The 109,316-nt window shown below is 50.0% G+C and overlaps 1 protein-coding gene across 3 annotated transcripts; it reads left to right on the forward strand.

Annotated features, from left to right (window-relative positions):
• Positions 1–1,526: 1,526 nt before the first annotated feature.
• MAP3K9 (mitogen-activated protein kinase kinase kinase 9) lies at positions 1,527–75,377 on the forward strand. 3 transcript variants are annotated; one of them, XM_059373842.1, is made up of 12 exons: positions 1,527–2,248; positions 9,278–9,691; positions 43,669–43,849; positions 53,835–53,983; positions 55,102–55,277; positions 58,403–58,643; positions 60,050–60,172; positions 61,707–61,860; positions 64,399–64,467; positions 65,883–65,995; positions 66,926–67,729; positions 69,036–75,377. In XM_059373842.1, the coding sequence occupies exons 1-12, from the start codon at positions 1,843–1,845 to the stop codon at positions 69,518–69,520; spliced, it is 3,315 nt and encodes a 1,104-aa protein (XP_059229825.1). In that variant the 5' UTR covers positions 1,527–1,842; the 3' UTR covers positions 69,521–75,377. The 3 variants fall into 3 exon arrangements, with proteins under 3 accessions (XP_059229825.1, XP_059229826.1, XP_059229827.1); XM_059373843.1 differs by lacking the exon at positions 64,399–64,467; XM_059373844.1 differs by lacking the exon at positions 9,278–9,691.
• Positions 75,378–109,316: the final 33,939 nt, after the last annotated feature.

Below are 109,316 nucleotides of genomic sequence, written 5' to 3' on the forward strand. Positions count from 1 at the left end.
AAGCCCTAACTCTTGCTAACCAAATCGTGTTTGTTCCTACCACTGAAGGGGAAAAGGCAACACAGTTTGGTAGAGACTGGGTTAGATCCCCCAGCCCTGACCTGTTGTGAATAGGTCAGAAAACTTTCTCCTTGGAAATTTACATTACTGCGATAGGATTAAAACAAAGAAGAAATATTAGGGCCCACTTATCTCATTCTTTTTGAAAAATTTTTCATTTATACTTGAGAGAGAGAGAGAGCAGAGAGGGAGCAGCAGACCGCCGCGGAGCAGGGAGCCCAAAGTGAGGCTCCATTCCAGGACCGGGGGATCAGGACCTGAGTCTGAGGCAGACACTTGTCCGACTGAGCCACCCAGGCGCCCTGTCATTCGTTCTTAATGTTTGAGAAACGAGGATAACAAAAGGATGTAGAAAAGATTGGCCCTTCATCATGAACTGTAGCATTGGCTTGTAAGCATATGGCATCTTGGTTCTTATCTGATTTCTGGAGGTCACCACGGTCCGAGCAGCAATTCACTCAAGCAAAAGAAACTCACAATTGTAGGAAAACTGGGTCTGTTCTAGGAGACCAAGCCCTCTTCACGGACAGCTTTTAAGCTGAGCTTTCCGGCCTCCGTTTGAAGCCCCAGCAACGCGGTCTCTGGTTCTCTCCGAGTTCTGGAAAGGGACGGTATGGGATCTCCTTTCACAGGAAGCCAGCAACGAGGGAGCTGCGTGAAAGGGCGAGTGCTTCTGAAGAACATTCCCATGGGCCCAAGGAGGGCCTTACGGAGATGAAGTTTCCTGGGTGGGAGTGGGGCCGGAGTGGAAGCGGATCCACCTGGTTGTACGGGGGCAGAGGGCCACCCAAGAGCGGGGAGAAGCCAACTGTAAGAGGGAGCCGCAGAAGAGAGGGCGCTGGCGGGGGAGGTACGAGCTCCCTTCTCCTCGGCTCACTCTCAAAGGCTCACCTCGGGATCAAGAGCACAGGTGCTGCCCAACGGGCCCCCGCGCTACCAGAGCAAACAAAGGGCGCGGCCTCCTCCAGCCTTTTCCGTCCGAAAGGAGGCTCGGCCTTACCTTCGAGGACCCACCCATCCCTTCTCGGGCGCCCATCCAATGGGGCCGCAGCCTCCTCCTGCCAGGAGGTGCTGAACTCTCGCAGGAAATGGACAGGTACCACCGACCAATGGTTGGAGCTGCCGCGGGCCAATGGGAGAGGGAAATGGGTCGACCTGGGGTTGAGATGGGGAGCCCGCAAGAGGGGGCGGGGCCCGGGGGCAGGACACGTAGGCGCAGGGGGTGGAGAGGGGCGGGTCGGTGGCTGGCGGGGCAGCCCCAGCCGCGGAGATAGGAACCTGCGGACGGCCGGCAGCGGCCAATGGGAGGGCGGGTTGGCGTGGGGGAGGGGGGGTGGGCCCGGCGCCGGGCGGCTCCGCCCCTTCGGGTCCGCAGGGCTGGGGCGGAGCCAGGCCCGCGTCAGGTGGTCCCGGGCGTGCGGGCGGTGCTGGGGGCGGGGCGCGGCGCGGAGAGGGGAGCGGCGGCCGGCGGGCGGCGGCGGGCTCGGGCTGCGCGAGCAGGTACCCGCGGCGGAGGTGGCCAGGCCGTCCCCGGGGGGCGAGCACGAAGGCGGGGGCTCCGGCCCGCCGCGCCCCCATGCCGCGGTGAGCGCTCCAGCTCGGCGCACTTGTCGCCGCGCCAGCCCCAGCGAGCCGGCTCTCCACGCCCCGCCAGCCCGGGCCCTACCTGCGGCCGCCGTCGGGGGAGGGGGGTCCCCCCAGCTCTGCGGAGCCGCATGAACAATAGGCGGCGGCGGCTCCTGCGGGCGGCGGCAGCCCCGCACCCTATGGATCGGCCGCTCCATGGAGCCCTCCAGAGCGCTTCTCGGCTGCCTGGCGAGCGCCGCCGCTGCCGCCCCGCCGGGGGAGGATGGAGCGGGGGCCGGGGCCGAGGAGGAGGAGGAAGAGGAGGAGGAGGCGGCGGCGGCGGCGGCCCCGGGGGAGCTGGGTTCCGATGCACCGCTGCCCTACTGGACGGCGGTGTTCGAGTACGAGGCGGCCGGCGAGGACGAGCTGACCCTGCGGCTGGGCGACGTGGTGGAGGTGCTGTCCAAGGACTCGCAGGTGTCCGGCGACGAGGGCTGGTGGACCGGGCAGCTGAACCAGCGGGTGGGCATCTTCCCCAGCAACTACGTGACCCCGCGCAGCGCCTTCTCCAGTCGTTGCCAGCACGGCGGCGAGGACCCCAGTTGCTACCCGCCCATTCAGTGTAAGGCGAAGGCGGGGCCGCGGAGCCGGGCGGGGAAGGGGGGAGTTGGAGGACTGGGGGGGGGGGGGGTGGCGGGGGGGGGGGGGAACGATGGCCGGGGGGGGGGGTGTGTGCGCGCGCGCTCGGGCTGCAGGGGCTGCTTTGGTGGGTGCGCTGGGTGAGATAGAGACGCCGCAGGCCTTGCCAGGAACCTCAGGCGCTTGGGCTTCTTAACCTTCATCTGACCACCTCAGCTGCTCTCCACATCCTGGAGCCCCAGCATGAGAATCTCCCCATGTCGCACTCCCGGCTTCCCCAAATCTGGAAGGGTTTCAGGCCAGCTGGTAGTTTCTGTCATAACCTTAGTCCCCAAATCAGGGACCTTCCCGACCTCTTCTACAGCCTGTCCCCGCCCCTTCAAGGCATTTGCTTTGAAGCGGATAGGGGTGTCTCCCGCAGGGCTGGCTGGGCTGGCTCTCAGAGAAGTCCCGGAAGCCCGTGCGAACTCAAGGCTGAAGTGTCTTTGAAATGTCGTGTTGATTTCTCGGATCGCAGTCTTGTATCTCAGAAGTTGTACCTTTAGGAGTCTCAGTGAGTGATGTGCTGAGCAGGGTGCGAGTGTGTGAAGAAGCCGGTGGTGATGGGTGCAGAAATGATTGGAGAGGGAAAAGTATGTCCTTCCCCCGTGAGAGATCAGGAGCACAAGGTACAGTGGCTAAATCCCAGTCCCTTGACACCCAAGCTGTTCAGATACAACGTTTTCTCCTTTCTTCTCACCCTAGATCCTTGCCTATATTTGGTATTTGCCAAATCTCAAGGGGATCATGCCCACGGGTCCCTCCCAGGGCCTTTCTTCCAGTGTCCTGGTTTTCACCAATTTCCCAGGAGCCCCCTGTTCCACACCCTGCAATGATATTTCCTTTGTTTTTTTTTTTCCAAAGCAGTCAAATTGCCATTGGAATCCCTGAATCAGTTCTGCTAGGTGGCTTTAGGAGATGTAAATATCTACTCGTGCAGTTGACACTTATATTTGATTATTCCCACAATTTCTTCCCTGCTAAAAAGTATTGTTAATACGTATTTATTATTGTTTACTCAATATTTTGTCTACTTTGCATTTTAGTTAATTAAAGAAAATCGTTCCCGAGCACCAACTTTTAGGCATTTAGTTTTTAAATTTCATTTGTAACATTTATCTTTCGGTCCTGTAACTTACTTTCACCTGGACAGTTGTGTTACTTTCTTTAAGATGTTTTCTTTAAATACCATCACTTAATAAGAAAAGCATAACCTCTTTCCTTATATTTCTATTCACCTTCTTTATGGGTGTTTTGACCATCAAATTGGTGTTCAAATTCTTAGTTCCCTTTGTTTCTGTCTCCCTCAATTCAGTGTAAAACTTCCTGTTTCTACATCCTGACCTTTATAATGCCTGGAGGGAACAAATGATTTTAAATGGTTTCTGGGTGTTAATTCTTTTTGGTTTAGTACTGGGAAGGTGAAGACTAAGGGTCCTAGTGTATGATGTGGTGCTGAACTTGGTCACATACTGAAAGAAATACTGGAAGAATGGTCTGGCATATTAGACACAGTGCAATTTTTTTATGCATAAGTCAAAGGTTTGAGGTTCTTTATGGGTTACATTTTGTGATTTTTTTTTTTTTTTTCTGTGCAGCTAATGTCAGAGTGGGAGAGGTGTGTGAGGCTTATGAGCAGGAACTCTGTTTCTTCCATCTCTGTGCCCCCAGCTATCAGAGCAGTCGGTGTGAATATGACTTGGGCTGGAAAAACTCACCTGCAGAATACCAGCCGTGGCCAGGGTGTGCTACGTTAGGAACTCCTTCTCCCTTAGGTACCCAGGACTTAATCTTTATTGTCACAAAAGTTACCTTCCATAGGCCAGATTCCTGATTCTAGAACTCAGATAAGAAAGTAGGAAGTACTTTGTGCTTGTGAAAAGAATTGACTTGCACATGACAGGCGAAGGCCCTGGTAAGTTATTTTATGTAGTCTCATCAGAAGTTCGGAACTTGACTGGAATTAATTCTTGATAATTCAGAAAATTTAATTCCATTCAAAAATCAATTCGAGTGCCTAGCAAAAGATAGATACTGGATTAAATTCCAGGAGATAGGGGAGCCTAGGTGGTTGAGTTGATGGAACATGCAACTCTTGAGCTCAGGATCGTGAGTTTGAGCCCTGCCATGGGGTACAGAGATTATTTAAATAAATAAAACTTAAAAAAAAAAAAAACCCAGGAGATAAAGGAATGATAAGATAAGGGGGTGCTTATAAGTCACACCTGAGGGGGATTGGTGATATAAATACACCATGTTGGCACAATGCTTTGATAAAGATGAACTCGGGAAATTGCTAACAGGTACTCTGATGGGTGTCCTATGTCCACCATTTCAGTTAGTGTCACTTGGAAAATAAAGTGATTGAAAACCTTGTCTCCAGAGACTTGGAATGAAATTGAGCCACTGACAGCTTTTCCCCAGTTACCCTTTTGAACTTCTCTTCTGGGGCATGAATTGTGACATTAGATTATGAATAGCAGACTGTCAGTTAAGTAAGAATGTTTTAGTTTTAAATAATGCTTTTCAGATAGAAAATTTTGTTTCAAACTTTACTCAAAATAGAAGAGGGGGATATTACCAAATTTTGTGACAAACAGGAAATATAATAGATATTCAGAAATCATCTGATATTTATATAGTGTCTTTATGCCCTCCCGTGTGGATAATGAAAGCTTAGCTCTCCGTGGGGCTGACAAATATAAATAACATAGGAGCTCACTCATCTTTTTTTTTTTTAGTGAAAGAGGGAAAATGTACAGTTCCAAATTTATCATCTTGGGACATATACAGTCCTGGGTATTAAAAAAAAAAGTTTCTGTTACAGGAGAATTGTGTCTGTTTTCAAGCAGGGCATAAATTAAGATTATTACTAATTAACATTTTTTTTCTTGCATCCACTGCAAATCTAAGGATATATTTTCAGGTGTACTTGGGATTTTTAAAAAATTTATTTATTTGACAGAGGTCATAAGACAGAAAGGCAGGCAGAGAGAGAGAGTGGAGGAAGCAGGCTCCTGCTGAGCAGAGAGCCCAATGTGGGGCTCGATCCCAGGACCCCGGGATCATGACCTGAGCAGAAGGCAGAGGCTTTAACCCACTGAGCCACCCAAGCGCCCCTGTACTTGGGATTTTTAAATGAGTGAAGTACGTGCCATTCACTTACCCAAAACCTACCGGAATGTGCCCATGTGTCTAGTTTTCAAGAATACAGCTGAGAGAGAATAACATCTTGACTGCCAAAATGAAAGAAGTAAGGTTTCATTCCTGATATTCCTGGAAATATCCATCCACAGAAACTGAAACCTGTGCTGAATGTGGCTTGACCTGATTCTTACTTAAAACCAGGTCTTGACTGCAGTGGGAAAGGAGAGTCCCACATTCTCTTAGCTGCAGCTGAAGGTCTAGTTCCTACCCAAAGGGACTTCTTCACAGGGAAGGGAAAATAAAGTACCTTCCCCCAGGCCCTGCTCATCTGTCTTCTCTCCACTTGCAAGCTGTGTTCTATGCCTTTCTTGAAGGCTGGTCATAATATTTCCTTAACTAGTTAGCAAGAACCTGAGAGGTTCATTTCTACCTCGAGAGGGTTTATTGCTGTCCCTTCCCGGCAGAGGTTTTCGGTCTTCTCTGAAATGCCATCAAAGGAGCTGTCCCTTCAGCACCCAAGTTCGGAATCACTTCTTTTAAATCCTTATACATTTAAAAATTTTCGCACGTCTTGTGTGTTCACAACTATGCTTCAGACCAGAGGAAAAGGTAGAAGAGAAAATACAACAGTTAATTCCATTAAGGAAAAATCGGATATTCAGTTGAGGAAATGAGATGTGTGAATGGAAACTTGTTAAAGAGACAGATATCTTTTCATCAGTGTAAAAGCTGTTAGAAAAAGTGAATGTTCCTTCCCTCCATGACCAAGGAGATGCCTAACACAGTTTACATATTTCTCCAAGAGGGTTTCTTAACACTCCTTAGTATACACATTGTCTTTTAAATTCATATAGACAAGATAAGAATTAGTAATCAGGATTCATTTTAGAACCCAGATGCACTGAAGCTATTTTAAGCAGAGGAAATTTTAGGCACAGGAAACTGGGTGCTTACAGAATTGTTGGAAGGGCAGGGAGAAGGGGCTTTTAGTTGGACCTGTGAGAACGACTCCCAGAACACTGCAGACCTGGCCCACCCAGGAAGCTACTCCTTCTCTAATTGGAAACATACAGAATCAGGAGTTGGTGTTGAAGCTGTCGATTTGGAGAACACCCTGTTGTCATTGCTGTCCAGCTTAGGCAACCACTTGGCCTTGCAGGTTTCCTTTCTACATCTGCCCAGAGCTAGTGATTGGACACTGACATGCAGGAAAACCCCACTTGTCCAAAGTCATGCTTGGCTGGAGAAGCGGCGATAAGATGGTGTCCATCCCACTTCTGCCTTCTCTCTCTTGTGCATCTAATTGGCAGAAGCAGACCTGTAGCAGTCAGAGAGTCTGGGAAATGTAGTTCTTAGCTTTCTGGCCTTTGTACTGCACGATATACTAGAGGATTTTAGAGTGGGTTTGATGGTGAGTCTGCAGGACCAGCCGAAACATTTATTTTTTAAGAGGAGTGGCAGATGAGGTAAAAGCTTGAACAGTTGGAACTTTGGGGGTCAAGATGGGCTAGACTTTTCGTATTCTTTTGTGCATACTGCCACTTGCATTGTAAAAGACTAATGAATATTAGTCCTAGACAGGACGGACATACTCTAATTAAGAAAGAATAGAGTTTTGAGCACCGCCAGCATGTGAATGGTGGTTGGAGATATCCTGGAGCTGGCTGCAGAAGGAAGAGAACAGCCAGCAGTGGGCACTTCCTCTTTTGGTTTTGCCAAAAGTTCAGAAATATATCTTTGTTTTCTTAGTTTTTTTTTTTTTTTTTTTTTTTCAACGTTTTTTTTTTTTTTTTTTTTTCGGGGGTTCCAGTGCATAAAAAAAAAAAAAAATTTAAGATTTGGTTTTGGTTTTTTTCCTACTGAGATAGCCCCCCCCCCCTTTTACTTGACTGCCGCTTACCTGCTGAATGTTCAGCAGGGTGAGTACAGTGACGAGTAAAGCAGGCAGAGTCTACCCTTGTGGATCGCTCAATCTCGCAGGACTTCAGGCACTGAACAGGTTATTAAACCTTGTTGGGTCTTGCCAAACAGACTGTTATGGACGTGTTTGATGGGGGCCTGACCTCATTTAGGCGGGGGTTAGGAAAAGTTCCTCTAGAAGATTTTGTTTCAGCTGAGACCTGAGGGTTGGGTATGAGTCAGCCAGGTAAAGACAAAGAGACTGAGAAGACGGAGCACAGGGTTTTCACGAGAGAAACCTAACATAGCACTTTACTCCTATAGCAACGCCTTATCTAGCCTGAGTTTTCTAATCACTGGTGGCCATTGTGATCTGGCCATGGATCCCTTTCCAAATGGTGCTGAAGATGTAATCAGGTTCGTCCTCTTAGGTTCATCCTCTACATTGGAAAGGAGATGAGTGGTTGGGTGTGGTACTCGGGGACATCAGGGATGGAGCTATGACGCAGGTGACTTCTGCAGTGAGATGTCCCCTGGGAGGCTCCTCTCTGCACGAATTAGTCACCAGCTCCTGGTAGAACCATGTTTGGAAAATATCCTCCCAATTTATTTCCCACCCTCCGTCTTTCCTGCTGCTCGTGTTTGCACCCTGTGCCTGCATGCCTGCCTTATTTCAGTGGCTCCTTAGTGGTTCCTCTTGCAGAAGGCTCCCTGGCCTCCAGGTTAGATGCCCCATGGCTGCCACAATTAATGTCCTCTCTAAGTCACAGTCTACTAGCACTCCCCTACTTAAAAATGCATGAGTTCTGGGGAGCCTGGGTGGCTCATTGGGTTAAGCCTCTGCCTTCGGCTCAGGTCATGGTCTCAGGGTCCTGGGATCGAGACCCACATTGGGCTCCCTGCTCAGCAGGGAGCATGCTTCCTTCCCCCTCTCTCTCCCTGCTTGCTGCTCTGCCTGCTTGTGATCTCTCTCTCTCTCTGTCAAATAAATAAATAAAATCTTAAAAAAAACAAACAAACACATGAGTCCTGTCATTCACAGTGTGAAATTTAAGCCACTCAGCATGACTCTAAACCATTTCACAACCGAGCTGACCCCAACAAGACCTTGAGCCTCATCTCCTATCCCTGTACATATAATCCAGCCACACTGTGCTCCTTGAACTTCTTAATATGTGATATAGTCTCATACCTCTTGTTCTTGCTCATGACCTTCCCTTTGCCTGGATTGTCTTTCTCCGTCCTGATCTTTGCTGCCTGATGAGAACCCTCCCACTCATTTTTCTTTTTTTTAAGATTTTATTTTTAAGTAATCTCTACACCCAACATGGAGCTGAAACTCACAACCCCGAAATCCGAAGTTGCACGCTCTCCCAACGAGCCAGCCAGGCACCCTCCCTCCCACTCATTCTTTAGGACACATTCCCTGAGTTCACTTCCCTGAGAAGCCCTTCCCACTCACCCTCTCAATCCTGTCCTGCAGTGGGAGTTGGTGGTTTCCTAATCTGGTCATATGGCTCTGAAGGCTCTTTTCACACTGTGGTTTTGTTGTTGTGTGTCTGGCTTGTCACTGGACTGTGTGCTTCTCGCCATCGAGTACACAGAAAAACGAAGAAGTCTCCCAAAAATGATCTCCCTCTATGTTACCTTGTATTAAAATGGTGTGTCATGGTATGACATTCTGCGTGATGTTCCAAGTAGAAATTATCACATGAATAGTTATTGAATGCCCACTATGTGCTAGTCGTTAAGATTAATGTAACAGAAAGTAGGTTAGCCACATTTCTTGCCTTGATGGAGCTTACCTTATAGAGGGGAGACAAAAAAGCCAAGGGAGTATAACTTCCTATGTTTACCTGTAGGTAAATGGGTGATTCCGTGGTGTTTTCAGAATGTTTTTGACTTCTTTTTTTCTTCTCTTTCTCAGTGTTAGAGATTGATTTTGCGGAGCTAACCCTGGAAGAGATTATTGGCATCGGGGGCTTTGGGAAGGTCTATCGTGCTTTCTGGATAGGGGATGAGGTTGCCGTGAAAGCAGCTCGCCATGACCCCGATGAGGACATCAGCCAGACTATAGAGAATGTTCGCCAAGAGGCCAAGCTCTTCGCCATGCTGAAGCATCCCAACATCATTGCCCTTAGGGGGGTGTGTCTGAAGGAACCCAACCTCTGCTTGGTCATGGAGTTTGCACGTGGAGGGCCTTTGAATAGAGTGTTATCTGGGAAAAGGATTCCCCCAGACATCCTGGTGAACTGGGCTGTGCAGATTGCCAGAGGGATGAACTACTTACATGATGAGGCAATTGTCCCCATCATCCACCGCGACCTTAAGTCCAGTAACAGTGAGTATGAAGTGATGGGACTGGAGGGCTCACGAGTAATTCTCTACTCAGTCAGTGGCTTCGGTGGGAGTGGATTCCGAAGGAATCTCAGTGGGCAGTGAAACAGGGCAACTCCTTATATAAAACCATTCCATCCTTGAGTTGAGATGTAAGGATGAAATGAGTGCCAAGGAAAATTGGTTTAGAAAGAGAAGAATGAGGCAGCCGAGGGGTTTGGAATAATCCGAAACTCATATTAGCAGGCAGGGGTGGCAGTGTGTAATTCTGATGCGCTGTGCAGTGTATATCCACACATGTAGATAGATAGATGCATAGATTTTTCCACTTTAGGGAAGCAAGCCTGTCATTACAGAAGGGCTTTCCGTCTTTGGTGGAACACCAGGTAACTACAACGCCTCTTTGCATTCTGCCTGACCACCCCAGCTTGAGGTACCCCCAGAGAAGGGTCTATAAGGAAGAAAGGGGCAGGTCATCTAAGCTGTGGGGCCGATTCGGGTGACAAAGTGCCCTGGGAGAGTATGACCTGGCTGGTAGTATTGTGGACTCCTGATAGCCTACGGGTCTTATTAATTAATTGTTGTAACTACTTAGTTTTTAATAGCAGGGAACTGAGAAGTAACTGTTTATTAAACATCCAAGATCCATAAACTGGATTGTAAAGCAGGTGTTAGACATAATTACATGGTGAGTTGGTGGAAACCAGTCTCTTTCCTTGGAGGAAACTGCAGGCGCTGGGACTCTGCTGCTTTTGTGTCGTAATTTGTGCCTCTGTTGCCTGAACTGTGTGATCGAAAGGATGACATTTGTTTAATTGGAAATGCTTAAAATCGTTTCAAGCACCCTTTCTGGAGAGGAGGGCGTTCAGGTTTGGGGGAGGTGGTGTGGGTCGCGGAACTTCACTGTCTGTCTCCTTCTGCATTGAGCCCAGAATTCCTTCAGATTTTATTTTGTTCTGAGAGGTTCCAGATGTGGTTTATTTTCTGTTGACACTACTATGAACATTTACTTTTAAAAATACATTGTTGTTGTTGTTTTGCTGTTGGTTTTTTCTTGGACAGTTGTAATTATTTTTATTTTATTATTCCTTAAAATTTAATTTTTTTATTATTAACATATAATGTAGTGTTTGTTTCAGGGGAAAAATAGATTTTAAAATTATTTAAGTAGATGTTTGTACAAAAATTGGGCATTGTAGATAAAGAGAAGGTAACCAGTAATGTTTTCCTTCAGGGCGTCTAACTATTACATTCCGCATATCCGCTCATGTGTTCTGTGTGCGTGACTTAAAAAATCGTTTTGGAAATCTTATGCTCGTTTTTACCCACCCGTTGGAGAGTCACAACTTCACTGTGTTTCGCAGACCAGGGGATGCTGGCCTGTTTCCCTTGGGTTTTCTTGTTTGTTCAAGATTTTATTTATTTGAGAGAGAGAGAGAGAGAGAGAGAGCAGGTGGGCACGTGTGGGGAGGGGAGGAAGCAGGCTCCCCAACGAGCAGAGAGCGCGATGGGAGGCTCGATCCAGGATCCTGGGATCACGACCTGAGCCCAAGGCAGATGCCCAACTGACTGAGCCACCCAGGTGCTCAGGGTTTTTATTAGGGTTCTGGCGAGTTGGATTTGGTCGCTATCATGTGAGGACAGAATTCTAGGAATCATATGTGTTCATTGATCCACCAGCGAAAAGAGTACGTATACAGGCGGTTGTCTTTGTGGAAAAAAGAAAGTAGTTGGTGATAAACATCTAACTGTTACAAAAGGCTCCGTGGAAAGGTGACTAAAGTGCTCTACTATCCTGCTTTAAAAAGTCACGTGCTGTCACCGGCAGTGGAACACATACAGCATCCTGTGTTGACATACAATCCTCAGTAAGGTCAGATTTGACTGCACATAACCTAAAGACCAAAATAATAGTGGCTAAAACAAGGTGTATGTTCAGTTGTCTTTGACAAGTAGTCTGCAGGGCTTCGGGCATCCCAGTGTCATCAGTCCCGTCCCAGTGCATGGCTCGTGCCCTCAGGCTTGCCTTGTGGTCTTCGATGGCAGCGGAAATGCCAGTTATTTGGTCCAAGTAACAGGCCTGAAGGAGGAGGAAAAGCAAAAGCACAGAAAAAGGTGTTCCTGGAGCCGAGTTGGCTCCTGTCGTCCTCCCAAAAGTCCACCAAAGTGCATCTGCTTGCAGTCATTGGCCAGAACGTAATCAGAGTCGCGGCTGGCGCAGGGGAGGCTGGGAGGTGCAGGACTCTAATCTGGGTGGCCGTGAGCCCAGCTGATCATCAGGGGCTATTACCGAGGAAGAGGAAGAGCAGGGCTGGTGGGGGCAGCAGCTGGCAATCTTCCCATGGGATCTTCATGTGGGACATGCATTGGGAAGAACTGTTTATTTCAGATGTTTAGCATCATTTGGCCAAGCAAGGTTAGCCAGGCCTTGGGGCATGTGGCTCTGACCCCTGATTTAACTAATGGCTTCTACTCCTTTTGCCACATTGCATCATTAGCCCAAACATCACTTCTTAAAACTACTTGCAGAAAGCCCTGGCTTGAATAATGGATTAGTGTCTCTGCTCTGTTAACTGGGAAAAGCCAGCTACTTGATATTGTTAGCAAAGGTGTCCACAAAAGATGGTCTTAGTGGAAACATTGTCCTTTTGGGGCTTAGCTAGATGATTTCAGGATTTGGGCTTGAAGGCATTTGGCAGAATAACAGTTCAATCGCCGTCATTAGAAGTTAAATTAGTGTAAAAACAAGATCGTATGAAAAAGCTTTGGAAAAGGAAAAGCCTTGCCCAAAGTGGAGGTTGTGTTATTACTTTTATTTTATTATTAAATAACTTCTTTCCTCCTCTTAGAGAACATAGAAAAACAGAGAGGTAAAAGCAGTGTGTTTCTGCAGTTTTTGTGTTTATGGATACTTCTTTTTACCCAGAATATTGCACGGGAAGTCCTAGTAACTGTGCTGCTTGTAGTGTGCCTCCATGCCCCCAGACCCGTCCACATATTGTGACTTGTTATGTAAATAAATAGTCTTTGACCGCAAGATATTTAAAGGTCGCACAGATCCCACTGCTTAGATATACTCTGTTAACGAAACCAAACTCGTATATGACAATAATAATAATAATAATAGTAATAATAATAATACAACTGATTCTAATGAAGTGCTCTCTTTATGTTAGGCACGAAGCATTTCACGGCCCTTCCCTTTCATTCCCGTAGCAGCCCTGCTGAGTAAAGACTATGAGTGTGTTTATTTTACAAAGGAGGAAACTGAGGCTCAGAAGGGGTTAGCCATTTCTCCAACGTCTCCCCGCCAGTCCTGAGGGCGGACTTCGCGGCCCGGTCTGACCCCTCGGCCTGTGCTCCCAGTCACCAGGCTGTTGGCGGCACCCAGCTGCTGGGCAGCCGGGGCATTCACAGCATTATTTCCCATGGCCCGTAGCACTTTGGTTTTATAGGATTGGGAGTAGCATTATCCCGCTCACAGAGCCCCAGAATCTACATTTCCTTAAGGTCTGATCGACTCACTCTTGTTTCATAGCTGCAGCGCAGAGGTGAGTGGGGAACTCCCCGTGGTTGGGACTGGTGGCACCTGCCTTCTTTGGTGTGGGCGTCAGTTGAAACTGACATGAGGTCTTTGCTGCCTTGATTCCCTCTTCCTCTACAGGCACTGCCCCGCATGCCGGGCTGCTTTCCTCTTTCCTCTGGAATACCCTCTTTGCCTCCCAGCCACGAGGCCCTCAGCACCGTCCCCCTCGCAGCAGGAATAATCTGGCTTTCAGGGGTGCTCTTGCCTCGGCCCCTGTCTGTCCAAACCCTACCCACGTTCCTGTGCTCGGCGTGAACCCGGCGGTTCCCTCCCGACAGCCTGGCACCGTGGTCAGTGCTGAGCGGTCATCTCAGGCTGGGCACACGCTGCCTGAGAGCACGTGGGAGAACAGTCGGGTGACAAGGGACTGGAGCCGCTCGGCCAGGGGTCGACCCCAGGTGTCTTCTGGGGTCGGGGTTGGTGTGTTTGCGAAGCCGCTGGGGGGAAGCTGTAGGGCTCGGGAGGAAGGATGGGGAAGCGAGTGCGCGCTCCCTCGGGCGCGGGCCGTGGGTAGATGGGACAAAGCACGCCGGCCTGCCGCAGCCTGCCCGCCGCATCCCCCTGGCCGCCTCCCGTGGGCCGGGATTTCAGGAGCATCCCTGAGGCCTCCAAATAGGTTCTGTGTCGTTAACGTCCAGGGGCACGAGTGAATGGGCAAATGAGCCAACACAGGATCCCTTGAACTGGTCTGCTCATGGGGTCGCCAAGTGTGCAGCCCCCCCCCTTCTCTCATCAGAGGATGTCCTGTGTCCTCCGGGACTTTGGAGCCTGTGCCTTTTCATCCTCTATAACCTCCAGACCCTTGTCCCAGTCCTAATGTCCGAGTTCGCCAACGTTTCGGGTGCCGAGGCTGGTATTGTCCCAGTGTGTTTGTTACCAACCTCCAAGGCCTCTGCCCTCTTTTTTCTCTGCACCCTTCCTGGATGCCGGCCCCAAATACCTCCCTGGCAGCGTGTCCCCTGCAGCCAGCCAGAGGGCTGCGAGGTGCTGCGGGAGCAGGCCAACCCCCAGCCTCGGCCGCGTGTTCCCTCCCTGTGAGTTCCCTGCTGCGGCCCTCGGCCCTCGGTCTCCCTTCGTGGGCTTGTTTGATTGGTGGCTCCTCTTGGCAGCTAGGGGCTGAGTAGTGCCCTGCCTCCCGTTTCTGCGCTCACTTGTGCTTTGTGCCCTTTTCACAAGATAAAGAAGCAGAAGCCTCGCTTTCTTGGAAGTGGAAGGAGGACCCAGCTTCCATCGTGCCCTTGACCTCAGGCGGGCTGTAACATTCTAAGCCCTGGAGTATACCTGGACTGGACACTGGCCACAGACCCTGACTGTGTTTTCTGGGGAGGGTTTCTCCGGGCTGAGAGTGTGCTGTGGACCCCACTGGGTCCCACTTGCTGGTGTCCTTCTTCCGGGACCCTGAGGTCAAGCAGATTTCCTACGTGCAGGAGTGAATGAATGCAGGAAGCACCTAGAGCTCGGGGATCCTGGCCGAGAGCAATGCGGCAGGAAGGACTTGCCTAGAAAAGCTTGAGGAGTAGCCATCACAGCAGCTTTTCCTATAGGAGAACTAAAGACACTGTAAAACATTCCCAGGATGGAACTGGGAGGGAGCAAAGTATTGGCCAGAGAACCCAATTCCTAGTCCTTTGTAAGAGTTACTTAAGTGACTTTTTATGTCCCATGAAGCCATCCCCAAATGAGACACTTCTAACAGTACCTGGCTTAGGTACTGCCAGATCTCTCTGCCCATTTTCTGTCCTACTTCTGGGCTTTGTGGTTCTTTGTTTGCTACAGGTTCCTTCCTTCAGAGTTGGAGAGTGATGGACATGTCTTAAGGATTTTTCCTGGCAGAAGCATACAAGTGCTCAACAAATTGGATCATTTTGGTTGTAGGAGGCAATACCTAAGGTTAGCCAGCAGCCACTGGGCATATACCAGACGATTCTGTTCAGTTGATGGGTAGCATTCTGCATGAACACAGACGCATGTTCTGCAAGTCAAATAAAGACATAAGTAAATAAAGCTGAAATGAAGCAAACCATCGAACCTGGTGAGGCCTGGCGGTCTGACCTGGAGGTCCGGTTGCAGCTCCCAGTTCATTCATGTTGCCGGTGCTTTTCCCTTTTCCCTTGGGCGTGGCCATCTCCCGCACAAAGATGGTTCTCCTTTGTGTGTTAGTTTGACTGCTTGGTGTTGAGGATCTGACAGTAAGCGATACCAGACACCTGCAGTGCCCTTAACGAGCTCCCTGTGGGGTCGCAGGCAACGACCTAAGTCAGGACTATGGTGCACGCTGTGGAGGGAAGATGTTGGTACCACAAGAGAATGACAATAAAGGGACCTGCCTGAGAATTTCCTGAGGGAGCAAAGGAGTTCATGCGAAGCCATGAGGGTAGGTGGGGCCTTGGACGCTCCAGGCAGGGAGACCAGCAGACTCAAATAGGAGTCTCAGACTCAAATGCCCAGTGGGAGCATGGCCCCCCAGGAGGCAGGTGATGCCCTTGATGGGGTCCTTTCCTGTGCTTGCCGGGGCTCAGGGGCCACCGAGAAGGATCAGGAAGGACATTGGTCTCTTTGTGGCAGATGTGCCATGCTTTCCTCAAGCTTGCTCGGGAGTGCCTTCCTGCATCTCTGGGAGCTCGGGGCTGGGCGTGGGGGTGGAGGGGCTTCCCTGCGGCTTACCAGGTGTGTAGGAGGTGGCTTGGGGCCCTGGGCAACAGTCCGGCACCTGTAAAGTCCATGTTCCAGTTGTAGCAGGAGATGAAGGATCTTGGGAAATATTCTGGACCCTGAGCCGTTATCTTGGGGAAAACAGCCTCAGTGCGGGGGCAGGTTCAGGGCCAGGAGGACATTTAAGGTGTGTGGGCTCTGACTCCAGATGATGCCTTAGTGTCTTCCCCTTTGTTTGTTTTCTCCGATTTGAGCCGCTTTTGCCGTGAAGGTTGGATCGCGATGTCTTCTCTCCTCCGCGTGTCTCCCCGGGCACACTTGGTAACAACTAAGTAGTGACATCCTCCTCCTTTTGCAGCCGGTCTGTGGCTCCGTCATTGCTCAGGGTCGCGGTCTGTGCTTCAGGATCTCTAGGGAGACAAGAGCCCGCCCGTCTCTCCTTTCCTCCTTATCTCTTGGAAGCATTTCAGTTCCTAACTTGGTATTCTACTTCATTCCCACGAGCTAGCTCAGGGCTGCTTGTGGGGAGAGAAAGTGAGACCCAAGGTGATGGTGTGGGTGGTCTTGTTAATCCAGAAAAAATGTGGCTTCGTCTCCAGGTCCCTCATCTCCTCACCTCGGAATCCCCTTCCCTGTAGAGCCAGCAGCTCCCTGTAGAGCCATACTTGTCCCTCTTATTAGGAAAGGCTGCTAACGTGGCACCATTGAACCCCTTGGCATCTGTGCAGAATGTGTGCATGTTCGTTTTGGGGACAGGGTTGTTACTCTGACTAATCGAAGACTCGGAGAAGGTTGTGCATCAACACTGTTATAGAGAACTTCTAAAACCGGTCATCTGGGTGACAGGAGACTTGGTGGCATAGAAGAACACCGGCCCACCTGCCACCCGTGGCTTTGCCGGGCCGGGTTGCCTTGGGCACATCTTGTGCTTGCTGATACGCGGACCCCTCGCATGTGACCTGAAAGGTTTGGATGAGGGGGTCCCTTCCAGGGGCGCTTCCAGGACTGACATTATGCACATGCGTGTGTTTGGGAGAAGGTGGTGACTACGTGGTCTGTATGTGCATCAGGCCATCACGTGCCCAGGTTCCCCGCTTTCCGGCTTCTGGTTGCAGGGGCTGAAGCTCCCAGTGAGGGAGCATTCTCTGAGAGGTGTAGGGAGAAGACAGTTGACAGGAGCTCCCGGGTGCACCCCTTCCCCTTGGCTGCCCAGGGCACGACAGATGGCTTCGCAGAGAGAAGATGAATCAGGAGGGAGAGTCACAGTAAACCAAGGGCAGCGTTCATCCTGGAGACGGGACATAGTCAAACGCCACCTCTGCCCTTGGGGCTGAACGCGGGGCATTCCAAGGCCTCAGAGCTTTGCTCTAGCCGCCCCCCCCCCCCCACTTAGGGCTTTTTCAGGTGGGATGGGGACCACTTAGGTGTTTGTGTGCCCTAGTCCCCCTGCCCAGCAGAGCCGCAGGAAGACCGTGCTTGTGCGGGCACCGGAGTGTGACAGCAAGGTCTAGAATGAGACACATTAAAGCCGAGGCTTGCTCATCCCTGGGATTTGTGCTGTCTGCAGGATACATGGAGGTTCTGATCTGAGAAGAAAGCATTTCCCCTGAAGCTTGGCTTTGGGAATCCTGAGCCCTGACATTGAGCGTGTGGCTAGCCTCTGGGGGTTCCAGAATCCTTGTCTGTAAAACGTGGACAATACAGGAGTGTTGTCTGAAGATGGTATGAAACTGTGTGTGCCACATGTCCCACGGGGACCACATTCACGACTGACGCTGCACTTCTTTCCTCTTCCCAAGGAGTAGGAGAAACTTCTCGCTATTCCTTGGTATTTTAGGTGTATACAGGATATAGTTGGGTTTCCCTTTTTAAAGTAGCATGAGAGGGACGCCTGGGTGGCTAACTGGGTTAAAGCCTCTACCTTCAGCTCGGGTCATGATCTCCGGGTTCTCAGGGCTCTCTGCTCGCCGGGGAGCCTGCTTCCCCCTCTCTCTCTGCTTGCTGCTCTGCCTACTTGTGCTCTCTCTCTCTCTGTGTCAAATAAATAAATAAAATCTTTAAAAAAAAAAAAAAAGGTAATATGAGGATTTTAGGCGGCCCTGAGCTGCCCTTTGCCCAGTTGGCCGGAGGTAGCTTTACCTCTACTACCGAACCCGGGCAGATTTATGTCAGCCAAAGCCACAGAGGGGGGTTGATAGCCCTCAGCCCCTTCCAACTGTATCTGGGTTTCTTGGGGGTCTATAGCTCCCAACCCCTTCCAACTGTGTCTGGGCTTCTTATGGAAAAGGCCGGTGTTTCTCGCTCCTGCTGGACCTGTGTTAACTCACAGTGCTCGGCCCCCTGAGAAATGCTGCCTTGTTTGTTACGGCCTTTGGCCTGATTGAATGGGACAGCTGGCCAGTTTTATGGCTCTGCTGGCCTCTCAGCTGACAATTAAAATGCTTTTGCCCCAGGAGGAAGGCAATGTATTTCTCCTTTCTCTGCTGCACCGGTCTACGGCCAAGGTCAAAGGGAATGCCTTTTCCACCCCCGCTCCTGGCTTCCCCAAACCCACTTAGCATTCTTGTTGCACAATCTTTTCTACGACTTCTCAGGGTGAGCCCAAGAGATTCTATGTCGAGTTTTGTGGTCCTCCTTTGGCAGGATGGGGGAGCTTGGCTGCCCCTTTTCCATCTCCACGCAGAGCTTTATTGCTGTCGCTGTTCAGATCTGGCTGGGCACAGCACCGCGTAGGTACTCAGGAAGTGCTGGTGGGTTTGGTCATCATGAGTTCCAGCACCGTCCGTCTTCCCATGCATTAACCTCTCCCCCCAATCCAAGGCAATATGTAAACAGTGCCCAAACTCTCCTTTAGAGCCCACATTTAGGATGTGAACCCTCTCTCTCATTGGAGATGAGCCCATGTGAGCTCTGGGTGAGATGTGCCTGTGTCTTGGCTCTATTACTTGCTAGCTGGGACCTTGCGCAAACGACAGACTCCTTGTGCTTTCGTTTTTGTTAATGTTAAATGGGAACAATTATAATTCCACCCGCCTCATTTTATAGGGTAGAGGGGAGGATTCAGTGAAATAATCTAGATGACGCTCTCCGCCCTGCCTGGCACATGCTAAGTGCTTGGTATGTTGATCATAATTCCAGAGGCTGCATTTTCCCCTCAGCCTTTAGAGCCACAATTTGTGATCTTGTACTTTTGAGTATAAATCATCTTGTGCTTGCATTCTCAGCGTCTTAGTCCTGTTCTCTCCGATTGTGCTGTAGGTACTTAAAATTCAAAGTGCGGATGTATACATAACGTGAGAAGAGTTCGACGTTGAACTACAAAGGAAAGTTGCTCTTCTTTACCCTAAACCCTGAGTTGACGTCTTAGAAGCAAGTGAAATTAAGATATGGGGTTCTGTTTTGGTTTTTTTTTTTTTTTTTTGTCTCCTTAGATAATTTTTATTCTGTAAAAACACAGAAATCCCAGTAGAATTCTGGACAACAGAATTTGTTGTCTTCCCACTTCTGCTCCCTGCCACGCTCTTCCACATATCACGGGCAGTATAGGACTTTGCATGTAGCATTCCCAATGTTTGGCAGCAATTGTCTGTTTCTATGAAATCTTGCCTTTTCTTCTTTTTCTTCTTCTTTTTTTTTTTTTTTTTTTCCTTTATAGAGAGAGCAGGAGGAGGGACAGAGGGAGAGGGAAAGTGAGAATCTTAAGCAGGCTCCACACTCTGGGCAGAGCCTGACATGGGGCTTGATCTCACAACGCTGAGATCATGACCTGAGCTGAAATCAAGAGTCAGATGCGTAACCCACCGAACCACCCAGGCACCCTGAAATCTTGCATTTTCTATCCCTAGTCCCTTTCTGGATGGACTCAAACTCCTCTACCGAACAAACCGGAAGGTGTTCCTTGGACCTCAGATAGTCAGAAGCCTAATATCTGCCTCTGGCATTTTGCCAGCCGGGGAGGCTCTGACTCTGTAGCGGGGACCCCAAGCATACCCATGGGGCCGTGGGACCCTGGAACTGGCTGCTCTTGTAATCCAGACCTGTTTCTGCAGATCCCCGTGACTGCTTGCTGCCTGATGTGCCCGATAAGGCAACGTAACAGGAAAAAGTATCAGTGAAAAAAGAAGAAGTTATCCCAGATTGCATAGCGCAGATGCGACTGCTTTTTCCGTCTACGCGATTTGCCTATTCCTGTCTGCGTACCTCGTCTTCTCCTGCCATTTCAGTCCATCTGGATACATTTTATTTTTGTTTGTTTCTGCATTCTGGTAACCTTCAGAATCCAAGAAGGAGGAGAAAAAGATTGTAGTTGGGGGAAACAACAATAATCTTCAGTTTCCAGTTCCATAACTCCCTTTTGTGTTTGTGGGTAAGGTTGGAGCTTAAAGGAACCTTAGAGCCGTGACCACGAGACGTTGAGTGAGTTGCCAGAAGTCGGGCTGTTGGGATGCCTGGTTTCGTGACAGCGTCCTGCCTTTCAGGCGCCCCCAGCCCCTGACAGTGGGGACCTGTTAACTCTGTCACGTTTCCCAGCTGGGTCCCCAGGACTGTGGACGACAGTGGAGTGAGGATCTCCACATCCCCCCGAGGAGTCAGGGATGCCTGGCTCATGGCCCCCGAGGTCACGGCTGAGCTGCCAAGGCTGTGTCTTGAAGTTTCTTCCCTGGGGTGTCTAGAAGAATCCGAGAGTTCAGGCTCTGCGTCTAGTTCCCAGGAAGAAGAAACCGTAGAGACGCCCCACCCCTCCCCCCAGCTGTACTGAGAGTTAATTGACACGTACACTCTGAGTTTAAGGTATGTGATTTGATTCATGTATATGTTACAAGATGGTTACCACAGCAGGCTTAGTCAACATCTGTCACCTCACATAGTTACCACTTTTTGGTGCTAGGAGAAGATTTAAGATTTATTCTTATTGGCAGTTTTAAAGTCTATAATACAGGATAGGGATTTCCTAATGATTTTATTTTATTTATTTTTTAAAAAATTATATTTATTTATGTGAGAGAGATAGAAAGTGGGGGTAGGGGGTGAGGGACAGAGGGAGAAGAAGGTAGGGCTCGATCCCAGGATTCTGGGATCATGACGTGAGCCAAAGGCCAATGCTTAATGACTGAGCCACCCCGGAACCCTTAACATTTTATTTTTAGGTAATCTCTGCAGCCAACACGGGGCTTGAACTCATACCCCCAAGATCAAGAGTCGCAGCCAGCCAGGCACCCAGTACAGTGTTGTTCACTATGGTTAGTCACCGTATTGTATGTTAGGCCCCCCAGAACTCACTCGTCTTTTAATGGGAAGTTTGTTACTCTTTGGCCAGCATCTCTCCATTTCCCCTACCCTTCAACCCCTAGCAACACCATTCTGCTCTGTTTCTGTGTTTGCCTTTTTTGGCTTCCCCATGTAAGTGAAATCACACTGTATGTGTCTTTCTGAGTCTGACTTATTCTACTTGGCATAATGTCCTCAAGGTCCATCCATTTGTCATAAATGGCAGGATTTCCTTCTTTTTTAGGACTCATACTTCATTATATGTGTATATACAACACGACTTTATCTATTCCTCCATAGATGGACGCTTGGATTGTTACTGTATCTTGGTTATTGTGAACAAGGCTGCGTTGAACTTGGGGATGCAGATATGTCTTGGAGATAGGATTTCATTTCATTTGCATATATACCTAGAAGTGGGATTGCTGAATCATATGGTAATTCTACTTTAAATTTTTCTTTTAAAAGATTTTATTTATTTATTTGACAGAGACACAGCGAGAGAGGGAACACAGGCAGGGGGAGAGGGAGAGGGAGAAGCAGGCTCTCTGGTGAGGAGGGAGCCTGAAGCAGAGCTTGATCCCATGAGCCGGGGATCATGACCTGAGCTGAAGGCAGATGCTTAATGACTGAGCCACCCAGGCGCCCCTCTACTTTTAATTTTTTGAGGCACCTCCATACTGTTCTCCATAGTGGCCACAGTAGTTTACATTTGTACCAACGGTGCACAAAGATTCCCTTTTCTTTACATCCTCACTAACACATTATCTCCTACTTTTTGGTAATCACTCTCCTAGCAGATGGGAGGTGATAGCTCATTGTGCTTTTGATTTGCATCTCCCTGATGATTAGTGATATTGAGTAGTTAGCGCCTTGCTCTCTGTGCTTAGGAATCCCGTGGTGTATCAGGAACCATCTCTCTGTCATTGTCAGTTCTCCTCTCTCCCTCAAACTCATAAAATTAATCATAAATTATTGTCTTTCCCAAGTGCATGGCAGTTGGTGACAAAGAAGGGTGACCCATCCAGTCCCATGGATGGTAATGAAAAATCAACTTAAATGTTTCCAAAAGACGACGACTTAAGATTATTAGTGACATTATCTGATTTTTCTTCTTAGCTTATTACTCATGGTGACAGCAATATATGGCCTTCCCTTTTCTCTCCCCCAGGATTCCTAGAGATAGGATGAGGAATAATCTTACTTTGTGCTTGGTGCTATGGAATTGTATTTGGAGCAGTATTTATCCAAGCCGTTGCAGGCAGAGGTGGCGGGAGCCCCACTAGACAGGAGAGGAAGCTGAGTCTCAGAGAGGTTTAATGCGTTGCCTGAGAAAACACAGCTTTAGAAATTAGTGGGTCCTAAAGTCAAGTCCATGTTCTCCGACACTCGTTACTGGTCTTCTCTGTTTTTTAGGAACAGATTGTAGTAGGAGACTCTATTCTAGCACCTTGTTCTGTAGGATGACCCTGTGACTAACAGAGACAACCCTGGCTTTTGAAACCTGGTCTCGAGGCCTTTGTGGGCCGGATCATCCCCAAATCTGGAATCAAAGGGAGGGTATCCTTCACTCTTCCAACCCAGGGGCCTGGCTGTTCTCAGATGCACAGGAGCTGAAGGCTACTGTCTCGTTTCCTCTCGCCCCAGGGCCCCTCCAAAAGCACAATGTGAATCTTAGCCATCATTCTGTAGCCTCAGCCTTGCCTCTTGTTAGTGTTCCTTGGGAACCTAAACCATGCTTGTATACAGCTGTCCAAAAGTTGGCCTGTGACAGAAGTTTCCACATTATTTGACTCTTATTTTTGCTTATGTTGATATTGTGGTTTTGCTTTTGTTTAAACAAGGGAACTATGAATAGATTTCAGGTAAATTCGCAGATGCTTATTTATAGAATTAAAGTTTTTTAAGTTTTAGTTTAGAGAGAGAGAGAGTGCGTGAGTAGGGAGAGGGGCAGAGGGAGAGGAGAGAGAATCTCAGGCAGACTCTGCACCTTGTGTGCAGCCCGACGCAGGGCTCAATCCCATGACCCCGAGATCATGACCTGAGCAGAAACCGAGAGTCAGATGTCCAACAGATGGAGCCGTCCAGGCACCCCCATGGAATTTTAAAATTCTTAACCAGGAAAGTAATGTAAACATTCAGAAAGGGTTTGCACAGACTTGTTAATATCCAAGCCCCTTGTGGTTTATTCGGATGTTATGACTCTCAGCTGCCTGTCCTCTTGGGGGTGAGCAGGCCCTCCAGGGGTGTTGCCTCTGCAGCCTTGTTTGCAACCAGATGGACTAGGTCGGACCAGCGTGGTAATCGCACTGCGCCCCCCCCCCCCCCAATGGAAAACGGCTAGGCACGCTAGGAGTGCCCACTTCTATTTTTAGATTAATGTCACGACGGAGAAATTTGACTTTCCATCCTTCATCCCTTAGTGCTCCGAGTCGAATCGATGGCTTATAGAACAGCCCCCAGACCGTTATGAGTGAAGCTTCCCAGCTGTTCCCTTGTCCCGCCTTTCGAAGAGAATTTTGACTTTGCTGCCACCAGGATTTTTGAGGTGTGGTGACAGGAGGAAAGCAGAGGGGACAGGAGAGGAATCGTGCAAATTCATGCTGACAGAAATGTTTTTCGGAAAGGCATTTTCAGCAGGAAATTCACGAGTTTCTTTACGTGAGATCAACAAACAAGAGAAATGGGGCATTTGCAGAAGTTTCTGTGGAGCATATGAGCCCTCTGGTGTCTAGCAAAATAAGTAGAAAGTCCAACTAATTTGACTTACTTTCAGAGGCTGCCAGTACCACCCCCCCATTGGATACATTTCTACCCTGTGATCTTTACATGTAAGGCTGGCTTTGTGTGCAAGGTTCTAGGTCATACAATGAATCTGGCCAATTTTGGGCTCCTCATAAGCTTTTTTGGTGCTTGATTTGATATGTAGTATATTGGAGGAGGGTCTGGGAATGGGAAGGCCACTGATAGTAACCTTGTAGGAAGAGTATGAATGTCCCTCCTCAGGAAGAGGGACATATTCTAAGACCTTGCCCCACTGGGAGGTTTCCTGAGGGCAGGAAAGAAGGCATTCCAGCAGTTTCTGGGTGTGCCCATTATGCCTGCCTGTTGTAGTTTTGAAATGTTGGTGAGGTCTGGTGCCAAGAAAGAATTCTTGAGACTTCTTTGGTGCGAAAGGGGTGGTTTTATTAAAGCACGGGATAGGACCCAGGGGCAGAAAGAGCCGCTGCACTGGGGTTGTGAGGAGTGGCGGATTGTGTACTTGGGAGTTGGGGAGGTAAGGAAAAAGGGAGGTGTCCAAAAGGACTTTCATGTGTCCAGGAAGATTTATGGGATACCGGAGGGCTGACTGTTGCCGAATTAAAGTGTTTTTCCTTCTAGTAAGGCACTAGCATTAAGACAGTTGGGAGCTTTCTGGAGGAGTGTTATACTGCCTGTCTTAGGTCCTTGTCGATGGGCTGCAGGTCATTAAGAAATTTAATCTTGTTTACTCTCCCTTCTGCTTCTGGTTCCCGCATCACTCATGGACGGGAGAGTGATGTGAGGGCTCCAGGAAATCGAGTTATGGCTCTCTGAAAGCCAGGCTATTGGTAAGAACGCTTTTCCCCTGTCAGTCACTCAGACATGGGTACCCCGGATGGACACTCATGTCGTGCAGGACTGTGACCTGTATCAGTTAACCGTTGGTTTTTCCCTTTGTTTTAGGGTGGTCATGGGTGCCTGAGGAATGTCACTCAGATCCCGCGGCCAGGGCGGGGATGGTTGTGGGGGGTCCCCTGGTGCTTTGTCCTCACTTTGCCTTGTGCTCCCTCATCATAACTTTCTGGGGACTGGCTGCCCTCTGGAAACGGAGGTGGACGGCCTTGAGAATCTCTGTGGTTCTGAATCTGCCTGACCACGGGAAGATCCTCGGCTCCATGGCAGGGGGTAGGATCTGTAGGGTCATCTTTGGAGGTAGGCCAGGAAGGTACAGGCACAAACCTCGTCTCGCCCATCCCAGTGGGCATGGAGGTGGAAGGAAGGGAGTCAGAAAGGCAGCCATAGCATAGACAGGAAGCCCGTGAGTCAGAGCAAAGCTAGTCCTAGCCTGAGGCTTCCTTGAGATTGGCCTCTCCCGACTCTTAGATGGGAGGTTAGAGAGTGACTCATAGGAAACTTTAATGTGTGTTTCTAAGCTTTCCAGGACTATTAAGGACCTGTGGCTCAACATGGCAACTCCCATGGTTTTGAGCCTTTGTGGTGGGGCTTCCTTGCCTGCAAGGTGATGGCGATGATTTTCTGTGGTGGGTCGTGCTGCTTCTTCCTCACCCTAAAATCTTTCCTCCTCTGCGATGCCTGGGGTGAAGCGCGGGCTGTAGAGCTGGGGGTGTTTGCGTTGTGTGTTGGTTAGGACTCTCAACCAGCAGGTCCTCGTGAGACAGTGACGTGCCCATGATTACGCAGACGCTGTAGGAAATGCAACACATCACTTCAGTGTATACGTAAGGTAGACATCACTTCCAGCACATTCTTTCCATCCTCCAGAGCCGTACTACGGAAACATGCCCAAACAGCCAGAACAGGGTGATGCCATCTGGAATCACGTGCCAAGCGTGCATGAGATGATGTCCAAAGAGGGCAGATTTTCTGCCAGGCATTGATGGAGGAGTTTGGTCTTAAAGAGGGAGTGAGTAGCAGGTTGGTGGGCCACGGGAGGGCGGTGCCCATGTTCAGCCATGGCTAAGTGTTTATCCATGCTTGCCTCTGTTGATGCTGTGCCTCTGTTGCTTGGGTTTTGTTTTGTTTTGTTTTGTTTTTTAGAGTTTATTTATTTGAGAGAGAGAAAGAGAGAGAGTGCGTGCCCAAGCAGGGGGAGGGGCAGAGGGTGAGGGAGAAGCAGGCTCCCCGCTGAGCTGAGCCAGCAGCCTGATGCGGAGCTCCATCCTAGGACCCTGGGATCAGGGCCAGAGCTGAAGGCAGACTCTTAGCCGACCGAGCCACCTGCATGCCCCTGTCACTTGGGTTCTCTAGGAATTTCCCACATGGGACTATTGAACAAGAAAGCCTTGCCCCCAACTATTTGAGTCTTCCATATAGAAACAACTCTCATCTCCAGTTGGCTGGGGAGCAGAGTGGGGTGGAGTGTTACAGGCTCTGAGTCAGGCAGATCTGGCTTTGGGCAAAGTCCTCAACCTCTGAGCCCATTTCCTCTTCCGTAAAATGAGGATAATCCTAGTATTTACTCATAACATCGTCACGGGCATGAAATGAAATTATGCACGTAAGCCCTTCGCAAAATGCCTGGTACAAAGTAAATGCCCAGTAAAAGGGAGCGTTTCTTTTTTTAAGAATACCATTTCCGAGAGCAGCTGCTTCCCTGCTAGCAGCAGATGTAAGTAGACTCACAAGTAGACTCACAAGTGCGCTACCAATGGTTCCCATTACTGGTGCTTCAGAACAAACCATTCCACACGAGAACCGTTTCATTATGCTCACGGAGACCAGGCTGGGAATTGGGAAAGGGCTCGGCAGGAGTGGCTTAGTTCCTGCTTCTCAGCTGGGACAACTTGGAGGCTCTGGGTGAGGCTGCAGATGGATGCAGGAAGTATCAGAAAGGCTCATCACGCCTATGTCTGGTGCCTGGGCTCGGGGGACAGGAAGGCTAGGGCTGCTGGCGGTGGTGTCCACATGTAACCCCTCCAAGTGTGGCTGGCTCGGGGCTCGTGGTCTTCTTATATGGTGGCTCAAGGCTTCAGGCACGAATGTTGCCACGAATGCGGCAGAAGCTGCACCATCTTTCCTGATCTGGCTTGGGAGTCGTGCCATGTCATTCACACGGCGTTCCAGCCCTTACTGTGAGTCTCAGGCCTGCTGAGGTACAGAGGGACAGAGACCCGCCTCTCAGTGGAAGGGGAGTCCAGATCACGTCAGAGATGGTGTGCTGTTTTGATAATGCAACCTTTCCTGCCTGCCAAGGGAACTCTGGTGGCAGAGCGTGGAGACGCGGGGTCATGGAGGGCCCGGGCAATAGTAGCACCCCAAGCTCGCGTAAGAAGGAAGAATGACTGTTGGTTGACACAGCCGTCAGAGGTGTGATGTGCTGCCTGTCTGTGGATGCTTTGGGTTCGGTTGGTAGCCGGGTGTTTCTGAGGCATGACAGATACCTGGTAGCCCTTCTCAGGGACGTGAGGCCCTGCTGTGGGACTGGGCAGGGCAGGCCGGCCTTTGTGGAGACGTTCTTCAGTGAGGAAAGTGGGGATCCAGACGGTCTGCCTCCACCTTCTGGTTTCCTGGTGGTGACATCTGTGTGTGGACCAGCTCGGGGCGAGAGCCCCAGCCGTGCTGTCTGAGCCTCCTCTGCCCAAGATGACAGTTGCCGTAGGTGCCCACGTTGAAACAGTCCTATTTTAGGATGTTGGAGAGAGCAAGGTGTCCTGCAAACACACGCTGGGAAGTCTGGCCGGAAAGAAGGCACCGATCTGTCTGTTTTAATCACAAGAAGCTTGGCTCTAGGAGAAGCTTTCCTCAGCAGCAGGAGAGAGGTGGGAAGGGGGTCCGGCATCCAAGGAAAAGATGAAAATGCGGTTGCCGTGGGAAGCCAGGGCGGGTTGAAAGGGTCGTTGAAAAATAGCTTGAAGCAGGCTGAGAATTGTGCTGTGTCTCTTGAGACCAGCCGCTGTCAGTCTATAAATACGAGTTTGCTGTCCCGTCCCCCTATCCTCCAGTGCAACAGAGCAGCAGAAATCCAACCGTCATGCTGTAGAATCGTGTCGCAGGCACAGAGGTGGGCCCAGCACGGAGAAGCCTGGTGCTTTGAGTTTTTTCCTGAGTACCGGTGTACGCATATACATCTTTTCCCTCATTCCCTGTGACACATATTCACGGAAAGCCAACCAGAGTTGGGAGTAGCCTGGGACCCTGGACACTGTTCAGGCTTGAACAGAGGCCCCAGGACCACAGTGCTGTTAACTAGCCCGTCTGAACACCGTGCTTACAGCCCAGCGGCCTGAGGACTGGCTCTCAGAGCAACGCACTAGCCAGCCCGGGGGAGCTCCTCTAGCTGGGCTGTCCTCTCTGACCTCATGCTTAGCCTGAATCATTCCTGGAGCTCTCTGCTGCATCCCTTGGTGGACGCGGTGCAGCGCTGTGCCCCGGGGTCTGGGGCTTGCCTGCTGTCCCATATGAATGCAAGACGGAGCTGCTTTGGCACCCAGTGTCTGGCCTCAGCATGTCGGGACTGTGGAACCACATGTGGTCCAGACAGTGGCGGCTGGTGATGTGTGTTGGTGGCTCTACCAGGAAATGAAGCAACCGTGTTCCCAGGTGGTTAGGGAGAGCTGGAAGGGGGTGGGAAGCCTTGGCTCCGGCTGGAAGCCAAGAGTTGGTGGGTGTATGTTGTCACAGAGGTAGGGGGGACAGAATATTTAAGGCCCCTCTACTCCCTGAATGCTCATATCTACCCAAAAGGTTGATGACACACAGGTCCCCAGCTGGGAGCGGCTGGGTGATGTGAAGTCAGAGAGAGTTCCTAGGACCCCTGTCTGCCCCTTCTCCATGTTCATGTGATCAATCGCTCCTTCTCCCTGCCCCCATCACCCCCAGCCCAATACCGTGGTTCATTCTTCACCACCTCCCCTGGGCCCCTGATCGTAGAGGTTACTGCTGGGTTCTTGCATGTCTGACTGCAGCCACACCACGTCCCTGCTTCGAAACTGCTGGTCACTCCCAGGTAGGTTCCAAGCGTCTCCGCATGGCCTGCAGCCCTGCGGTCCGGCCCTGACCCTTCAGGGCTGCTCCGTCATCTCCCTTTTCCTTTTGTGAAGGTTCCGCTACAAGGGACTATTTTCTCTTGCCTCTGGCGTGTCAGGGATTTTTTCCCCCCTTTGGCCTGAAACCACGTTATTCCCTCCTGCTGAGAATGGCCTTCTGATTCTTCCCTGTGTGTTCTCTGACCCCCCTCTTCTAATTTTTTTTCCTCTCTACAGCTCCTGTTTCCATAATTCTCCATAGTAGGTGGTTAAACAGGATGGGTGGGTGGAGTAGAATAAGGTCGTCATTGAGAGCATGGGAGTAAGGGGCGCCGGGTGGCTCCGCCGGTTCGGCGTCCGGTTCTTGATTTCATCTCCAGTCATGATCTCAGGGTCCTGGGATCAGGCTCCTCATCAGGCTCCGCATGCAGCTCAGAGTCTGCTTGAGGATTTCCCTCCCTCTCCCTCTGCCCCTCCCCGTGCTTGTGCGCTCTCCCTCCCTCCCTGTCTCTCAAATAAATCAATAGCTTAAAAAAAATCAAAATCTTAAAAAAAAAAATAAAAGAGCATGGGAGCAGAAGCTCATCATCCCAGCTCGGCCACTTACTGGCTGCGTAACTCAGAGGAATATCCTCACTTCAGTTGGCTACCGTGTCTTCATCTGTAGGTAGTGATGAAACAGTGCCCATTGCTTGAGGTTTTTGATGGGCTTGGCGCATGCCGAATGCTTAGCACAGAGCCTGGCGTGTCGTTAGTGCCCCATACGTACGAGCAGTGGCTACAAGGGTGGACTTACGACCAGAGCGGGGATGTGAGAATGAGGGGCGCTCCGTCCTGTTTCCCCTGTGGGAGCATCTCTTCATCCCTCCCTCCCCCTCCCCCTTTTGCCCGTGTGGGGACCTGTTGGCCTTTTCCAGTAACCAAAGCAGTTGTGTCCTTAAGTGGGCAAAGTCAGTAGATTCCCAGGCAGGAATGTTAACAGGGAGGAGTCTTGCTTTCTTGGGTAACAGCCTGGATTCTCTCCTGGTGACTCTTCTGATCCTGGATGTTAGCTGTGTTTTAGAGGCTTTGGATCACCCCTTTCCACCCATGGTGTGATGCGACAGTCAGGGTGGGACGTCATGGTCTGTGGGCCGAGCCCAGCATCATAAGTAAGAGTTGACCTGCTGGGACCCTCCCGTGAAGGGCTGACCCTTGTTCCTCAGAACTCCACCCGGGGTCCTGACCACGTTGAAGAGCATCAGGCTAGTCTCCCAGGGCTGACTTTCTGGCCCCTGGGCTGTGATGCAGCAAAGAGAATCTTCTCTAAACTAACCCTTCCCTCCACCTAGGGATGGAGAGAATGGTCCCTCCTGGGGCGCACGAGCAGTGAGCGATGTCTCTCCCATGGTTGACTGTGGCTCCCGGTGAACCGGGCAGCTGAGGTACGGAGCTTTTGGAGTTGACCTTGTTCTTTGCATGTCCGATTTGTGAACCTCAACCTTTCTCTCCCCCCTCTCTGGAGGCCCTTCGTACTAGCCTGGTAGACACACATTTTAGAACAGGAAAAAGAGGTGTGGATGTGGTGTGGGTGCAGACAGGGAGGGAAGATTCTGCAGCGAAAGGGATAGGACTGAAGCATTGGACCAAGTGATGGGGCCCTGATGACGGATGGGAAGTTGGAGACGGTCAGTCCAGGGTTTTCCATGAAGGGCCGATAGGAAAGGATTCCGTGAGTCCAAGCAGATCTCGGATTAAGATCATCCTGTGTTGGGCTCCACAGAACAGCTGGATTGGACCTTCCTGCTACTGCCCAGCACCGAATACACACCTGTTTTGAAGGTGAAGGTCCAATGGAGAGAGCGGGACTTAAGGTCCTGGGATTCCTCCGTTTTCCTAGTGCTTATCCTCATATGTTTGACCACTGAACATGAAGTCCGCTCTCCCCATGACTTCACTGCTGTTCCTTCTGGGGGGTGTGACTCGAAGGTGACCAGTGCTATCCTGGGTTTGCAGAGTCCAGCCTACCAACTCTAAGCAAAACTCCCCACTAATTCTTTTTTTTTTTTTTTTGAAGATTTCATTTATTTATTTGACACAGAGAGAGAGACAGCAAGAGAGGGAACACAAGCTGGGAGAGTGGGAGAGGGAGAAGCAGGTTCCCGCCGAGCAGGGAGACCGATGTGGGCCTCAATCCCAGGATCCTGGGATCATGACCTGAGCTGAAGGCAGAGGCTTTAGCCCACTGAGCCACCCAGGCGCCCCTAGACAGCATATTCTTAAGGAAAAAAAAAAAAAAAATCTGAAAAAAAAAAAAAAAAAAAGAAATCTGATCAAACTATGTGTTTTTACATACTAATGTTTTACTAAAATATATTCACATATATTAAATTTTGCCTGCTACATCTTTTTTATATATGTATTTTAAAGTGCATGTATAATATCTATTAACAAGCCAAATCATATCACAAGGTTTAGAATATAAAACAAAAGTTTCCTGCTCTATCCTGTGTTACTCCCTGAGTCTTCCTCCTGGCCAGTGATCTTCTTGAGGGGAGGTGCTAGTTTAATTTATATTTGAACACCCTGTACTTAGCACTGTGCATATGGGCTCTCTTAACAGGGGCCTCTTTAAAGAAAAGGAAAAACAGATTTAAGTCAACACTTATTATAGAACATGACATACTCCTTAAAAAACATGCAGCTGAAACTTGTCAAGTTGATTCATTTTATAGACGCTTGGAGAGGCTGTCCAAATCCTTGGCCGCATCGTATGGAGATTTTATTGACTGGGATGTTGCTTTTGGTTTAGATTTTCAATTTTAATATGTCTTTTTGCTCCAAGAAATGTTGTAGGAGTGGAATTGAGCTTTGTATCTGTTAGATTAGGTTAGCTAATGAGAAAAAAGATCCCCAAAATAACAATGGCTGAAAGAAGTCTTTTTTTTTTTTTTTTTTCCTTTTGTATGTCAAAGTCTGGCGGGAGACAGCCCATGATTAGCAGGGTAGCTCCCTTCCACAAGCCGTAGACCCTTTCCCATTCACAGCTCTGCCTACGTTGGGGCAGGATCTTACCCTCAAGGCCCAAGGTGGCGGCTAGATCTGCAGCCCTCACATCTGTGTTCCAGGTAGCACAGTGGAGGGAGGGGTGCAGAAGGTCTAAAGGCCGGGAACTGAGAACTCTTGATACTTGTAAGCTGCCGGGTTGTGCTTTGGAACAGGAAGGACGGGAAACATAGTTAACGTGACATGTGGCCAGGCGCCCCTCCTGCACATGAGGGTTCTGTCACTATGGGATGAGGGGCAGATAACCACGGAAGGGCGACTCTCCGTCTGGGTCACAGCTTTCAGGCCCTTTTCCTATCATTAATCCCTTGTTAGTGCTTCCATGATATGCTGCCAGGATTGCTAACGTAGCAATTCTTTTCTGCTGTGTTTTCAATTTGTTTTCTCTTCCTCGTGGAACGCTGCTGACTCTGTCCTTCTGTTTTAACCCTTCCTTGGAGATTTCTCTCCCATCCACTCCTCTGGAGCTGGAGGATTTGAGACGCCGGCCTGGATGTGAGCTGATGGCCGACAGGTAGACTTTTTCATCAAGGGCAGTAGCCTTCTGCTTTGTGCCTGTCCAGCTTCCGGTTGTATCATCGGCATCACCGGCTCCCAGGGGTGGCTGCAGACCTCGAGGGGTGGGGCTGCTGCAAGGTCTTTCTGAATCTAAGTGTTGGCAGAGAGTGTAAGTATTCCAATGTCTGTTTTTCTTTTTTCTTTTTTTTTTTTTTTTAAGATTTTATTTATTTATTTGACAGAGAGAAATCACAAGCAGGCAGAGAGGCCGGCAGAGAGAGAGGAAGGGAAGCAGGCCCCCTGCTGAGCAGAGAGCCCGATGCGGGACTCGATCCCAGGACCCTGGAATCATGACCTGAGCCGAAGGCAGCGGCTTAACCCACTGAGCCACCCAGGCGTCCCGAATGTCTGTTTTTCAAATGTAGATGCTGTCGTGTTGATCAATACAAATTGGATTGAAAGTGGGTCTTTCTCCGTGGGTATTTTAATACGGTGGGGTGGTCGGGCACTGACTGGGATTTCATTCAACCCTGGGCTATGTCCTGGCTCTGCCTCTTAGCACCTGTGGACCAGCCTCTGAACTGTGGTTCCACATCTGATAGTGCCTCCCTGGCTTACTGAGAGCGTTCCAATTACGGAAATCACTTAGCAAATCACTTAGCCTGGTGCACAGCAAGCCCTGAAACTCCCAGAAACATTAGCTCTGGTGACGGTTTCCTTCTTAACCCTGAAAGTACATTGACCGCCAGAGTAGCATTTGCTTGAAAGCTGGAAGAACCTATTTCAAGAGGTCGGGAATCACTGCTGTAGCTCCTTTGGTGATTCTGATGTCGCCAGCCCTCTGACAGGTTTGGGGAGCACTGTCTAAACAGATTCGATCAGAGACCTTTGTCGCCAGCCTCCTCGGGTGAGCGGCGTGGAAAGGGAGGCCATCGCGGTTCGGTTGTGCTCCAGCTCTGGGTCACCAGAGGTGGGTCACACAAGGTCACTGTGCTGAGTGCTCTTCGGCTGCGCCCGGAGCGCTTTCACACACCCAGTGGTTTCCTCTTCCACACCCAGAGAGAGTGATCCCAAGCCCACCCCGTTCTCTCACCCTTACATGGCTCTTCCGACGGGGCCTTCTGGCTGCCCATGCCGAGTGTCGCCAGGAAGCTCGGCGTGGCTGGCTGTGCCCATGGAACCCAGTGGAACTCTGCTGACCTTGCCGGGCCGGCTGGAGCCTTGCCGGCTGCGTCTCCGGGCCGTCTCCCGCCTGCACCGCACCTGCTGAGGCGGGGAGTCAGGGAGTCTAGGTGGGGGATCATTTGCCTTCGTAAGCAAGTCTGATCTCTCCTGTTCCTGCCTGGAGGGCCGGAGTGGCAGAGGACCAGGGGCCAGGAGAGGCCAGGAGACGCTGGCTGGCCACGCTCCCACTGCACGCTAGTGGTCTGTGAGGCAGGCCCTTCCAGGGGGCTCTGCTTTCAGGGAGTTACAGATTCCCAGAAGGTCAGAAGTGGGGAGCAGGGGCCCAGTGCAGGTTGCCCAGTGGTCGAGCTGGAACGAAACATTCTAGGCTTTCGGCTCCTGCTCTTCTCTTTCTGCCTCGTTGCAGCTCAGACATTGCTCCTGCGCAGCGGGAGGGAGGGGACGCCGTGGCGGGGAGCTGGTGGCTGGACTGCGCTGTGGCAGGAACGAGCAGGAGCCCCGGTTTTGTGTCACTGGAGAGGTGGAAGAACTAAGCCAAGGAAAGGTCCCTTGCAGGGAGCCCTTGGGTACAGACCATACCAGTTGGCTTCTCCCTATACCGAGAAAACAACCAAAACCGAGGCAGGACCCTGGGCCAGGCTGGCAGATTGGACACGGGCACGGACTGCGTCTGTTGGCGCTCGGTTCTCAGAATCCCGGGAAACCGCAGGAACTCCCGAGGCGGCAGGAGAGGAGGCCACGGCAGCCTAGTTTGGGAAGGTGGGAAACAGGTAACTAGCCGACCTAGGAAATTGAGGAAGTCTTCGGAAATTGAGAAAGATCATTTCAAGCTGACTGTGAGGAAAGCAAAGAACCCGTCAGTTTGTAATCACAGATGCCTGAAAAGCCCAGCACACGGCAGCAGGAGGCAGCCGGGGCGAAGCAGGGTCCCCGAGTAACCAAGACTGGGCAGCAGTGGTTCGGCACGCCCTGCAGTTCTGTGGGCCTGTCTTCTCCAGTCCGTGCCGCCTGACCGCTTCTCCTTTTGGGGTTGGGGGGGTAAACCGTTTCTGGGTGGGGTCTGGGCACAGTGGAAGGTATAGGTGCTTTATAGGAAAAGGAGGGATGAAGTGAGTGTCTCGGGGCTGATGCCTGCATTCCGAGATCGCCTCGGCCCTCCTTGTGGTGGGCTTCCCGGCACCCTGGTGGCCAGGACTTGCTTTCCTGAGCTGTTTGGAGATATTCTGACCTAGGTTGGACCGGATCTCCCCACCGTCAAGCTCAAGGTTGACAGACTCCTCCCGTGCGCTGGGAGGTTTTAGTCCGCTTTGGGTCCCTCAGACCTCACCCTGTGTACTTACCATGGAAGGGTCACAAGGAAGGAGAATCCACACGCGTGCCCGTGTACTCACCAATGTCGACACTGGCCAACTCGTGGGAGATCGTCTTTCTTCTGTCATTTCACTCACCCCCCCAGCCTTGATTATTTTGAAGGGAATGTGTGAAGGGAAATTCCGATGAAATATGAATCATTTCATATTATTGGTAAATATTGCAGTAGGTACTTTAAACTACAAGGACTCCTTTTTAAAACCAAAGCACAATTTGGCTCTCAGTCGTGAGCAGACAACCAAGGATTGCTGGGACCCTGAGCAAAATCGCCTTAGAGGCCAAAGCACAAACAGGAAAAGCAGCTCAAGCAAACTGCGCTGGGAGACAACAAAGTAAAAAAGAACCATCAGTGATACCCTCAGAAGAAAAGACTGTGCCCATGTTACAAAAACAGCTGTTACACAAATACATCAGGGTCAGTCCCCCCAAAAAGAAAAAATTCGGAGAAGGAAAAAGAGTAATTAAAACCGTGATAGGAAAATGAAAAACCCAATAGAAGTGTTCGAAGGTAAAGTGATGATACTTCCGAAAGAAGAGGAAAAAAGATAAAAAGATGGGAAAAATAGAGGAGACAAGATCAGGAAATTGAAGGACCAGTCTAGAAAGCCCAGTATCTGAATAATGGATTCTATTCTATAGAGAGAGAAAACAGAAATATAGGCGAGGAAATTAACAGGAAAATACTTCAAGAAAATTCTCTGTAACTGAAAGACATGATTGTGTAGATTTCAAAGTACTCACTAAGTTCTCACCTCAAGCCACATCCCTCTAAGATTTCAGACCACAGGGGACCAAGAAGAGAGTAGAAATTTCCCAAAGGAAAAAGACGCATCACTTACAGAGTATCAGGAAACAAAATGGCTTGAGACTTTTTAACAGCAGTGTCGAAAGCGAGAAAATGATGCACAATGTCTTCAGAATTATGAAGGTAAATCTCTCATCATTTTTGTACCAAGTATAGGGATGGAAAAGAGACATTTTCCAACAACAACAAAAAAGAACCTTCCATGCATTCTTTTCTAAGGAGCTACTGGAGAAGGCACACCACCAAAGCAAGAGAAGAAGCCAGCAAAGAGAAAAAGTGGGGTGCGGGACACAGGGACAAGAGAGGAATGAGGGGAAAAGCCCCACAAATTGGGAAGGGGGGTCTCCGGGAGCATGGCTGAGACCTGGAGATTGGACAGTTGACATCTGGCATTGTGACTCAGGGCTGTCATGGCCAACTCAGCTGCTGGTGGTGTTCCATTGATTTAACCTGAGGACTCACTGCCTGGGGGAGCCTGGTGCAGATTCTTATCTGCACTTGGCTGTCTTGCTCATGTGCTGATGAAGCTCCTTGCCCCGCTTACTGGATAGATGAGTGTTTGCTTTGCCCAACCCAGGAACCGGAGGTAGGCCAAGGTGAATTCAGAGCAAGGAAATACGGAGGTGCTCACGCCTGTGTATGTGACCTTATTTGGAAACTGAGTCTTTGTAGATATCAAGTCAGGACGAGGCTGTGTTAGATGAAGACTGGCTCCAATCCAGAGACTGGTTTCTGGATAAGAAGAGGGAAATTTGGATACGAACACACAGAGATGAGAAGGCCATGCGAAGACACAAAGACAGACATACACAGGGCACACAGCCAGATGAAGACGCTGGAGTTAACGCTGCCTTGAGCCAAGGAGTGCCAAGAATTGCTGGAAGCCACTAGCAGCTAGAGGAGGAAGGGAAGGATTCTTCCTTCCCAAGAGCCTTTGAAGGGAGCAGAGTCCTGGCCACACCTTGACTTTGGACTAGAAGTCTAGTCTCTAGAACAGAGAGAGAATAAGTTTCTGTTGTAAGCCACCACGTTTGTGGTAGTCATGTTGTGGCAGCCCCAGAAAACTAGTATGCCTAGCTCCATACATACCTGCCCCTCGCTCTTTCCGAACTAAACAGTAACTTATTTAAGAATAGGTGGTAAAATATAAAAAGAAGGAAAGGAATGAATGGCAGAAGTCGGGAAAGGGATGTGATGAGGGAGAGACACAGGGAGCTTCTAAGGGACTGGGTAGGGTACAGGAGTTTTCATCTCCTTTTCTTTAAACCATACACACACTCTTCTGTTTGTATATACATTGGACAATAAATTGGGGGAGGGGAAGAGACTCAACCAAGCAGAGCCCAACCCTCAAGAGGTAGACCAGTTGCCCATTCAGGGAGAGATGGTGCTGATTCATTCAAACTAAATGAAGGTCTGGGGGACGGGAGTCCTGGCGCCAAGGTGAGCGTTTAGCAGATCAGAGCCCCTCGTGCTAATGGAGATGAATAATAAATAAGAAATCTCAAAATGATAAATCATCAACCAAAGCTAAATTTACCATTATGACATATGGGAGTGTCTCCTCAGTTATGCCAAGTTTTGAGTGCCTGGCCTCCAGCTAAATGGTATTAGGTCAGACACCGAGCCCTCTGTGGCCATCCCCATCTGAATTATTTCTGCCTCTAATAACCTAACAGGATATGGCCTTTCAGAGGGTGTGTATGAAATGCCACTGAACCCCGTAGAAAAGTCACTCCTCCCTCTGTATTCATGCAGGTTTGACATTCATTTTGTCCCAGTTTTCCTATATTCCTTTCAACATTTCTAAATGTTTCTTTCTAACAGACTGAAGGCCCTAGGCTCAGGGTTTGACCCGTGACAGGATCTACGGTTATTTTTGTTTTCATTTTATTTGTACAGGTTAACTGATATTAGAATATTTGTGTTTTTCATTTATAATAATACAAAATTTCTTTTAATAATTTTTAAAAAGTCAGTGTAAAGAAAAATGCTAAGTAAGTGGTGTATAGTTGGTTCCTGATCTGGAAATAATCGTGAATTCTGTCCGTGGGTTCCGGAGGTTTGGAAAACTGCCTATCTTCCTGATTGTAGCAAAACGTTGGCCCCTGTTGATGTACACTTTGTCTTCACCTAATATTCAATTTTGTCTTGTATCTTTCCGTGTAGTATGTATGGAAGGCCCTTAAGGGCAGAATCAGTCGTTTCTCTTTCCTGCGTCCCCCGACCCGACCTGGTGGCCGCTAGATGTTGTAGTCACCAGTGAACTGTGGCTGTGGTGTTCCTCTCTCAGTCTCATTTTCTTGCCTCGTACACGCTGGCTCCCCTTCATGCCTCAGGGATGGATGGCACCGGGGGGGGGGGGGGAGAGATGTCCACTTCCCCCCTGTTCCGGGCATCCACAGGGTGGTAGTCTGAGAAATGCACAAGCTACTTATTTACTGAAATAAATGACCAGCAAGGGGTCACTTCTTTCATAGAGTCTGGTTCTGTGCTGGTACCTGGAGGGAGAATAGTATGGATTCCGGAAGACAGAGAATGGGGTTTTTGCCCACGAGGAGTCCTGCCCATCACCTTCTGGAGGAGATGGTGGGACACACCTGCCTGCAGTACTGGGGAATGATTTAAAAGAAGCGCATGTGTGAAATTGTATGATAGTGGTTTTGGGTGCTGAAGGAATAATTCAGAAAAAGGCTGGTAAAGACCGGTCTAGGCATCTGGCAGGAATTGAAATAAGCCTGAAAGGATTCCTTTCTATCCTCTGGGTGGCACAGCACATGAAGAGAGGTCTGGCTTTGGAGCCCATCTCCGTTCTTCTCTACCGTGGGCAACTGACTTAACCATTCTGTGTCTGTTTCAGCATGGGTAAAATTGGGAAAATATTGGTACCTACTTCATAGAGTTGGTTTAAGGATTAACTAAGGCATTGTATGCAAAGAGCATTGTGCCACTACATAGCAAGGGATCAATAATGGATAGCTAGTGTTATTAATTTATCAACCGTTCCATTTATTTCTACAGCAAAACATTATTGTTGAGTTACCATTTGTCAGCAACTCCCAGGTTTCCTACCAGTGTCTTCAGTACGTTGGCTGCTGAGTCCCCTGGCTTGCACTTACGCACGAGACACTGAATCATCAGAGTAACCCTAATAGCTGTGGTGTCCCGAGTCCCTGTTTGGGTGTCAGGCCCTCTGCTAGGTGCTTCGTTACTACGTTGCCTTTAATCTTTATCCCCGTTTTATAGAAGTGAGAGTAGAAGCGCAGAGTTTATGAAACTTGTCCAGGGTCACATGTAGAGTGTCAAGGCTGGGATTTAAATGATCTGCTTTTTGGGCTTTTTCTGATCCATACTGACTCTTGTTACCGTTGCCCTATACCCATTTCGTCATCCCAAATTGAACTTGGCTTCCTCAAAGGGCTTTGCCTTTCAACTTCAATCAAGGATGCCACCATTCTACTTGTCACCCACATCTGAAGGGCTGGGACCCTCCCCTTTCTCCATCCAACCTCTCTGTCAGGTTAATCAGTAAGACTTTTCGTTCAGATGGACCTTTTCCTCTCTGAGCCCTCCTACCCGGCCAGCCCCCCGACCCCCACGTTGACTTAGGCTGGACTTGTTTTCAGCATTTGTTCCGCTGCCCTACCTGTGAGAGGTGAGCTTTACACAATACTTGGACGGACGTTGTTAGATTTTGATAAAGCATTCTTAAATTTTCTAAGTAAAGCACCATAATTTGTTCTTGCTGTAGCTGTTTGTTGGTGGTAGAAGTTCAGAAGGGTCTAACTTCAAGGGTATGGGAGATAAGCTGCTGTGATTCTAACTTCCCTTTCCCCAGGGAAAGTGCACTGGGAGGGAACTGCTCCATTCTGTTTTTAAAAGTAAAGTCTTTTTCTTTAACAAACGGGACAATTGGATAGTCATATGCCAACCAGTGAGGTTGAAGGCCCTCTTGTGATACACAAAAATGAACTAAGATTGGATCAGTGACCTCGTTATAAGAGCTGAACCCGTTAAACTAGTAAAAGAAAACATAGAGGCAGATCTTCATGAACTTGGTTTTGGCAATGGAATCCTTGATATTTCATCAAAAGCATGACCAACAAAATAAAAAACAGGTAAAGTGGACTTCATCTAAGTTAAAAGCTTTTGTGCATCCAAGGACATTGTCACGTACGTGAAAAGACAGCCTACAGAAGGGGAAAATATCTGCAAGTCATCTATTTGGTAAGGGTTTAGTGCATGGAATCTATAGAACGAAGTCTTTTTAAAAAAATTTTATTTATTTATTTGACACAGAGAGAGATCACAAGTAGGCAGAGAGGCAGGTAGAGAGAGAGGAGGAAGCAGGCTCCCCGCTGAGCAGAGAGCCCGATGCGGGACTCAATCCCAGGACCCTGAGATCATGACCTGAGCCGAAGGCAGAGGCTTAACCCACTGAGCTACCCAGGTGCCCCATAGAAAGAAGACTTATAACTCAAAACAAAAAGACGTTTCTCTTTTTTTCCTGCATTTTTAAGATAACATATAATGTATTATTTGTTTCAGGGGTACAGGTGTGTGATTCATCAGTCTTACACAATTCACAGTGACCACCATAGCACATACCCTCCCCAATGTCCATAATCGAGCCATTCCATCCCACCCACCCACCCCCAGCAACCCTCAGTTTGTCTCCTGAGATTAAGAGCAAAGAGACATTTCTTAAAAAGAGATACACAAATGGCAAACAAGCACATGGCTATATGCCCAGCATCACTGGTCAGTAGGGAAATGCAAGTCAAAAAATCCCAATGAGATACCACTCCGCATCCTCTAGGATGGCTGTAATTTTTCTTTTTTTAAAAGTAAATAAAAGGGAAAATGGTGCGTTGAGGATGTGGAGAAATTGGAACCCTCTCCCACTGCTGGTGGGGATGTAAAATGGGGCGCCTGCCGAGGGAAGCAGCAAACATGGAGCTACCATCACAACGTAGTGATTCCGCTCCTCGGTGCATATCCCCAAGGATGGAGAACAGGTCCGAAACAAATAGACGGACCTATGTGTGCATAGCGGCGCTTCCTCACAGTAACTAAAAAGTGGAAACAGCTCAAATGTCTATCGTGGATAGATGGATAAACAAATTGTGGTCTATGCGTACGAAGGAATATTACTCAACCATAGGAAGGCGTGCCGTGTGGCTACAAGCTATAATACAGAGGAGCCTGGAGAACATTATGCTACGTGAAATTACCAGATGTGTCACCTGTCACCTGTCCATTTGTATAAAATAGCCACAATAGGTAAATCCGTAGAGATAGAGAACACATTGGCGGCTGCGAGGGGCTGGGGAGAGGAGAGGATGGGGAATGGTGGCTGCCAGGATGGATTTCCTTCGGTGGGACTAGACAGAAATCTAGAGACAGCCAGAATTACTAGCTGGCTTCTAACTACAGCCGCTCCCCTTTGTTGAGGTCAGAGCCCGAAGACCAGGGATTTCTAACTCCGATGCTGTCAGGGGTCCAGCCTGTGGGGACACTTGTTTGAAGTCGCTGGATTTAAGGCAGCAGAGAGCAGTGGGGACTCGGTGGAACTGGGCGGGACCTACACTACCTAAAGGCATTCGTATTCCGGCAGATCTTTCCTGGGCTGATTCTTGCCGCATCTCCAACCTGCCGTCCGTCTTAAGCCATCCGGCATCCTCTTCATCACGCCATTCATCGCCTAAAAATCCACTTCCTGTCACAAAACCTAGATGTCTTTGCTCCCCAGTCTGGAATCTGTGACGCTTAGCAGGTTCCATATGTGCCAGGGAACTGTTACCCCCTCCCACTCACCCCGTCCCAGCACCTGGCGTTGGGGGTGGGGGGGGGCGGCTGTTACAGGACCAGACACCACTGGCTGGGTGAGCGGATGGTCTCACTCTGAATCTTTGGTTTCAGGGCGGCTTAGAAATGGTCCGTGGCTGGGGGCTGCCTCATACAGGGAACGGTGAGTTTCTTTAGTACCACTGGCCCAGGAGTTTGAGTGCATATTTGTCTGTTATCTCTGCCGGCAGAGATGGGGAGAGGGGCACAGAAGAATCTGGAAAGAGTTTTGTTATTTGATGAGATGGAGAACGTATTTTTTTAAAAAAATTTGTCCAAGCCTTTAGAGGTGTGGATCCGTTCAGCTCAGAGTGGGGAGGAGTGTGTCCGGGGGCTCAGAGAGGGTGTGGAGGAAGGACACCAAGCCCATTAGGTCAGGGAGGGGCTGGCACGGTTTTCTCTGTGTTTCCAGCGCTGCAGCTCCTCGTCATCCCTCTCCACGGCTGGTTTTTTGAGAAGCACATAAGACACAGACCTGTGGCCCACGTCCTTCCAATACGTAACGGTTCAGTGGACAGGCTGGGGGCAGGAAGAGAAAATTACAGCGTGTGGCTGACGGGAGGGACTGCCTGAGGTCCTTGCCCTCAGAGTCTCCTCTGATCCCCTCCTTGGTACCCAGAGTACCACCACCACGGACCCTTTCTTTAGATAGTGAAAGAGTTTGAGCTGTCAGAGAATCTTAAATTGCAAAGACCTCTCAGAGAGGTAGAGTTAGAGCCTTCTTAAGAGCCCCTCAGTGGGAGTCTGAGGAGAACCAACCCAGGAAGGGTAACCCCGCCCGAGTAGGGCTCAGAACTCATGTTTTCAGTGTTTACCTAGACAGAGTGGCTGGAGGAATGGAGTCAACCTTTTTTTAGTTGTTATTCTCTCTTCGATGGATTCCTTTCCCCACTCTCTCCACTTGGACTTGAACAGCAGGGCTGGGGAGAGGCTCCTTCCTTCTCTGAAATCCTGCGTAGAGAGCTCTCAATTCTGGGCCGTTCAGCGTCCGGCCCACAGGAGGCTGTGCTCACATGGCGCCTTCAGAGCCATCCTGCTTGTGGACATGGAGTTCTGGCTTCTACGCGGCCACTGCCCTCTCAGAGTTCCTTGGCTTAGCTTCTAGGACATTAGTCAATTAGCGCTTTTGCTCTTTTTAGGAAGATTGGCCCCTGCAAGGGGACACATATCCCTGGAACCCCCTGGAGGTGGCTACCTCAGCTACCATCCTAGGAGAACTAAGATGGCTCCGCACAGGGGTGCTTTGGTGTTAGAAGCCGGGGGACAGGCCCAGAGTGTAACTGGTTGGGCGCATTAGTTCTTTCTTCCTGGGTCATATCCACAGAAAGCTTTGTGGGTGTAAACCTGTGTGTGCCCTTTGACTTCTGTAACTTGTCAGCCAGTTCTCAGTGCCTGGGGGTGAGTTCCCAGGTCAAAGGGAAGCCTCTGTGCCCCAAGACATGTTTTCTTACAGGCTTAAGTAACTTGTAGAGGTTCATGGAAACTGCTCAGACACAGTCTGAAACCTTGGAAATCCACCATGCACCGCCATTCCTTGTAGTCTGAGAGTGGTTATGGCCCGGGGTGCCCGGGCAGACGGGAAGCCCAAGTAGGCTGTCCTCAGAAGGGTCGGCTGTGACCTCGTGGCTCCTTTCATAGGGTGTGAAAGGGCCGTACGCCATGAGGGTAAAAAAGGGCCTTTGTGTCCGACTGCCTGCCTTTCAGTCCTGGCTTATTGGTATCTCAGTTTCCTCATCTTGTGGAAAGGATACAGCAGTGGTACCTACCTTGTAAGGTTGTTGTGAGTTAAAGGTAATGCCTAGAAAAGACTTGGCACAACAATGGATGCATTGTAGAGATGTCTTACCAAAAACAGTGGTTCATACCATCAGGCTAGGGTAGCTGCCCAGGGAGCCTGGCGGGGAGGACAAGAGTCTGGCAGGAGGGCTCTGTATTCGCTGGTTTTCCTGTGATTGATGCAGACTTTCTGGTTTCTTCCATGTCTTTTTCTTGCTCAGTATTGATCCTTCAGAAGGTGGAGAATGGAGACCTGAGCAACAAGATTCTGAAGATCACTGACTTCGGCCTGGCTCGAGAGTGGCACCGAACCACAAAGATGAGCGCAGCGGGGACGTATGCTTGGATGGCACCTGAGGTCATTCGTGCCTCCATGTTTTCCAAAGGCAGTGACGTGTGGAGGTAAGATCCAGAGGCTCAGGGTCCATGCTCCCCAGGTTTATTTTGGGTGCACACACGTTTTAGGACTTGGAGAACTAAGGATGCGTAGAATCCCAGGCACCCCAAATAGGTCTAAGAGACCCCTTCAGAGCAATCTCCAGGAATTCACAGGTTGCCATAGGACCATTTCTAATGCCTTCACCTACCCAGAGTCCCTTTAGTGCTTTGGCAGGTACCACCTCTTGGTGATTGCTCTGTAGGAAAGACCAGTAGATCCAGGGTCAGTGTGCACGTGCATCTCTGATGGTAGGGTGGTGAGTGCACCCGCTCATTCCTGGGAACCTTCCCCAGGGTCATCCTGGCTGCCTTAGCCCCGTGGCTGTGTACTGCTGGACCTGTCCCCACTGCAGGCTCTTCCGCTAATGAGTATTCTTTGTGTGATCTCTTTTATTTTGGTAGGTTGGAGATTTCTAGTTGTCTGGTTAACCTTTTAGTTGGCGCTCTCTCGGTTGAACAGTGATACAGAAATGGGAGAAGATGGGTCTCAAGCAATTACCCAGAACTGCAGACTTACAGATTCGACCAACCCCCGCGCCCCCAGTAAATATCAGCCAATAGGTCATAAGGACACATGGGTCAAAAAAAATCTTGTCCTCAAAAATAAACAAACAAACAAACAAATAAATATTTTATACATGGATCTTGTCCTTGCTGATGGGAAGATGAGCTTCTACGGAGTATGCATCCTCACGGCTGTGAGACAGTAGTGTCAGCACGCTATACTAAAAGGAAGGACTATAGGTGATCATGTACTTAGTCCATGAATTTGTTTCTTCCCGATGAGTAGTAAAGTGAGCTTGTGTGTGTGTATGATGAATATACGTATTATTTTTTTAAAGATTTTATTTATCTGAGAGAGAGAGAGAGAGAGAGCATGCACGAGAAGGGAGCAGAAGGGGAGGGAAAGGAAGGGGGAGAAAATCCCAAGCAGACTCTGTGCTGAGCACGGAGCCCGATACGGGGCTCAGTCTCACGACCCTGAGATCATGGCCTGAGCCAAAATTGAGAGTCGGATGTTTAACTGACTGAGCCTCCCTAGCCGCCCTGAGTATGTGTATTTTAAATAACAGCTTTATTGAAATTGTATACACATATGACAGAGTTCACCCTTGAAAATGTATAAGTCAGTGCTTTTTAGTAAATTTACCAAATTTGTTCCAATGACCATTGTCCAATTGCTAGGGCCACTGTAACAAATTACCACAGACCTGGTGGTTGAAACCATGGACATGTGTCGTCTGGAGGCCACAAGTCTGAAATCAATATGAGAAGGGCTCCACTCCCTCCAGAGACTTTAGGGGAGATTCTGTTCCACGTAAGGATTCTGGATATTAGGACATGGACCTACCATTTTAGAGCTGCCATTCCAACCACTACAACTGCTACCTGTTTCTGCAATATTTTTATCAGAATCCCGGTGCCTATTAGTAAAGGTCTATTGACATCCTTTACAGATTTTAAAATTGGGCTACTTGTCTTCTTATTTTTAAGTTGAAAGAGTTATTTATATATCCTTAACATGTCACTTATCAGGTACATGGTCTGCAAAAATTTTCTCCCTTTCTGTGGGTCTCTTTCTTATTGCTTTCTTGATGGTGTTCTTTGAAACACAAACATTTTTAATTTTGATGAGGTCCAATTTATCTGCTTTTTCTTCTGGTTGCTTGTGCTTTTGGTGCAAGATTATGAATATTTGTACCTACGTTATCTTCTAAGAGTTATAAAACTTAGCTTTTACATTTAGGTCTCTGTTCTGTTTTGAGTTAATTTTTATATGTGGTGTGAGGTAAGGGATTTAACTTCATTCTTCTGCCTGTGACCATAGTAGTCCCTCCTTATGAGTAATTTTGCTTTTTTATGGTTTCATTTATTCATGGTCACCTGTGGTCTGGAAGGTCAGATCCGTCATCAGTATACCTAATGCCGTATCACAATGCCTACGTCATTCACCTCACTTCGTCTTAATCACGTCAGCTTTTTATCATCTCACATCACTGCAAAAAGAAGGGTGAGGGCACCTGGGTGGTTCAGTCAGCGAAGCGCCTGTGTCTGGCTCTGGTCATGATCCAGGAGTCCTGGGATTGAGTCCCACATCGGGCTCCCTGCTTTAGTGAGGAATCTGCTTTTTCCTCTGCCCTTCACCCTGCTTGTGCTCTCTCTGTTACTCTTCAATAAGTAAATAAAATCTTTGAAAAAAAAAAAAAGGCAAAACAAGAAAAAGGGTGAATATAGAACAATAAGATTTTGAGAGAGAGAGCATATTTATATAACTTTTATTATAGTATATTATTATAATTATTCCCTTTTATTAGTAGTTATTGTTCATTTCTTACTATGTTTAATTTACAAATTAAACTTTATCATAGGTATGTATGTATGTATAGGAAAAAAATAGGGTTCTGTGCTACCTGTTCCTTCAGGCATCCAGTGAGGGTTTTGAAATGTACCTCCCATGGATAAGCAGGGACTCCTGCATCCAGTCTCATTTGTTGAAAAGGCCGTTCTCCCAATTAAATTGTCACCCTTGTCAAAGAGTAATTTGCCATAAATGTAAGGGTCTTTTCTGGACTCAGTTTTACTCCACTGGTTAATGTATCTATCCTTATGCCAGTACCATTGTTCTAATTACTGTAGCTTTGTAGTAAGTTCTGAAATTACAATGTAGAGAGTTCTCCAACTTTGTTGTTGTTCTTCAAGATGATTTTGGCTGTTCTGGGTGCTTTGTATGTCCAAATGAATTTTAGGAGCATTTTGTTAATTTCTCCAAAATAGGCAGCTGAGATTTTGATAGGGATTGTGTTAAATCTGTAGATCATTTTGGGGGGTATTGCCATCTTAACAACAGTAAGTCTTCCAATTCATGAACATGGGATATCTTCCTGTTTATGTGGGCCTTTTCCAGTTTCTTTTAGTGATGTTTTATAGCTTCTGTATACTACATCTTATTTTATTTTCCCACACATTCATTACAGGGTGAAGTAACTATTATGAAGAAAAGAGTTTTCCTTCCTTAAAGTATCTGACCAGATTTCATTAGGTTGAACTGGGTAGGAATATTCCAGTATTTTCGACCTATGAAAACAGCAACTTCATAGGCTTCAATCTAACACTTTCATTACTTGTCTATAGGCTGATGAGCATAGTTAATAATTTAATTAATCTTAGCTATTATTACGAAGAGATCTATAGATGCACTTGAGGTAGAAGTGTCTTTCTTTTCTAAAGAGTCCAGACTGTAGGTTAGCTGTGCCGATGAGAGCATTCAGAAACCCAGGTTCTTTTTTTTTTTTTTAAAGATTTTATTTATTTATTTGACAGAGTGAGATCATAAGTAGGCAGAGAGGCGGGCAGAGAGAGAGGAGGAAGCAGGCTCCCCGCCAAGCAGAGAGCCCGATGCGGGACTCGATCCCAGGACCCTGAGATCACGACCTGAGCCAAAGGCAGAGGCTTAACCCACTGAGCCAGTCCCCTGGGTGACTCAGTCTGTTCAGCATCCGGCTCTTGGTTTTGGCTTGGGTCATGTTGTCAGGGTTGTGAGATCGAGCCTTTGTCAGGCTCTGCACTGAGCATGGAATCTAGTTGAGATTCTCTCTCTCCCTCTCTCTTTGCCCCTCCCCTGCTTGTGCTCACTCTTGCTCCTTAAAAAAAGGAAAAGAAACCAAGGTTCTTTCTGGGTCCCTCAGTGTATTTTCTTGTCTGAACGGTTACATGTGAGTGACTTAACTTCAGCGTTTATATTCTGCAGAAACAGAGAAAGAGCTTATTCACTGCAAGCAGCTTGGCCTTAATTTGGAGACAGCCCGGAAGTTGTGCACATCTCTTCTGTACACACCCCAATGCGGGCTCTTGGTTACGTGGGCACACCTGGCTCCCAGGGAGGGAGGCAAACAGGATAACTGTGTGTCCACCTAAAACTCTTATTAAGGAAGAAGGGGGAATGGATCTGGGGGATAGTCAGCCATTTGCTACACTCAGCTTCCAGGCTGCCGCATTTCCTGCAAGCAGCGGTGTATGGGAACCCGATAGATGGGCCTTTAATCCCACCTCCCTTGAGCCTACTTACCTAAGTGGCTCCAAAGGATCTTGTGCCTTTAGCAGAGTCAGTGTTGTGCCCGTTGCTGTAGGTACAACATGCATACTCTGGGAACTATATTTACCACCTATACACGTGCTTACGAGCTAAATGCTCTGCCTCTTTAATAATCTCACAAGAACCCCCAAAGTAGAGGATATTACTTCTCTTTTACAGATGAGGTGACAGAGGCTGAGATGGTTTAAGGGACTTTTTAGCCAGGTGGTAGAAGCAAAGCTATGATTAGAACTAGAGATGTCTCTGGGTACCTGGGTGGCTGAGTCAGTTAAGTGTCTGCCTTCAACTCAAGTCATGATCCCAGGGTCCTGGGATGGAGCCTCACATCAGGCTCTGGGCTCAGCAGGGAGTCTGTTTCTCCCTCTCCCTCTGCTGTTCCCCCTGCTTGTGTTCTCTCACTCTCTGTCTAATAAATAAATAAAATCTTTAAAAAAAAAAAGAACTAGATATGTTCTTAAACTTTGTGTTTGTAGCCCTGCTGCCATCCATATACTCTTGTTCTTGTACTTTGGGCGGGCTCCTCCAGATGACTGGTCCGCCATGCCTGGCGCCCAGCAGGATGTCCCAGAGTGGGCCTAGGAAGTTGGACAAAGCTCATTCCCAAATGGACTTATAATCCATTTACTCATTTAGGAATCGTTTGTTGAATACTAACTTTGTGCCAGGTACTTGGCTGAGCCTGTATCTGTCCCCCACCCCTCCTGGAACTCCCTGGGGTCTGGGGCCTTTTGGCCTCTGCTTTTGCTGGGTGCCCAAGGCCAGCTGAATCTTAGTGCTTGTCAAGCATGTGGTTCCCTGGGCTTCTTCCACATGCTGTGACGGAGGCTATGTTGGTAACGGCCCAGGTCCTCAGCTTCATGCATTTCCTCATCTGCTTGGACTCAGACCGCCTCAGGAAGGGTAGTGGACAAAAACTTTCCCTCTGGTTGTGCTGTGTAGGGAGCACAGTGGTTGGTGGTCTCCTGTAAAGACTTCTTGCCTGGTGTCTGTGGGATGATTGGAGGCATTTTAAGTTTTTAAAATTGCAGAAATAAAATATGTTCACCATCGAAGAAAATTAGAAAATGTGGATTAAAAAAAAAAGGGAAAAAGAAATCACCCTTTACCCACTTCTAAAGATAACCTCTATTAATATTTTGGTGCCTTTATTTCTGTTTCCATTTTTATCTGCCCATCCCTTAAAATGGGATCATTCTGTTTCATAAACTGCTTTTGGAATACAATATAGCATGAGCATATTACCATATCAGTAAGTATTTATTGTGTCAATATATTCATGTATATGTTAATAAATCATCATTTTGAATGAGGTCTAGTTAACAAGAATAGTTTTATGTTACTTTACAGTTTACAGAGTGCTTTCTCATGTGGTTGTTCAACTAACTTTGCCCAAGATATTGGTTTTTTTTTTAAAGATTTTATTTATTTATTTGACAGACAGAGATCACAAGTAGGCAGAGAGGCAGGCGGTGGCGGGGAGAGGGAAGCAGGCTCCCCACTGAGCAGAGAGCCTGATGCGGGGCTCGATCCCAGGACCCTGAGACCATGACTTGAGCTGAAGGCAGATGCTTAGCCCACTGAGCCACCCAAGTGCCCTGCCCAAGAAATTTTTTTAAAAGATTGGTTTATTTGTTTGACACAGAGAAAGAGAGAGTGGAGGGGAGGGGAGGGGGGCAGAGGGAGAGGGAGAGAGAGTCTCCAGCAGACTCCGTGCTGAGCATGGAGCCGGACTTGGGGCTCCATCTCAGGAGCCAGAATCAGGTGTCAGATGCTTAACTAACTGTACGACCCAGGGGCCCCTGTGTGAAAGATTACTAAACAGCGTGGTTTCTGGAATGTGGGGTCACAGCTGATTACCAAGTGCAGAAGCCTGTTTGAGGAACATCTTCTCCTTTCAGGGTGTGTGTCTTAGAGACGAGGTCGGTTAATAAGAAAGCTCATCCCAGTCCAGCTCAGGCGTGGGTTTGCTGTGCCTTCAGCCAGCCGCTGGCCACTCTGATGCTTTTCCTCACTTTGAAAACATGGAGCACCCCTTGCTGACCTGTGACCCCACCAAGTGATGGAAGGGATTTCCATACCCCCGGAGGTGGCTAATTATTGACACGGGGTGCATTCCCCAGGGTTTGGGGCGAGGTTGCAAGGACTCCTGGGAAACCGCTGACAGCACTGTGGGGGCTGGCGGCTCTGCCAGGGGAGGGGCTGGGGCGGAGTTTCAGCTGAGCCGGTACTTCGAGGCCGCTTGGATGTGGTCTTGAAAGGGCCTCTTGACCTTCTGTCAACTCTGGGAGGGCTTCAGCGTAGGCCAGACCTGAGGTAAATCATGTGGACTTGTTCTGGCCCCTCTCCCTGGGGCTCAGACCCCTCCAACATGTAATTCTTTAGTTCCTTGCTTGGACTGTATTCCTGCCAAAGGAACGCCAAGGCTTCTCTTCTGTTGCCACCTTCAGTTACAGAAATAGAGGAACATTGGCAGAGGAGGACTTACTGTTCACTCATTCCCAGAAAGGCTTCTTGCCTGAATGCTGGTGTCCCTCAGGCTCTCAGCCGACACTGCGGCCTTTTCCTGAATCCCCCCGCCCCCCCACCGCTGAGGCTTTCTTGTTTCCGGCCCTTCCCAAGGGGAAATATACAGCGTTTACTAGCCGTACATAGAAGCTTCTGGAGAAGTAGTAGTTGTGTTATTTATCCCTTGCCGCTATTCTGTGAGGTGGGAAGTGCTGTCTTCGTTGCCCAGGTGGGGAGCATGGAGGAACTTCCTTTCCCAGGGCCACATGGCCATGAGTGGCAAAGCAGACATTGACTCAAGTCTGTCCGAATCTTCCCTGAGCAGCGTTCAACCAGCTCCTCTTAGTTGTGGGGCCTTTCACGTGGAGCAAAATGCAGAAGAACAAAGAAGCCATGTGAGAGCCGAGAGGGGAGGAGTCCCTGGCTTCTCCCTCTTCCAGGTGGCCTGGGACAGCTCCATGGACACCGTCCCAGAGCCCGTGCAAGGACATGAAGAGGACACCTGTTTAGATCTTTGCAATACTCTACTGTCTTTCCAGGTAGTTAGGGCTCCGATACCCGTCATCTTAGCCTCGATAGAGGAGTGGGGTTCTGGGGGACTTTGGGTTTTAATTGCCCAGAGTGGAGGCTGGCAGGAATGCCAGGAGCAGACAGCAGGAGATGATTGTCACCGTGAGCTCGGAGTCTCGTCGGCAGCGCTGAGGGTTCTCAGAGTCCCTCGGTAGCGGCTACCCAGCACCACTGCCATCTGGATGAGTCCCAGTAACGGTTTGGCAGGAAGAATAACAGCGCAGTTCTCTGTATCCACGGCTGACTCTCGGGTGCGCAGTGCAGTCTGCAGGCCGGTCCGACCGTGCACTTTTCCCCACACCCACCTCCCAAGCCCTTTACTGTGTGAGCGCCTGCTGTGTCCGCGGCTCTCTGAATGCAGAGATTAAACTACTGTCCCTGCCCCGGAAGAGCGCATAGGCTGGCACACAGGTAATTGCTGTACACGGCTGCCCACACAAGGGTTAAGTAACACCTGTGAGTGTCAGGGAAGGCTTCCTCGAGTGCCCAGCATGGCTGCCATCAACCTCAGAGTAAAACCCAGCTCCCCGTCAAGACAAGACCTGCAATCGTCTATCAGGCTTTTTTTGGTGGTTGAGATACATGAAGAAAGTGGTGGTATGGGACGCCTGGGTGGCTCAGTTGGTTGGACGACTGCCTTCGGCTCAGGTCATGATCCTGGAGTCCCGGGATCGAGTCCCGCATCGGGCTCCCAGCTCCATGGGGAGTCTGCTTCTCTCTCTGACCTTCTCCTCGTTCATGCCCTCTCTCACTGTCTCTCTCTCAAGTAAAAAAAAAAAATCTTTAAAAAAAAAAAAAAAAAAAAAAGAAAGTGGTGGTATTTGGAGGACTCACCGAGGGAAAGCCATTGTCCAAGGACACTGGCCAGGCCACCTGGCGGGCCGTGTGCAGGGATCTTCCGGGGCAGTGACTGGCCTGCTGCTCTTCTTAGGAGCCAGACCAGGCCATTTGGGATTCTTTGAGGGCAGGACATGCCCTGTGCATTGCTGACCCCTGTTTCCGGATCTCTGTCTTTCCTTATCTAACAGTCAAGGTTCAGCTGTCTCCTGCCCCCGTTCGGGTCTGGCCAGGAGCCCATCTGCTCTTTGTGCACTCATGGTATCTTTCTTGTGACTCATCTCTGTGTTCTTATTGACATTTTTTCTGTTCCTCTCACTGGTTGTGGACAAGATTTGTATCCAGCATCCTAGTGCCCAGCCTTGACCTTGATGCATAGTAAATCTTTAGTAGATGTGTGAAAGGAATGCATGGTGGTGCATCTGAATTTGATCTTGAAAGACAGAGTTTATCAAGCAGAAAAATGGTAGCTGGGGATCTAGAGAGAGGGAACTGAGACTTGGTCTGGGGTCCATCATGACTTACTTATTTCATGTAGGCCCTAAACTTATCTGAAACTTGCTTTTGTCATCTGCAGAATGGCTATAATATTTATCTTGCAGGTTCATAGTAGAGATTCAAGATGATGTTATAAATGTCGTAGCTCCTCCTGCATACAATGTACCATAATGAAATAGGTATTGGGCTTACTTTTTTTAAAATTAAGTAATCTCTGTGCCCAACGTGGGACTTGGAACTCATGACCCTGACATCAAGAGTCATCAGCTCCATCAACTGAGCCATATTTTGCTTTAAAATAACATGACTTTGGGGCACCTGGGTGGCTTAGTCGGTTAAGCATCTGCCTTCGGCTCAGATCATGATCCCAGAGTCCTGGGACCACACCCCACATCGGGTTCTCTGCTTAGCAGAAGCCTGCTTCTCCCTCTGCCTCTGCCTGCTGCTCCCCCTGCTTGTGCTCTCTCTCTCTCTCACTGTCAGATAAGTAAGTCAAATCTTTTAAAGTAAAATAAAATAACATGACTCTGTTAATTGGAAACTACTGATGAGTATTTTTTTGAAATTTGAGATTTGTGCTGAAAATACGAGGAGAGCCACTGTTCAAACTGTCCATGGCCTTATGGTTGCTTGTCCTGGGAGCATCGCTGTTCCTGGAAGGATTCAACACTACATGAGTTTTCCTTGTTCCGATTGTGAATTCATAGAATAATGATTCTAAGCTTTGTGCTTCCCATTCTCTGACTCGCAGGACATGTGAAAGGAAAATTCTTCCTGTGGATTTGAAAGGTCAGGAGGAAACTGAGGTCCTCATGGCTGAGGCCTTGTTCTGCTCTTCCCGTGTAGGCTGCCCTTGTGTGACTTTCCCCTTCGAATTACACATAGTCTCAGTTAACTGATTGGGGGCAGGAATCTATCCATCCTAGGGGGCATTGAAAAGGATCCTGTGACAGGAGGAAAATCTGTTTGTCGTAGGTGGTCAGCTCTCCACGTTCCTAAAGCTGAAAAAACGTATCTGTGACGAAAGCTAAAGTTTTCTTAAAATAGGAAAAAAATGTGTTCTTGGGATGTGGTCTCTTCTTCCAGAATATTACGTCAGCAGTAGTAACGACAGAAGAGTATGGCCGGCGAGTGCTGATTTAAACCCTCCGAGTGGCTCAGAGACTCTCACGGCCTCCTTGTGAGAATGGTGTTGTTGTTTGCACTTTGTAGATGAGGAGTTTGAGGAACAGGACTTTGTAACTAAGTGTGCCCGACTCCAGGGCTTTTGCTTCTAGAAGGCAGGCCTCCTGGTCTCGTGTCTGTGTCCCATTAGTGCATCTGCTCTGCTGGTCTCCCTCCGTGCCAGGGAGAGTGTGGCTAGCTCGGAAAGGCCTCGGTGAGCTCTGTCGGTGAGATCGCATCTGTGGCCGTCTGAGATGGCTTCTGTCTTCTTCCTCTCCTCAGCTACGGGGTGCTGCTTTGGGAGCTCTTGACCGGCGAGGTGCCCTTCCGAGGAATCGACGGCTTAGCCGTGGCTTACGGAGTGGCCATGAACAAGCTCGCCCTGCCCATTCCTTCTACGTGCCCAGAACCTTTTGCCAAACTCATGGAAGGTAAGTGACCGCTGACTGGAACAAAACTAGAGCAGCGCTTGGGTAGATGTCGGACGATTCGGCCGGGTCCGTCACGGAGAGAGGGGAGGAAGTACAAGTCAGTCAGCGAGGAATCCCGTGGGTGGTTGGAAGAGCCACTTTCAGATGATGTGGCACCTGCTGCGTTGCTGTCACAGGTGCGCCTCTGTCCATCCCCAGGGACTGCAGAACTTCACTTAGTAACTAAAACCCACTACCCAGCAAGTCAGTATTTTATCATCTAATACAAAATGAGAAGACATGGCAGCTTCTGTTTTTAAGACCTCCGAGTGTGGGGCGCCTGGGTGGCTCAGTGGGTTAAGCTGCTGCCTTCGGCTCAGGTCATGATCTCAGGGTCCTGGGATCGAGTCCCGCATCAGGCTCTCTGCTCAGCAGGGAGCCTGCTTCCTCCTCTCTCTCTCTGCCTGCCTCTCTGCCTACTTGTGATCTCTCTCTGTCGAATAAATAAATAAAATCTTTAAAAAAAAAAAAAAAAGACCTCCGAGTGTATTACATCTAGAAACGAAGAACGTCTGAGAAGAGATCTCTAGGAGTCACCTGCTCAAACCCTGTAATTCCCTGAGCGAGAAATCCGAAGCTGAGAGAGACAGAGTGCACTCCGTTAGCTAGTGTGTGAGCCGAGAAGACGTAGCGTTCATCCTTCCCGATACCCAGTCCAGGCCTTTTTATCTTTGCCTCATCATCATCCCAGTGGCGTGGGGAAGGCTGGCTCATTTATTGGGAAACTGAGGTCCGAAGTCCAGTTACCACTGTCAGGACTGGAATTGTGTAGGAACGTGGTAAGTCCTGGCTGTCGAGCCTTGCGCCAGCAAACCCCTTGGACTTGCTTTTCTGATGCTAAGTCGGGAGGCAGAGTCGGTTGGGGGCAGAACTGCTGCATCTGTTTCCACGTTCACTCTGGTCGTGAGCGTGGGCAGCTTGCTTTCCCCGGCCCTGTGTGTGGTTGCCGAAATCCCCGTGTTTCTGTTTCTGGAAGGAAAATTGTGAGACAGTTTCCTGGTAAATAAGGTCACGTCATATTCTGTCTTACTCCTGTCTCTGTCCATTGGTGCTTCCTGTCTGCTCCGTGTCCCACACAGACTGCTGGAATCCGGACCCTCATTCACGACCGTCTTTCACAAATATCCTGGACCAGCTAACTACCATAGAGGAGTCTGGCTTCTTTGAAATGCCCAAGGACTCCTTCCACTGCCTGCAGGATGACTGGAAACACGAGATTCAGGAGATGTTTGACCAACTCAGGGCCAAAGAAAAGGTAAATAAAACAAGAAAAAAGGCACGCATTGAATCAAGTGGGCCTTCCCCACTGGGCCTTCTCCACTGGGGCCTCTGGACCGATTCTGACACAAGCACCTTCCTGCTTAGTTTGAGGTAACAGCACCTTTTTCTTCCCGACGTTACACAGAGAGAGTTCTCCAGGCCTCAGGTGTGTCCCGAAGTGGTAGAGATGGTTCCTTTCTTTCTGGGATTTGGCAGAAACCAGTTGGGCGTCGTGAGCCCAAAGTTCTCCACGTGGAGTACCTATTCCACTGTCCACACCAGAGGAAGAGCACCACTGGGCAGGCACCAGCAGGAAATCAGAGAGGTTCTAGAAACCTTTTTTGGTTCCATAGTGGACTTCCAGAGTGGGGGTTACTTGGAGACAGGGACGCTTCAACACTGAACATAGTCATCAGCACATCCTATGACTGTCTTTGGTATCAGAGTCAGAAACAAAAGATGGGCTGAAAATACTATGGTTCTGAAATGATTGGGTGTTTTGCATGTTTTTATGAAAAAGGCTTAAAGCGTGAACTGACTGAGGAGTTCAGATATTCTTTTTTTTTTTTTTTAAGATTTTATTTATTTATTTGACAGAGAGAAATCACAAGCAGGCAGAGAGGCAGGCAGAGAGAGAGAGAGAGGAGGAAGCAGGCTCCCCACTGAGCAGAGAGCCCGATGCGGGACTCGATCCCAGGACCCTGAGATCATGATCTGAGCCAAAGGCAGCGGCTTAACCCACTGAGCCACCCAGGCGCCCAGGAGTTCAGATATTCTTAGCTTACTAGAGATCTGCCATGTGTTTTGGTGGCCATTCCTTACGTGGCTCCTCTCTGGGCCCCCGGTGTCTGAGGAGCGGTTTGCGTCCACGGGGGGTGGGGGTGGGGGAGCAAGCGCTTACATTGCTTCTGCTCGGGCTGGGCTGGATCTAAGGGCTACAGCCACGGACACGAGCAACAGCCACGTGTCTCCTGGCTAATTTCTTTTTTACCTCCTCGTTGCCCGCTCGGGGCATTTGGGAAGCAACATGATAAGAGGAGCTGAAATTATGTACATCTTTATGGCTTCTCAGTTCTTTCCCTTGAAAGATGTGATGATGGAAGAACCTTTTATCCTTTTTATCCTGCAGTCTTGTGACCCCTACCCCCCCAGCATGTAGGCAGGTGTCACTGTCTTTCTTATCCAGGGCAAAGGGTCGGTGACTTGTCTGCAGTCACACAGCCAGTAAGCGGGGAAGCAGAATTTTCCTCCTGGGTCATCTGATTCCAAAGCCATCTTCTCTCCAGGATCATTGTTTACCTCAACAAATGACTTAAAAATAATTTCTGAAGCTCATTTGAAGAGATTAACCTCTTCTTATGCCACATAGCACTTCCTAACCTGGTACTACTTGGCAAGTCAAGGAGTGTTCCACAGGGGAATGGACCGAGCTCATGACAGATCTTTCGGGCCCTGGGTGGGGGGAAGGGACCAGCACTGACTGCTTGATTGAAAAAGGCCATTCCTCTGGCCCCCGGGCAGCTCAGTCAGTTAAGCATCTGACTTTGGCTCAGGTCATGGTTTCAGGAGGACAGAGCCCCACAGTGAGCCCCCCCCGCACTTGGCAGGGAGTCTGCTTGTCCCTCTCCCTGTCCCCCTACTCATGTTCTCTCTCTCTCAAATGAATAAATAAATGAAATCTTAAAAAAAGAAAAAGAAGAGGAGGTGCTCCTGTTACTAGTGATGTTCTGAGTAGAAGAACCTCGTGTTGCTGGCTCTTGAGGTTGTCGAATCACTTGATTCATGGTTTTCTTGCTTTCGGTTGGTGAAATTATAAGGGTATCTGCCAGTACAAAAAATGGAAGTGGGAAATTGTCACAGGTAGCTATTAGGAGAAGCCAAACCAATTCTCGTAGCAGCCAGCATTCGTAGAGCACGTACTATGTGCTATGCTCTGTTGCAAAGCGATTTATAGGAATCCTTATATAGTCTCACATAATAAGATAATAATTGTCTTATGTAAACAACTGTGATGTCAGTGCAGTTAACTCCATGGTACTTATAAGGCCCGTGGTAACTCGCTCTGGGCCATGATTCAGGCAGTTTGTTCCAGAGTCCTTGCTCTTAACCACGGCGCCCTGACGCCTGTCCATGGTAAGACTCCTAGTGGGGCAAGTGAGGGTGAGGGACTCCGGGGAGATGCCTCCTAAGTCATTGTGTGCAGCGAGGGGATTTGCATACGAGGAGGCTGATCCCCAGACCGGTGCTTCACAAGAAGGAAGGACACTCACCATGTTTGAGAGGCTAGGGATTTATGGTGCCGTTGGCCAGTATTCCGTAAGTGTCCTGGTTTCTCGTATGAGTCAGCTCATTCCCAGCTTGTCTCAACTTACTGTTTCCAGTATAGCAGTGATGGATTTGTCTCTGGACTGGGGTCTGAGTTCCCTCCAAGGAAGGGGCTACAACCCACACCATCCCGTAGATGAGAGCAGGTTCTGCCCATCTAATACAGCCGTGGTACCAGAGCAAGCGTCCGGCAAAGACTGGGAAATATTTTCTCTTCTCTTTGCTGGCCTGCCACGATCCTTCTGGAGCACAGCGTTTTCCTTCAAGATGAGAGTGGAAACCACATGCCTCTGTGGAGTCACTCACCAACTGAACAGAGGTGCAGAAGACATGCCTCACTGCCTTTTGAGCAATCGCTCTGGAAATACATTTTTATTTGACTATTAGGTGATACCTGGAGGCCGATTCATTTATAGTGGGCACCGTTTAAGTCACATCCTTTATAGAATGGGAAAAAATGAAAATACAACCAAGTCTGTAAAATTTAAGTACATGATAATATTTTCTACCCAAACGCCCATGTTTTTCCAGTCACAGGCAATTTTAATCAGTAATCTAGGAACCCTCAGCCCCCGTCTCCAGGGCTACCATGGCTCTGTCCACGGGTGGCCGGGCTGAGCCTGCCCCTCCCAGGCATTCAGTTCCTGGGGTGGTCAGCGATTCCTTTACCAGCCCCCTGGGAGACCCGCGCCCCGTCTGGGACCTGGAGTATGGAGGCACCGGCCCTCGAGGGCCCTCGGCCTCCCCTCCAAGCCCGAGCACTCCGGCTTCTCCGCCGTGCTTCTGCCCCTGCAGGAGCTGCGCACCTGGGAGGAGGAGCTGACGCGGGCCGCGCTCCAGCAGAAGACCCAGGAGGAGCTGCTGCGGCGCCGCGAGCAGGAGCTGGCCGAGCGGGAGATCGACATCCTGGAGCGGGAGCTCAACATCATCATCCACCAGCTGTGCCAGGAGAAGCCCCGGGTGAAGAAGCGCAAGGGCAAGTTCCGGAAGAGCCGGCTGAAGCTCAAGGACGGGAACCGCATCAGCCTCCCTTCCGGTCAGTGGCCGGGGCCCTGCGGGGAGCCGGGGACCCAGCTCCGCGAGGCAGGACGCTGTGGGTCTCAGATCGGGGCGGGCTCGAAGTGGGCTGGCCATTCGGGGAGACACTGGCCCGCGGCCAAGCTGGCCCACCCCAGGGGAGGTTCTGAGTGTGACTAAACAGACCGCGGGGAGGTCGCGGGCACACCTGACCGGCACCGTCCAGCAGCCAGCAGCCTCGTGGCTCCCGTGGAGGACTCAGGGCCCTGCGGAGTCACTCCTCTCAGGGTTTCTTTGAATAACCAGTTCTCTGGCCGCAGTGGAGAGTGGGATTCACGGGTAGGAATTTGAGTTGCACACAACCTTTCAGAAGCACTTTGGGTGAGGAGAGGTACATCTGTACTAGGTTCAGCCTTGGGAAAATGCAAATCAACACAAAACCATGAGTTAGAATCTTTGTGGGTTGTAATGGACCCACGGAGGGAGGCGGTGCTCACTGCGGTTTGTTGTATTCTATGTCTACAAGGTCCCCGGAAGCAAGCTCAGTGGAGGTGGGAGGAAACCGAGGGAAAATAGCATCAGGGGGAGACAGTGGAGGATTTTAAGCCCTGGGATGATGGCTTCAGTGCAAGCACAGGAATTCATCCAGTGCAATCCCGTGGCTAGATTTGTGGGATGTGTCTCCTAGTGTTCTCGTTGTACATTTTCCTGGCCGGCAGCACCGTCTGTGAGCCCCTCTTGAGCGTGTTGTGTGTGGTGGCTGCTGCTGTGAGCTGGGGAAGCTCGGAGGGAAGCAGTAGTTCCCACCTCCAGGGAGATCGCGTCTAGTCAAGGGACCTCGGTGCAGACACTCATCTGTTTATTACACCTCTCGATAGCTGAGGACACTGGGACTTAGAAAACCAGCGCTGTAAGGTTTCCCTTCTTTATGCCGTACCATAACTGCCTTTGGAAAACACCACAGTTTGGGCCATTAGTCCCATCACGCTCGCTTCCCTAGGTTCCCACCAAGGATGAGTCCTTATTACTCTGCTCTGCCGGCCCTTAGTGAGAAGCTTCTGGCTCCCTGCCTTGGTCCCCGAGAAAAGGGGGCCTCTCCTCATCGATTGTAAGAAACCGAATTTTAAGTCAGATTTCCTAGACTAATTAGCAAGTCTCACGATCTTAAGAAAACTGCTATAAATCTGTAGTTGCTACACCTACCTGAGCCACAGATGAGCTTGACTCAGAGAGTGAATTTTCCTTCTCATATGTTCAGCTTGCTGTCCTGCCATCTTCGGGGAGAAAGCATTTCCCAGGCAAACAAGTTGCTTCTTAGGAAACCGGGGCCTGTCCCTCCAGCCTGCTGGGAAGTGTCACTTTTCTCGTAGGAACTGGATTATGGAAAATTCTAACATGCACGCATGTCTGTCTTTCCCCAAGCAGATTTCCAGCACAAGTTCACGGTTCAGGCCTCCCCCACCATGGATAAAAGGAAGAGTCTCGTCAGCAGCCGCTCCAGTCCTCCCGCGAGCCCCACCGTCATTCCTCGCCTTCGGGCCATCCAGTGTGAGACTGTTTCCCAAATTAGTTGGGGCCAGAACACACCAGGGGCCTCTGTCCCCTGCTCTGTCCAGCCACCGACTGGCCCAGGCTTGCTCCATCCATAACTTCTGCCACCTCTCCTCGGGAATGTGTATATACATGCACATATGTACGCAAACCCTTAGCGCTCCTTCTTGTCTCTCTCCGTTAGCTTTATACTGCTCCCTCCCCTACTTCTCCTCTTAGAGACCAGCAGAGGGGTTTGTGGGCATTGATGGGATCTTTCGTGAACTACAGAGCAATTCAGAAACTGGCGTGTGCTATAGGTAGTCTGGGACCTGGCCTGGGCTGGTTGGTACCCTGGCCTGGGGACCTTGTATGCTCTCTGCCGTGTTCAGGGCATCATTGTTTTTTGTTATCGTTCATGCTCCCCAGGGGAAGGGTGTTTTCAAAGTGTAGGTCCTAAGGAAACTGGCCACATACTTTTTTTTTTTTAAAGATTTTATTTATTTATTTGACAGAGAGAGATCACAAGTAGGCAGAGAAGCAGGCAGAGAGAGGAGGAAGCAGGCTCCCCCCTGAGCAGAGAGCCCGATGTGGGGCTCGATCCCAGGACCCTGAGATCATGACCCGAGCCGAAGGCAGCAGCTTAACCCACTGAGCCACCCAGGCGCCCCTGGACCAATTATATCCTTACAATTTTACAAGATTTACAAAAAATTTTCCAATTTTTACAATTTTAGTGTTTATTAAAAGAATTTCCACACACACGTGTGTGTATGAATGGAGCCGTCTCCCTAACTTAAAGATAGAGATTTCATTTAAAAACAAACAAAAGACGACTCTGGCTGGCTCTCCTTGAAAAACCCATTCATATCTGTGGATTCCCTTTTTTCATGTGGCCACCGTTGGCTGGAAGCAATGGCGACTGCCATATGCTCTGTATTTTACCTCCGTCCCCTCAGCTCCTGTATTTTTGGTGTCTGGAACCATCTGCTCATTTATGATACAAGCCTAGTCTCTGAGGCATTTGGGTTTGAACTTCTGCTATAAGGCAGTGATGTCAGAAGAACGTTCCTCCTCTCTTCCCGGTTGTGATTCTCTAGGCCGTTCCGGCCCCACCTCCTCATTGTCTTCCCTTCTTACCAAAATTCTTCTCTGCACCGCTGAGTCTTCCCTTTCACCCTCACCTTTTTTTTCCCCTTCCTACCTAGCTCCTTCCCTACCCACCCTGACTCCAGTTCCACTGGAACAAAACAAGTCCCGTAAGCCAGATCTGTTTGGAACTCCAGTGTCCAGCTGGCCTGAGCCCCCGCTTTGCCTCGGACTTGGGAGGATCGGGGAAGTTTCCCGTGTTGGGTGCTTTGAGAGCGCTCGGTGACTGGTGCCTGAGGACTCGAAGGCTCCACTTGGCCACAGAGTTTTTGACTTCTCCCCTGCAACTCCATATGTGTGTGTGTGTGTGTGTGTGTCTGTGTCTGTCTGGTGAGGGAGGCTAGTTTTGGGGGGACCCTGTCTATCTTTTTTCCAGGTCCCATCCAACTTTTGTTATTCACAGTGACACCGGGTGAAAGCAGCAAAACCTGGGGCCGGAACTCAGTCATCCTGAGAGAGGAAGGGGAGGAGGAGGAGAAGAGAGCCCCCAAGAAGAAAGGACGGACGTGGGGGCCAAGCACGCTTGGTCAGAAGGAGCTTGCCTCCGGAGATGAAGGGTAAGAACCGGAACGCAGGCGATTCTTTCCGCTTAAAGACGGGTGCTGCCTTTTAGAACTATGATGTGAAATACTTTCTCCCTGTTGTGGGTTTCATTGCTTGCTGAGAAAATTACAAGCCTGTGGATCTTTGCAGTGGTTTTCCAATATCCTCGCTCCCTGGACCTCCCCTAGGAAGGGGCTCAGCCTACTTCTGTGTATGGTGATTATTTAATGCTTTGCGGGTCCTGGTAACTATTTTATGCTTTGCGGGTCCTGTCTTCTCTTTTGCAGCTCCTCCGCTGCTTTGTTGCGGCGCCAAAGCAGGCACAGACCGCGGGCGACACGTAACTGAAGGAGCGCGCCTGTGTTCTTTCAGTAAGACTCGCAAACACAGGCGGTGGATGGGAGTTAGCCCTCCCGTTTGAGTCTGCCGAGCCGTGCCGGCGTCTGCCTCTTCCCCTTCAAACACCCGCGCAGAGCAAAGAGAAGGAAGGGCAGGGGACCCTCTTGACCTGGAGGCTTATCCCGAAGCAAGGGTGGTTGCAATAACCCAGAGCTGGCAGTCTGTGTGCTCAGATGTAACAGCATGGCCACCAGAACTTTTTTTTTTTTTTTTTTAAGATTTTATGTATTTACTTGACACAGAGAGAGAGAGCACAAGTAGGCAGAGAGGCAGGCAGAGAGAGAGAGAGGAAGGGAAGCAGGCTCCCTGCTGAGGGACAGCCGGATGCAGGGCTTGATCCCAGGACCCTGGGATCATGACCTGAGCCGAAGGCAGAGGCTTTAACCCACCAAGCCACCCAGGCGCCCCCAGAACTTTTTTTAAAAATTTATTTAAATTCAATTAATTAACAGTTTCCGAGATAGAGTTCAGTGGTTCATCAGTCTCCTGGAACACCCAGTGCCTGTGACATCTCGGGCCCCCAGAACTTCTTTTAAGCCCCACCTCCTGGCCACACTGAGTGTGTGAGCAGCCACTCTGGGCAAAGCACGAGACCCGGCTTTGCGTCTTGGATGTGCTGGTCTTCCTGAGCCTCATGGGTTAGATTCTCTCAGGTCCCGGCTCCTCAGAGGCCGTGCCCCGTGGTGCAGTCCACAGTGGTGAGCGCACCTGCTGACCCCAGGCCTTCCCAGTCCCTCGTCTCCCCGCTGAGACGAGGATTAACTAAGTTCCTCTTTGGGACGTGCAGGCAGGATTCGCTGGCTCCTGGTGAGCCTGCGCAAGTACAGCTGTGCCGAGGCACGCCTCTTGTGCCGTTTCCATGTCGCGGTTGAAAAATGAGCGTCGTGGTTTATGGTTCTTTTTCTTGGTGTTAAAACCTAGAATCCTGTTTCTTGACTTTTCTGAGAAGCAGCAGCACCCCCCTTCTCTCTTTGCAGTGACTTTTCTGAGCTTGTGCCTGGCTCTGGCCCTGGCCCTGGCCCTGGCTCTGGCCCTGGCTCTGGTATTCCTTTGACTACTAGACCATCTCAGGTCCAACGTCTGTTTTCTCTTGTCAGATCTGAGCTGAAGGCGAAAATGTCAGTTTGGTGCATAAAGGATTGACTCTTTGAAGCCAGGCTTTAGAAATCACTAGATGCCTTGGAATAGAGGAGGGAGAGAAGGAGGGAACTAAGGCAGGCAGGCAGGCAGGCAGGAAACTTTAGGTATGTAGGGCAAACTGCCTAAGCTGAGAGTTCAGTGCCTGAGCCCTCTAGGAATGGTAAATTGTTCTGCTGCGGTTGCTTCTGTAGAGGCAAGAGCCCCACAGTTTGATTGCGCTTGAGCCCTGGGGTCCAGTAGGGTTGTGGTGGGTCTGAGAAACTCAGTCGCCCTGAATCCCTTGGTATTTCTGACTTTCGTTTGATTCCTGCCTGACAGGATTTCCCAGGTTGGCTGTGGATCCCAGTAGTTTCTATAGTTCTGTTTCATTTATAGATATATATATTTTTTTGTCTTGCTGGTAAATTAACTTTATTTCACATTCCAAAATATTTATTTTGGCATTTCTTCTCCCTTCCATAGATTTGTCCTCAAAACTGTTAAAACAGTTCAAAATAAGACTTATAATTGATTCTCAATTCCTAGTCAAGAAATCACGTATATTCCGTTCATTCTCAAGTCAAATGTCAGAAATTTTTGAGAGGCTCTGTATGACTGTATTTCTAATTTTAGTCCCTATCAACGGAAGAAAATATGTAACAGCAAGAAGTTATGTTAAGTTCAGTAATGTTAAGTGAATTTGCATCTCCATCCTTTTAAAAAAAATAGTATATATGTTATAGGAAACATACACTTGCTCATAGACAGCTTGGGTATGTGGCTTCATGCTGTCTCCGCAGTTACGCTGTGGTGGCTCAGGGACCTTTGCCCCACAGATTGGGAGGTCCTGGGCCTGTGGCAGCTCGAGCACGGCCACCTCGTTAAGATTCGCGCATGGTGTGGGCTGTGCTGAGCAAGCAAGAGCAGGGCGGCTGGCCACGTGATCGAGTCCAGCCTCGAGGGCTCCCATGTGGGAGAGGCTGAGTTGGATGTACCCACTGTCGCCCACTACTGATTTTCTTTATTCATTGAAGATCCCCTCAGAGACGTGAGAAAGCTAATGGTTTAAGTACCCCATCAGAGTCTCCACATTTCCACCTGGGGTGAGTCTCCTCTGCACCCTTCCATCAAGTGTGTTCGTAACAGTTCCCCTTCCATTTCCTCCTTCTCACGGCACACCCCGTAGAACCGAGCCTCGTTATTGCCAAGGCTGTGCTGACTTTTTCTTCCTTTAAAGCAGTACCCCTGTGCACCCTGGGATCTTCCTGTGTTGGCCTGACTCTCCCGTTCCTCCCTTCCCTGACCGCCCCCATGGTTGGGATTCTTCCCGCACCCTTAGCTATAGGGGGATGACACAAGGCTGTTTGTCATCTTCAGCATTGGCTTTGACTTTGCTAATCCGGATCCCCTTGAACCCAGAAGATACTAGAGGATTGTCAGTCAGAAGTCCCAGGCTGTGGGTTGAGTAGCATGCTTATCTCTGGCGGTGTATTTTAGTAGAAACCACTGGTGGCTGAATGTACTTGAATTCATTGGTATTTCTGATAACACTTTGAAACGGATCTGAAATGAGGGGAAACGTTGATCCTTCTCTCTCCCTCGGGATGGACTGGGAAGAGTGGGCTTAATCTGAGTAGCTTTTTCTGATCCTAAAATGAGAGCCACCGCTGATTATTATCCTGGTATTTCCAAGGTAACAATAACCCACAGATTTCCTCAGTCTTCCCTTTTTATTGTCTTTTAGAGAAAAGACCAGTGCTTCTGGGCCTCTGATTCCCCCATCATATAAGGGGGCTGGAGGGGTCCCCCCATCAGGGTCCCCCGAGTTACTGGCTTGCAGGTGTGAGCTCCTCACAAGGGTCTGAAAGTGAGCTCCTGCCCTTTTCCTCTCCGTTCCCAGACAAACCAGGGGCTCCAGTACAGCATTATGTACTCTGCACATAGGTCTGTCCCAAAGTGCACTGGGTTGGTGCAGCTTTGTTGGCTGGTTTTTGTTTTTTATAAAAGTGTCTGGCTTTGAAAGTTGCCTGAGCATGCCATTCGCCGGGAAGGAGTGGAGAAACGGTCTGAGTGGAGCAGGCTGGCCCATCCGTGTCTGCCAGCTCCCCTGCCCGGGGCTTGCCTGGCATCGCAGTGTCCCCTGATGTCAGCACTGTGCTGTAGACAGTGTCCCGGAGCCATGGCCTCTTGTGGAAGATGGGCTCGGGCAAGACTCGGGCCAGTGCTGGGCAGTCCGCGCTCTTCTGCCCTCTTGCCAGCCTGCCTGCTAGATCTTTCCCCCGCTCCATAGCAGCATGTGGAGGGGTGGGTTCACGGCCCTGCTTTTCTTTTCCGAGAGCATGTGTACTTCCGTTTGCGATGCGAGGGGACTCGGGGTTTGTTGCCTGTACGCCAAGGCTCGTGGGCTTTGGTGGAATTAATAGGCTCCCAGGGAGAGACATTTGCACAGGCCCGTGGAGGTGCGGGTCGAGTAAGGGAAGTAACCAGTTCTCACAGTCTCCTCGTTTCCTCCCGTCAGCCTCAAGTCCCTGGTAGATGGATACAAACAGTGGTCGTCCAGTGCCCCCAACCTGGGGAAGGGCCCGAGGAGTAGCCCAGCGCTGCCAGGGTTCACCAGCCTTATGGAGATGGGTGAGCCCTGCCCTTGTTCTGACCCTCCCTGTGCCCTCAGGGAAATTTTGGTCAAGCTTCTGGGACTGTTTGAGGAGCCCTGGTGCCCCTTCATGGGTGTCTCCTCTTTCCCCGACTCCCAGGCCCCACCTCCTGCCCTCTTTGCTCGCTCTACTCCTGTTTCGTTGAACCTTCCCCAATCACAGTTTCTTCCTCCTGCTGCCCTGGGCCCGCGGCCTCCCATCCGAGGGAGCCAGGTCTAGTCTCCTAGGGCAGTGCAGAGGGTGAGGCCTTGAATCAGGCACTTCCCTTTGCTGGGTCGCTTCCCTTTGTATCTTAATATGGGGAGTCTGCAAACCAGGAGATGGTGGCGGGGGACACTATGGTCTTTCTCCAGGGAAGCTTTCCAGTTGCTTGGGTAAGGTCTCCTCCAGGCTGTTGCTCAGACAGCAGGTGCTGTTCTCGCTGAAGACTTCCAAGGTCGTAGTGGGTCAGTTCATACAGTAGATGCACCTTCACCCGTGGAGGGCATTCCGGTCCATTGCAGGACACTGGTCTAAGGACCGGCCTCTAGGCCATCCCAGAAATTCAAGGTCTCTTCCAATTTTAAGGTGCAAAAAAAGGAGGAATGTTTCTGTTCTACCCACTATTCTAGGACACTCACACTCTACCTCGTGTGGTGAGGGTCCCTATGAAAGGAGTAGAAAAGTGGCAGATGACTTCTTCAGAAAACAGAAAAGGAGGCTGTGGGATGGAGAGTGATTTCCTCGGGTTGGCCACAGTTGAGCGTGGAGGGCTGAAACCCTGGGGCTCAATGCCGGGTGCCTTAGACTCTTCAATCTTTGCATTCCTGACGCTTGGCCAGGAGGCAGGGGTAGGAGAGAAGGACAAGATTCTCTTGCTGCTTCATCTCTGTGTCCTGTGTCCCCTTCCTTCCTCTCGTTCGCACAGAGGATGAGGACAGTGAAGGCCCCAGAAGCGGGGAGAGTCGTCTACAGCATCCACCCAACCAGTCCTACCTCTGTATCCCATTCCCTCGTGGAGAGGACGGAGAGGGCCCCTCCAGTGATGCAGGCCACGAGGAGCCCACCCCGGTCAATTCGGCCACCAGTACCCCGCAGCTGACGCCCACCAACAGCCTCAAGCGGGGCGGCGGCCACCACCGCCGTTGTGAGGTGGCCCTGCTCGGCTGTGGGGCTGTTCTCGCAGCCACGGGCCTGGGGTTCGACCTGCTGGAAGCCGGCAAGTACCAGCTGCTTCCCCCGGAGGAGCCCGAGCCCCCAGCCCGGGAGGAGAAGAAGAGGCGCGAGGGTCTTTTCCAGAGGGCCAGCCGGCCTCGTCGGAGCACCAGCCCCCCCTCCCGGAAGCTCTTCAAGAAGGAGGAGCCCACGCTGCTGCTGGGAGACCCCTCCGCCTCCCTGACGCTGCTTTCGCTCTCGTCCATCTCCGAGTGCAACTCCACCCGCTCGCTGCTGCGCTCTGACAGCGACGAGATCGTGGTGTACGAGATGCCCGTCAGTCCGGCCGAGGCCCCGCCCCTGAGCCCCTGCACCCGCAATCCCCTGGTCAACGTCCGCGTGGAGCGCTTCAAGCGGGACCCCAACCAGTCCCTGACTCCCACCCACGTCACCCTCACGGCCCCCGCGCAGCCCAGCGGCCACCGGCGGACTCCTTCCGACGGGGCCCTCAAGCCAGCGGCTCTCCTCGCCAGCAGGAGCCCCTCCAGCAATGGGCTGAGCCCCAGCCCTGGAGCAGGTGAGCCCGGCCCTCCTCCTCTTGCCTCTTTCCTGCCTCTGTGCCCCGCCCCCCCCCCAAGAGTGGCCGTATGGGTGTCCTTCCTCCTCTGTCCCGCTCACCAGGACATGCTGCCCTTGGCTGGTGGGGGGGTGGCCCGGCCGGCTGCCCTCTCTCGTGCAGGAGAGACAGAAAGGTTCTAGGCAGGATCAGACCCGGGGCTCCAGGAGATACTCAGGCCCTGCGTCTTGCAGTGCGCCGTGTGGTGCTTGCAGGGTACGGGTGGGGCTGGAGCCTAGCTCTGCTTGTGCCCAGAAGGGGAGATGGAAGTTCCCGGAAGGAATGGCGTGCTGCCCCAGGAGGGGCACCTGGTGCCACGTGGCTGGGCTCCAGCCTGCCTTTACTGCGCTGGTGCAGTCTTGCTCACAGGCAAGCTTCCTCCTGGGCGTCCTGCCCTGCATCAGTCATCCCTTACTCGTGGCTGACTCCCTGGGCATGGAGAGGGATCCCGGTGAACCGCTGGGCCCGGCATGTGCGCGCCTCCTCCGCCTAATCTCATGTCGTTCCCACCAGCAGCCCCCGACCCCCTGGGGACCTGAATCTGACTCTGAAACCCCCCTCACCCTGCAGAAGCTGAGGAGATGGTGACTGAGATTTGAGTGATACTTGAGTGTAAACGACAGTTACTTTCTCTTCCGCTTGCCCCCTCCCCTCTTTAGATTTTATTTTTGCTGTGCAGATGTGTGTCCTCTCTGGGGAGAGACCTTATGCCTCCTCTGTAGAGTTTGGTTACCTTGATTTGTTCCTGCCTCACATGTTTATTCACCGAATCAACTGAGAATAAGCAGATCTTTCCTTAAGTCAGGGTCAGCGAACTTTCTTGGTAAAGGGCGAGAGAGTAAATATTTGAGGCTTTGTGGGTCCCGTGGTGTTTGTTGTAACTACTCAACGCTGCTGCTGTAGTGGGAGAGCGAGCAGTAGACGTGGCTGTGTTACACTGAACCTTTATTTGCCAACAGAGGGTGGTCCATGGGGCATAGTTCTGCCTTAAGCTCTTTCATTACATATGTCACCTCCTTATGTCCCATGATTACTGTTCTAATCAGATACAGTGATCATGGCCTTCTGGTTCACTACTGTATCCCCAGTGCCTCCCAGCACACTGCCCGGCAGGTCACTGGTGTTCATTAACTATCTGTTACTCGGGTTAGTCCAAGTGACTAAGGCTATGACGGCTATGGGGAGGGAGTAGTGTCCAGCTGGTGTCTAGCCGGCCCAGGAATGTGGTGTTGTCATCTGATGCTTCTCCCTTTGTCTCTTTGACCAGGAATGTTGAAAACCCCCAGCCCCAGCCGAGACCCAGGTGAATTCCCCCGTCTCCCAGACCCCAATGTGGTCTTTCCCCCAACCCCAAGACGCTGGAACACACAGCAGGACTCCACCTTGGAGAGACCCAAGACCCTGGAGTTTCTGCCTCGGCCACGTCCTTCTGCCAACCGGCAACGGCTGGACCCTTGGTGGTTTGTGTCCCCCAGCCACGCCCGTAGCGCCTCCCCAGCCAACAGCTCCAGCACGGAGACGCCCAGCAACCTGGACTCCTGCTTTGCTAGCAGCAGCAGCACTGTGGAGGAACGGCCTGGACTTCCGGCCCTGCTGCCGTTCCAGGCGGGGCCGCTGCCCCCCGCCGAGCGGACGCTTCTGGATCTGGACGCGGAGGGCCAGAGTCAGGACAGCACCGTGCCGCTGTGCAGAGCTGAACTGAACACACACAGGCCTGCCCCTTATGAGATTCAGCAAGAGTTCTGGTCTTAGCATCAAATGGGCTGGGGGCGGCCAAGGGGGAAGCCGGAGGAGATCGGGGGAGCTGGTTGGCACAGCCCTTTCTCAGAGTTGGACCCCCCTGAAATCCAGCCCTACTTCTTGCACTGATAATGCACTTTGACGATGGAAGGGGTGGAAGCAGGGCCACTTCAGAGGGTCCCCTGCCCTGTAGGGCCTTTCTACCCACGTCCACTGGAAGGGGTTGTGGCCATCAGCTCTGGCTGTGTAGGGGAGAGAGGGGTGCGTGCATGTCCCCCATCCTCCACAGTCTTCCTCGCCTTTCGGGTGTCCCTGCAGGGTCACTCAGCCAAATCTGTCTGCTGCTCCCTCTCCTGAGTCCCCTGGGTAAGCCCAGAGCCTGTCCTGGAGCCCTCGTATTAGCCCTGAGTTCCCAAACACCAGTATTGGATGTTCTGTGATTGATTTTTGCTCCTCTTCCACATCCTTCCCCAACACCCATGAATCCGCATCTCAGCTGGGGTGAAACAGGAGCTTTTCCGGGTCCTCAGCCCTTATGTGCCAGCCGGAGGACCGAGGGCATGGTGCCCTGGCGTGGGGCACAGGAGTTGCCGGACCCGGCACTGAGCTGCCTGTGCTTCCAGGTGCCCCCTCCCTGCATTTATTTGAGCCTCGCAGGGGTGAGGGGACCTGCCTCAGTGAGAACTGGGGGGAGGGGGAGGAGTTAGGAAGCCCAGAGTTGAGTGGCAGCCAAGAGGGTCACAGAGTCTGCCCTTGTTCCTTTTGGAAACATGCGAATAAGGGCAGAAACCAGCACCGTTGATGGCATCCATCTCCTACCTGGGGTCTGGACGTGGCCAGACCAGTTTCTGCCCCAAACATGCTCATCCCAGGGATCATTTCTTGGGAGACTCACTCACCGGTGCCAGTTCTGAAGCCAGAGACGAAGTTCCTGCGCTTGTCCATTTCGTTGTTTGACCTTTATGTGTGACGCCCGCCCGTCCCTTGACCTTTCCTCCCGTCCTGGGATCAGTGGACTTTGGGTTGTGTGTGTGGTTGGTAGAGACTTTGTGCCGCTCCAGAAGAGCTTATTGGTGGGGGCAGAGCGGGGGCTCCTGGACACTGGGAGCCGGCACTGGGGGGATATCTTCTCAGCCAGGCCGTCCGTTCCGGGATGCCCTTGAAGGAAAACGGAGCCTTAGTTGTACCTTCCGCAAACGGACACGGTGAGGCCATGATGTTTGTAAGGTGCTCAGTGAGCCCCTAATGATTGTGCCCCAAGTTTCGAGCCCCGGGCTCCGCAGGCTGACCACGGTCCCTTGTCACTCTACACAGGTGGCCCCGATGCTGGGCTCTGGACCGTGCACGGGGTTGGAAGGAGAGCAGAGGCCAACCCCTACTTTCCTGGAGTTCGTTTCCTTGACTTGAATGTTGAGTTGCTTCTAGAGCTTTCTCCTGTGTACCTTCACTTCTCTGCTTACCCTGAGGCCTCCTGTGTCAACTGTGAACAGTTGTCTTGTGCGGGACGCACACATGAACTTGATGGGGACAGAGCCTTAGGTCATGCCTCTCTCCCCTCCAGACTCTCCAAACGTTGCTTCACTGTCCTCTCTCACAGAACAGTTCCCTGGAGATGCTGCCGGACAGCCCGTGGGCTTCCTGTGTTTGCTGCCTGGGGGCCAGGAAGTGGGGGGAGCAGGGGAGCAACAAAGTTGGCTCAGGTGATGACTTTGGTCCCTGCTCCGTCTCTCCCTGTAACTGATAAAGTCCCAACCTGGGAGTGAAGGAAGGGGTGACCTTAGCTTCCAAATGGCTCCTTGTTTGGTGAGCTCAGTGGTGCTCTGGCTCAAGGGTGCCACCTCATCTCGGGTGGGAGGCGCCCTCGGTGTGTTGCCCCGGGACTTGGCTGTCCTGTGTCATCTCTTCTTTGTGCAGCGAAGACTGTGAGAGACCATTTTTGCCCCCATGCCCCCCCCCACCCCTTGGCCAGAAGGGGAAAAAATGTGAAACCTCTCCACAGTTCCAGCCCACCAAGTGACTCCCCTTTGTTCTTGATGGGGAGAGGGCCGCAGGTGGTCTCTTCCTTGCCCTTCCCCGGGACTCTCCATAGCCCCTAAGTCACTAACTAAGTCCTAGGTCACTAACGCATTTGCAAACCCTTGGCTACGCTGAATGGCCCCTCAGTGGGGCACAGCCTACAGCAAGATCCAAACCCTCTGGCTCTGGCTGCTCTGCACGGTGAGGCAACTGGCAACTGACCGTTCTCTACTTTTCGTTGTTTCTTGGGGTGGCAGCCAACTCCTTTGGGAGTGGTAGCGTGATTGTTGCAGTGCCGGCTGAATGGTGGCCACTTGGCTTTGAGTGAGAGGTGGAACCTGTTTCTTACTCCCCGCCCAGAAGGAAGACAGGGGACGCCTGGGTCTGCTGAGGGTAGAATTGCACGTGCGAGAGGCAGAAGCAGGTTTAGTCTGAAGCGGCTTCCGGGGGGCATGTCCGGGGAGACAGAGGAGTTCCTTCTCAGCTCCTCCAAACCCTGTCTCTGATGGGCCCCTGCCTGCTGCCCACACACACTCTCTCTCTCTGTGAGGCAAGGCTCGGTTGAATAAGGATCCTGTGTAGTAATGGGTTTGAGTTGCTTTCTGTCCACCTCGGCTCCCCAGCCTCTGTGGCCGCGGTCAGGAGCAGGCCTTGAAGCTGGGGTCAGCCCCGGCCGTGGCATTAGCCAGCATCTCCCGTTCTCTTTCCTTCTCTTTCCTCAGGAACACTTACCCTCTGCTCTTGGCAGGTGCTCACTACCTAGAATGCGGTGACGGGAAGCAGGTCCTGCTCTCTGCTTCTCCTCCCCGATCCTTCCACGGATTCTAAACAGGATTATCCTCTATTTACCCCCTTGGGGATCCAGGCCACTGCCAGGGCCTGAGTGGATGTCCCCATTGTCCCCAAGTGTTATTTCTGAGAGGCTCTGGAGGTGGTCTTCACCTCGCATCCTGTAGTACCCCTGGGTCCAGGGGTGATGGTGACGATAGCTCACAAGGGTCCAGTCGGAATGATGCTAACCTTTCCTCCCGGCCTCTACAAACTTGCATCATTGTCCTCCTGATGCACTTGCTGGTACAGAAGAGGAAGCGCTTCAGGAGGAAGACATTCAAGGGAAGAGAAATTGAAAAGCTGCTTGGGCTGGCTGCTGAGTTGGGCACCGAGCTCTTGAGCCCTGAGCGAGGTGTCTCTCTCCCGCTTTCTGCTTTGCTCTCTGGCCTTGGGCTTGGTCTTTTGCTCCTCTCACATTCCCTTCCTGTAAAAGCCACCGTTACCCGCTTCTGTGACGAGGCTTTGAGGACACGTATCCCAGCTGGTCAGCGAAGCCCACCGCTCCCTGCCGACCATCGGGACGGACTGCTGGCGTCAGCAGTGTGGTTCTCATCACTTCTGCCTCTGAGGGACTTGCCTCCTGTTCCTTTGGTTTCTGGAAGAGTAGTGCTTTGGAGTTGGCTTAGTCTGGGGGCCATGGTCAGGCGTGTGTTCTTCTGCATTTATGTGGCACCTGGTGTTTGTAAGCGCCCTTTCTACTCCCCCTCCCCCACTTCACTTGTCCTGCTTGTCCTCACTGTCACCATCTTAGGAAGAAGGACCGAGGAGATGGGGAGGCTGGAGGCAGCGTCAGAATGACAGTTTGGGGTCTCACATTTTTTTAGGCGTCATTCCCAGAGTCTGCTTTGTTCAGAGACTGAAATCAGACCAGTTCCTGGAAGAAAATTTGTGAGAAGGTCCGCCGGCCCTTAAGATCCATGTCCCGGTGTGAGGCTCTTTACAAAGCCCCTATTCCCTCCGGCCACGGTTGCTCAGGGACACGACAAGACACGCCAAGGGCACCCAGGTGTGGCTTATGGTCCACGCTCTTGCTCCTCAGTTCCCAAAGTGGAGGCCCCCTCCTCCCTCCGTCCCGCTGCAAGCGGGAGACAGCGCCGAGCATTGCTAACTCTCCAGCACACGTTTCACAAAAGCAGAGAGCAGCGGACTCTGAAGTCCGGACAGCTGTGAAGGGGATGCTTCAGGGAGCCTTGACCTTTTCTCCCGTGTTTAATTAGCCTGTGCTTTTGACTCAGGCAGGTGAGAAAGACTCCGTTGCCTCTTGAAGGATTTGGGGGAAGAAGCAGATGTCCTTGCTGTAGTGCCAGGCTTTTCCAGAAAGCTCTGCCAGAGTCTGTGGTGCCCTGGATCAGAGGTGAGAGCAGCCCACAGCACGTTGTGGTCCCAGGTGACCGTCGTGGCAGAAGTGGCAGACTAATGCTGACCTGAGCGGTCTCCGTACTAGCTGTGTGGAGTTGCAAATGTTTCTTCCCCTTTCTGGACCTCCGAGCCCAACCGCGAACTAAGCGGGATGCTACCTTCCCTACCCGAAGCACGAAAAAGCCCTTTAACTTCAAAATATGTGATCCTGGAACCCAGGGTCCAGCACGGATGAGCCTCCCCTTGCTGGATCGCTTCTCTTTGCGGAGAAAATATGTGCGTGCGTGTGTGTGTGCGTGTGTGTGTGCACGTGTGTGTGCGTGCACGTGTGTGTGTGGTTGTAGGTCAAAACCAGTCGAATCTTGGCAGTTCCCTTTGGTTCAGCATACTGGGCCACCTGCCTCTCTCCTTGGCTTCAGGCCTGGGGATGAGTTCTTGTCAGGCTGCTTTTATTACAACACAATCCCAAATGCTCTCTTCTTTCAGACGAATCCTTGCTTTCTTAGGTCAGGAATTCAGATTAGTGAAAATCCACACTAAAAAGGAAAACGCGCTGCCATGCTGGGAGTCCTCGGTCCCTAGCTCCTCCACTGCCTGGCGCCCCGGGTGCTCGCCTTCGTGGGCACTGGTGTTGAAGGCAGGACGCAGAGACCCGAGTCCTGGCTAATGAAGCGAAGTCCCGGGATTTAGGTTCCTAGTTAAGCTGACCCCGCTCTGGGCGTCTGGTTGGCTGTGCAGGCCGGGGGAGCCTCTCATCAGCCTCTCCGCCTAATGACTATTTCCCATTCGTCCGGGGGAGACACCGGCAGCAACTCCCTCCTTTGTTCTTTTCCTGTCTTGGGCCCTGGAAGCACCACTCCCCTCAGGCTGCTCAGGGAGCCCTAGGGATAGTCGTTCTGAAGGTTGGGCTCCTTCCTTAACTTAGAGCCAGGAGGACTGGCCTTCCTGATGCTTCCTGCCTGTGGCTCCCTGCATTCCCCGCCTGTAGCCTTGCTCTGGGTCCCTCGGTCCCTGCTGCAGTGAGACCAGAGAAAAGCCCTTGCAGTGAGTTACACGCCCTCGGTCCCCAGCTGTAGCAAAGAAGGGAGGTGACGAACTCGTCCTCTTTCTCCTCTGAGTCTTCTCACTGTCCACCCTAAACACACACATACTCGCACACTCACATGCTTGCACACACATTTAAACTGAATTTTCTGGAGGATTAAGGAAAGAGGTTGGTGATGGGTTTTACTTGGTTTGCAGAAATGCCTTCTTTGGGACTTTCCTCCCTGTTCGAGCCTTTGAGTCTAGGTGAAAAAAGTGAAAGTTCACATTTGTGTTCGTTTTGTTTCTCTGGAATTAGCTATTCGTTTTCATCCCTAGGCTCCAGTGTCTTGTCCACACGTCCTGACCCTGTGTCCTTGAATTCCCATTTTGCTTTGGGATTTAAGTTATTGTAATTTGTCAACAATATTTAAGACTAGAAAAGCCCAGAAGGAAACTTACCAGGTTCTTTTCTTTGGCTTTTTTTTTTTTTTCAAGGTACTGTAAGTTGTTAACTAGGGATGCCAAGCAGGCTTGGTTCAATGGCTAAACCTCTTACCGTATTACAGTGTAATGCTGATTCAGCCTGGTCCCGCCACCAGAGCACACACAGACTTGAATAAAACTGTTACAACAATGACCTCTGGTTTGCCCTGTACTTTGTAAGCTTATCCTTTCCAACCTCTTTTTAATTAAACAGTTTATCCAGGGAACTGGCTCTTTCTGGGGAATTTCTGTACGTAAAAAAAATAAAAGCTATGTCTATGGTGCAGGAAAAAGGAGGTGGGTGAGGAGGTTCCCTGGTGCCCCTCCCGCACCCCCCACACCCCCCCCACGCACCCCTCCCCCCCGTGGACTACAGGGGCACTTCCGGCACGGGGCACTGAGAACAGCACCGCCCAGATGATTCAGTCTCTTCTCATAGGTGACTTTTGCACAGGCCACGGATTTGGACCTTCAGAGCCCCCTGTGCCCTCTCCCAGCCCTATCCCCCCCCCCCCTGATGTTCCTGGTGAAGCGGTAAATGGGGCCAAGAGAAGTAGAAGGGGTGTGCGGCTGTGAGGGGAATCTTGGGTTCTTCACTGTCTTGATACTCTCAGGGGCACTTGGCCAGCTGCAGGCCCTTGGACAAGCCACTTCACCTCTCTGGGCCTCTCATGGAAAAAGCTGATCACCAAGCTGCCTTTGTGCTTTCGCTTCCAGGATTACAAACTGGGTGGGGATGAGGGTAAGAGCAGATGGGGGAGGGGCGGCGGCGCACACGGGGGCTACCGTCCACCGCCTTAGTCCCCTTTTTGGCCATTCAGCTGCACGCAGAAGAGGGCCTGTGAAACTTCGATACGGACACTCTCCCGCTTTAATGCTGTGACCTCGTACCTCGTGCCTTACAGCTTAGCTCCACCATCTGCAACCCAGGAGGGCTGACGGAGGCGGGCTTCTGTGCTGGATGCTGAGACGGAGAAGAAAGAGGACGTCGAGGGAGGTTTGCCCAGGGCCTACGTCATCTTCGGAAGGCAGATTGAGCAACGATGAAAAAATGACCAAACTCCTTGCTGGAGAAGATGCCATGAAAGAGACCAGATGCCCTGTGCAAGGCATGGCACTTGCTCCACGTCTCTGGAAAGCAGTTTGGCCATGCGGCATTAATTCCATAAGAGGGGCCGAGAAATTGCATTTAGTCATTAACACCAGCTACAGTGTGCCAATGTGGGTGAAGACTTGACCTATGTTCTCTTATTCACAACATCTCAACATCCTTAAGAGCAGAGCCCGTTTTATCTCCATTATACATCGAGCCAAATGAGGACCAGAGTCAAGTAACACACTCAAGGCCACCAGCTATCAAATAGGGGAGCTGGGATTTTTTCCGAGTCTAGCATCCCCGCTTGTATCACTTTGTGGGGTGCCTGGGTGGCTCAGGTGGTTAAGCGGCTGACTCTTGATTTTGGCTCAGGTCACCATCTCAGGGTCGTGAGACTGAGCCCCCCATCGGCTCCCTGCTCAGCGGGGAGGCTGCTTGTCTCCCTCTCCTCTGCTCTTCCACCTGCTCATTCTCTCTCTTAAATAAATCTTAAAAAAAAAAAAAAAGTGTTCCTTACTTTTGGAATTTTTAGAATTTTTTTCTTATGGTGAATATATGTTACTTCTACGTGCAGTGAAAGAATGGTGAATTCCGAAGTTTGGGGTGTATTCCCAGATACTGGGTTCTCCTGCAGATGTTCCAGAAGTCTAGGCCACTTGCTTCAGGGCTGCTGCCTGACCTGAGTGATAGAGCAAGGTGACTGCAGGCCAGAGCCAGGACCAGGACAAGCTTCCAGGTCCTAATGGAATCTCCCCTGTCCCCTCTTCTCATTTCTTCCTCCCAACTGGACAATGATGCTGAAATGGTGAGTCACCTGCAAATTGCAAGCGGAATCTAGTGAGGACACATGAACAGAGAAAGTTCTGGAAGGAAATAGCACAGAAGTGTCCTAGAAGGCATAGCTGGTGAGGAATGCCAGGTCCCGGGCTGACACACACGGTGTGCTCTGACATTTGCAACACACGCACACAACCCTCCGTGCCCAGAGTTGGGCGGGGGTTGGGTACAACCACACCCTGTTGACTTGACTGTGGAATGTGCTTCATTCAAGGCTGCGACCCTGTGCTAATCCCCTCCTGGATCCCTGCAGTCCCCACCCAGTCTAGTCCGACCAGCTCAGGCTGGGGAACATGTTTTGGCCCAGGTGGGTGGAGTCGGGGGTTGTCTGCTGCTCAGTCCTGCTCCTCCCCTCAGACACTGGTCACACGGTGGCCACCCAATCAGGAGAGCCTGTCGCATAGTCTCAAAGGGAGATGCTGGAGGGTCCTTTGTAAGCAAGGGAAAAGGGGACCTTGGGACAGATCAGCCCAAGGAAATGTGCTCAGGGAACCCAGGTCTGGTCATGTTACATCCCAATATCTGTAGGAAGAGGCCCACCTTCTTCAGCACAGCCTTGAGGGCACTCAACGATCTGGTCCCAGACTCCCTTCCCAAGCTTCTAGCGCAATTTCCCTGCCCACAGCTTCGCCTCATCTAAGACTGTACCCCTCTGGGTTTCCCTAAGATTTGATCTTCCAGCCGAGGCCTCTTGTTGGAGGGACCATTATCTTCTTTCTGAGCAGGGGCTCTGCTACTTCCCCAGGTCTCTAAGCGGACTGTAACCTGATGAAGGGGTTGGCAAGTGAAGGGCTTGAATTTGCGGTGGGAGAATGCCAGGGGTCCTTAGGCCAGAGAAGGAGGGAAAGAGAAGAAAGGAAGCGAGACAGGACCCTGCCTTCGGGAAGGCCACGCATTCCCTGGAGAGACGGAAGACAGAAGATGCCGGGACACTCTGATGCAGGTTACCAAGCACAGCAGGACTCCTGTGACAAAGGCAGTTCTGGGGGCCACGATCAGCGAGCAGTGGCCAGTTAAAGAGACCCTGACTCCCATCTTGTTCTGTGCTTTACCCAACCTGGAAAGAGAAGAGTCATCCTTGGGACACATAATGACAGAGGGCCTACACAGGCCCGTGACGCAGTGTGACCAGCAAATTCCAGTTCTGTTCGGGCCCGGCAGGTCAAGAAGGGACGCGTTCTTGAGATGGTGGGGATGTGGTAGGGGTCAGCGGTGGACGGAGAGGCCTGCCCCGCCTGAGGGCAACCACTTAAAAAAAGAGCGCATGAACACATCCCCTCTGTGCTTTAAACTTCTTGAGAGTGAAAGGACAAGACAGAAAAGAGCTGCTGCCTTTTTAGGAATTCACAGTGCACTGGGGAAAATCACAAGAAGGGCACGTGGCGGTGGGGGGGACTCCGGGATGGGGGGGATGGGGGAGAGGGCGGAAGCCATGTCTAAGCTGAGGCCTGAAACGGGAGTAAGACCGACCGAGTCCCTAGGTGGTGATGGCAGCTGGGATCCCAAGGATTATTCCAGCAGCCCTTGTTTTTTGTTTTTAATTAAAATTCAATTAGCCAACATTTAGTACATCATTAGTTTTTGATGTGGTGTTCAATGATTCCTTCGTTGCGTAGAACACCCAGTGCTCATCACGACACGTGCCCTCCTTAATGCCTTCCCCCGGCTCCCCCATCCCCCGGCCCCTCTCCCTTCTGGAACCACGTTTGTTTCCCAGAGTCAAGAGTCGCTCATGGTTTGTCTCCCTCTCTGATTTCTTCCCATTCAGTTTTCCCTCCCTTGCCCTGTGGTCCCCCGTGCTATTCCTTATGTTCCACATCTGAGTGAAACCATAAAACAGTTGTGTGTCTCTGCTTGTCTTACTTCACTCAGCATAAACCCATCCAGTTCCGTCCATGTTGATGCAAAGCCTGAGGATTCATCCTTTCTAATGGCTGAGCAATAGTCCATTGCACATATGGACCATATCTTCTTCTTTTTTTTAAAGATTTTATTTACTTATTTGACCGACAGAGATCACAAGTAGGCAGACAGGCAGGCAGAGAGAGAGGAGGAAGCGGGCTCCCTGCCGAGCAGAGAGCCTGATGCAGAACTTGATCCCAGGACCTGGAGATCATGACCTGAGCCAAAGGCAGAGGGCAGAGGCCTTAACTCACTGAGCCACCCAGGCGCCCCTGGACCACATCTTTTTTTTTTTTTTTTTAAAATTGTATTTTTTTAGTTGACAGGAGGCACAAGTAGGCAGTGGAGCGGGCAGGGAGGAGGGGGGGGGGGGGAGCAGGCTCCCTGCTGAGTAGAGAGAGGGACGTGAGGTTCGATCCCAGGACCCTGAGATCACGACCGGAGCCGAAGGCAGAGGCCTAACCCACTGAGCCACCCAGGTGCCCCAATCTTCTTTATTCATTCTTCTGTTGAAGGGCATCTTGGATCTTTCCACTGTTTGGCTATTGTGGACACTGCTGCTATGAACATCAATGTGCAGGTGCCCCTTCTTTTCACTACATCTGTATCTTTGGGGTAAATACCCAGTAGTGCAATTGCTGGATCATAGGGCAGCTCTGTTTTTCACTTCTTCTTCTTCTTTTTTTTTTTTAATTTATTTATTTATCAGAGAGAGAGGGAGAGAGAGCGAGCACAGGCGGACAGAATGGCAGGCAGAGGCAGAAGGAGAAGGAGAAGCAGGCTCCCTGCGGAGCAAGGAGCCCGATGTGGGACTCGATCCCAGGACGCTGGGATCATGACCTGAGCCGAAGGCAGCTGCTTAACCAACTGAGCCACCCAGGCGTCCCTGTTTTTCACTTCTTGAGCAACCTCCGTACTATTTTGCAGAGTGGCTGCACCAGCTTTTATTCCCACCAATTGTTTTGCGAAAACCGCAAAAGGGTTTCCCTTTCTCCATATCCTCGCCAGCATGTGCTGTTTCCCGTCTGGTTCATGGAGCAGCCTCTGCAAAGGGGGCTTTCCATCGTCTGCCAGTCCACATTCCTCCTCTCACAGGGCATTCTGTTCTTGTAGCCTTTTCTGTATCGTAAGTGTTGGGCTTAGGTGATCGCCAGGCCAGAAGCAGCACAGGTAAGTTTTAGCACAGGTGGGAGGAGGACTGGGTCCTTCCAGCTGGGATCCCCCGTGCTGTCTAGTCTGCGCTGGAGTGAGGGGGACGGTGAGGGGGACGGTGTCTTGGAAGAGGCTCTCTGTGGAGAATCAGGAAAGGGCGCGGGCAGGGGAGAATAGCATATGGGGGGAAGGGCTTGGGGCACGGGGGGTCTTTTATTTGACCCCATCTCCCAATAAATGGTAATAAAGACATGTGATAACAGCCCCTCCTTCCTTCCTCGGGCAGCCCGTGTGGGGAGGTAGAGCACTGATCTTCAAAGCATGGTCCATAGACCCCTGGGGATCTTCAAGGTCAAACCCATTTTCCCAATGATATTAAACTGTTATTTACCCCTTCGCTGTGTTTATGTTGGCACCAGAGGTGCAAAACAGCAGTGCATGAACTCCCAGAACCTGCTCCTATCACGGGTGGGGACACCAACCTAGAGAGTCCCCACCACGCATGCACAAGAACAGAAATGCCAGTTTCACTGAACAATGTTCTTCATAAAACAGGAAACATTAATTATTTTGCATCTTGATTCAGGAGTCCATCTTTTTAACACCCTATGGGAAGAAATGAAAAGTTCACGGAAAGCCCTTCTGCGGCAGACGGAAATCCCAGGGTTATCTCGAGGGAAAGCAGGGGTAGGGTTGTCTGCTGAATGAGCTGCTGTTTTTTCCATAGAATGCTGTTTTTACTCGAAAGACTGATTGTCAAGCAAACTATAGTTATTCGGGCTTGACTGCTTGGCAGATATTTTCCCGAAAATGAAGGAAGTGGGACTATTCAGAGAAAACAGGAGATGTTATGTTTCCCAACGACAAAATTCAAGCTTTCAAGTGAAAATTATGATTTTAGGAAACTTGAGTCTGTCATAAGCTTGACAGCTTCCCCACACTTAAAGAAATTTTCTAATGAGATCAGTAGCGATATTAATGAATGTAGGGTTTTTTTTTTTGATGTTCTATAATGTAATGTGTCAACATTTGGAAGTTCTCCATAACTCATAAACTGATAGTCTCCATATGACAATGAAGTTATAAAATCATGCATCAAAAATCTATTCAAAGTCCAAGATAGACCAATGGAATTTTTTTTTTAAGATTGTATTTATTTACTTGACACAGTGAAGAGAGAGAGAGCGAGCACAAGTGGGGGAAAGAGCAGAGGGATAGGAAGAAACAGACTCCCCACTGAACAGGGAGTCCATCGATCCCAGGACCCTGGGATCATGACCAGAGCTGAATGCAAACGCTTAGCCAACTGAGCCACCAAGGTGCCCCTAGACCAATGGATTTTCATATAGCAACTTACAAAAGTTTATGGATATGATTTCAGATTTCACAACTCAACTAACCTTTAAAAAACCATAACTTGTTGAGTGTTGGTGTAGTAGCAAAAAAGAATGACCACAATTATCTGAAAAAGCTATTAAAACACTCCTTTTTCCAACTACATATCTGTCTGAGACCAGATTTTCTTCATATGTTTCAACCAAAACAAGATATTGCAACAGATTGAATGCAAAAGCAGAGAGAGAGAGCTTGGCTGTCTTTTATTAAGCCAGACATTAAAGAGATGTGCAAAAATGAGAGTATCAACACTCTGTTCATAGAATATTTTTGTTTGGGAAAATATGGTTATTTTTCATTAAAATATGTTATTTCTGGGAAACATTTAATAAGATAATTATTTTCATCTTAAGATGAATTAACAAATCAAAACTTTTTTTCTTGGTTTTACTTTCAAATAAGATAAGTACTGTAGGTGTAATGCGCGTATGTAGGCAGGCACTCTTTGGGGTCTAAAAGGACGAGAGGACTCGAATGCCCACCAGATGGCGCTAGTGAGACTAAGGAGAAAGGTGAGGGCAAGGAGAGAAGGAGAGAGGGGAGGAGGGAGAAAAAGATAGAGGGAGGACGGAGAGACTTAAAGTGGGATCTGCAGTAGCGAGTTTCATTGTATGAGATTTCCCAACAACACTGATATTTGTAGACTCCGTAGGAAAAAGGCCCAGGACTTCATCAGTGGGTTTTCACGATCTAAATTAGATAGGCAGATTTATGCCAAACCATGAGTTAGAAGTTTTTTTGTTTTTTGGTTTTTTTTTTTTTTTTTTTTTTTTTTTTTCGTCCCCTAACAAAAGCCAAGCACATTCCTTGGAGAAGCTCCCTGCAACCCCGGGAAACTAAGCAGATTATACTGAAAGAGCTCAGTCTTTTCCATTTTGTGTTGCTAATAAGATAACATTAATCTCGGGGGTTTAAGAGTGAAGTGGAGGCAGATTCCTTCCAGCAAGGAGCGCCGTGTGGAGGGAGCCTTACAGCCCGCTGCGTCTTCTCATAGTCCCTGAAAGCCCTGAGTGGAGGAGGTAGTTGGGGTGAGGGCGGACAGAAGGTCACCCCGAGGGACTTAAGTGGCCTCTGGTGACAAAATAGTACAGACGTCCGGGCTTTGTGTCAGGAACTATAAATGGGCATTGGGAAAACTTGAAGCCAAATTTATTTTCCTCTCAAGGGCAGTGTGAGATAGCCCACGAAGGATAGAAGCCTCTTCCAGAGTTGAAGTCTTAATGGCAGCGCTCTTTTAAGGGTCCCCAACAAAAAGAGTAGAACCTAAACCGGGGGCCGGCTTTCTGAATGGGTGTGTCAGCTGCTAGAGAAGTGGGTGTACTGTGGTATCAACTCTCCTTCCCCACTAGGCTGGGGGTTTACATGTATCTTCTGACATTCATTCATTCATTCATTCATTGACTCATTTCCACATCGGTCGGAACCTGCTCCCTCTGGGTGCTAGGCACCATGCCACGTGCTGGGTCTACAGGAGAGGCTGAAACAGACATGGTTCATACTCTCAGGAGGATTTGTTTGAAAAAACAAGTCACAACTGAAGGAATCTTGACAGCCTCATGTCACCACCACCACCACCACAGACTTGTTAAAATGTTTCAAAGTCCACTCAACTTGTTCTCTAGGAAAACTAATTAGTGCAATCCACCAAGCTGGACCCTCGATCTTCCTTGTGAAGATGGAGCTGGGCATTATAAGGCTCAGAAAGAGTGGGTGGGTGCTATTTTTTTTTAAGATTTTATTTATTTATTTAGAAAGGGAACATGTGAGAAGGGGAGGGGCAGAGGGAGAGGGAGACAGAGCATTTCAAGCTGAGCTTGGAGCCCGATGTGGGGCTTGAACTCATGACCCTGAGATCATGACTCGAGCTGAAACCAAGAGTCGGACACTCCACCGACTGGGCCACCCAGGCGCTCCAGTGGGTGCTATTTGAACTTGATTTCCCTTTTTCTTCCGCGCCTTCCTTTCCTTCCTGCCCTTCTTGCCACAAATATTTATTGAGCACCTACTATGTGATGGGTGCTGAGGCAACAAAGCTGAGCAAGCCATGCTCCGTCTCCAACCTGGCGGAGTACATGACGAGTGTGTAAACAAGAATATATTTACAGATTGTAGTGAGCGATGGGAAGGACGGGGGTTGGGAATCACCATAGACAGAGATGGTCAGGGAAGGCCTCTCTACAGAAGTGAATTTAAGCCAAGATTTCTCACCCTTGGCATTACTGACATTTTGGGCCGGACAGCTCCTTGCTGCGTGGCCATCCTACACGCTGTAGAAAGTCTAGCAGGCATGCCTGACCTCTGCACACCGGATGTTGGTTGCACCTCTCACCCCCATTCATGACGACCAGAAAAGTCTCTGGGCATTGTCAAAAGTCCCTTGGGGGCCAAAATTACTCTCGGGCTGAGAACCATTGCTTGAAGCTGAGACCTGAAAGATGAAGAAACCATCAAGAGGGGCTGCCCTGGGGCGCTTTCAGACCATAGGAAAGAGTTTGGATTTTACTCTAAGTGGAAAGAAACCAAGGCCTTCAATCACGGGTGACATAATCCACTTTGAACTTCGAAAAGATCATTCAGGCTGTGGAGTGGAGAAAGGATTGCCTGGAGGACGAGAAAGGTCACGACTGTCAAAGGAGCCTGGAAGGCTTGTCCGCCTGATACGCAGGAAGAGAGGGTCATCTGGACTGGGGTGATGACCTCGAAGTTGAGAGAGGGAGACAAACATTCACCATCTTTGAGGTGCAACACCCCGGTTGCTGACCGCCTGATGTGGAGACTCCAACCCTAAGCATTCCTGTGGAGCTTTCTTTGCTCTGGGCGAAGTGGTGAGCATTTGTAGGGGGAAGGGGGCAAGGAGAATCCTGCCCATACAGCTGCTTCCAGCTCTCATAAGAATGTGTCATGGGGGCGCCTTGGAGGGGGCGCTCAGTTGGTTAAGCGTCTGCCTTTGGCTCAGGTCATGGTCCCAGGGTCTTGGGATGGAGCCCCACAAAGGACTCCCTGTTCAGTGGAAAATCTGCTTCTCCCTCTCCCTCTGCCCCTCCCCACCCCTCACTGGTGTGCAAGCACATGCTCTCTCTCTCTCAAATAAATTAAAAAAAAAAAAAAAAAAAGAATGTGTAGTTGATGCTAACATTCTTTTGGGATGATGGGCAAACATGAGGGCAGTGGGTTCGGGTTCCCTGTTCCCTGTTATTCTGAGGGCTACATGCCGTAGGCACCAATTTCTGCTCATAAAACTGGAAAGGCAGAAGAAGCAGAGCTGATTTCTAAATGAGAAGTAATCGAGGCTGTTCTTACTCTCAACTTTCAAAGCCAGCGATGATGCAAAAGTCCCTTTCGTAGCCACAAGGCGCTCCAGGAATCTTGCATTTCTCCGTCGGGAAGCGCAGGTTAGAAGCAAGGACAACTTTTGGTGTGAATGACAGCTGACCAAGGAGGGCTTCTTGGCGGAAGTTGGAGGGTGATGGACAGGCATTAGGGGACAAGGGACTGTTGGGTGACCAGCCTTAGTGTCCCCAGGGAAGTGGGAGATGGGCAGGGAGAAATTCTAGCAAAATATGAGGAGGCTGTTTGTTCGTTTGTTTTTAATTGCATAGCACGTGGTTGCCAGGATTTTCAATGGTAGTGCTCTAGGCATGTAATTAAGCCAGACGGCTTAGTGGGTACCAACTGGGATACCAAGTTGTTGAGGCAGCTTATGAGAGTGATCTTCTGATATTAAAATGCAGGCGCTGTGTGTGTGTGTGCCCTATTTGCTGTTTTTCCTTGGGGCTTCCAAGCTCCAGCTGAAAAGGACCAGCCCCTTTAATGTTTTTGGGTTTTGTGGGCGGCCCGTGTGAACCTCCCCACCTAGGTCTCAGTCTGGCCTGCGGCCATGACCCTCAGCTGAAAGGGTTTCTGGACCTGAAACAAAGGTGCAGCCTCTCAGCTCAATCGCGAGCCATCCCACGCATGACCAATGCCCCGCCGTCTCTTCTTCGGCTTTAAAACCACAGCGTTTTAGAGCCCAAAGTGAACTTCGTCTTTATCTTCACACTGTATAGACGAGAAATCTGAGGGCCGGAGTGGGGAGCGGACTTGTTCCAGGCTGCTCAGCTGGTGGGCGTGATCAGAACAGGAGCAGGACGGAACCTGCACAGGGTCCTCTCTGGGGTGGCCCGGAGGCCCTCTGTGACTCCAGCACGGGCTCTTGTCCTTGGCCGTGAACTCCCGCCCTCTGACACGTGAGTGCCGTTTTCCACGTCTTGGTGCCTGGAGCGTGGTGACTCGGCTGCCGGGTCTGACAGAGAAAGGAGAGGAACGGACGAGCCAGGTAACAGAAATGCTTTGTGAAATGGTCCAGTGGTCACTTTTTGTGTCGAGGGGAACCACTGCACCTTGGCAAAGGCGACCCTCCCAGTGGGCCGTGAGGGTCTGCAGAGTTTTTGCCCTTCCCCACGGGGAGCTGTTTCCTCCATTCCTCGGGGCCGGCACAGGCCCCCTCACATAATGGAGACGCCCCGTGCTTACCTGGCAATCACCCGGGGGAGGGCCAGCCCTTTCAAGAAGTTCTCTCTGATCCTTTCTTAGCAAGTCCCTCAGGCAGAGGAAAGAGGAAGGCACTGCTGAGACTGACAGAAGTCAGGACCCGGCCGGCCCCCCGACCTCCCCGGCCTCCCTTCCCACACTCTGTCCATTCGGACCTTGCTGTTACTGTTGCAGATGGAGCCTTCAAGGGAGTCCCAGTTTTCCGCTCCCCAGGCCAGTGCGGGAGGAGTGTGGCTGGTGCTCCTTATTAGGGATGGATGGAAGCGAAACGGCCGGGGCTCTCGGGGATGAAAGAGCGTTGGTGCTTTTTGTGTCAGGTGACCGTGTTCCTGGGAGTCGTGGGTGCCCTGACCTCAGATCTCCATCCTACCTTCTTTATTACGCTCATGGATTTATTGAAACTTCTATTCTGATTTGGAGTTCTGAAGATAGAGAGGTTGTTTGGAAATGGAATTCTTCGTCCCCTTCTGGTGTCTGACTTTGAACCCCACAAAGCCCTCTCTGGAAAGAATAGAATCCACCCTGCTGCCTGTGTCCCCCGGCTCCCAATCGTACCGGCCAGTCCTCGAGGGAGCCTGTGATGGGGCCCAGCAAGGCAGGGTGTGCATGTGTGTGTGTGTGTGTGTGAGCATGGGTTTAGCACCATGATTTACGGCGTTTTCTAACTGTAGCTCTTGCTTCTCTTCCCTGGACTCCTCTGCTTCTGAGCACTACCCAGTGTGTCCCTCTGCTACTCGGCGCCTGCCTCAGGGCCTTTGCTTTTGCGCTTCCCTTGCCCTGGAATTCTTCTCCCAGAGACCCACGTGCCTCTACTCTGCCTTCTTCAAACCTCTGGTCGGTGTCGGGTGGAGGACTCCCACGGCCAGTCCCTAACTCTGCCGTCCTCCGCGTCTTACCCCGTCTCCATCTTCACTTTTACCCTCCACAGCGCCTATGACCGCCGAGCATAGTGTGCACTTTTGTTTATTGTCTATCTTCCCCCAGCCACAACGGAAGCCCCACGAGGGCGGGGATTTTCATCAGCTTTGGTCACGGGGATACGCCCAGCATCTAGAACAGTGTCTGGTCCTTGGCAGGAGCTTAATGACTGCGTGAAGACAGAAACCTGAGCAAGTTACCTACCACCCCGTGCCTGTGTGCCTCTCTTGGAAGGAAGGTGTGACGGATTAAATAAGACAACTGCTGTCGATAAAAATAACAGCCAAGCTAGCTTGCATCTTTCTCAGTGCCCGAGCTCAAATGTTCCAGGTGCTCACGATTACACATGGATTATTTTATCTAATCCTCTCCCAAGTCCTGTGAGGAATTCTGTTTATCTTCCTTTTACAGAAGAAGATCCTGGGGCTTAGAGAAGTTATGTCACCTCCCCAGAGCCACACAAGATTCATGTCCACATTTGTCTGAGCCATAAGCCAGGACTCAACTGTGCCAACACGGTGCCCAGGGCCTGTTCACAGCCACAGCTCCACCAGCGCTAATTCTCTTCTCCAAATCACTCAGGGAGTGACACCTGTGGTAGTCTGCTCTTCATGTGTGTGTGTCTGTGTGTGTGTGTGAACCTTCCACTGAAGGACACACAGTCCCTTCCCCTGAAGCCTGATACAGAAGTATCTTCTGTCCTCAGGAGATAATGTGTTGCTATTATTATTATTATTATTATTATTAATGATTGTATTTATTTGTCAGAGAGAGAGCACAAGCAGGCAGAGCGGCAGGCAGAGGCAGAGGGAGAAGTGGGCTCCCCAGTGAGCAAGGAGCCTGACGTGGGACTCGATCTCAGGACCCCGGGATCATGAGCCAAGCTGAGGGCAGCCACTTAACCGACTGAACCACCCAGGCGTCCCAAATTGGTGCTATTATTTAACAAATACCGGAAGTCCTAGCCTCAGCAATCAGACAATAAAGAAACAGAAAGCGTCCAGATTGGCAAGGAAGAAGTCAAACTTTCACTATTTGCAGACGACATGGTACTCTAGGTAGAAAACCTGAAAAACTTCACCAAAAAATCATTAGAACTGTTACGCGAGTTCAGTAAAGTTGCAGGATACAAAATCAACATACGGAACTCTGTTGCATATCCTACGTACCAACAATGAAGCAGCAGAAAGAGAAATCAAAGAATCGATCCCATTTGCAATGGCACCCCAAACCATAAGATATCTAGGAATAAACCTAACCAAAGCCATAAAGGATCTGTACTCTGAAAACCATATAACATTTATGAAAGAAATTAAGGAAGACACAGAGAAATGGAAAAAAACATTCCATGCTCATGGATCGAAAGAACAAACATTTTTTAAAATGCTGGGTGGCTCTGTCTGTTAAGTGTCTGCCTTTGGCTCAGGTTGTGATCCTGGGGTCCTGGGACTGGCCCTGTGTTGGGGGGAGTCTGCTTCCCCCTCTCCCTGTGCCCTTTACCGCTGCTCATGCTCTCTCTCTCCCTCAGATGAATAAATTAAAAAAAAATTTAATGTTTATACTACTCAAAGCAATTACACATTTAATGTGATCCCTATCAAAACACAACCAGTATTTTTCAGAGAGCTAGAACAAACAATCCAAAAATTTGTATGGAACCACAAAGAGCCTGAATAGCCAAAGCAGTCTTAAAAAAGAAAGCAAAGCTGGAGGCATCACAATTCTTGACTTTAAGATATATTACAAAGCTGTAGCCATCCAGACAGAATGGTATTGGCATAAAAACAGACACATCGACCAATGGAACAGAATAGAAAACCCAGAGATGGACCCACAACTGTAAGGTCAATTAATCTTCGACAGAGCAGGGAAGAATTTCCAGTGGAAAAAGGACACTCTATTCAACAAATGGTGTTGGGAAAATTGGACAGCAACATGCAAGAGAATGAAACTGAACCACTTTTTTACGCCATACACAAAAATTAATCCAAAATGGATGAAAGACCTAAATGTGAGGCAGAAACCATTAAAATCTTGGAGGAGAACACAGGCAATAACTTTGACATTGGCTGTAGCAACTTCTTACTAGATTCATCTCCTAAGGCAAGGGAAACAAAAGCAAAAATGAACTATTGGGACTTCACCAAGGTAAAGAGCTTCTACACGGCAAAGAAAACAACCAACAAAACTAAAAGGCAGCCTACAGAGTGGGAGAAGATATTTGCAAATGACCTATCTGATAAAGCACTAGTATCCAAAATATATAAAGAACTCATCAAACTCAACACCCAAAAAACAAATAATCCAGTTAAAAAGTGGGCAGAAGAACATGAACAGATAGACGTTTTTCCAAAGAAGACATACAGATGGCTACAGACACATGAAAAGATGCTCAGCATCACTCCTCATTAAGGAAATACAAATCAAAACCATAATGAAATGTCAACTCACACCTGTCAGAATGGCTAAGATAACACAGGAAACAACAGATGTTGGTGAAGGTGAAGAGAAAGGGCAACCCTCTTACGCTGTTGGTAGGAATGCTTCCTCAAAAAGTTAAAAATAGAACTACTCTACAATCCAGTAATCACACTACTGGGTATTTACCCACAGAATACAAAAGTACCGATTTGAAGGGATACACACACCCTGATGTTTACAGAAGCATGATCAACAATAGCCAAATTACGGAAAGAGCCCAAATGACCATCAACTGATGAATGGATAAAGAAGATGTGGTCTATATATACCGTGGAATATTACTCAGCCATAAAAAAGAATGAAATCTTGCCATTTGCACCAAAGTGGATGGAGCTAGAGGGTATTATGGTAAGAGAAATAAGTCTGTCAGAGAAAGACAAACACCATATGATTTCACTTATATGTGGAATTTAAGAAACAAAACAAATGAAGATAAGGGGAAAAAAGAAGAGGGAGGCAAACCAAGAAAGAGACTCTTAACTACCGAGAACAAACAGCATTGCTGGAAGGACATGCGTGGGGGATGGGTTAAATGGGGGATGGGAATTAAGGAGGGCCCTTGTGATGAGTGCCCGGTGTTGTACGTAAGTGATGACTCACTAAATTCTACACCTGAAACTAATATTACACTGTATGTTAACTAACTGGGATTTATTTATTTGTTTGTTTGTTTGTTTGCTTTTTAAAGATTTTATTTATTTGACAGAGAGAAATCACAAGTAGGCAGAGAGACAGGGGGCGGGGGAGCAGGCTCCCTGCTCAGCAGAGAGTCCGATGTGGGGCTCGATCCCAGGACCCTGAGATCATGACCTGAGCCCAAGGCAGAGGCCTAACCCACTGAGCCACCCAGACGCCCCAACTAACTGGAATTTAAATAAAGATGTGAAACGAAAAAAGAAAAAGGTGTTGTGTTGCATTTACAATGAGATGGTAGGTTTGTTTTCCCGGGGACCTAGATTCTGGCACCGTAATAGCCTTGGACCCAGGGCGGACACCACGGGGTTGTGCCGTATATGAATCATCTCAGGGATCCTGCCCCCAGGCTGTAGCCTTGACCTCACTCTGCTTAATAATGCAGTCTATCCGGCTTTGATGACTACCCTCCGTGCCCTTCCCACAGCTCTGGAGCTTGGGTTTCAGGCTGCTGGATTTGAGTGGGAGGACATAGGAGGCAGCATTTCCAGAGATTTTTCTAAGCACTTCTCTAGGGGCAAGACCAAGAGAAAGATAAGGAAGACTTGAGAGCTTTCCCACCCAACCAGGGACGGTAACTGCAGTAAACAGACTTCTCTCGCTGGGGTGGTCACAGGGGAGACCTCCCCGGCCCTCTGGAAACTCTGCGGAAGGGCTGGGGGACTGCGTATGTAAGCGGGCCTCTGTCCAACAACCCCTTCCAATTCCTACCGCACTTCCTGCCAAAGGAGTCCGACCATCCCCTTAATTTGCCAACCCTGAAACTGCCTCACGTCAGTCCCAACTTCTAAGCTAGGAATCTGTCCCCCTCCTTGTGAAATGTGGGTGAAGTGGAGGAAGCTGAGCTAGCCAGTGGCTTGGGTCATTTTTCTCATTTCATTCATTCATTCATTTATTCAATATTTATGTGATAGACTTTTTGCTAGGGATGCAAAGAGCAAATTAGTCACGTTGTGGCAAACTTAAATTGGGTAACTGGTAATTTGAGGAGTGTCTAAGAAAGAGACTATCTTCAACAGTGAGGATAGAGTACAGGAAAGCAAGGGATAGAGGCGTACGTGGTTGCTGGCAACATCAGGAAGAGATTATCAGTCCTGGGCTGCGGGGATAAATTTCCAGAATCCAGGAGAGAGCCTAGTGGATAGGGCTCTTTGGCAGGAGCTCTGTGACCTTTGATCAACAGATCATCCAGCTGGTGAACGAACATCTTCGTTCGTCTCCCTCTCTTCTCTCCATTGGCTGAATTCCACTGATGTAGTTGGGATGGGCCAGCCCCTTGGGGCTTACAGCAGAGCAGAGAAGGACAAACACACGTCTAGCACGAAGGACAAACACACATCTAGGACAGAAATCAGACATAGCCTGTGTCCTCAAGGAGCTTGTGTACTAGTAGGAAAGACAGGAATACAAAAGTTGATTACAGCCTGATAAATGCTTTGATAAGCTATGAACAAAGTACAAGAAGAATTCAGGGCTTAGGATATAGGAAAGATCTCTGCTAGGGAGGGTGTTCGTGTGTTCGTAGGTTGGGAAGGCAATTGGTTCCTGGGAAGGAAGTGTGGAGGAGTTGTTTCTCAAAGGAAGATCAGGTTTCTTGGAGGAAGGAATGTCTACACGGAGACCTGAAATGTGAACAAGAATTAAGGAGAAGAGGAGGAAGTAACAGAGTTGAGGCAGAGGGAGACACAGGTGAAAGCTGAGGCTGGAAGAGTGTAGAACTCTTTGGGGAACTGTGAGTAACGTGATATAATAAAGGAATATAATACAGTAGCGTTTGGAGGACAGGTGAGCAGGATGCTGAACAAAGAAGGGCTCAGTGCATGAAGAATTTTTTTGCCAGATTAAGGAATTTGGAAGGCCAGTGGTAAGGCCTTAAAAGGTTTTAATCGGGGGGGCACCTGGGTGGCTCAGTGGGTTAAGCCTCTGCCTTCAGCTCAGGTCATGATCTCAGGGTCCTGGGATCGAGCCCCGCATCGGGCTCTCTGCTCAGCAGGGAGCCTGCTTCCCTTCCCCCTCTCTCTCTGCCTGCCTCTCTGCCTACTTGTGATCTCTGTCTATCAAATAAATAAATAAATGAAATCTTTTTAAAAATTTTTAAAAAAGGTTTTAATCAGGAAGTGATGTCATGGTTACTTGTTCTAGAAAATCACTTTGGTTGAAGAGAGGAGAGTGTATTAAAGGTAGGAGGATTGGAAAGAAGGTTATTTTTGTGATCTAAGTGAGAGCGGAGAGTGCCCCAAAGTCAACTGGATGTGTGGTTTGAGGTGTTGGGGTTCGGAGCCAATGGCCAAGAAAGAATTCTTGAGACGTCTCTGAAAAAAGGTAGTTTAGTTAAAGCACAGGGATAGGACCCGCAGACAGGAAGCACAGCATTGGGGTTGTGAGGATGATTATGTAAGATTTTCTATCCCAGGGAGGGGATGGTGATGTTAGGGCTCCAAGATCGAATCTATAGGCTTCTGGACATGGCTTTTCTCTTGTAAATCATTAAGACAGTTGCAAACTGAAGGAAACTCATGTCCTACATGACTGTCATCTCCATCAGTTAACCCGTTGCTTTTCCTTTCTTTTGTTCTGGGGCAGCTAAGAGTGTCACATATTCCACCTTGAACACTAGGTGTGGTCATGTGACTAGGTTCCAGCCAACAGATGGGAGTCAGAGTGATGCCAACAACTTCCCCCTGTGCCCATATAAGAGAGAGGTGTGTTCTCCCCCGTCACCTTTCTTTCCTTCTCCCTTGGACATTGACAACATGTGGCCACCACATTAGCCCTGGATGGCCTTTATTTGGCCTATTATTTGAGAGCTATTTCTGTCTTGTTTAACCCATCATTATTTTATCCCTTACTATGACAAAGAGATATTCTAACTAATACTTACAGTGGAACCTCTGCTAGCACCATATGCAATGGTAATTACTTTTGGATGAAGAAATAGAGATTAGGGAAAGGAATAAATATTTACTGAGTGCTTATTATGGGCTAGGTATTGTGTTATCATGGGCTAAGTATGTGTTATGTGTTATAGTTATTGTATAATTCTTATGATGGCTCTATAAGGTAGGTATTACTAGTCCTTTGTTAATGTGCAGGAAACTAAGGTTCAGAGAAGTTATGTCACTTCCCCAGGGGAACACAATGAGTAGGTGACAGAGTCAGGATTTGAATCTGGGTCAGTGGTTCTTAACCAGAGGCAATGTTGTCCCCCAGGAGACATTTGGCTGGAGGAATGTTTTCCTGTCATGAGTGGTGCTGTGGGGGTGGGTAGGGTTGTGTCTCCAGCATCTTACAACGCACAAGACCACCCCCCCATAAAAAATTCTCTCCCCCAAATGTTCATAGCACCGAGGGCGAGAACCCCTGAGGCGTGTTCTACAAAAGCTTCGTGTTCTTTCCATTAGACCAGACTGGGGGGCGGGAGTTAGAGAGAGGTTATGAAAAGCTGATAAGGGAGGAGAAGAAAGGCATGGAAGCATTATTTGGGGGACCCAACCTAGAGGGGTAAACAGATGAGTTGGGGGAACTGATGAAACTGAGAAGAGCTGAGCTGGGGGACACGGAAGCCGAGGACACCAGGGGGCCCCCGCTGACCTGGTCCAGGCGAGGGGTAGGGCTTGAGGGACTGGGGTGAGGCTCACAGAGGGAAGATCATCTAAGTGTCCATGCCAGAACCCGCTCACCAGAAGCATCTAGAGAATGGGAGAGGCAGGGGGAGAGGAAGACGGGCTGGTCAGGGACGATTCCACTCCTCCCCGCCTCCCCCTCCCCGCCGCCCCTCCTTCCCCGTCTCACCCACCCCTTCCTCCCGCTACCCCTCCACCCTTCTCCTTCCCTCCCCATCTCGCCTCCTTCCCTCTCTTCTTCCTAGTCTCCTCCCCCAACCGCCTCTGTTTCTCTCCCTCTTCCTTCCCACTGGCCCCTTTCTCTAGCAGTGCACTCTGTTTTCCCCTGACCCCCAGTTCTAAGCTGTGGGTCTAAGCTCCCCCCTCCATCAAGTACGATGCGGAAAGATCTGTATTTCCTCAGCGTATCCCCCTTGAACCGGCAAGCTCCTGCGGTGACAGGGACAGACTGACGCATCTCAGTCGTGCTTCCTTCACCATTTCCTGTTTGCAGGGTGGGTTGAAAAATTGGACCAGTGTCTAGGATGGTTGTAAGGACAGACACATGGCTCCTGAAAAGACCCCCAAGGGAATTTCTGACATGCCCAAGGAGGAAGGAAATCCTTTGGCTCGGTTTTTTTTTTTTTTTGCTGTTTTCCCGGGAGTGTTTTTCAAAAACAACTGGCCTGCTGACAAGATATTCTGAGGGGCTTGGGATGGTTTTCCTCCTCTTCCTCACCCCTGGCCTGTGCCTGTGCCAGCAAGCTGCTGCCTGCTTCAGGGCCAGGGGACCGCCCCGCAGGCCCTGAGCCCTGCTGGCAGAAGCTTTAGTGTCTGCTCTCTGGGTCTGCTTCCCTGGCCTTCTCTTCCCCAGGCCTTGGGGAGCCCTGTGGAGAGATCACTGGCATCTCTCGTGTTTGGAAACCTTGGTCAGGAAGAAGGCTGCCCTGACGACCTGAAGGCTTTAGTCACAGGCTCTCGACTCATGGGGTCAAAGAATGAATCTCGTGGACACAAAAGGGCAAGGTGGTAATTTATTGAGCAAAGGTGAGCACAGACAGAAAGCTCTCCAGAGTGAGAGGGATCCTGAGCCAGCAGGTTGCTACTGAGGTCTTTTATGGTCAGGCTTTTATGGAAGCCTGAGACCTTCTTGACGTCACCAGGAAGAGCACCGTGATCACTTCTTCGAGTATCTCATCTCTGATGTTTAAGGCAAGTGAGGTGGTCTGGTTCTAGTCCCTTATCTCTGGTTTCCTTTGCCTCAACATTTCTGGAATTTTCAGTGACCCTAATCACGTAGCCACCTACCCATCTCTCTGAACCTGGCCCCACCCGACCCTTACTCACGTTCAGGCCTTACAGCTAACGTCGGAGGCTGATGGGCCAGGCCAGAATCCGTCATCCAGACAGACGGGTCAGCACTAGGGGCTCAAGAGAACTGCCCTCTTTAGGTTTGTCCTTTTTTAAATAAAAAAACAAAAACAAAACAAAACAAAAAACCCACTTTATTTAAGAAACCTTTGATGCAGTGTTAAAAAGCAATCCAGCCAGCTAAAGCGACAACCACCAGAAAGAAAGAAGAAGATGAGGGGAGACCCAGGGACCACCCCCTCCCCCTGAAGCTGTTCCCAAGGGCTGGAGGCCAGGGGCTGACCGGGATAGGGCAGGGGTGGTGGGAGAGAGGAAAGGCCGGCCACCAAAGTGAACAGGCAGAACAAAACATGTACATAGGAAACATCTGGCTGAACTGAAGAGGATCCAGGGGAGAAGGGAAGCCCCCATTTTTTTTTTCCCCCAAAAATGTCCTAGACCTGGGGAGAGGGTTGGCCTCCTGGGGTGAAGCGAGCAGGCCCTGCCCCACCCCAAACTCCTCTCTCAGGGAGTACGGATTTGCTGGGGGCCAGATGCGTGTGGCTGGGGAGACAGGGAAGAGGGGAGCGGGGAGGAGCGCCCCCTCGCTGGAAGCTGTCCTGAGGGCTGAGATGGTTCCGTCTGACCCTGGTTCTGCTGGCAGAAGGGGCTGCGCCTGGGAGGACGGGAAGCCAGGAAAGCAGAAGGGGGGAGAGCAGAGGGGGCGTAGGGGCGAGGGAAGCACACAGGCTGAACCGAGAGCAGCCCCGAGAAGCACGGTGGGAGCTGGCCGGGAAACCCCCTCCAGCTTGGCCTGGAACCCGGGCTCTGCCCCTCACACGCAGCTCTGCGTGCGTCACTAAACTAATGTTCTGGATCCTTCAGTCCGGAAGTCGGAGCTAAGGGTAGCACCGACCTCCAAGGGGTTGCGAGAGCTCAGTAAATGCGGCGGGTAAACACTTCAGAAGGCACCTGGTACCTGAGAAGTTTTATGGAAATTAGGTGTTGCTATCCTTCTGGAATACAGGTTGGTGTTCTGTCGCTCAGTAAGAGTTCTGCATGTAGGACAGGCCCCCCCCTTCCAGCCATGGCGAGCGGGACTGAGGGCCATCCTGGGTGAGTGCGCCATGGGAGAGGCCGGGCGAGCACTCGCCAGTGCCCAGGATGGGCTGAGTCCAATCTCCTGTTAGCACAGTGGGCCTGAGCCTCCGGCAGGTGTGCAGAAGAGGAGTGGAGGTGGGGACCGCAAGTGGCGGGCTGCCATCATTCCAGGGACGGGCAGGGGGGCCGGGATGAGCATCAGGCCAGCCATCAGAGCAGGGAGCCCTTGTCTTTGCAGCTGGGGGACCCAAATGGCTAAAATGGAAATGCTTCCCCAGGAACCCACTGGGAACGAGTAGGCAGGACCCACTGCATCTGGAGGCCAGTAAAGGCCGTTGTAATGGTCACCATGTCCCCTTCCCCCTCCTGCACGCTTCCTCCCATGCTCACATTCACCGTCTCTCCTTTCTTCTCCTGGGAGAGGCCCCTTGGAAAAGCCTCTGATAGCAGCCACCCCTGAGGGAAATGAGCTAAGGTTGTCTGTGCCTCTTCTAAGTATTTTCCATTTGGCAGGCTCTGGTGTTTGTTCAAGAAACAGTATCATCACCCAGCAGGAGGGCAGGTGGTGGAGGTCCAGGAGCCCCTGCCCACAGCTCCAGGCTCAAGGGCAGGGCGTCTCCTCAGCCCCGGGGCACAGGGCTCCCGCACTCATCCTGGAGCGCCCCTCACGTCCCACAGCTGGAGTCGCCCGCCCGTGGACCTTCCCTAATCAGGGACCCTGATCCCTTGTTCTCTGTTCTTGGCTCTTTCTTGTGAACTCAGGGCTGGGGACAGGGAAGGGGGGATTGCAGGGAACGGGAGAAATCAGATTGAACCGTGGGGCTGAGAGACATGATGTTTAGGGCGAAAAGAAGAAAAGTTGCCGCAGAGCAGGGAGCCAGCCTCAGCTTCTCGCCCCCTCTCACCTCCTGCTTTGGGGGGAGCTGACCTGCCTTGCACATGATGAATTGGGAGTGGAGCAAGGAACAATGATACAACAAAACGGGCTCTCCGCTGGCTCATTAGGAAGAGAAATGACTGCCAAGAACTGACTCTTTAGGACTGTTTTTTCTGGCACCTTCCACGGCATTGCCAGGCTAATGGAGGGATCAAGGACATCCGATGCTAGAAGGAATAGGAAAACGGGTGTGGGGGTGTCGCAAGGCAAGCAGACATGTGCGTGCCCGTGTGATGGCCGTGCCCAATGTCCCAGTGTGGAACCTTGCAGTCTCCCTGACTCAGGACGGGATTCTTATAGGATATGTACATCCAGACTCCCAAATCACCCAGCCAGACCTCTGGGCGGGCCTGGGGCCCCATGACTCAGCAAGGCCGGAGTCTGTCTGGGCAAGGGGCAAGGCTTACTCTCCTCTGCGGGGATCCGCCCTGAGGAAGATCTGAGGCCAGCGCGTGTCATGGAGTTGGGGGGGGGGGGTCTGCTGGCTTTTTAACGCTCTCCAGCAACCACCCTGCCTGCCTCCCCCATGTACCCATACAGTCCTTGTGTTTTTCCATCTTAAAAAAAAAAAAAGTATGCAAAAGCATCTTGAAGCCAAGACCTCCAGCCCCGGGGTGATGTTCAAGAGTGCCAAACATTCATCACTTCATAGCGTGTCAGGGAGGTTCAGGGGTCCAGGGAAGTGGTCTCCCGTGGCTCAGGGCAGCAACATGTACCAGCTCTAAGGAAAACACCTTTATCATATTCGGGGTGGTAGCGTCGTGTTCACTTTTTTTTTTTTTTTAAACTTGACTATACAAAACATATAACATTACATTTACCATCTTAACTTTTTTCTTAAGAGTACGGGTTCAGTAGTGTTAAGTATATTTCACATTGTTGTATAACAGATCTCTAGAACTTTCTTATCTTGCAAAACTGAAACTCCATACCCACTGAGCATAAGATCCCCGTCTCCCTCCCCTCAGCCCTTGGCAACTACCGTTCTGCTTTCTATTTGTGTGTTTTTGATTACTTTAGATAGTTTATGGGAGTAGAATACGCAGTGTTTGTCTTTTTGTGACTGGCTTATTTTGCCTAGCACAATGTCCTCGAGGCTCAAAGCACGTTAATATTTTAATCAAGTGGATCTGTGCACAGGTGTTGGCTGAATGACAGCCCTGCCTCGCTCCTACCTCAAACGTGCACCCAACTGCGCAGGAGTTCTGGAAGTTACTCATGCCTGAATATTAAAGAAATCCTATTCCGCGTTTCCAAGTCCTTCCTACGGTTCTTTCCCTAGTGTGAGTTTCCAGAGACTCTCAGAGTGTGGGACGTCTCTCTGCTTCGGCCAGTTTTTTGGTGAAGGCCTCATTTGTCAAAGCCAGCGTGTCTCTTTCTTTTCTAGCTCATTCCCAACTATTTCCTCTCCTGTGCCACACACGGTCTAAATGGAATTCTATTTTTTTTTTTCTTCACACATATCCTAAACATCCTCATCTTTATGGCTTTGCTCTTCTACTTTCCTTTTTTTTTTTTTTTAGGAGAAAGAGAGAGAGAGTGAGGGTGCACATGAGGGAGGGGTGGGGCATGGGAGACCGAGAATCTCAAGGAGGCTCCACGCCCAGCATGGTCTCTACCTCACAACTCTGAGACCACAACGTGAGCCGAAGTCAAGAGTCAGACTCTCAACTGACTGCGTCATCCAGGTGCCCCTATGTAGGCATGTATGTATGCATTTAGATTTTATTTATTTGAGAAAGAGAGCATGAGGCGGGGAGAGAGAGGCAGAGAGAGAAGCAGACACCCCGCTGAGCAGGGAGCCTGATTCAGGACGCGATCCCAGGACCCTAGGATAGTGACCTGAGCAGAAGGCACAGGCTTCACCGCCTGGGCCACCCAGGGACCCCTCTCTCCACATTCCCCGACCCGGGAGGCCTCTTTCTCTTTTCTCACTGCGTCCAGCTCACACCCACCTGCTGAAGCTGCCCCCACGGCCCCATCTTCACAAAAGGCTCCGGCTATCCCCTCATTCAGAAATGACTTCTCTCCTCTGTGACATCCTAAAGCTCCTTTTTCTGAAACTTCAGGACAGCACTTACAATCTCACCATCGTGAGATAGCATTTGCGGACGGTCTGCTGTGTGTCAGGAAATTGTCTGTGTTTCCCATCGCCGTTTGCTTTTCTATCTTGTCAAATGGTTACTGCGTTTTCTTCCTTTCTAAGTTGTCAAATGGCTACTGGGTTTTCTTCCTTTCTAAGTTGTCATCATAAAGCAAGTGGGATTCAGGATCCGACGGACTTGGGCTTGGACCCAGTTCTGTTAAGGGGGTCAGGCCTTTGGGCAAACGGTTTCACGTCTCTCCCTCCCGGCTTGCATGGGGACAGTAGTTCTTCACGTTGGATCATTGTAGCGCCTGAAATAATAATGCTCACAACGAGCATTTGCCGAATGATTATCATGTGCTGGGCCATGCTGCTCCAAACCCCTTCATAATTTAAATCCTTATAACAGCGGCGCCTGGGTGGCTCAGTGGATTAAGCCTCTGCCTACAGCTCAGGTCATGATCCCAGCGTCCTGGGATCAAGCCCCGAATCCGGCTCTCTGCTCAGTAGGGAGACTGCTTCCCCCCACCACCACCCCCGTCACTCTCTGCCTGCCTCTCTGCCTGCTTGTGATCTCTGTCTGTCCAATAAGTAAATAAAACCTTAAAAAAAAAAAAAAAACAACCTTATAACAACCCCATGGTGGTGGTGGGGGGGTCGTTTATAGCAGGAGAATCCAAGGCTAAGAAGGTTTAACTCAGTAAGCGGAAGAGCCAGAAGAACTTGGTCTTCAGGATCTTTACTCCTCACCATTACCAACCCCTGCCCCTCAAGAAAGAAGGGCGAGCAGCGCAGATGGGGCAATATCTGTGGGACACTCAGCTCCGCACCTGTGAGCCTTCGTAAGTGGCAGCTGTGACTCTTACTCCCGTTCCTGCTTTGGGGGCTGGGGACTGTCCGTGCATTCGTTTCCCCATAGCACCTCCCAGAAGTGACAGATGACATTCAGTTAAGCATTTTCCAGGAATCTGTATTTGCCAGGAACCGTGGGACGTCTCCAGCCCTGGCACTCCCAGCAAATGAGTGATGGAACAAATGAGTGAATGAAGAGAGGGGACACAAACTCTCGAGGGGCGGGGCCAAGGCAGCCCGAGCAGCAGGGCCATCCCTGCCGGTTTGCTGGCCTGGGAAGAGGATTCTGCAGCCCAGGGAGGCCTCGCAGGGTTCTGACACGTGCCCAGTACTCATCAGTGTTTTCATTAATGACTCCAAAGACGGAGAGCAGAGGACGCTAATCAAATTGGGGAAGCCTGCGAGGCAGGATAGAAGCTGAGCACTTAGGAGGCCGAAGCTCGAGCTTGCAGACAGTCCTTGACAAATTAGAGAAATAAACAGAGTCAATAAGCAGAGGCCCGGGAGCTGCAGGCTTCAAGTGGCTCCAAGGGAGCGGCTACCTCGAATGGATCTGCCCAGAGAAGCTTTTGACCCACTTTCCTTTGGGCTTCACCTGGCTTGACTGTGTACTCAGGGCAAGTCTAAATGCAGTCGCTTGATGAGGGATTTGGGCCCGGAGGTCTCATGGACAAGATCCCCACTGTAATGCTCAACGATGCCCCTACTCCTTCCTGGCCTCTGTCTCCCAGCCGCTGGCTTTGCTGGGGCTCCTGGAGTGAAGGACAGGGCTCCCCTGCTGCTCCCTCAAAGAGCGGAGACTGGGCAAGAACATAAGGTTAACCAAGATGCCCCATCTCTACCCACCAAAATGGTGCCGACCTTCTCTTCTTCGCCCCCATTCAGATCACTGAGGGACTGCCTTCCCCACTTGAGGCTGCCCTGGAGGTTACTGTGACCTCAGTTTTCTTTGGGCAAAATGTATCGGGTATGAAAGGAGGGACAAGGACACAGCGTGACCTGGCAGGGAGTGCCCCTCTGTCTGCCCTTCCTGCCTCTGGGAGGGAGATGGGGTCCGGGTGGTTTTGCAGGTACAGGAGCGTCCAGGCTCTGGAGCTTCGGCGGCACCCTTTTGGAACCCTGGAGCATCAGGAAAGTTATTTAACTTCTCTGAGTCCCTTTGGTTATGAATAATTGAACACCAGTTGGTTTGTCTTAATTGAAATGGAGTGCTCAGTTGGAAGACTAGGACGGATTTCCAGAAAAGCTGGGCGCTGGTGGAGGAGCCACCGCGGGCCACAGCATGACCTCTCCCTCCTTCTCTGGAGTTGTGGCGCTCCAGGCTCCTGCTCGACTCAGCACATCTGATCTGATTCTGCCTCTTCCTCTTTCCTCCCCTGCTTCCTTCTTCTCCCCTCCCCCTCCTCTTCTTCTTTTCAAGATTTTGTTTTTAAGTAATCTCTACACCCACCATGGGGCTCGGACTCACCAATCCTGAGCTCAAGAGTCACCGACTGAGCCAGCCAGGCACCCCTCCTTCTTTCTTAATTGGCCTTCATGGGGCACACCCCCATCCCACCTTTAGAGAGACCTGACAGTGAGGACAAGCGTCTCTATGTCCAAATTCCCAAGTCTGGGAAAAGAAACTGGCCCCAGGGGACAGATTTCTCCCCTGGCCCCCCTGACCTGAGGAGTTGCTGGTGTGTGCTTAGGAACAACATGCCAATGGGAGCCCATGCTCCTGGGGAGATGGAAGGTTCTCAGAGAAGAGAAAAAGTAGGGTTGTGGTCTCTTAGCATCAGTTTTGTCATGTGATAATGGGAATAATGTTGCCGACGTCATAAGGTTGAAGCACTCTGTGTAGAACCCTTAGAGTCATGCTGACACACGGGAAGTTCTGTCACTTGCTGAACAATTGCTCTTATTCCAGGTAAGGTTCTCTGAACTTGGGCGGAGGGTCTCTGAGTGGGGCTGGGTCTGGGTGGGGAGGGAAGCTCAAAAGGGATGGGCTGAGGCCATTGAGTATCTGAAGGCGGTCCCATTCATCCTTTATTTGGGGAGACAGAGTTGCAGCAAGCCTGGGGATGGGAATATTCGCATGTTCTTGTTTTAGGAAGCCTGACTCCTGATTCCCAGCTGGAGGGCAAGTGAGTGCGACTATGTCAGGGGCCTTAAGCACTCAAACTGTGCTTTCATTCATTCTTTCATTTAATCAATGTCCGTGGAACACCTACTGTGTACCAGGTACCGTGCTGGTTGCTGGAGTTAGGGCAGTGATCCCTCGTGGTATTTGAGGTCAGTGGGAGAAAAAGGCAATGAGTAAGAGGTTATAGGCAAGCGCTAAAGAGAAAAAATAAAATGGGAAAGGGTTTGTGAGACGTCAGGCTGGTGGGGTGAGTGTTGACATTTGAAATGGAGGTAGTCAAGGAGGGCTTCACTAAGAGGTGTCTTTTGATTAACCTTGAAAGAAGCTATAGTGCTAGCCATGTTATGAGATGGGGGAGAGGATCCTAGACAGAGGGAGCAGCCAGTGCAAAGGCCCTGAGGTGGGAATCTGCCTGCCTCCACGAGGGAATGAATCGGAGAGAGGCCAGTATCGCTGGAACAGATGGAGAATGGTAGCGATGAAGTCAGAGGATTCGAAGACCAGATCTTCCTGGATCATGTAGTTCATAGTAAGGACTTCAGCTTTTACTCTGAGTGAGAGGGAAGCCATTAGAGGGTTCTAAGCAGAGGAGAATCAAGTTTTTTGTCTTTTTTGGTTTAATTTTTTTTTTTTTTTAGTATATGGGCTGCCGAAGCGAGCACTGTTTAATTTTTTTTTTTAAGGTTTTATTTACTTATTTGACAGACAGAGATCACAAGTATGCAGAGAGACAGGCAGAGAGAGAGAGGAGGAAGCAGGCTCCCCGCTGAGCAGAGAGTCTGATGCGGTGTTTGATCCCAGGACCCTGGGATCATGACCTGAGCCGAAGGCAGAGGCCTTAACCCACTGAGCCACCCAGGCGCCCCGAGAATCAAGTTTTAACAGAGACACTTTGGAATTGACTGAAGAGGTCAAGGACAGAGGTAGCGCGTCTAGTTCAAGTATTGCTAGGGGAGTAGAGTTCATGTCTTAGACCAGAGTGGTCATAACAGGACTGGAAAGAAGTGGTCAGAGTCCATATATATTTTGCAAGTATCACTGACAGGATTTACCCGGCTTAACTACTGCTTTGTTCTGCCAACAGTGACATAAATTCCAGTTCCGGGCCCCAGAACGTCCCTTGGCACATGGGCCTTCTTCCTGCCAGCCAGTCCTTCCAATGCGTGTCTCCACAGACATGTTCAGCTCCTTTCGAGCTCTGAAGGTCTGTGAAATTCGTGCAGTGCAAGCATTTTGCTATCTGAGATATTTACTTCTCTGGATTTGGCTTCTCAGAGTCCTCATTCTTTTAAGTTTCACTTACTATAAATCAAGAGAGATAAGTGAATGACATTTTTGCAAAACGGCCTGATGACAGAGAGGATGCCTTTGAGCCGGGTGACCAGGCTAAGCCCTGAAAAGCTCATCACCCTCCTGCCAGTGGGCCTCGCTCGGGAGCCTGAGCTAAACACACTCATCTCTGAAGGGAGAAGGAGTGAGTCAGCAGAAATGAGGGGTGAGAGAAGGTGACACCTGCAGAGTTTAGTTTCCGCATTCCCACTTGTCTTTATTCTCATGTTTCTCCTGCGTTGTCTTTCGGAAAGCAAATGAGACTTCTCTGTAAGCTCCAGGGCTGTATGCATGACGTCTAGGCAACAGAAGAGCGACTTTCTGTTGCCAAGATGCCGACCCCTCTGTTTCTTGGGCATCACATCCCCTCACTAGCTCTGCTGGGAGCCATTAGCATAGCAGGAGGGGCTGTAGAAAAAGAATTGAGCTCTCCTCACTTCAATAGGGGTGGGGTGTGAATCTCTGCTCTGTGGCAACCCGGGCCTGTCAGATGTCTTGAAGCCAGCATGGGAACTATATTCCTTCAAGCCAGTGATGAGAAAACACATATTCCTTTTTTTTTTTTTTAAGATTTTATTTATTAATTTTGGTGGTGGGGAGAGGGAAGAGGGAGAGAGAGAATCTCAAACAGACTCCCTGCGGAGCACAGGGCCCAACGTGGACTCGATCTCAGGACCCCAAGAGGATGACCTGAGTGGAAATCCAGAGCTGGCCATTCAACCATTCAACCACCCAGCTGCCCCTAGGATAGCTAGTTCTTTGGCCATTGTCTAAACCTTCTGTGCATGAGAACCTTGCTTTTGTTTATCTGGCAAGATGCTCAGCTGGTTAAAAGACTTGGTTCACATACTTATGATGCTCTTATCCCACTCGGTCAGGCTTTTCCTTCTAAATGTCTGTGCTAACACATTTTTTTTGCTCTTTGTTCTTATACATAGGCTCTTACTGGTGAGGCAGCTCTGGTTCCCAACCAAAGAGATAACAGGGAGATGTTTCAGAAGATGATAAGAAGGGAACTGGCTCTTTGTCTGGGCTCTTATTCCTTGGCCTATACCTATGATTCTAAGGCACCCCCAGGTTCCCAGCCCTCACACGTCTCCTTTCTATTCTATCTCATTTAAGATACTTCTACTCAAAGGTAAAAAGCATAAACTCATCCTGGATCCCTCTAGCTGCCTGAAATTTGCCCCAGAGCTGAATTTGCAACTGACTTCTTGCTTGCTTCTCTCTTAGAGGAGCAGCCCAGGTCCCCATAACTCTGATAAGCCAAGGAGTTGGAGAGTGAAGAGCATTTCTTTGTGAACCACACAAAGAAAATGGGTGGAGCTGCCAGGTCACACATTGGGTTGACGTGTGGCCTCCCCAGTAGAGCTCTAGGTTTGGGTTCCCTTTCCTGACAATGCCCCAGAGATCAGAGGCCAGATTCCGAATGACTATGCAGCAATCCCAGAAGGAGAAACTGTATGGGGGCCTAAGTAACCAAAAGAGCTGGTGGGGGGAGGGGGGAAGGGAAGCTATGCCAACTGGTTCTGCCAAAGTTGGAAGTCATAGATTTCCTCTTCTTTAAGTGGTATCTGGTGGGATTATTATTTTTACTTTTAGAATACTCATTTCAGGAAAAATCAACCTGCACGGCCAGGTGCACAGGGAAGACACTATATATTAAACCTTCTTTTCCAGCCCTTTCTCTTAGATTTGGACAAAAAAACTCACGAGGATAAACTAGGGTTCTTGCAGGGACATCTCTCTCTGATCCCAGGGGACCTAAACGTGTCCTTTTCCTCCTCAGTGTGTCATCAACGGACATTTATTGAGTAACAACAACATGCAAGCATAGGTCCCCCTGCCCAGAATCCCCTTCCTTCTCCCACTTCCCTTTCCAGCCAAGGCCTGATAAGCAATCATTATCCTTCAGACCTAAGTTCCCTGAGGCTTCTCTCCCTTGATTAAAACTGCCTCAAAAAACTCATGCATGTGGGGTCACTAATAAGTGCTTTCACATCTTTCCCTAAAAGCCACTTTTGAAGTAGAAGGAAAGGAGGTTAGAGAACAAAAGGAGACAGAAGCTCCTGAAGAGAGTAGAGGAGGGGGCTGTAAGGTGGTCCCAAGGAAGGTAGCAGGCAGGCTCAGGAAGGAGAGGCTAGAGGTGTCAGAGATCACTGTAGCCAGCTTCTCAAGTGCCAAAGATGCTCAGTACAGGATGGGATTATTTTGGAGGGAGGAAAATGAGACTGAAGCAATTTGGAAGTATGAATTATAAGAGATGAATTGGGGGTGCCTGTGCAAAAGAAGGACTTCGGGGTTAGCAGAAGGGGTTGGAGGTAGAGGTGGACCGTGGAGTCCTTTCCTGATGCTCAAGACGTTTGGAGAAGTGGGAGTACTCAAAAGTCTCAGTAACACTTAAGAATAAGGTGGTTTATTTGTAAATAATATGTGGCTGGATAAACATATGGTCAGAACGGGTATCTGAACACAGGGTCAACTAGTTGACTCTGCAGACTGGCTGCCTCTGCTCAGGAATCAGACTGTGCTGTTCTCTCTCTACTCAGACCGTGGTCCATGCTCCGGCTGCATAGCTTCTCCTGGAATCTTATTCAAAAGGCAGAATCTGGGGCGCTGCTCCAGACCTACTGAATCAGAATCTGCCTGTTAGCAAGATTCCCAGGTGATCCGTGGGCCCATGACAGTATGAGAAGTACTAGTATTCCCAATCACCGAGCTCAGTCCCAGACTGTCCCACGGCAAGCTGTGTGAGCTGCTGGGATTTTAAATCTCTTTGTTCCAGCACAGAGCACCATCATGTGATGCTAAGAACCAGATTCCATTCTAAATTTAAATTAACTGTAAATTAACTTTATACTTTAGTGGGCTCATCTTTAAATAAAGTCTTTGTAGATAGACCAATGGCAAAAGGGAACCACATCACCGATATGCCTTTGACATATCAAATATTCCTGCCTTGGCTTATAGACTCAAGTTAACATCAGCAATATTCAGTATGAGCTTTTTTTTTTTTTTTTTTAAATCACAAGACATAATTTCTCTATTAGTGGATTCACTAGACATTCCCTAATGGATAACTTCTATAAATAGTCTTATTTAAAATTCACCTATTGCCACCTGCCAGGGGATACAGGAAATCAATTCAAGCAACCTCCAGCAACTCTGAAGGGAGATCTTGAGGTCTCTGTGCAGTGAATCCCTGAAGGAGCGAAGGCCAGGCTGGCAATCATGGCTCCTTGGACACATCACTGCTCTGTGCCTCAGTTTCTCACTGGCAAAATGATCAAGATGATTGACAAAGAGGGCTCATCGAACAGCTCTCAGCTCCTTCACCTCTTTCCTTTTATGCTTCCTTTTTTGGATCTCAGGACATGATTCAACTAAGACGTCAGGTTCTTTTAACTAGAAGCTGGTATAAGCCCAAGCAAGTGCAGGATGAGATCCAGGCCAGGACAGCAGGGCTTAGTGGCTCAAAAGGTAGCTGTGGTCTCGAGGTGGTGGAAGGGAAATGGAGGAAGCAAAGGAATTTTGTCCTCCTATAAGCTCAAGGTCAGTTCTCAGAGTACCTGAGAGCCCTAGGTTGCCCAGGGGTTACACAATCCAGGCCACTAGTGATGAGGTGTTGGTACCTTCCTTACACTGAATTGTGTACCAAATAGGGATGCTGGTAATGCTTTTTTAATTTCTTCATTCCCTTATCATAGAAATTTCTACCATGCCTGATGGTCAGACACCCCAGTGTCTTTATTTCTGCCCCTCGATGTTCTCTAAAGCTTCTCCTTAAAAAAAAAAAAAAGGCTTTCTTATCTTTTGTTAATATGTTTATTAACTCAAGCAAATACATGAAATAAGTGCATGGATCAGAAAGTGCCAATTCTGTGTGGGATCAGCAAAGATATCCTGCTACATCTTTATAGACTATTAACACAATCGAGTGATTCCCAAATATCAGTCTCTGAACAAGTAACAGAATTTTAGCTTTTTAAAAATGCCATTTCCTGGGGGCGCCTGGGTGGCTCAGTGGGTTAAGCCTCTGCCTTCAGCTCCAGTCATGATCTCAGGGTCCTGGGATCGAGCCCCACATCGGGCTCTCTGCTCAGCAAGAAGCCTGCTTCCCCCTTCTCTCTCTGCCTGTCTCTCTGCCTGCTTGTGGTCTCTGTCTGTCAAATAAATAAATAAAATCTTAAAAAAAAAAAAAAAGCCATTTCCTGAACCCCACTATCTGTATTTTTGAAAATGCTGGCGGGGTGATTCAGAGACCCAGAGAGATTTCTGACCCACCTCCACCCATTTATAGATGGGAATGAGGTAGTGGAAGCACACCGCAGACTCAGGGCCCTGCAGCCGGTGAAGGCAGATCCCGTGTGGGTCAGGCCTCCTCATTCACAGCTCTGTGCTTCTCTGTGTTGCCCAGCACGCGTGTGTGTCTCATCCTATCATGCTGAATCCAAAGGAATCAAAAAGTAAAAATGCAAGCAGCATTTTGGTAAGGTGAACATCATTGTGGCAGAATCATGCCCTGGCTGGAAGATGAGAAGAGCCACCATATGTCAATATCCTTCCCAACAGTGCCAGCCCCAACCCTCCGCCTACGCTCAGCCTGCACCCAAGGCCTCACTCACTGCTTTTGAGGTGAGGCAGCGAGAGGAGAGATGAAGAGCTCCTGCCATTTAACAATCGTGGCAAATTCTAAATCCGAGAAAATCATTTTCTTTGTGAGCTGGCAGACTCCACTTAGGACTTACCAAACAAACAAAACAAAACACAAAAACAGACCTACCGATAACCCTAGCTCAGGACTCCTGAGGCAACCACGGAAATTTCACGTCATGGCCCTCTAACTCCAGGTGACTGACAGGCCTGGGGTCGCCTCCCTGGGAGCTCTTATCTTCCCCCTCACCTCAGTGGCCCCAGCTATGCATGTGACCTCAGACCTTCCTCGGCATCTTTGCCCCCTCCCAACACATATGCCACTAGAATGTCCTATGGCCGCCTCCTTTTTTTTTTTTTTTTTAAGATTTTATTTACTTGAGACAGAGACAGGGAGAACACAGACGGAGAGTGAGAGGGAGAGGCAGACTCCAGAGAGAGGAGAAGGAGAGGGAGCGGAGAGCTCCCTGTGGGACTCAATCCGAAACCCTGAGATCATGACCTGAGGCTAAGGAAGATGCTTAACCAATCCACTCACCCCAGTGCCCCACCTCCCTCTTTTTTTTTTTCCCCAACTCCCTCTTTCAATGCATTCCAATGCAATCCTCCCCACCCACATGAATCCTCTCCCCATGCCTCCTGTTGGCCATTGCTCCCACTTTGTGGTCAATCTCCTAAGCTTGAAAATTGAAGGGAGGGTTCTAGTTGTGTGCTGCTGCACTCTCCATCTTTGTTCTGGTTTTATGCCAGATTCAGGACAGAGGAACTGTTGTCAAATCTGTACGTGGCATGAAATTGGGGAAATCAGCAGATACGGGTGACAGAATCATGATGAAAGCACACATTACAAGCTGGAAAGGACAGACGGAAATCAATGTAGTTAAACTGAGTAGGAATAAAACTGTGCGTAAAGATAAAAATACAATGTCACCATACTATATTATTCCATTTATATGAATTTCAAAAACAAGTTTTGTGTTTTCAAAACTTATCTACAGGGCTAGTGTCAGAATCCGTTACCTCCAGGGTTTCAGGAAGGAGACTGTTGGGAATA

The sequence above is a fragment of the Mustela nigripes genome, chromosome 13, assembly GCF_022355385.1.
Source record: "Mustela nigripes isolate SB6536 chromosome 13, MUSNIG.SB6536, whole genome shotgun sequence".
Taxonomy (NCBI): Eukaryota; Metazoa; Chordata; class Mammalia; order Carnivora; family Mustelidae; genus Mustela; species Mustela nigripes.

What these genes read in the sequence shown, in the direction of transcription:
- MAP3K9 (XM_059373842.1), top strand. Translation starts at nt 1,843, where the DNA reads ATGGAGCCCTCCAGAGCGCTTCTCGGCTGCCTGGCGAGCGCCGCCGCT. An exon ending in TTGCTACCCGCCCATTCAGT is followed by an intron (nt 2,249 to 9,277) that starts GTAAGGCGAAGG and finishes TCTCTTTCTCAG; the next exon opens with TGTTAGAGATTGATTTTGCG. An exon ending in AAAGGCAGTGACGTGTGGAG is followed by an intron (nt 43,850 to 53,834) that starts GTAAGATCCAGA and finishes TCCTCTCCTCAG; the next exon opens with CTACGGGGTGCTGCTTTGGG.